At 38.3% G+C, this 144,179-nt stretch overlaps 1 long non-coding RNA gene across 3 annotated transcripts; it reads right to left on the bottom strand.

Annotated features, from left to right (window-relative positions):
* Positions 1-66,276: 66,276 nt before the first annotated feature.
* LOC128081593 (uncharacterized) lies at positions 66,277-136,855 on the bottom strand. Of its 3 annotated transcripts, XR_008207280.1 has the most exons (4): positions 136,680-136,855; positions 130,102-130,229; positions 90,800-90,906; positions 66,277-70,496 (listed from the first exon to the last, which is right to left on the bottom strand). It is a non-coding gene; the product is annotated as an uncharacterized LOC128081593 (long non-coding RNA). The 3 variants fall into 3 exon arrangements; XR_008207281.1 differs by lacking the exon at positions 130,102-130,229 and having other exon boundaries at positions 136,680-136,853; XR_008207282.1 differs by lacking the exons at positions 130,102-130,229; positions 136,680-136,855 and adding an exon at positions 103,748-103,833.
* Positions 136,856-144,179: the final 7,324 nt, after the last annotated feature.

Raw genomic sequence — 144,179 nt, 5'->3', positions numbered from 1 at the left:
CCGTTCTCTTAAAATATAATCAGTAATAAGCCATCAAAGAAATACAGTGAATTGTTTGAAGAGGTGCAGAAGAGGTAGAGCTGGGGCAAAATTAAAGTAATTAATTTTTCAAATAACTTTTCCCCAACATCATGGGCATTTCAATTCAATGTTGTCTATGAATATGTATCCCAGGGATACAAAATTGGTCTCACTTTTGCTGTCCACTCAAACTCCCATGTCATTGACTGCTTCAATCTGTAGCAGCCCAAGAGCACAGCTTCTGTGTTGCTACCTTTCTGCTAGGTTTGCTTTAAATAACAACCCTGACATTTGCTGGACAGGGTTGCCCACCCAGCCTGCCCACAGACATGGTATGTCTGTTCATCCTGGGCATTACTAACAGCTCCACACCTATTTTGTGTGGTGGTCTGAATTTACTACTCCATCCATTACGCCTTCCTTGCAAAGTAAGGTTTTGTTTTCTTTCACAGGGAAGGTTGCTCATCGTTCCCTTGTTGCTTGGTTCCATGCTTTCGTAATGTCAGCCTGCATGTATTTTCACCACGCCTGTTTTTACATATTCTGGCATCCCACCACAGTGTCTCCATGGGATCCGCAAAGCTCTGTTAACATAAGGAAAGAGCCTACTTATTATCATCATCATTTCCATTACTGTAACCTCAAACTCTGACCCGTGGGTCACAGACCCACTCTATTTGACACATACACAAGCACCCATTCAAAAGACTCCGTTTCAAAGAGCTCACTATGTTTGCATGCTGAAAGACTGAAAAGGGGCTCTGAAAAATCACTGTATGTTCTTCAGGATTTCCACACGCTTTTTGAGTTAAGAGAACTCATTAATTGAGACATCTGTATGCAGGTTTTGTCCTTAATTTTCTCTGATCTTTTTAAAATTGAAAAAGCTAGTTTATAATTATTAAGTGAAGAAGAGGACAAAGAGAAATCCCATTATATGAATAAAACACGTAACATAAGGCTGGAAAGAAATAAAGAAGAATAAAACAGAAGAAGTTATGTGGAACATACACATTTAAAGTTACTCACACAAAAACTATCATTCATTTCCAAAGCCAAGTACTAACTGTCCACATGAAGATACATGAAAGACATGCAGAGCACCATCACAGATGCCATACATATGGCACAAATTCAGACATGGCTTTCTGAAGATTTTGTAGAAAATCTGACAAGGCTGAATATCTCATGAAAGCAGTAGACTTAGAACACTGTGTGGTGGTTTTTTTTTTCCTAGCTGATTAGTATAATTATTTCAGTGAGCCAAACTCCAGAGCTCACTGAAAGCTCATGCTTAGTTTGAGAATTGCATATATTTGTTCTTAAAGTGCATACTCAGGTATTTCCTTAATCTAAAATCCAGGTTATATCCATGACATCATAAAAAATCTGATTTTTGAAGACCTCATCAATTCAGGCACAAGGGTCTTAAAAGAACATTAAGGTAGCAACTGCCTTACTAGAGTTTCCAAGTAATGGTGCAGCCATAAATCAGAAATTACAAAATCTGGCTTAATGCTCCTGCTGCTGTGGTAGCAGAATCTTGTACTGTCAGTTAGGCAAATAAAATTTATTATCAGTATGAATTGTTTTGGTGAGCAGATAAAATTGGTCTAAAATTGTTTGTGCAGAATAACCACAGCCTGTCCTTTCCTGAATTCAGTTTCTATAAAGGAAAAAAGGAATTTGGATTTTCTGACATCAATCAAAGAACGCATCGTGAGTGAAAACTCTGAAGAGCAGTACCCACTATCATAACCACTGCAAAAATCAATCTCCAGTCAGATGTATTGCATAGCACATAAAGACCGATTACTTGAAGTGCTTTTTTGCATCAATGCTGCCAACCATTTGTTCGCTGTATTAAAAAGGGTGAACATTCCAATCTAAGAAAGCAGGACTTCAGGCACTTCTGCTGAATTATCTTGACAATAAGCTAACAGCCTTCATGTTGGTGAGTTCCTTCAGTCATTACCTCTATAAGCAGCCATATTTGGTTTCCTAGATAAACAGGAAGCTTTCTTAGTCCTGCAATGTATTTTAAGCAAAAATGTTCCGCATAGTCCACCCAGCAGAATTTCACAACCTATAGAGAAAGGCACAGAATGAGCATTTCAGATCATTCAGTGCATGATATTTTTTCAGAGGTTTTGTGACTCTTTTCTCTTGGAATGTTTCCTCTTTCTGCTCGGAATGCTAACATGGGTGGCACAATTCAAGAATGCTTAACATTTATCTGGGATTTGAGGACATCTGGCAAGCCCATTTGAGCTGCTACACTGCCGTACGTCTGGAAAGCCTGGATGTTTCTACTGAATGAAACAAATCAGTGCCAAGCACTTGAAAAGTAAATCTGTGCTTTCAAAATTCTGAACATGATCCCTCTGACAAGCGCTGCGCTTACCATGTAGGGCATCCTGCTATACATCACTCTGGCTTATCTGGCCAGAAATTGTATGTAGTCTAAAAACAAAAAAAGAATTTTAGAAAATATGTTGCTAATGTTCAACTGTAGAAATGGAAGGAATGCATGCTAACTAAATATCCCATTCAAGCAAGCATCAAACAATTTAGACTTACTTGAGAGATGATTATCTTTTTAGAAAATGCATTCTTCACTTTCTTAATAGAAATGCTGGTATTTGAAAGAGATGATTAAGGAATTAATTTCAATATTTTCAAAATTTCTTACAGCACTTACAAATAAATTCTAAGACTACTACAATAACTAAAAGGGACCACTAAGCACTGCGGAGCCCTTAATCTGATCTCATGCACTCAAACAGTATGTTGCCGTGATTATGATCAGATTATTGTTTATGCTTATAGTGAAGCATCTCTTGTAATTAGGAGCCTCTCCCACTCAAAGGAAATACTGACCCTAAACATTGTTAGAAAATGAGAAATCAAATTTAATCCTAATATTATAAAGAAAGGGACTAAAACTTTTACATTCATCCAACGACGAAATTGTACAAAAGAGGTGACAAAGTCTAAAAAGCTATGAACACACTGAAAGTCAGAAACTGCTCTTAATGCTGTACCTAAATGATGAATTGAAATAATTCCATTATTAACATCTTAGTATTTGGATTTTCAGCGTTAACACTGGCAGACCATGAATCAGAGTGGCAGTAACAGAATTCTTGATTCCTAATACTGAAATTTTTCCTTATGGTGAATATGGTAAATAATAATAATAATGTGTAATAACAATAATTAATCTAATTAGTTAATTAAAACGATGATGGTTATTATTAATATAGGTCATAAATTAAGACATCAAAGTATGATACAAGATGATCTCTGAACATAAATACAGAAGAAAGAAAACACTCAGAGGCCACTGAACTCAGACCACGGCAGATCAGGGAAAGCTTTTCATTTCCCAGCTGAAGACATATGACTTCACAACACATCCACTGCCCTATTCCACTCCCTACCCTCCCCAACAAGTAACTTGCATACATAACGCTACATTTATAATGAACATTTTGATATTTTTCCTTTCTTTCCGTAATATATTTGTGGTGCTTTGTATATAAGCTTTTGGGTACATATTTGTACGCATCAATTGTACCTATGTGAGTTACCATAAATGATAGCAAACACATATCCTTGTACGTGGAGGAGAAAACCTTGGAAGAAGTTGCAGAAACGTATGATAAATCAATTACGTATGCCCTTTTATTGCCTACTAACCAGATAATTCTGTGTTCCCTGGAGCTTTATTCTAACATTCCAATCAATGAGCAGATTATAGCATCCATCATTTATTTGAAATCAACATGCCAAATAAATATTTCTTCTGCTTGCCTCTAACGCTAAATGTCACCTCTTTTCTACAAGCACTGATAAGACTCAATCTGAGAAGAGCTCCCATTTTCACTGCTATAAAAGCTTTTGAGCCTAACAGCACCAAGGCTCTGAGCAGGGGAGGGCCAAGTAAAATGATGCTATCAAGACAGCATGTTCTGATATGCTGCTCACATCCACTTGAAGGCTTGGAAGACCCCTATATCATCTACCTCAAGTGCAGGTAAAACACATAAAAAATGTCTTTTCAGAAATACATAACACTACAGTCCCTATTCCCTTGTATTTCCTAGGAGAAGGCTCTAAAAGTTGTGCCACTACAAAAGCCCTCTATGGCTGCCAGCTTTGTATACCCTAGATATTGCCTCACAGTTCTGCTGGAAACCAACACTCTGCAGGGAAATGTGACAAGAGGAATGAAGGGGAAGCTCTAGGGAGATTATCTGAAATGACAGAATTTACAGAGATCACAGACAAAAGCGAAGTCACACAAAGTGAAATGCTGCAAAAATTTAGGAGTTAGAAACACTGACCTCAGGGTTAAGTAACCAGTTTCATCTGCTTAGAAGAGTTGCCTGTTTAACAGCAGCCCGGACAGACAGATTTCTTCATCCACAAATACTCTATGCAAAAAGAGGCTAACTGTATCCTGAGCTGCATCCTTCCCATATTGCTTCTGCTACACAAAGCTGTCACAAATCAGGGCTATATTCCTGCACAGACAGCTGCTGTTTGCCTTGCTCCCCACTAATAGCAGCCTTTCTTTAGGACCGTCATTCCTTGGTCCAGCATGCCAGGAAGCACAAATTTCTGGGAAAGTACTGTTTCAAAGACACTTCCTTGGCATTTTCCTTCTCTACCAATTTACACCAATGCCAGCTGATAAGGACATAAGGGAACTTGAAACATGACCACCCTGTAGTGCTCTGTATCCAAAAAAAGTAGGGTGAGAAGGTATCATCAAGGAACGTGTAAAGAATTACAATGATAAGGCTGCCATTCTGCTGGGAAATGGCATCAGGATTTGCTTTCAAATATAAGACCAGAGAAGTCACAGGTAACTCCTAATGTATTCTAATTAATCAGAATCTCTGGATGGTTCCTTGGCACAGATTTCTTTTTGTTCTATGTGCAACTTCAGTGGGAACTTTGAGTTGTTCAGTTTTTTTTTGTTTTTTGGTTTTTTGGTTGTTTTTTTTGTTTGCTTGTTTGTTTTTTAATAATAATAATAAAAAAAAGATCAATGCATTTCTAAAGGAAATAATGAATAATTCAATTTTAAGGAAGAAAGCACAGGAACAATTGATTCAATCCTTCCTTTTCACTGCATTATTTATGCAGGAGTTCCTTTTCAAGGAGGTAAGCTCCTCTTTGTTTAAGGAGCCAGTATTTCTAGAGCAATTGGTTTTGGTTCCAAAAATCTCAAAACATATTCCAACTATCAAGTCTCATTTTGTGAAATGAGCTTGGTGAGAAAACAGGAGAACACCAAAATGCATAAAATTTGCATAACTTTCTGCAGGAATTTCTGCAAAAATTCTATGGACTATTAGAAATCTGCTCTTATAAGCTGTCCTATTTACAATAAGAAAAATCAAACCTGATTAAAAACTGCAGAATTTCTTGTAAGAAAAGGGTTCTTGCCATAGTGCAAAAAAAAAAAAAAAAAAAAAAAAAAAAAAATTAAATTGAGACAGACAAATGTTTTATTCAATAATTTGCATTTTCTTCTCACACTGATTCATATTTTTCTTAATAAACCAACTTAAGTTCTTGCTCCATTCTTCATTTTTCTATGGCATTCTGCTTCTTAAGGACTTGATTCTGCTTTTATTTTCCTTAGAATGTAATTTGCCATTGCCAGTTTAGTGTGCCAATATTTAAAGTGTTAGAAAACAGTTACGGCCCCATAAAGGTTTGAGGTAACACTTCTGGTTCTTCCTTTCAGACGAACGCTTTAAATTCAAGTGTTAAAAGCATTTTTTCTTTCTCTCCAAATTATGACTAAACTTTTATAAGTCATAAGATCTCGTTCCCATCACAATGGCATTGGTATTCATTGTTTTATTTTGCCCTTGCTTTTTGGCATTAAGGCTTGTACTCAAAACTGTGACAGTCTGGCAGCTGAAGCTTTATGAATAATACCAAACACTGCAAGGAAAGAGAAGTAGGGATATAAGTGTGAGAGAACCATAAAGTCAAACTGCCTTAGCAGGGACAGATTTTGCCAGGAAAATGCAGAAGTCAAAGCATCTCTTCCTCTTTTCTCAGATCCTGCACTTAATCCTTCATTGTGAGCCCTGGCATCTGCATGCTGCTAAGCACTACTGGTAAGCACTCAAAAAAAAAATCACAGAACATTTTCAAGACCCCATTTTCAACTCTGACATTTTCTGCCTGCTCCTTCCAACATCGATAGTAGTGATAACATGTTAGGTACTGATGAGGTATAAAAATCTCACAGAAAACACCTGTACTAACTTAGAGAACTTTTATCTCTGTGGCACCAGGAATGCCAACATCTCCAATGTGGAAAAAATCAGAGTTACAGCTAATGCATAAATATACTTAGCTTATAGCTTCTTTGATAAAGTGTTCTCCCCTACCTTTTGAAGACGTAGGAATATTACAGAAACTTGTAACGCTTGTTACCTTCCATACAGTGATCTCTTCTAAACAGCATACATAATGATTCACTAAATGACATCTGTAGCTGTCAGTCACAACTTCAGTTACAGAAGGCATTGTTTCCATGCTAGCATGGCATGTGTGTTGTGTGTTTGCTGTCATGAGTTGTCATAAGTTTCTCACTACCTTAGCAATACAAGCAGTATTGCCTTTGTCTTTGTGTTGCTGCAACAGTCCAGATGTCTGTTTCAATCCAGTGAGAGAAATCATGAAGAATTTTCTCATTTCCTTGTGGGCAGAATTGTGCAAGCACAGCTGGTAGCAAGCACTGACTAAGATTCTGTCTGACATCAGATAGAAAGAATAACTGCTGCACTAAATTTTGATGACCTCCAGTCTTATTTTTGTTGCATCTTCGAATGAGAACCTAAAGCACACTTCTGAATCTGTCCAGATCATTTGCATCACTTTGGATCACCTACTGGGGTCCCATCTCATCATAGCTATGTTACACACCTGCTGCTCAGCTACATCATCTCTTTTCTATCCAGTAGAGATGATGAAGCAGCATTTACCTTCATTCCGGATTGATGTGCATAATGAACTTGAACATCTACACCAAAAAACTCCAGGAAAGCTGGTTTTAAAATGAACGTGCTCAGCAATTACTAAAAATCCATGCCTCTTGCAGGGTACTCAAGCTCTTCCAAGTATGACAACATTCAATCCAACAGTCAGATTTTAAGATCTTTCATTTGTAAAACTACATGGAAATATCACTTTTTGCTGCTGGTGCTGCAGGGATGCTCAAGATGCAATTTTCTGTGCTAAGGAAAGCTTAGGAATCCATTGGGTTTTCTGTGCTACACGTTTCCTCTGCAAGGAACTGCTAAGTACATCCCACTCCATTCTCTAACCTATTAGGCCCAGACGGTATAATCAGAGGTTTTGTTTGCATATTTCTTGGGTAAAAATGATCTCTCTCTAATACCTATGCCCTCCTGAAGTTTAGTCTCTGTACAAGAGGTATAATTCTCTTTTCTCAGATTGAGAAAAGCATCCTTCAGCTGAGGATATTTTTTTTTGCCTAGTGACATACAAGTATATGCTCAGACTAAATTCCGATGTTTGGCTGTCAGAATTTACTCTGTTATAAAGAATACTGAGTAGGAATCACACAGCTATGTCATTAACAGATCATAATTTAATAAATGAAAAAAAAATTGCACACGAAAACAGTAAAAAGAAATAGGATTTTTTTCTGGAGTAAAACAGAAATTACTTATCTCTCCTGCATTAGAACAAATAAAACAATTAAAAGGGAAGACAGCTTTGCTTTTGGGATAAATTAGGACTTTCTCTTAATCAAATTGCTAAATTTTCATCAGTAGTTTCCTTAATGCATGAAGGAAAAATGGCAGTTTTCAGAGCGCTTCTCCCTGGAAGGATATTACATTACATCTTTTCCATTTTGAATGTCCCAGACATATTTTACAAGTGCCTACAGATACTGTAAAGGTGGGATTAAATTCTGTATTTAAATTGCAACCCATCTCCAGTTACAGGTCATTGTGATACAAAAGGTCATGATATTTGCCTTTCATTTTTCTTCTCTTAGAATACTAAAACTTTTGACTATAAAGAATGCTGTATGAAATATAATTTCTTGCCAACTGCACAAAGAATATACAGTGATTAAGTAAGTAGTTTGACCTGAGTTGTTTAATCCTATTCACCTAGGATCACCTTGAAAAATTTGGCTTCTCAGTGCAAGTATGAATATTTTAAAGAATACAGGAAAAGATTCAAGGTGAAAGAAGGCCAGAAAAGATTAAAAATTGGTTCATCTTTAGGTCAAAAACATCATCTCTGAATAAAAACAATGAAAAAATGCATGACTGACTTTAACATTCCACGTAGAATACACTATTTCTAGTGTGGATTTTTAGAATATAAAATCTGATAAACAGGGAGCCAGACTAGAGACAGTGTCACTTTCCATCCCCAGAAACTTGCAGGCAAGTTTTGGAATGGATTTTTGAATCCCATTTACACACAATCCCTTTCTACTGTTCTACCAGTGTACAAAGGATAAAAAGTCAGCAAATTTTGCATCTCCGTTAAGGCCACTTAACACTTCCAGATAGATGTGAAGAGGTCACAGTGCAAATGACAATTTGAGACAGCATTTCTAACAAAATTACTATATTCACTCCTTTTTAAGAAGTAAAATGGACCCTTGTGGTTATCCAGTTTGATCTCCTGCATACTGACAACCACAGGTTTTCACCAATGTATTTCACCATTGTAGACCATAATGTCCCAGCTGTCTTATATCTTTTAAAATATGCTTCATTTTGACTTCAGGCACTGAAGTAATGGATATTGTACATCATTTCTCAGTAAAATTTCCACCAGTTAATTCAGTTCCATTACTAAAACATAATGCCTTAGTTCTAAAACATTAAGCTCCATATTTTTCATGTACTCGAACTACACTGGTGCATGACTGCCAAGCTCACAAGCATGTGCTAATGCACAGGTTGCTTCTGGCATCCTGTAGCAGAGACTCCACAGACCCACACTGGCCCAGATAAGGCTCTATAACAAAGCACAGGTTGGCAGCGAGACTCAAGGACCCAGCTCTCAGAGCCAAGCTGCTGAGGATACTGCACATCTCATATGCTCTGCATTTTCTTTTACTGTGGCTGTTCCAGAGGCTGAAGGCATATCTGTAGATTTCGCTGCCTGGAACAACACACAGATACTCCTACAAAGATTCTGTCGTACCTCACTGCAAAAGCACTAACAGCTTGCTGCCTTTCCCCATCAGACCCCAGTGATTCACTCCAGTTCTTTACTGGAAACGCCAGCCCCAGTGCTAGCACATGCCACTTCCTCAACAGACAGAACACAGGAATGTGCACCCCTCTATATTTTCAGAGGGAGCTTCACATCAGCTTTCCGTCTCTCCCCTCACCTAACACTTCCATACAGGTGTGCATTTGCAGCAGTTACAACAAAAACAGCTCGAACTCCTGTTCCCTTTCCCTCATACCTCTTCTCCTCAGGTGTGCTGGCAGGTCACAAGGCACTGAAAGGTCACCAGCTGGCTGAGCTTCCCCTAATTTACTCTTTCTTCTCAATTTAACCAGCAGAGCAGCTCCAGTGGTGAGGGAGGAGGAGGAGGGAAGGGCTGTGTGTGCAGTGGGTGAGGTGCTGAGCACCAGGCCTTGTGTGGGCAGCAGCGCGGCCACCTGCTCCTGTCCCACTGCAGCATGGCCCCTGGGTAGGCCTGGCTCACCACAGCTCGTTCACAGCCACAGCCAAAGGCCAACCAGTGAAAGAGCTGTGTGGGTTCACTCCTGTGGCCTGCCTTACTTTCGGACACAAATTGATACCGAGCCCAGGGCAAGCAGTTGCCTGCTAATATCATCACTGACCGACTGCACTGCCAGCCTCGTGATTACTCTCTGAGGAGTGCATGAGAGACAGTGCTCACCAGACTGTAAAGGTTTTCTATTTACACAGCCATGATCACCAAAGATAACTTTTTTTTTTTTTTAATCTGTTCTAGAGAGAAAGAATTCACTCTGTTGATAGTGCTTTCAGCTACAGCTCTCTAGTTTCCTCACCCTTATGTCTAACAGATCATCGAGATGCAGTTTGCAAAGCCAGCTTCTCTTCCTCCTCCCCCACCATTTCCACTGTCCTTTTCATTGCACTTCAGAAACTTTTTAAAGAGACTCTGAGTTCCCACATGCAGGGTTTATGTGCAGGACACTCACGTCTCTGCTGATGCTGCATCACATGCTGATTTTTATTCTGAATTACTATCTTGCTTTTCGATTCATGATGAATTTCCATCTTTACAAGCTATTTCTTTTAGGAAATTTAAATTTGAGTTTGGCTATGGTTAACTGAATACTTTCAGCAGAAGCTAAACCAATTCATTCTCATTTGGTAAACAGCACCTACAAATATCTATTTAATTCCCTTGAATAAATTATCTCACTGTATCATGCATTCATGATCTTACTCCTATGCAAAAATCACAATTTGTTACCATTACAATCTTGTTACAGGGGATTATTTTCAATCAGTTGTTGAAATTTAGCCTCTATGCTAGAAAACAGGGAAGAACAGAGAGAAAGCAAGGATGTGATGGACTTACTTTCCAGGAGGCTTGTCTGCCTTCACACTAAGGGTATTAGATGGATTTATTTCCTCAAAGAGCTGTTAGAAAGGAGTTAAAGATAAAAGGATCAGGATTATTTTGGCACTAAAGGACTCGGATTCATTTTTTAAATAGTATGCAGGGAAAAGAAAAAAAAAAGACTAAAATATAAAACCTAGTTGATGCCAAACCTTCATCCTACTCCTCGCTCCACCATAGGTCACATATATATATTAGATACTCAAGTAATTTAATAATGCAATGAAAAAGACTATTAATTTGCATTCTGTTAAAGACAGAGAAAACAGAAATAACTCAGTTCTTTCACTTTGAAGTGTCAGGTGTCACCTTCAGCACAAAATTTATTAGTCTAAGTCTTTTTCTTCTTTTGCTTTCTGCAACTGCTCTTTTTATCATGTGTCACATTTATGGAAATCTTAAATAACATTTCAGTGCCCTGTTTATACCACAGATGGTGTATTTTTAATTTATATTCTTATTTTTATTTTTTTCTCTAGTCTAACTTAGATGTTTAACGAGCTCTCTCACACCTCATACTCAGGAGAGGTAAGAAGGCTAAGTAGTGCACATAAGGGAGAGTAGCCCATCTTATAGATACTAGATGTGAAATATACTATTTATAAGAGAAGGATTAAAGCCTGCAACCTCTATGAAAGCATTCAAAGTCTGACAAAGAGATGCCCTTATTTGGGCCATAACTTTTGCCACAAATCATCCTACTGAATCTGGAACAATTGAGAGCAAAATAGTGTATGTCAAAGACAAGCATTGCCTCCATTTTTCCAGAGTAGAAACTGAAAAATTAAGTAGATGGTTGAGCAAAGTTTTCAGTGAAATTCATACATACCTCAAATCTAGCTATGATCTTAACACTCACCAAGAACATATTGATAAACTCAAACATATTTGAACAAATAATTAATTCCTAAACACTCATTAGATAAATCAAGGTCTAGATGCCTGATGTATAACAAAATAGGAAGTCTGTATTGGAAGTGGGATTTTATTATAGTTGTTTATTTCTCCTCTCTGTGGGCATAAGGAATAGAAATACCCCAGCCTCTCTGAAGCCAGACGTATCCAGGGTAGAAGTGCTAGTGAAGAAATAACACTATTGTTACTTCAGCAACTTCAAGTCTTACCTTGCCAAGAACATCTTGCACAGTGGGTATTCAGGCTTTTGGAAGGAATGGTAAGACATAAAGACTGTAAAATAAAGCTAGTCCAGCAAGGAACTATGAAGGAAGAAAGGAGAAACTGGAAGAAAAGTATGTGAAGTATGAGAAAAACTCTAAGAACTGAAGTAAAATAGGAGCTTTTGAGAGAGAATATATTCAGCCCAATAAAAGGGAAACGAATTTTAAGATAGAAATCTTGTCATTCATATCAAATGAGTGGAAAGGAAGGAAAACTATCAAGGAAAAATGGGAATGCAGAAAGCAGAGGTTTTCATGAACAAAACTGATTTTATGTAATGATTTTTGTAGACCCCAATTACAAATCCCAAGCCTGCGTTCAGACCAGATAGGAAGGACAGACAGCCAAGTCTAAACACCCTGACTATTTTCATATAAAGAAAGGATTCATCCCACACAGATATATTTGATAGATATAATTATAGATTCTTCTGTCCAGTTAACATCTTAATGTTCATGATGGGAACAGCATTTTACATGTTGAGTGTGTATTTTCTCTGTACACCTTTGAAATGTTAACACTCTAATAACATTGTTCTTCCTCTGATAGCAAATATGTGGATAGCAAACATTTTAGGGCAGAAAAACTATAAAGCTCTGAAGAATCTATTCCGTCTATATTTAAACAACCACTCAAGTAGGATACTTCTTATATAACATAGTTAACTTTGCAGTTATTTCCTTGCTCCCCCGTGACTCCAAATAAGTAATTGATAAATTTTCTGTCACCCTGGGCAATTAATGGGAGTTACCCAGCACTGGCTGCATCAACTTTTGTGTATGTGAAAAACAAAAAATTGATTTCACAAACTTATTTCTGCTTATTGATTTAGAGCCTGTCCCTAGGCCATTCCCATTTAACACTTCTGTGCAATCACTGAAAAACAAAATCTAGACCATCAAATAAAATCTGGTTCTTCAGAGCTTTATCTGTTACATTATACTGCAAGTATTTTTAGCCTCAGCAATATGTTTTCAGGCTAAGCTTCAGACTTCCAAGATTTTCATCATCTAGAAAGTAAGTATAAATGAACAGACCCAACCAAGCATTAAGATTAGTTGTTTCAAAGGTTCAGTGTCCTTCTAAGAAAGCAAGATTTCTACCTATAAAAATCCATACTCAGACTTTATAGGCTCAAGATAGGTTTACAGACAAATCAAAGTACTTGTGTATTTAGCCATCCAATTTGAATCTGCATGCTTCTGATTGGCAGCTGAATACCATGAAAATCCATATAAAATTGTTCGTCTAACTATCTAGTTTTGTTCCCAGTACTGAGCTACTAGCAGAGGATCACAGAGGCGAATGCAACAGTAAGTAAACTGAACCTACAAAAGAATAGCAGCCTTTTGGGAAATTTGTCCTTATGCACCTGAAGCTCAGAGCTCATCACCTGCATTTGTGAAGATACAATAGCCAGAACAGCAAGGGAAAATTACATTTCTATTTTTTATTTTTAGGTATTAACCCAACTTTTAAAAATAAAATTGAAAAGAAAGTCATTTGATTTCTAAATGTCTTTAGCCTCATCCTATTTCAGGCCTCACAGAGGGCAGTGCTGGTTTGATCTACTTTTCAGCACAGTGATACTTTCTGTATCCTTCGATTTCTTCCTTCCTTTCATATGTAAACTCTTTCCTAGAACCTGTAGTAGCTGTCTGGATTAACAGCAAACATTCCTAATCCTGATCAGTTTGCAGCAACATGCAGCTAAAGTAAGGCTTAGAAATACTTAATGAGGTATTAATTATTTTCTTTTGCAAAGAGATTATTTACTCCACTCTTCAAATGCTGAAGTAAATCAGCTGTTTTGAATAGATATTTTTCATGTAAGGAAATAAAGTTCATTTCTCCAAGACATATGGACATCCTGTGTCAATAGTTGTGTGCTTTGCTGAAGGGGTTCTACCTGCTTTGAAAACTTGGTATATATTTTTGGATTAATATTGGACTGGTTTTCCAAAATCTCAAGTCAAAAATTCAAGTGGCAATTCGCTTCCATGTCAAAGGACAATTTGTCAGACTGCCCCTTTGCTGCCATCTGGCAACAAAATGTAATTGAATATTGGTGGGAAGATTCAATCTCTGCTGCCATATACAAAAATCTGCCTCTGACATCATGGGCTGACATAATAAAATAGGAGGAACTACTTTTGGAAAAGTCCTCATATTTATGTACATACTCCTGCAGATAAAGATTCGCCGCCGTCTCCAGACGTATAAAAATAATGCATACAACCTTCCTTCATCCCCAGCCCATCACACCCTTTTACTGGACATAAGCTACTGGTCTCTGCTATGAAGCTTTCTTTGGGTCTGAATGCACATCAGAACAGAATTCTGCAAAACCAGCTTCACAATATCTACAGTTGTCTTCTGCATAGTACAATATAAAAAAGTAACAGCTTTGCAAGAGAATCGTTTTCTACTGCCTGTACAATGCGATGAGATCCTCTGACAAACGAGATACAAACTAGTAATGTTTTTGTTTTAATAAAGACGCTGTAAGTACCCAGATAAACGTCAATGTGTGAATTATAGTAAAAGAATTTTTTTTTTAAAAAAGTTATTTTTAATTGTGTAACTATTATCAGAAACACCAAGCACATATACCAAAAACACAGTGAGAGAATAATGAAAGTAATTTCTAATAGGAACTAACAAGCTGAAATTCAGCAGGATGACCTGTCAGTTTGATATCCACTCAGTCAATGATCCCTTATCTAAATAGGGGAGACTATTTATTTAAGCAACATTGTTGCAGTGGTGGTGCCAATTCCATTGTAATGTTTTCATTTTTCATTGATGAAGGACTCCTACGTATCCCAGTAATGACTAGAAAAAAATCTGCCCTGGGACACTGCAAAGAATGTTCTCTGAAGTACTTTTGAACGAGCCCTAAGTACATAAACAGATAAACTGTTTTACTTATTTTAACAGCTGAGCTTAGACCTACTGGGATATTTACCACATCGTATTTCTATGTTTTTAAAAAACTTATTAGAAAATACTGACTTGATATTAAATATATCTTTTTTTTTCTTTCTTTCTTTCTTTTTTTCAGGACAATGAGAGAAGATGTTGAAAATGCTGACAATTGTGTCATTTGTGCATTAAGGTTTATATAGATGAGCTTGATTCTTTTCAAAGTTGCTTTGATATTTTTACAAATACAATTATTATTTCAATATAATTCTTTTGTCCATAGCTGTCCTTGCTTTGTTTACCATTCTTACATTTTATTGTTAATGTATGACTTTCGTTATTTTATTCATGTGTAATTTTCATAATATTAACAATGAAAACTCCACTGTGCTCTGTTTCACTTACACTGTTACGAAATTGCAAGGGTCTACTTTAATAAAGCAACATAATCTGCTTATTTCATGGGCACGCATGATAATCAGACTGGAAAACAACATGCAGCAGTTACTTTTTTTCGTTCTCAAAACACGTTCACATCGCAAGCACCAAGACATAAAAAGGACATCAGCTTTTCAAACTTAGCATTAAATTCTAAAATTAAACAGAGGGCCATAAAAGATGGCTGGTATCTGGGAGGCAGCTCCTTCTCCTCACTTCTCATTGGAAGATTAAATAAAGAAATTCTATTTGCTGTATGTTCCCAAGTTAGAAAGCTCATAATATATCAATTAATCATTTTTACTCTGTCAGCAACCACACTCCTACAAAATTCCGAGCTGGGAAGAAATAGCACGGGCTGATTTCAAATCATCAGACTTCATGCAGCGGGTAATACTTTTACTGCCATATCGAGTAATTTATAACCTACTAAAGGCCTGATGGTAAGCCTTGTATAAACTATCACCTGCCAGGTAGAAACAACTTCTTTGGCCTTGGCAAGGTGAATGCAGACTTGAGAAAGTCACGAGAAGCCGTTGACTCTGTGAACACAAGAACATGCCTGAAGTGCCACTGTGGAGCCATAGTGAGCATCAGACTGCGACATGATGAGTGATTCACCTGAACAAGAATGGTGCTCCTCACTCTCATGTAGCACAGCTTTCTGTGCCGCTACTGGTCAGCAGTCAGATCACTACAACATTTCCATAGTTAGAAATACCTTCTCTTTTATGCTTGCAAATCCTTGGTGCATTTCAAAAATACACCAAAAGTTGACCGTGCAATCAGAACACTACCTGGCTGGACTATCACAGCATCAGCAGACATGAACCAGCACCGTAGCTTTGAAGTAATATTGTAGGGCTGTATCAGCTTGAGTTTACAACTGCAGGTGGTCATTTGGTATGCTTAGAAGCCATAGATTTCAGAACTATTTTCAGAGCTGTTTTTCAGTGAAAAACAATGCCTTACACAAATGACAGGACTCTGTCCAGACCCTTAATGGCATTTAGAGCTATGGCTCCCATTGAATTGAAAAAACTGAGTGTCATTGCCAGAAATAATTAAAATGTTCAAAAAACAGTCAGATAATTGGAAAATACATGCTAAATCTCAACTAAGAACAAAGAAAAAGTATGCTTACACCTATCACATAATTCTTTCGCAGTACAAAAGAAATTACATTTTAATGGTACTACAAATATTACATTTATTCTCTGTGTATGATTTATTATTAAAATGCTAAAATGAAATATTCTGTTTAATCAAATGTATTCAAAGTAACTTCCTTGGTTGAAAATGTAAAATCACATTCTCTTTTCAGCTTGCTCTGGAGATCCTCTCACAAACTGTGACCATTTTCTTTGGTGAATGCTCTTGCTGTGTAATACCTTGTCTCAGTCACCCTTTGGCCCACTGCTTCTGACCCAACTGATTCAGATTTGCAGTGAAACCAAACAGAAGAACCTGAGGTACATTCTGTGAGCTCCGGATCACCTCCCTCCTAGCAGCAAGCAAAAGCAGGAGTACCATTTAACATGTCTCATTCAGGTGCCTGATCTTTTCCCCAACACTCACCTTCACAACGTACATTCTGAAGAGATCCGCCAAACGAGATCTAAAGAGCTACGAGCACCAGGAACTCTGTAGCTGTGTGATTGCATGCACCATTCCCTATGAGACACTTGCAGGGGAGCAGCCCAGCCCTGGAGGAACATCATGCTCCTAGCTATGCCACTTCTAAGCAGCTTTTTACAGACAATGCAGGCAACCACTGACATAAAAGGGGTAATTCTTGATAGCATGATTTAATGCTCTCTTTCCTAAAAACATCTCTATTTATTTATTTCACTCACACTTCTCTCTGTCTTCCACTTACCTTATCTGAGTCTAGAGCACTTAGCTTCAGATGGGCTGGCTTTTCCACCTATTAATTCCTCAGCAAGGATTTTTGAAATCTGTATATTTTGAAACTAGAATTCGACTTGACATGTAAATGCAAATTAAGTGAAATTGTCAAGTTGCGTTTAGTTCTAAATGAACTATTCATCAAAATTAACATTAAGTTCTGTAACTCCCATCCAGTTGTTCCAAAGTTCTATTAAACATCTGTAAAAGCTGTATCTAAATTACTTTTTTACCATTTAATAATGCATTTGGTTAAAATTTATTCATATTCTAAAATTAAATGAATTTCTACAAAGAAAATATTTCAGAGTTTATCCTTTTCAGGATAAAGACTTCTTGAGGGAGTGGGGGATAGTTAACGTATTGATTAGCTTCTTTTGCAGTGAGCATATAATGTCATATAATTTAAGATGCCATTGTCTTATAGCTTAAGAGAAATTGATTTTCAGAGAGTTAATTTCAAAAAAGAAAAACTGACTTATACCTAATGAAAACTCTAGCAAAACCGATGAATGCAAAGTAAGCATATACATAATGTATATTTTACCACACTGAATATTTTCCAAATGAAAGAATCAAAGCATTAATTTTTATGAATGTGGGAGCAACAAGATGTAAATTAAAAGAATGAACCCCCACACACCACAAATAGTGAAATAAAGGTAGTCATTTCAGCAGCACTGTGTTAACAATTCAGTTATCAAAGCATTAGGCTTATGGATTGGCCACTGTTTATTGTTTTGTTGACCAGCGATTATGTAAAATGCCTGCAACAGCTCATGGTACTGCACAGTAGAGCTGCAAGTGGCAGACGTGCATCTTTCAGCTGTATAGCTGCACACACAGCAGCAGAAGCATCTGAGGAAGGCACCCTTTGTTACTGCCTACTTTTATTTTCCTTTGTTCTCGTGTTCTATTAAACAAAGGCACAAAATACAAACACTTGGCATTCTTATATAAGTTCCAACCTGTTCCTGCTACAAAAGTAACCTACCCACAATTCTTTTCCTTCCATACCACTTTGCAGCTGTTCAGGTCCTGCCTTCCCTCTCGTGCTGCCCACTGCTGCAGGGGAGTACTGAAAGCTGCCAGCTGCTCTTGAGGCAAGTCAAGGATTTGAAGCCTTTTGCTTTGAGCACAGCTCTCTCATCCCTTTCCATCTTCCCTTTGTACAGACCTTCAAGTCGGAAAGATCAGTAACTGCTAATTTGTATGTAGTCAACATTTCCACCATCTTTTAGATGAATCAGCTTAATTCTTATCTGCACTTCAGCTAAAATCCTTGCTAAAAGCAGAGCAACATTGCATCTTGTCTGATCTATCAACAAATCTACAGGTACTCTTTAAAAATCTGTCTATTTTCATAGCTAGTACAAAAATGTAAATGCAAGGATGCGATTCAATATTTATACTCCTTCATAGCTCACGTTCTATTGGTTCTATTCCACTGATCCACTGTCATTTTTCCTTAGGTGTGATTTCTGTCTCTATGGCTGAACTGCAACACATATCTGTGCATCACAAAGTACTGCAGAACTTGAGAAAAAGAGCAATATATCTTTTTTTTTTTTCCAAACATTTCAAAACTCTTGTCAGCAAACAAAGTGAGGATTGCACTACTCCAATCTTTACATTTAAAACTGAGTCATTACTTGTTTGTGTGCAAGCTAACTACAGCTTCTCTCCAACATAAGTACACTGGCACTTATCTGTGGAGGTAGGACTTCCAGCCCTTGAAACTCTACAAGATTGTCAGTGGAGAGAGTGCTACTTCTCCCCCACAAACCCAGACCAAAACATTTACATAACTGTGGTCAGCAGCATTTTTATTTTAAGACAGACTTCAAATTAAATACAAAATCTACAGGGCAAACACAAAGTGTGCAGGCTTTTTATAGAAATAACAGTTGCATCTGTTCTTTTTCTTTAAATACTCCATAAAACACTCTTTCATGGGCCAAATATTACTTTAATGGATATTTTTTTTCTCTGGCAAATAAAATACACACATTATTGTCCCGTATCCAAAGTTTAACTGATATAACAGTCAGCACTCATCAGACACAATAAGTCCTATATTAAAACACAACAAAATCTTTCACTTCCATTTTAGAGCAAGTGATGAAGACTAGGAACTGACTGTCCCTATACCACCTTTTATGAAAGGCTCTTCTGATCGCATTATCTAGTTCTCATCAAAAGTAATCATGAGGTCAAAGGTACCCAGATGAATTCCTGACATCTCTTACTGGATCAGAGAGAGGAAAACGCTGGGTAAAGTATAGTGGAGAAAGGCATCCCTGCTAATTCCAATGGAAATAAATAAAAATGTTATACCCAGCTGATTACAGCCCCATCAAACTCAGAGAAGTACCCAAAAAGGTTGTGACATTACTATAAAACATTCTCTTCTTGAAGTAGGACATGTAGCAATGATCTGATGAAAAAATGTTGCTATTTGGGTTATAAAAAGAAAATATGTTAGTTCAAAAGGTGAGGTACACCACAGCTTGCCTGAATTCTCAACCCGCTATAGGAAACTAAAGTTCCATTATCAATTATTAAGGTTTCATTATCATCCATTATTGTCCACAAACCTCGGGCTTCATGCACCCTTACCTACAAAAACAAGCAACTCCGCTGCTCCTCTGCATTGCCTTCAGAAGCATAACAAACCAGGCGCTGCAGCTTATTCCACATATGGCACTTGAACTGTATGTTCTTTCTGTGATCAGTGATAAAGAGAAATCATTCTACCATGGTTACTTCAAATACTTTTCTGTTCTATTAGGAGGTATAATATTTTCTTGGCGAAAGAAAATATTTATTGTGAAAGGCGTGTTAGCCCTTCATTCTTTAGAAAGTAACAGAAGTCCCTAATCTGTTATACAAAAGAAGAGAACCCCCATAAGATATGCCATGCAAATATATTGATTTTAACCCTAAAAAAATTATCTTCCTCTAGATGAAACTGGTTTTAACCACTTTAAAGATAACAGTATTTTCTTTCTTTCCTGTTTATTTGTTCAGAACCTTTTCTTTCATTAATCTCCATCCATTTTTCCCTTTCCTGTATAAAAACAACTTTTTTTCCCCACTTGGGCATAGGCTGCCTCTTCATCAATTTAGCTTCAGCGATACACGTCTGAAAAACTGATAACCACAGATGGCTATGCTTTGGATTTTGTGATAACAGTGAGTCTCCCAGGCCTCGTTTCAAAAGGATCTTTCTTAATGAACTCTGTAGCTTATGGTTTTCATGCAGCACTTTTCTTTCATTGTTAAAACAAATGCTTGTCAGAAAGGGGAATTGGACACTGAAATCTTGATAAAGTCCTTTATTTTGCAGTTCTCAACAGATTTGCAGTAATCCAGTTCTGCATTTGTTCATTTAATGCTATGCTGCATTTCATGCTGGTCATCCAGCCATCCTAAGCTCTTCAGTGAAATAACGGGAGCTTAAATAATTTTCTATTGCTTTAGGATTTGACGATTTATAAAGACAGGATAAAAGCTTAATTCTGCTTGATCAGTTCTGTACATATTTCCTCTACATGATATCAATCTCATAATTTCTCTGCTTTTAAAAAATAACATAGAATCATAGCTGTTGTAGTTCATCCTTAAAGTCATGGCAGAAAACCAGAAGATACACACACATTTTGCACAGAAATGAAGCAAGTAAATGGGACTTCTCCCATTTATTCAAATGAGTGAGTGACTACACACTGGATGGCAGAGCTTTGAGAAATTTTGCTTTGCTAACGAGTAAGCATTTGTGAACTCACAGGAATAATGTTAACTTTGTATTACAAAACAGTCATTATATGACCATATGCATACATTTTCAAGGATAGGAAAATCTGTGAGCACATTCAGACTACAGTCTGTTAACCAGCACTGGCCACAGTTGTTGAAGTTCCATGCAAGAAATCCAGCGTTCAGCAGCACACTATCATTGTTCCAGCAACCTCCCATGAGAATAAAGCCTATGAGGACTTGCACAAATTCTATTGAAGTGCAGAGCAGAATTTCTACTGACCTTGACAAGTTCTATGTCAGTTCCATGATGAAATTAAGCAACAGTCTGCTACTTCCCTTGTGATCTATATCAGAGAGCTGGTTATGACTTCACTGTGCCTCCCAGTGACAAATAGCTGTTCAAGAACAGCAAAAACAGGCTCTTACAACTCTACACAGAAAGAACAGCGCCATGGTAAAGTTTCAGGAAAATAATACATAAACCTGAAAGGGGATTTGTGACTTTGTGCTAGAAGTAAAGATATAGCAGGGTACTTTCTCCTTATAAGGTTACTTCTGTGTGTCATCGATTTTGCAGTTCATTATTAAAGTGTCTTACAAGAGAAATGGCAACCAGATTTGACACCAGGAGACATATTAATGGCATAGTACCTTAGAAAAATGGGCACTCTGATAGTTATTAATCAGACTGAGCTACTGCATGAGCCTTCCCGTGCTCCCCTTTGCTTTGACAAAGAAGCAAATCCTCTGGCATCCTCCAACTCATTTAAACAGATCCACAACCATGGATTTCCCTTCCGATCATGAAACAAACCATATTTCAAAAACTGTCACACAGGTTCCCAAGCAGCACTTACTACTTCATGACTCTACAATAGCACAATACATTAAAAAGTAATAAAAGCTTGTTCTTTCCTTAAAAAAAAATAGTACAGAAAGTTATGCTTCTGTAGTCAGCTGTAACTAGTTCTAATCTAGCTTTCTGGAGGAGGAGGACGTGACATCTAAGACACTGAGCCCCTCTAAGCTCAAAAGGCTTATTCCTAATAGTATTCTGGATAAAAATTGGTTCTTTTGATCTTGCATTTTAATCTTAAATTTTAATTTGGACTATAAAATTTTAATAACTGTCCTCTGTGTTTCAAAGGGAACAGCACTAAGTATTTTCTGCACACTGCATATTACACATGTAAAGCCAGATCCCTTTGTATCTGCAAGAACTGTGAGGACTGCTTATTAAATTAAATTAAAATCACTGTTGTCCGTGCAGAGCTCTTATTTTGATAAACATCATGGCATTTTAAAATAATTATGCTTACTGACTTCATGTGGGGCTTTGTAAAAATGCAGAATTTCCCTAATGATTTGCTTATCAGGTTCCACAATGCTGAAATGAAAAGTAATTGCTTGTGTCCTTCCAAGATCGAAAAAGCTGATAATGAATTTTACATGGTACAAAGAAACATGCACCAGATGGTGTTATAATTTCACCATACAACTGGTAAACAAGAAATTTTCTAATATGAGCCCAAGAGGAGACAGAGTTCCGGTAAAAGGTTGTTATTACAACATAAACACTCATCTCAGCGCTCCTGGAAGAATAACTTCTTAACTTGTAACTCTACAGAGCCAGCTAATGTGGGCAGTGCACCTATCTGTAGTGCAGCAGGGGAGGGAGTAAACTGCAAGAAAAAGCCTGCGGTCTTCAGTAACACACTGAGCTTCCTCAACCTGTACCCTGAGCCAGCATCTTCAACTCCTTGCACCTTGAGTGTTAGTAAATGTTATCCCTACTAACAGAACTATTACACTGCATAGAAGCAGCCACTTACAAAGTCGAACTCCCATCCACTTCACAGTTATCAGCTGTTTGCCTACAGTTCTTTAAAAGGCCAGGAAGGTTCCTGATGTTTGCAAAATGTACTACTATAGGAAGGTTAAGGCAAAAAAAAAAAAAAAAAAAAAAAAAAAAAGATATTGCTGAGGCAATAAAGCTTTCTTCAATTTTCCATTCCCTTTAATGTGGTTGCTATTCATGGAGAAATTACCTTATGTTTTCCTGACAAAAATACAAAGGAAAAAAAACTTACAAAATAATGCTTGTCCTGCACATTTACAGTCAAATCTGGGTAAAAGGGCGGGAAGAGGAGGGCTGGTTCAGGCTTCAGCTGAATTCCAAAAGTATGGTTTATTGAGATTTTTACCCCAAAGTAGAGTTCTTCCTGTTTGCTGCTATAACACGCCTACAATGTTTAAACCAAGGTGAAGAACGAAGAACTAACAAGTTACTGAGGCTTCTTATCACTATACCCACTGAAGCGTCACTCCTCCACCAGCCCTGAAGTTGTACTACAGAACTGTCCTCACTGTTGGTGCCACCACTGCTCCTGTTCCAGTGCTGTGGTGTCAGCTTTTATGGAGGTCGGCATCTCCACAGCAGATCAAACTTTGCCTTTCCATCATTACTGTGGATATTACTGCATAAAACTGCAGAAATGACACTGCACAGAAATGCAGAAATCAGAGCTTGCCTATGAAGGTTGAATAAGCAGACACTGGTTAAAAATATTCACTTGAAAAAAAATAACAATCTGATGTTTTTTATGGTTCCATAATAAAAATCTCTATTTCCTGAAGGATGTATAACCTGCTGTTCCAAGATATAACATAAAAACGTTGAGAGACTTATTCCTGAACATTTCTAATAGATCTCTCTTAGGATGTCCAGACAGAAAACACCTGCAATGGAAATTTTTATGACATTCTAAGACAACATTGTTCAAAACCAGAACACTGAGCTGATAGGACATAGCGTTGAAAATGTAGATCAGAAGAAGTGCAAGGCAGTTGTTAAAAATGGATGGGATGATAGCAAGATGATAAAAATGCTTATTTTATAGCTGTATAGACATTGCATGGTATTTCTCAGCTTGACATTATCATCCTTTAAGACATTTCCACAAAAGCCAAGACAAGGCTCATCGGGTCAGACGTCGACAAAGTCATTAACTCATTTCTGCTAGACATGAACTTTGTCAGCTAACAGAGTTAAAGGTGTTGAAAATGGAGTGAAAATTCAAACGTAATATTCATCCACTCCATCAGCGATAACCAAGAGTCTAACAAACATTTAAATGATTATTTTGTCATCATACATGGAAGCTTAGCAAAACCACTTCAATCCTTCTTATGCTTTGAGAATCCCCAGCAGATACTGCTAGACATATAGATCTTTATTCACAGTAAAATACTAAGATAAAAATTTCCTTGTATTTCTCACAGGTTCTTCCCTTCAGTTAAGATTAAGGCCCACACAACACTGAAGCATTCACAGGCCAGTGTTCAGAAGGGCTGGCAAGACAGCCCTATTGCAGATAACAAGCACAAAGCACCTTATCCAAAAGCCACTGACATGTACTAACATAGATGGAGGAATGCATACTAACACAGACGGGTAGATTTTGAGCTGTCTCTATATTAAAACCCCAATAGCACACGAATGTGTACACACGTACTGGAACATAAACTGATCTCCGAGGGAGTAAACAGCTGCTAATACAAGATTAATGGACATAAGGAAGTTTCCAGGGGCAAAGTACTAACTGAGAGGGAATGAAGATGGGGTAAAATATTAATAGAGTGCACCATAAGAACATATATTATGCAGAACTTCTCCTTTCCTTTCCCTTAATCCTCCCTGTGTTCCTGGGCGTTCTGACACCCTGCCCATGAGCTGACACAATTCTTGATTGCCAGGGGAAGACTTCTCCATTCAAAGCCAGTCAAAAAACCTCAGTTCCTGCCCCAATGTGCTGGATCTCACTCTGCCAAAATCTTAGCTTGGTGTGCACTACCTTCTGCAGTACATCATTTATATCAAAGCTGTCACAGGTTTTCCACTTTCTCTAATTCTGCTTTAATTATACTGCATTAAAACACGTAGAGACAAAAGCAGAACAATCATGAATGAACTACATCAGTTCCAACTATTAGGAAAAATGGTTTTATTGTTAACTGGCTGAAAAAAGGATTCTGTATTTCTAGGGTAAAACAGTACTTTTTTCTTTTTTTTTTTTTTTCCACCCAAAGGCATTCACATGGAGAGCTTTTTAATTTTCCACACTATAGCTATGCTGACCTTCCAGACCTTGCAAAGCAAAGTATTTATGATCCTAGATTATTTTTTTTTTATGATATTGTTTCAATGTTTTTGTAACATTTGTATTTCTTGCTGATGTTTTTGGCATTAAAAATCACTCAAGCTGTGCTGAAATATAATGATATTCACTGAACCATAGCATGGAAGGATAATTCGGTTCAGGGAGGTTATTCTAGCTCATCATGTACACAAAGGCTTGCAGGAAAATGCAGAAGATTCTCAGTTCTTGACATGTGCACTATTCAATCTCTCTTTAAAAAAAATGACGTGACACAGGGAAGATTTCACTTACACATCAAAATATGCAGCTTTATGTCTGCAGAGCCAGCCAGGCAAAAAAAAAAAAAAAAAAGTATCCAAAAAGCACATATAAAAATACCTTTTCTGGTCTTCCTAGACACGTACTGTCTTTTAAATTCAATTGATCATGGAAAATTCAAGTCTGCAAGAATTTCCATCATTTTCAGTCTCTTTTTTTCTTCCTTTCCTTCCAGTAGCAGACCCTGACACTCATTAACCCACTGCATCTCGAAATATTATAAGCTCAGTCACAAAAGGTCAGTGAACCAGTTTCCATATGGACTATCTGTCCTTCATGTTTTTCCCCATCTTCTCTCTTTCAATTCCTATTATCTCCTCTTTTCCTCTGTCTATACCTCATCTTTTCACTCTTTTGCCTTCCACATTGCCTTCAGTGGCAGTGGTACAAATGCATGGGGAATAAGGCAGTTTTATACTCATCTCAATCATTTTGATGCTTGTAGTCTTCTATTTCATAATGAATTGCCAAACTTGAACCATATATTCCTTCCTGCAGACCATGTGGAGATCAAGACAGGTTCCTGAATCTTGGCACTACAAGTTGTAGTGCAGTATCCGTGGCTTGAACTGTTGCACTGCGTTTCAATTTAATGAAAGCTTTCCAGTCTTGGAGACAATAAACTCTGAAACGGGTCTATGCAAAATCTCTTCTGCCTTGCTGTCAATTGTGATACAGCCAGTTCGTAATTTACAGTGGCACATGGTTCTAATTTGGCACTTCAAAGAGGTCTGTACGTTGACCAAACTGTTAGTTCACATTCTACTCTCCATTTCTAAACATTGCTATGAGATGAAGTACATTCTGGCCACCAGAATATTTAGTAAATCAGTAAGTTAATCCACAGAGACCATAACAAAGCACTGGGAACCCTATACTATCTGCTTGCTTTTTATACAGGATGCTTTCAACAACTTCTGTACAAGACTAGAGTCTCAGAGAGAAAATCTGCCCTGCTCTCTGTGCATTGGGTGCCTAACACTAAAGAGTTTGGAAATGATTAAGAACTACTTTAGCCCCCTGTGCCATTCAGTACACTTTGTCATGTTAAAATGCCCTGTTTTGGAAATAGGAATTGCTATGTGAGGATAGGTTCAGCCATCTCCTGACAATCATATTGAGAGGACCATAGCATAACAACCCAATGGGTGCAAGGAGTCAGAGCACTGGTTCAGTAGCTTGTTGAGAATGGACATAGTGCAAAATGAGACTTTTTAAAAATATTTGGTGGTTTTCTAGGAAACATTCAATTAAGTTCTCATCACAGTTCAAAACTTTGAAGAAAAACAACATCCTAACAACCAGACTTCCAAGTTCCTCCAGAAAGATTGACACATCTATGAAGAAGAATCCTTCATATCAAGCAGAAAAAACACGTAACTAATTTTTTTTGGAGACTTTTTTCACCTTTTTTCTGATTCCAGTCAACCATGACTCTCTCACATACTTTGGTTGCAAAAACAATTAATACATTAGAGAAAATTGTCCTTTCATTTCATGATTTTTAAAAGAATATATTGTTATAATTAAAGAATTCTATAAATTGTTCAAAAATAGCATTGCTATTCAGTTACAAGTATCTGAAATAAGCTGCCAGGAGTTTTAGAGTACTTGAAAACCTGATATAGGAACTTATTAGGTTAAGAGAATTTACTACTGGTGTTTTTTCCCCCCTTTTTAAAGAATAGACCTGCAATAAGAGTTGTTGAATGTGTGCTGTAAGTCAGAATTTACATATATATATAATGCACATATTAAAAAAAAAATTGATTTGTATATATCCACTTCAATTACTCTAAGCACAGTTACTCTAATACTGCTGAAGGAAGATGTCAATTCTTATTAATCTCACAACTTCCACATGTATGTCAAGTATTTGATCTGTTTTTCAATAGTTCCACTTCCTATGTTCAAGATTTTACACTTTCATTTTAAAAGTGAGCCTCCAATACCTTTGGTATGAGGGAAGCTAAGAAACAGATTGTGAATACACACTTTCAAAAATCAGTCAAAATAAATTGTTTGTTCCTGGATTATATACTGAAGTTCTAAAATAATTTAATATTTTAGACAGAAACTATTCAGCATTTTTCCATGCTAAGTTTTAATCACGCTGCAGATGGCCCTATGGTAACTGATACTTTCTCTAACACAATGGGTAACCTCAGGAGGAAATCAGTTGCACATTCCCTTATCAGTGGGTTTTCATTTGTACGTAGTAATGCTCTTTAGAAATAAGAAGCTGGAAAAGTAATCAGGAATTTGAAACCAAAAGATACCTAATTTTTGGTTTTTTTTCAGTTTAAGGCTCTATTTAAAATCCAAAAGTTGGGTTTTCTCCTCGCCTTCTGTAAATCCTCTGGAAAACAGGATCTATGAAGAAAGGACAAACTTCTTTATATCTCCTATCTCAATAATAATCCTGTTTTTATCCAGTTGCAAATCAGCCACATCTGTTGTTCTGAATACTTAAGAACAGCTAAGGCTTAGTACAAAATCTTCTTTTCTTCTGTACTCAAAGAAAACCCTGGAAGAAGAATGGCTTAAGTGCCATTTTGTGTTTCAGTTTTTCAGCTGGGATTTGGTTAGCTTATCATTTGCCATAGACCAGTGAAAAATGGTATTTATTATGTGAAGAAGTAAGATTGCTTTCTTTTATAAAGTCGGCTTTGTCACAGTTATTTACCCTTTTGTTACAAGTAAGGTTGCAAAGACAATATGAAGTTGGCAGCACCAGCAAATCCATATCAGTATTTTCAGTCTGTAAAGTTGTGGCCTGATTTAGTATTTTTCCCCCTAATGCCCACTTTTATCATTACAACTGTAAAAATTAATCGCTTGTTGGCATTTTGTATGAGAAATATTGTTGCTAGCAGGAGCAGGGAGATGATCATTCCCCTGTACTCAGTTCTGGTGAGGCTGTACTTCCAGCACTGTGTCAGTTTTGGGCCTCTCACTGCAAGAATAACATTGGAGTACCCAGAGATGGACAACAAAGCTAATAAGGAGTCTGAAGCACAAGTCTTATGGGGAGCAGCTGAGGTAATCGGGTTTAGTATGGAGAAGAAGAAGCTCAGGGAAGACATTATCACCCTCAACAACTGCCTGAAAGGAGGTGATGGCGACGTGGGGATCAGCTTCTTCTCCCAGGTAACTAGCAACAGAACTAGAGGGAATGGCCTCAATTTGAACCAGGGGAGGTTCAGGTTGGATATTAGGAAAAATTTCTTCTCTGAAAGAGAGGTCAGGTGCTGTAATGGGCTGCCCAGGGAGGTGGTGGTGTCACCACCCCTGGAGATGTTCAAGAACCAGGTGGATGTGGGACAAAGAACACGGCTTAGTGGGGAAGTACTGGTGGGAAGTGGACAGTTGGACTAGATTCTATTCCAACCATGATGATTCTACGATTCTTACCTGTAGGGTCCTTGGGAACTAATATTTTGCCAAAATGTGTACAGCTCCAATTTAACTCCTTCCAGGTGCTTCTGAGGGATGTTCAGTGTTCATTTTGATACTGTGAATTTAACTTCTATGCTGAGAATCAAGTACAGACCTGCAAGGACTTCGTCATTACAGACCTCTCCTCTGACTATGGGAAAACATCAACAATTGCCTGTAGCGTCCCTGAATCTCTATAATACCATCATATCTAAAATTTAAGTTCTCCACATTTTGAAAATGAAACTGAAGAAAAATTTCACAGTCTAACAGTGGAAACTTCCCTTTCTCTAATCTTAGTCAGAGAGGAAGATGGCGCCTAACCACACATTTGTGAAACAGCTACTGGCTGCAGCAACAGGGAACCAGCCTCTGAGAAAACATACACCTCACGTCTGCTCTGGATTTTTTCATTCACTTAGATGCTTTGGAGTATTTTGCCCATCTGTGCCCTCTCCCTCAAGAACATCTACTTTGCATTTAGAATCAAAACTTGCATCTGTGCAACATCACTAATCTCCTCTCTAGGACCAGCTCACAGGACTCCTGACTCTCATTCAGACAGCATGAGAACTGCTTGTAGCATGTCTGAAGATCCTCTGTGCAAACAGCTTACCCTACAGCACGTTCAGGAGAACAAACACTCTGGGACAGTAAGGTTTCAGAGCCTGAGCATGGAGATGCACTAATGGAAGGTAATTCATTCAGGAAGCCTGAAGTGGAGAATCTAAGCAAGGAAGTAACTGGGAGATTTAGCTGTGTGTACACACTTGTAAAGCATCCTACAGACATCTCAGGAGAACCAGAACAAACAGAACTGGAACTAACCAAACCAAGATCCATGTGCAGATGTCACGATTTAAAACTGGATCGAGCTCACAAATAAATTAACTTCCAATATCTCCTATACTGAACAACTTAGATTTTTTCTTTCTAGTTAAGTATCTAGCTGACACAAGTACAAAATCCACGCAAAAACTCAGAGCAGTATTTTTAAGATCCTTCCAAAAGACAGTGGTACTCTGGCCAAAGTCTTATTTCAATCAGGTTTTCATAACCTCATAACATACTTGCTGCCAGTTTCCATTTATTTTCTGTGAAAGCCTGCCTGTGAAAAAGTCATCATTGCAAGGAGCCAAGTAAAGAGGCAGTCAGTGAAAATGTGATGAGTAATGTTTTAATTCGAAGTCAAAAAGGGATTAACAACCCCACACTTTATTAGGTTTAATCTAAATACCTCCTCCTTGTATCTCTGTGCTGCAAGACATTTATATTACCTATTCAGCACTATACTAACCATCAGGCTGACTATTCCCTGCAGCTCTGCCGACTCAAAATAATGACTTGTAGTGGAGCTCTAATGAGAGAACAAGGGGCAATTATAGACACAGCACAGGCCTTGGAATAACTGTGTGATGTATTTTGTGCAGCTGATTGACCTCGTGTTCAAGTTCATTTGTGCTCTGCTGCTGTAGATCTGGCCTGTGCTTGAAGGTATATGGCTTGTTAATCTCAATATAAGAAGACAGAATAGATTAGATCACATCAGATTGTTCAGACAAAAGCAAAATAGCTTCAGTGCTGGGGAAATAAATGATAACCAGAAGATGAAGCTCTGCAAGCAAATATTCCTTTGGCTACAGACAGGAGCATGGAAGGTGGTAAAAACAAATTATTCAACCGCTTTTAGCATTGATCTTCATGTATAGAAAAGGAGAATGTCACTTTTTCTTATATATTTGAAAAGACTGCTATCATGAATTCTGAGTGGTCAGAATAAACTTAACATACAAAGGAAAAAGTTCCTCTGAGAAATGGTCTGTGTGCCAGGAGCAAAACCTATCAGTCTATCTCCCTTCATGTTCCCTGTGAAATAAAGCCCTGCTGTGATATAAGTCACTGCTCAAGACAGAAGAGCTTTTCTGATAACCTGTTTGTAATCCCAAAGCCAATCATTATTACTAAAGAAGAGAGAAAGCTGTAGGTGGTTTCCTCCATCAATATTAATATTTATCATCACATCAACTACAGCCATAAAGTATTAGTAGAAAAAAGGAGACCACTTTTAATGACAGTGAGCATTACCTTATAAAGCACCATTCAACAGCTGCTGAAGCACCTTCCCCAGAAATAAGGCTTTAATTCTCAAAGGGTTCGAAACCAGTGCTCTTGTTAACACAAGCTCTTGGAAAGCAGTCCCACTCACCTACTCATCTAAAGCAACTGTTTATGCAGATGTTAATTTTCAACATAAATCTAAGAAAAGCTATAAGAGCAATTTTGCTATGTATGAGAGATGATCTATATCTGGGCTATGCAAAATAGATCACTTCTATAGTGTTTATTCCCAAAGTATCTCCTCCTATACATGTTTTGGCAATTTATACTGACCACATGACAAATTCTTAAAAGCTAGCATTTCATTTCTGCTTCTGGTTTAAGATCCCTTTCTAGCGGCAGCATTACATAAAATGGTCTCATTAAGCACAGACCAGACCAGAGCAAAATCAAATCCTGAAGAGAAAGAGACAAGTCTTCAAAAACTCGTATTCAAAAACATAGAACTGTATACGCAAGGCAGATCAGGTATCTTTAAGTATTAGTGATGCCCATTTAAAATTATTTATTGGCACACTGTCCCAGCCAGCAGAGCACCCGAATAGCCATGCAAATTCTCAGACAGAAAATTTGTATCCAAATATGAAATATAGCTATGTATGAGGATTGCTCCAAAAGCAGTGCCTCCTATTTTATTATGCTGGCCCATGACATCAGAGGCAGATATTGGTAGGATGAAACTGTCCCACCAACACTGCATTACATTTTGTAGCTGTGTGTCAGATGGCAACAGAGAGGCAAGTCTGACAGAATGGCATCTGACACAGAAGTGCATATGAAGCAGAAGTGTGGAACTGAACTCCTCCATGTGGAAAACATGACACCCACTGACATTCATCAACGCTTGCTGAATGTCTATGGAGACCAAACAGTGAATGTGTGCACAGTGAGGTGCTGCAGTAGTGACAGTGAGAGAAAGACAAGTCAGGTTCCAGATGGCCATGCACAGTGACCACACCACAACATGAAGAACATCTCAATCAGCTCATCCATACAAATTGGCTAATGGTGGTGACTATGCTGAAAAAATAGTGTTTTATAGCAGAGAATTTGCTCCATCAAATAGAATTATTGTGCTCTTTTTATCTGTTTTGGTTTCTATGGAAATTAATAGGAGGTGTTACTTTCAAAGCAACCTATGTAAATTTTCAATTTGATCTTAAAAATTTTCAGTGGATGCACAGCCTTCCCAGAACATCTCTTTCCATTCATAATTAAAACATTTACCACTTGAATAGTTGAGCACAGAAATCCATTTACTGTTGGCTGCATTGTATATCACTATCCTTACTTTTCAAAAAAAAAAAAAAAAAAAAAAAAAACAAAACCAAAACCAACAACAAAACAACTGAAAAGTCAAACAAACGAACAAAATTAATAAAAGCTACCCTGGCTTTGAATACAGTGGAACTGTCACAGAAGGATTTTCTCTCGTAAACCAAACATATTGCAAAGAAAGTCTTCAATTCCTAGTTGAATTTTCCCCAAAAGGGCATCCTTATATCTGCTCTGGATTCTTACCACAAACTTTCTAAGGGAACAGGATCAAACCATAAATCATTCTAGAAGGCCTCTGCACAAGAGGGGCAAAATATGCAGCACTACTATTAATTATTGAAGAACAGTACCATCTACTAAGCTCCAGTTCTTATCTGATAAATTCTTGTACTGATTTTTTTTTTTTATAATAGCAAGCTTGATTTATTGACTGGCATAGTATCAATTACAAAGATAAAATATACAAATGCTGAAGTGGAAGACTAGATTTCTCTTTATCCCTATCAGAGAATGTCAGTGAAGCTATTTCTCTTATTATAAAGGTCAATATCTGATCACAATCTGGGTTTGGAACAAAATGATCTAATGAGACATATCCTAAGGACATGAAAGCTTCTCTTTTGGGGTGATCCTTTTCTTTTACATGATATATAAAGAATTTGTTACCCAAAATGAGCTTTCTTCCCATTAGCGAGGATAAGACCTCAAGATGTCTGAGTTATTTTACATGGGATCACATCAATGTTGACTCAAAATTTAAGACATCTGACTTTGGTCAATTCCATTCTTTCACTTGCAAAAGATTTTCGTAGGAATCCTTGAAAAGTTAGAGATAGTATAAAAATAAAGACAGCACAAAAGCATCAAGTAAATTTGCATTTTAGATATCCATATACTTTCACATATGCTGTTTGCAACATGGGTTATTTATGCAGCTAGCATTTCTCCCGATGACCAAATCTCTTTTTCCCAATCCTTCTCATAAATTAACATTAGGCTGCAGATGTGCCCATTCTCTACTTAAATATTCATGTAAATTCCAAAATCTAAGAAATATAATGAAATTTAATTTTTTAAATATATTTTTACTCCACTAAATACTTATTTATTAATGAACACATACACATCAATGTACCCAACGGAAAGGAATAAGTTCAAATGCTCACCAATGAAGAATATTTTTTCAAACTGTTCTACAGAGTCAACACACTCAAGAAGCAAAGGCAAAATGAAGAACATTAAAACCATACTGGTGAAATGCAGCATCTTAGGGGCTCCACTGGGAGCTTGAGTGAAGCTTGTAAGAACATCCTCCCCAACAGTTCAATAATTTATGCAAAGTATATTTCATACATTCAATTGATAAAAATGAGTGGTCTGAAGTGTTTTACATCCAGAATGGAAACACCAATTGCTTCTGCTGTTCTCTCTTGAAAGGAAAGACTGCAACATTCAATCTGGAGGCAAAAATTCAAATAGGTTACAGGGAAACATGTAACCACAGAGGGCTGACACAGGAATCAGGGAGGGATTAAGAGGCTGAAGATGCCAAAGCATCCCACATTCTCTCTTCTGCTCAGTGTCAGGTAAAGCAGTATGTAAAGAGATTTGTCTTCTCAACTGCTGCTGTGTTTTTTAGAAATGACCACCTAGAAAAAAAACAGAAACCAGCTCCCACCTCTGCTGCATTGTCCCATCCCCAGTGCTGACAGTGCTAGACACAAAGACAGGTGGGGGTGGTCAGTAGAGACCTGGCACCACCACCAATGGAGACACAAGTCCCTGTCCCTTGTAATGATTACATATCCTGAAGAAAATACAAAGCGTAAGTACATTTTTTCCCTATTTTTCCCTACCTCTCCCAAGTTTATATTTTGACAAGATGACAATGACTTTTGAGACTATCTGGAGAAAATGGATTTGCTCACTGATCATTTTGTGCAAGTAATTAGTCACAGCTGCTATTAATGATGGCAGGGATGGGGGAGGGGAAGGAGAAAGCTATAGAAAGCAGATTAGAGAAACACACCATAACAAATTCCATTAAGTCCCTGGAAGAGTCAAAACCTTTTCAATCTTATAATTGCCTATGTAAACAGCCAGTTCTTATTTCCAGTGGCTTAACAACTTTCCTTTAAAGAAGAAAATAGTTGAATATATACTAATTGCTTGCTCATTTCACATGCACTATTGTACACTAAAATAAAACACATAATTGGCTGGATATCCAGCACTTAACAGTGATTTTATAGCACTTGGAGGTGTTGATAAATTAAGCTGACAAAACCAGAAAACACATTCCAAAGTCAAATGTATTTTAGCTTCTCCTTGAATTGTGAGTGGAAACTAAAAGTAAATTAACAAGAAATTAAGGGTATCAAAACTGTAATATTTTCAGATGTTGCTTAAGTGGATAAAAGTAAACCAAATAGTATTTTAGGGCACTTGGCTTAGTTACTATGTTCCTGCTGGTGTAGATCAGACACCTGAATAATTAAAAATGGATCTGCTTTGAATAGCAAACTAAACAGTAGCTCAGCCTGGTCATGCTTCTACCATTAAAAAAAACAAACAAGCAAAAAAAAAAAAACCAAAAAACAAAAACAAAAGTCAACAAACACCCACAGAAATGCAGGCTATAGTCTTTCATAAGCTAAACAAACACCCAAGCTCACACCTAAATGCACTTCCAGAACTCCCTGCTAACGTATACAGTAACACTAAAGTTATCTTGGTGGAACACAGTGCTCAAATTTCACCTTAGACCTGTGCACGAAGTCTGAAGGTCACAACATTTTCTCTTTTTCCTCCCATTATCATTACTTTGCCAGCGATCTGACAGACGCTGCCGTGGCCCGCTAACAGGAACATGGGGAGGGCGGGGAGTGGCAGTAGGTCTTGTCTTGTTCTCCTAGAAAAGAAACAGCAGAAAACGGCAGGTTTTCCTAACACTCAGACTTCTGTAAAGCAATACATTTGTTCAAATGTGGAGCGATACATGGGTTCAGATCCCCTCAGGGAAATCATCATTACAGAGGTGGGATATACTCTGACATCTGAAAATAGCACCACGGTGGTGTCAGATGCAGCCCCTCTTTCTGAAATCTGCCCCTGGTGCAACTGCAAGAAAAAAAAATTCAGATCCTCAAAGACCTCTCTCCTGAGCTAAAGAAAATCTCCATTATCATTTGGCAGCAAGAGATTTGACATCCTCTCTGCATGCTCCTGCTGCTGGAGGGCACGAACATTAGCCCTGCAAGCAAAACACAAGCATGTAGAAAAACAGTAACAGTAAAAAGTGCACCAAGAAGAGAAGCTGCTGTCTTTTCACCAAACGTCCTGTGGTCTATCTCGATATATCAGTGGAAATTTGCATTTAAAAATTCAGGGGGAAAATTCCAATCCTTCCACAATTAAAGCACCCCTTTAGCTTCCCTGCAAAGTAGCTGACTTCATTTGCTGTTCCATAGGATGACTGGATGAGCTCCAAAAGGCAGGAGACTTTATCAGGGCAGCGACCTCTCTGATGCTTTATAGATTCACAACAAAGCAGCTTTATTGATATGATTTTAAAGAGCTCTCTGAGGCACAAAATGCAGTTGCTGTAGGAATAAATAGCAGACATCCCTTTGAGAACAACAGATGGCATCCAAGGTGACTTATCTCCCAAACAGGTAAGCACTCACTTTCACTTATTTGTAAATAGCCATCATTTATCCTGGTTTGTTCAGCAAGTCCCAGTGGTGTCACCTGCATCAATGAGTAAAAGGAATGGATGGCAAAAATAAAATGTAAAAGTGCAAGTTTAACTTCTTTTGCCCCTCAGCAAATCTGAAGCCTGAAGTGCTACATAAAGAAATCCGTGAAAATAAAAAGTAATGGTTCTCTTGATAAAATTATGCATTTCAGTAGATTCTGAATTCAGCATAGGGGAATAGCATTTTCCTACTGAAATTCTAGTATAAAAAGAACTTACCTCACTAAAACATCTGGGTAAAAATGAGTTTTTTAACTAGCCTGGATATCAAGAAAGCATTAATATCTTTAACAGAGATGCACAGCTGCAAGTTGCTTATTAAAATGCTCTTTCCTTCATGAAGGCCCAGTGGCAGAATTAGAAGAGCTAGAGGTCCTGCCAGGCTGCTCTTTGAAAGCGTTCCACTCTCAGCAATAGAGGCAATTCAATTAAAGAGATATCATTTCTCAGCTACTACCAAATACAATCAAAACAAAAACAAAAACAACCCAAAAACAATCTTAAAAATGAAACAAACCAAAAAAGACAGATCTCACTGGCAGATGGGACCCAGCCTTGTGTTCAGCTCACCAGACAGGACTGCAGAACGTTGTGATCTCTGGAAGTGAAGTACCTACTTTAGTTTTAGTTTGGTTCAGCAGCACACTTTGGAAGCAAATCCCTCAGCTGTGCCACTAAGTGCACGTGGGTTCTCACACAACGCTGGCTCTTCCAGTACTGTAATGGGGATTCCCTCTGGGAAGAGAAACTACTCACAGTCAGCATGCCAAGCATGCTCAAAGGCACAGGAGCTCGTAATCCACAGCACCAGAAGAGATGCAGGTTAAAGCAAGCTGCTCTGCACTCCTATCACCCGTGCCCTGACCACCAACCCTCTGCCTACAGGCCTGCTCCCATTGCACACAGGTTGTTACTGCGTACATCTCCACCTGCAAAGGCTCAGTTCTGAACAATCCCACATCAAGCCAGTGACCTGAAGTAGCATTTTTCCACAGAACTCAATGTTATTCTCGTACAGAAACAGCATTATCTCTCTTGTTCAAACTGGTTCGCTTCCTGTTCCAGACCACTTGCTTGGTCTGCATTTTGTTTCTAGGATATTTCTGTAAAATCTTCACAAGGTGGTCTGGATTCATCCCACTTCAAATGGGCTGAATCTGTTCTCAGATATTCAGTACCTGACAAAATTTGTAATCATAAAACCTGTTAAGTCACTAAATTTTTTGGCAAATAGCACTATTGCATATTAGCAAAACACCACTTCTCTTATTCTCCAAGAACCATCTAGTGACTGGGTTACAAAGCCTTTTTTTTTTTTTCCATTATCACATCTTGAGGTATAACAGTGCAGGACAAAATGTGTAATCCCAAAAGGGTTCCTCTCCTAAAAGCCTTGCATAAGAAACACACATAGAATGGAGGAGAAATGGTTGTGACTATTTAGCTCAATGATGCAAATCACAAAGCTTCAAGTGATTCCAGCAACAAGCAAATCTGAATCTGTGCTCCCATTTCTACAGTTCATAGAAAAGTTTGGGATGAAATTGCTGCAGTAGGATCATAAATTCTTCAGTTATCTCAACTCTTTAAAGCCCGACCATTTGTGCCAGATTTTGCACTCTGGTTGCATCACTGGAAGAAATTAGAAAGGAAACAGGCGCAATTTCCACTCCCATTAGAGGATTTCTACTGAAATGCTCTATCACAATTCTGTGCCATGGTTACAGAAAAACCCATGAAGCACCAGCCAATGAGGCCATACCCAGTAGACAGAACATTGTGTTTTCTGTCTGGGGGCATCACTGGAACATGCATCAGCAAGAACAGGCCCACAGACAGACTGCCTCTTCCTGTGCTACACTGTTAACATGCTATCGGCTTCACTCCCTACCTCCATCACTACAACTGAAGTTCACCAACTTGTCCTATTTCTAATATAAAGAAAGCTCATTCCTAAGTTGTTCCTGAGGAGCCCACAGCTGTTCTATTCTGAAAGCCCTGCATCATGAAAAAAAATCATCTTTTAAAATGAAGCAGAAGATTGGTACTGCAGAGCACGTGCTGTGAAGTAACACAACATCTCTCAACAGCTGCATAAAGTCCAAATCTGCAGAGACAAACATTTGCAAGAAGTGCCACCCAGGCACCAACACTGCCTTGATGCTGCTAAGTCACGCTCAAATTTAGGCCACTTTTTCCTCTGCTTTTTGTACAATTTCTGGACAGTGGGGGAGTAGGAAATTGGCAATGAACAAAAGAAGGAGCGACAAAATATATTTGCTTTCCCTTAAATTGTTAAAGAGAGCTGAAAAATACCTATAGTTTACTGATATTAAGATGTATTTTGGTGATAAGTTTCCATACTGTGCACAATGCCTCCTTCTGCCCTCCCAAAATGTTATTCATGAGATATTAGCATTCAAATTCACCTGTCAAAACGATTGCTGATGTAGTATAGAAGGGCTACATTATCATCTGCTCTGCAGTTTGCCTCAGAGCAATCTCGATTCAGATATTTACATAACCAAAGATTATGACATCTTTTCCAGTCCTTTTGATGTGTCTGTCAGCAAGATGCCAGTGGAATCAGATTAATTCCAGCTAGATTTTTTCCTGATATCCGAGAATAGCTGTGAGGCACTAAGCTGTCATTTCGGCAAGCAGAAAGTTTGTTTTCTAAAAACAAAAACCAATCCTGACAAATCATTGGAAGCACAAAACACACACAAGATTGCAAGATGTGTTGTTCTATTATCCTGGAGAACCAAGATGTAGTGGCTTTGAAGGCAAGTCTGACCACTGTCAGTAGTGTCTTTAATAGCATGCATGCAGTAAAACTTCTCACATACTCACTTTTTAATAACTCGTTCTTGTATTACAACAGTATGCAAACTACGAAAAATTACATATGACAAAGGCAGAGAATTGGTCAACCTTTAGGTGAATTTTGCAAAAGAAGATTCTTTCCACATAGCGCTGATTCCTGTCAAGGTCCACAAGTTACAGGGCTTAACAGTTGCCACAAAACTCCCCCCAGCACCTTACATCCACTTTGCTTAACACGCTCATTTCTCCACAGGAGGAGGAATGGAACAGAACTTGACACTGATAAACACCGTCTTCTAACTCTCCACAGCTGATTCAGATGACAAAATGGGCAAAGACACTTGTGCTCTGTCAACATTAAGGCTGCTTTATAGTATTACTAAGGAAACTAAACTATGGGTGAAAGAGCAGATAATTCTCATATAGGTCAGTATACAGTTAAAATAATTCAGTACCAGGAACTTACAGCATAAAATGTAAAGAATATTTACAGAGAATAATGTTTGCGTATAGATTGATTCTGAAGGAGAAGATTATTGAGCAGAAAAAAAGTGTCAAAAAGGACAGAGTAAATGATAGAATGGAAGAGAAGAAATAGAGATAAAAAGGAGGGGAGGGGTTCTGGGAGCTTATACATTAGCAGGAGAAAATAAAAACAATCAGTAGCAATACAGAAGATCAGCTAACACAGGGCTAGATGTAAATCCCATACCAGGACTCCAGAGACAAAATGCAGTGCCAGGTGATTTGTGGGAATTTCTCTGAGTCTTTCATTCACTTCTTCCTCTTGATAGGTCAGTAAAGCAGGTGTCCACTATTACCCAAGACTGCAAACGTCACATGAGTGGCAGAGATGAATTTAGCCCACAAATATTCTCACAGCTGAGCCTCACAACCCCATATATTTTATTTTCCGGTGTTTTTTTTTTGAAAAAAAAAATTGGAATTTTTTCAAGAAAACATGCCCTGTTTGCCCAGTGTCTTCCACTGTTGGAAACAGGTTAATGAGCAGTGACATGCAGTGGCAGAATTTCTCTGCTGACCTTATCTGCTTGTCCATTTACAAACATACCATGTTAAGAGATAAAATTCTTAGCTTCCAAATGCCCAAGTTCAATATCATCTTAAACATCCCTGCCCTCAGAATACAGTAACTACTGACATTATCAATCACTCCTTGGACCAGCTGTCAGGTTTAAACCTTGCTCTATAATTTTAAAGCTTTTCTCTCCAGTGCACCAGCACCTCACATTATATCATGCATACACATGAAAGACAAAAGGTATCTGACTGATAATAAATGATGTCACTCAGCTAGGGCTGGAAGGATGCCAACTGGTCAAATTCTTCAAAATCTTCGAACAGATGCTGTGGATATTCCAGTTATTACTTCAATTTCACACTCTTCCTATCCAGGCTGACAGCTGGTTTTGACAGCCTGCTCTCTTCTTCTCAGCTCTCGTGTCAACCTCAGACACATAATAACTGGGTTAGAGCTTAAACAATAGTGATTGGATCAGGTGGAGGAGAAAGCATGGTGGCAATAAAAATTAAGATGCTTCAGTACATCTGCAAACTCTGGCCACTTCAGCTGAAAGCAGCTTAACTGAAACTCATCCAGCAAGACAAAATCATTCAAAGGAGAAGACAGGAATTTTACAAAGGCCTTGAAGTATCTTGATGGGGTTTTTTTAATCACGCTAGAGCAATTTACCTTAAGGAGTCTGACTGATCAGTGTTCACAATCTCAGGATTGTAGATGTGTCAGTATGTTACTGTGGGACAAATTAGGTGTATCACCTAATTCCTGGCAGTTCTCTTTGAGAAAACATCCTACAACCTCCAAGTATTTTGGTGCAATGTAGTGCTAATAGCAAAACCTTTTGTTTCTCAAATCACTCTTGGGTACGTAGCATCAAATAAATAAGAACGAACTGGGGATCAGACCTCATCACATTTAAGTATCTGAAATAATGCCATGTACTGTCAACACAAGAATCTAGCCCCTATGTAAACAGGGCTATTCTCCACAGTAGGAAGAGTTATTTTAACTGCAATGCATTTCTGTAATCTGTTAAATAATTCATTCAAACAGGAACCACAGACATTTTTGGTGGTTGTTTTTGTTGTTGTTTTATTTTAGAGAAATGTTGGCTGTATATTTAAAAGGTAACCTCCACAATCCTCACATTCATAATTAGGTTTGCGGGTCAACTGAAGAATAGAAATCCGTTTGCAGAACAGCTCAACAGATGGTACTGTGTATTAGAGCAGAAGCACGTGGAAACTATTTGAACAAACGGCAGATGTGTCTGTCAGCTTTCTCCTGTGCCGTTAAAACAAAAATTGGCATCTAGGCCAGTGTTCATACTTCCCAAAATTCACAAAAATCCTCCAGAGCTGAGGGCTTTTGCAGGTCTTGTCAGGAGAAAAAAAAAGTACAGGACTCACATGGCAGCTTGCTTTGTCTCCTTATCTAGTCTCCCTTCTAGACTCCTTCCAAAGGCATCTCTAAGCATACAGAAAAGATTGCAGCTAGTTGGATTTCAGACAGTAGTGACTTTCCATTAAGGCTCTGTGTTTTTTTCACCCCTATAAGGCTAAACATACTGCATATCTCATCAAGAATAAATGCTGCTTTGAGAAGCACCACTCATGATCTAGTCTCATCTGCAACTGCTTTACCTTTATATGATTTACACAAAGTATGCAGAAAACAAACTATGGTATATAAAAGGCTCACAATTCAAGGTTCATAACAACTCAAGGATCTATCACATGAAATTTATGTTTTCCCACACACCAGCTGTTGATGCAGCCTTTGCATTTATAAAACACATTATTTTTCATGTGAATAAAAGTGAACTGCTCTGTAACAAAGTACATTTAACTTGGGGTCACTGGAAAAACTTTACGATTCTGAATACACCTCGTTACTATATGTAAACTTCACAGTAGGTTCCAATATCTGCTGCTATTAAAGAGAGGCAGAAGATTGCTGTTAGCATAACCAAGTTGGAGCCTACTTGCTGAGCCAATAAGAATTTTTTAAAATGTTCTTTACATGATAAAATGCTGCTTAAGAAATGTACATAACGAAAAGAAAAAGGTGTTAGAACTTGAAGAGCTTAGATAACTTCATTTTTAGGAATATCTATGAAAGAATCAAATCTTCTCTAAAAAGTATTTGCCTGAAGCAATAAAAACAACAGTATTTTCACAATAAAAATGTATTTTTACATTTAGCTGTTATGGAAGTTAATTCTTAATTAAGGCTTCTCTTAGGCTTCCATTTATTCAGAGCACAGGAGCTAACTTCCCTGGGGAAGAACAGAGCCTGCTAGCTACTCCTGAGCAGCAAGGTATCAAAGCCTGTCTCATCCACTAACACTTCAGGAATCACCTGGTCCCATCTCTCTCTGACCTGCAGTCTGGGCTCCAATTCTGCTCGCTGTCAGAGCCTTCCCTCATGTGATAAAGCTCTTTAAAAGTCCCTTGCATTCTATCAGTAGGAGGCTTAAAAGTAGAAAGTACCATTAGAGCCAGCATTTGTTAAAAATACTTTCTCATTGCTGTTTTAACAATGGGGGTAGGTGTATTTGTCTCAGTTCTGTGCTAACTGGAAGACAAGCCTGCCTCTCAGAAAACAGAGTAGACTACCATCCCCTTGATTACTTCAGTTGAGGTAATCCCTTTACACACAAGGGAACGTGCAAAAGCATCCTGAGCAGTCCTGTTCATTCCCCATCTCTGCAGGCTGCCAAAGCACAGCTAGACAGTGACAAGTCAGTGACACGAGGCTCACGAAGAAGCTGCCACAGCCATGAGCACACAGACCAACAAGGAGCAACTGCTCTGCTCCTGGGCCATGCATCACGGCTTCATGAACTTGAAAGTTAGTTGAACAAAAAGCAGCAGCCTGTAAAAGTAGCTCCAGTCCATCACACCCAAACAAGATGCAGTTTTGAGGTACTCAGGTAGTACCCCTTAGTACTTGCTGTCTGTGCAAGACAATGCCAAGGAACTCCCTTTGAGTAAATCCCTTTGTCAAAAAGAGCTCAGCTGGATTCCCCAGCTTCCCAAGCTGGCTTTAGGCAGAAGTCCTTCTAGTGACTGACACTATATGGTGCATTTTCTGAACTTCTGACAGACAGTTGTCAAAAATTTCTGTTTCTCTGCATCTTCCCATTTTCCTGCAGCCATACTTATTGGAGGCAAAATATGGAAAACCTGCTTTCTTCAGTGGAGATGTTTTTTTCCAGTTTTCCATAAAGCACTTTTTTTCTGCTTTCAACTACAAAGTGGTTCAGAGAAGAGCTTGAACCCTGTTGGATAAGTGGGCTGTTGTTCTAAGGAGTTAATTCTCTGTATATTCCAGCCTACCCAGCAGGAAGCAAAGAAAAATAATGCACAAGCTTGCCTACCAAGATAGATCAAAACATTTGAGATTAAAATGGAGGATAGAGAGCTTGCAAAATTGCCTGTAATCCATAGACTATCACCAACTGAGCAAAAGCTTTTTACTGCTCTTGCATCTTCTTTCAAATTTGCCATGAAGCAAAATACAGGTAAACTTGTCAAGCCAAAGATCATGCAGCAAAATTATTTTGCACTAACTGAAGTGTCTGAGTTGTTTACATTAAGTAATTCTGTGACCAAACGCACAGAACCAATCCAAAGTTTTAAACAGTACTTCTAAATACCTGGAATACAATAATTTCAGAAATACATTGCAGTGCTTTTCATCTTTATTAATTTAATATTTTTCAGCAACAGACAAAGCACAAGGAAGTGCACTGAGACTATCTGCCATGACAAGTTCTAATAGCCTCTGGTCTGTTCTGCAGCTGCATGTGCTGTTCTATGAATGTATTGGCAAAGTATAAAGCATGCAGTACTAGCTACTATTTAGAGGGGCTTCACAATGGAAAGAGAATTATTTAAGTAAGGAAATAAATATTTTCAAACAGTATGTTATGAAACTTATCTTCATAATTCTTCTAACAATAGTTTTCTTTATAATGGGCAATACCAAGTTTTAAAATTCAATTACCCAAGTAAAAGCAAGGGAAGTACTTGCAGAAATTAGTTTGGCATGTCTGGAAGAACATAATAAAACTTGCTGTTAACCCCTCTTAATACGTAGAAAAATCTATTAGAAACAATGGCGTAACTGGATAGTACCTTTGGGGTGGATAGTATTTGGCTAGGAAAAAAAAAGAGGGAGCATTTTGTTCTAGTCAAAATAATGCTAGTTGTGTTGGGTTAAGGCAAGGAAATGGAGGGGAAGGGCAACAAAAGAAAAATCACAAACTTTTTATCTCCCTGTGATGTTTAGTCATGGAAGGCAAAGACAGAAGTGAGGCACCTGAGGATTCTCCCACTTCCTGCTAGCTGAACCAAACAGCCCCATGGAACACCAGAACATTTGAAGGAGCCAGAGCAGAGCAGAAAATTTATCCCATAAATAGTTTGTCCACTTGGTCCTCACAAAAGAGTTATGCTTCCATCTTCATACAATATCAAGCTTTAAGGTACACTAGTAAAGGGAGAATACAGTGTCAACAAAGCTGTTCTAGTCCAAATAGCTGAACAGGAGCTGAGCATTAAGTACCTATTCCACCAAGCCAAATAACTAAATCAATACTGTACTGACAGCCACTGTCTACAGGTTTATGTAGCTTAGTCTGGATAGCCCTAAACAGAGTTAATAGTAAGACCAGCATGAGAGGGTTCCCTGACAAAGACCAAAGCACTAACACACGGCTCCACAGGGGAAATTACCACTGCCAGTTCTTGGGTGGTCTGCAGGATTTGATTCAAAGGATATTACATTCCTTGTTGCTATCAATCTCATTCTTTTCATTTCTGTGAAACCCCAGTGAAAGAAAGAATGAAACAAAAAACCTGCTTGCCTTCTCCTGATCAAACTCTCACGTGAGCATCTAAGGTAAAACTGATTTCTAAGAAGTATTTATATTCCCCACTTCTAAAGCACGTAACATTTAGAAAATCAAACTTAATAAATCATCCTCCTAAATCTTTTACAAGAATAAAATCCTACTCAACTACTCGTGGCATTACTTATCTGCTGAAATGGAACTTAAATCATCACCTTTACACCTGTGCAGCATGGCACAATGATGTACTGCACATCGACAGTATTTGGTTTTGATGCTGTTTTTTGTGTTACAGCCCACGTTACAATGGTTATTGATCCAGTGAAAAATATGATTGATTTCCTACTTGCCTTTGCCTTTGCCATTAACAAGAGTAAGTCCCAGAAAATGGCTCTCTTTGTATGTTGTCCTAGTATATGAAAATCTGTACCTGCTGTTTAATTGCTGACAGATGGCTAAATTCTAACTACAAGCTACTAGCAGGTAGGATAAACACACCAGAGAGTTGACATGTATTAGATGCAAACTTTCTAAAAATGTTAAAGCTTCTGTTTAATATGAAACATTTTGAGCAATAAAATTCTTATCTACCTGTTTTTGAATTTGCTGTATTTAATCACTCCTCGACGCAGATTTTCAAGACCTTCTGGTATATGATGTAACAGCAATGGGGCTGTTTAGTCTTCTTAGTCTTTTTGCACCAAACAGCCCTTCAGTTTGCCTGCATGGTTTAAGCTGAAAAAGGAAACTGATCATCTAGCAAACTGTTTGCAGAAGAAAAGGACTTCTCCAAGCACGTGAACAAAACTCAGAAATATTTCAACCAGATCACTAAGTTTTCTTTGAGAATATAAGGATCTATTTGCTTCCTTGAGAAGCTTAAGGAAACAAGAGCAATACCAGAAATTGAGACTACAACACAAATAAAAAGAAGCAATAAACAGGAGAATCCTTCAACTGCATTTCTGTACTATAACTACAGCATTTTGATGCACAGCACCAAACACCAGTAAATAGTAAATAAGTAAAAAGAAGGGACAAGCATCATCAGTCTCTGACCTGATTTTCTCCCATAACCTTTTGGGTTGTGAACAGTTCTCTAATTTACAGAGCAAATCTTTCCTTAACGTACATCACCTAATAAATCTCCACACTACATTATCTACTTGTTAAGTCACCAGTTTCATGAGATTTGAAATTAATACGAAATCAGTTTGTCCTTTGCTTTCTTGTAATTGCAACACAACGTTTTCCATCACAAATAAAATGAGCTACACTTGATTTACCGTGGAACACAAAAATTTTAGTTAATAAAGAAATAAGCTATTCTTCCCGTGGTTAAATCAGCAGTTAACTTCTGTATTCAGCAGTTTTATATTCATTTATATGCACATATCAAGACAAAGAATGCTACTAATTGGGCTTTGAGGAAAAAATAGTATGTTGTATGACACAGTCCTTCCTATTTTGTCACATTTGGAGTTTTGTGACACAGAGTAAGAGAGAAAGGGATAAAGACTGACTGTTTCCCTTCAGTAAGGAAGGAATCAAGATCAAAGAAATGAACATGGAGATTATATTGACACAACAGCGGATCCAATCCATTCCAGAGTGTCGCATGACAATTCCCTACCTCTCATCACTTATTTGTTCACACAATGGCATCAGAGCCACCACAGAACAGCAAAATGGATGTGAAAGAAAATCAGTCTCAAGCATCTAAAAGTTCAGAGCACAGCTTATATATTTTGCAGAACTGGATGATCTTAAACTAGTCTTTCTTAGACTGTATTCTAATAAGCAGCTCTTTCAGATAAGAAAGAAAATTATGTTGTATGGACCCTTTTCAAGTAACAGTCACTTCTTTGAATAAAGCCTTCTCAAAGCTTGCAAACCTGCTTTATGTCTTCCTTTACAAAGGCACTACTCTGACAGGTAGTTTATCCAGACTCCCACAAGCTAATTATCCATTCACTTAATGAGTACAGTAGCTGATCTAGATTTATTGCAGTAGCTAGAAGCATGTGTGAATAAAATATCAGTACTGTTTGTGATATGGCAGCTATCTTGTTTGCAGAATTCTAGTTTCTTCCAGGTCATTAAGCCCTTCTCCATCAGATATTTTACTATCATTAGAAAAAAAGTGGTGTGATGACACTAAAAAGACAATGAGTATATTACCAAGTCAGAAAAGGTGAGAATAAGACTCAAGTATGTTAATTTGGAGCTGAATTACAGATCACAGAAGTCTTGAAGATGCCTTGGAGTGCATCCTGAGGCACTATAAGAATCAATAGGTTGCAGTGAGTTAGGGCAGAACTTCTGTGTATCAGTCATCACATTAGATCATTTGTTTTATGGTACAGGCTACGTTGTAAGATTTGGTTAGTTGGTCACTAGCCTAATCACTGCCTTCCCAAAACACAGTGTAGTATTTGGAGGAAAGTGTGTGTGTGTGTGTGTGTGTGTGTGTGTGTGTGTGTGTATACACACGTCAGATCTAGCACAGGACAGCAACAGCATTAAAAGACAGCGTTTGACTGCATAGAATTTTCTTCCATTTCACTAGTAAGCAGTACTTTCAGAGGCAGAAATGCAAATACACTTATTTTCAAGATCATCTTCTCTGCTCTTTCTTAGGGGAACACTACTTGTTGAGATATAAACCCTTGATGCTCTAATTGCTTGATCTTAGTCACTGTAAGATCACTTACATTACCAACACTTACTTGTATAGATTCATCTCCTGCAAGTCCTTTTTTGAGTAAACTGTGTTATATTTGGAAAAGTTATAGTCATGGATATTTCAGTCATAATTAGATTCTGACACTTCAATCTAGTCAGTGGCCATGGTTTTAATAGCAAGGAAGATTTCCAAATACAGTGTCACAGAACATCTAAAAAAGTGCATTATTGTCTACATATTTAATTTACTACTTGTGCTGACAGCTGTCCACAAATGGACACAGCTACGCATCATGCCTTTCCACACTGTTCAAAATGAAAAGATAATCTGACATAAATGAACATGTTTGAATTTGCAATCTTCACTATTTCCTTTTAGAAGGATTTGTTCCTTCTAAATTCAAAAGATTGCCAGCATACTCAGAGAAGCATTTCAGTCCTTCAGAACAATGTTACACTAATCAGTATTGCAAGAAATAGCAAACCAGACCTCTTTGTATTGTGTCACATTTCGCTAGGATTCTGAGTGCATGCTGCTGCTTTTTGCTCCCTAGTAGCAGTATGAATAGATATGACTTGTACAGGTGAAAAGCATAACGCTAGAACACGGATTTTGCCATTTTTTTCTTAGGCTTCAATGAGGACACCTGAAATAAGAAATATTAGAAGGGGATATCTATTGAAGTATGTATTTTTGAACTATGCCTAACCTCATAATTACTGCAGCTCATCATTCAAAGAGTGCACCTAGGTGAAATATTTTCTGGTGACATCTACATTTTCATCTCTATTTTTCTGTAGGCACAACCTTAAGCTCGGATCACAGTTCCACATTGGCCAAAAAATCTCCCCAGTAACAAATAATCAGCCCTGTTCCGCACAGCACAGCGAGGCTATTAAGTCCATTAGGCTCTCCAAGGTATGTCTGCATAAAATTGTTCTTTGATTCAGCTGGATTTTTTCAGAAAGTTGTAATGACAGCACAGGTTTGTACAGCTCCCATTCTGCACAAGTACTGACAGTGCATGTGAGCACTGTTCTTTCACGATTTGGATTTTATCTCCCTGAAACTTGCTGCACACTCAAGCAAGTGATCAAATTCAACATTAGATAGAAATGAACACCTCTTTATTTTCACCTCTCTCAACAGTATCTCCAGCATCAGACCACATACTATGGTTGTATATTCAGCGGAGGGAAAAGATGTGAGATTTCTTGTATTAAACACATCAAATCAGAGTATACACTAGCTGTAAAATTAATGATTTCTGAACCAACCATGCTACTTCAACATTCCAGAGGTGATCACTGAAGAAACACTGACACACATAAAGCTATAAATAACATTGTATGTTATCTGCTTGGTGTGCTGGTCATTGTACTAAAAGAAAACAAAATTTTGCAGGGTAAGGCAGAGGACCGACAGAGCAGGGGAATGCAGAAGGAGAAACTTCATTGTGGGGTGTCTATGAAAGCAGATATGTCTCTGCTTCACTGCAAGGACATGATTTACACCACTGGAACACTGTGCATTTTACAGAGCGTTGTTTACAAAGTCCAAGTCAGATACAGATTTTCCTGATAAAATCCCTTTACCCCCATTCCAGAAGCAGCATCCACAGAACTGCAAGATTTGCAGTACTGGTCATTTTGTCTTTCTGTTATCCAGCTCCCTGATGTCACAGGTTTGCAGAGCTCCTGAGCTCTGACAGTCCCCTGCATAGTCAGGGGGACATTATTAAGAGTCCACTGACTGCCATTTAGTCCTTCTCAAGCCTTTCCCCATAGATGCAGATTTAGTTCCAGCTGCTACAGTCTGAATAGATTGTATTCCTGGAGTGCCTTCCTTAGATGCATTTCTTTTCTCTACAGTACTCCGTACTGCTTGATAACCTTTACCATTTTTTATTTACTACTATAGGTCACCAGAAAAGAAGAACAGGTCTTCCCCACTACTCGTATGTTTCACAGTATCACAGATGCAACAAAATGATTCATAATCACGTAGGGCTGCACTGGCTGTTCCTTTTGCCCAGATACTGGGAGATGTACTTTCTATATTGAACAGATGGGAAAGATACTGAAAGTGCATCCCACAGCTTAGAATGCTTAAATCATCGCAGGCTGTTTTTGTATTCTTTGTGTGTCCATTCACTTGCAGGCTGCGATGATTATAAATCAAGCAGCAACACATCCAATTGCACTCCAGAGCTATAATTTAAAGAATAAATAATCATGTATGTTTAGAGGTGTCTTAGTGATGCTATAAAAATGTAAAATTTCCATGTTCTAATCAGAGATGGCCCAGCAGAAACTTAGGCAAGTCTCCCTCACCTTGGGTTATTAAGAAAACACTGGAATGTGAAGTAACTCTTCTTGGCAAAGTAATGTAATAACATAATATTTATAATATCAGGGAGTTGTCAAATTACAGATTGCACGCTTTTTACTCATTATTCCAAACTAAATGTTTAGAAGAATGATCAAAAAATGGAGTTATTAATTAAAAAAAAACATATTTCTAAGAAGTTTGAAGTTGTAAGTCTGATAGATACATCAGGTTGGGTAACTTATCTCCCTAGAAAAAAGAAGTTACGTCATCTTTTTTTTTTTTTTAATATTCAATCTAATATCTGTTATTAAGCAGTCTGCAAATCTTTAAACACACTTAATTCTGAAAGAATTCCCATTTTGTAACTGCACGGTAGCTTCAATTTCCAAATAAATCTTATGCTGCACAATGAACTCCTACATACCTACGTGAACTCCTAGCATTACCTACATGATATCTTTTGCTAATACATCCAAGCAATAACGCATTAAATGTTTTACAAGTTCTAAAAGGCATAACCTATGTGTCTGACCTTCTTATTTCAGCAATCACCTTACCAGCAAAGCACTCACCTGTCAGTGAAACTATTTTACGTTCAGAGTCAAATCACTAGATTTGCAAGATATCACCTTTGATCCAACTTACTCAGTACATTATGGCAGAGTTGCCTTGAGATACACTATCAAGCATAAGAATACAGGAAATGCAAAAACAGTGCTGACTACAACCTTGCATCTTGCAGTTCCTCACATGTATTGTTGAACATAAACCATCCCAGCCAAATGAAGTACAGCAAGTTATTCCCGCTGCACTACCACCTCTGAGTTCTAGTTTTCCTTAAACTTAATTACTTTCCTACAAACCCAGCAGCCAGTCCAGATCTGTTATCTCAAGACCGTGCAACAGTGCTCACATGGCAGGGTAAAGAAAGGATAAGAATCCTGTGTTAACGCAGAATGCTCAGTAGCACAGATCTGGATGTCAAGTTTTTCTTAATTTCTATGCATCTGCTCTAGTCCATTTTGAAAACCTTTAAACAAATGAAAACCAACCATTAAATCCCAGGTGAAACACATTAACAGGTATAGCACAACAACTGGTAACACACTGCCACCAGAAGGCTCTTAGGAGGTCACGCACTCCTTTTTCTACGTATTATAAAATATGTTTGTTGATCCAATTTTAGGAACACAAGGACAACAGAAGATGAAAAACTGAGCTTCTGTGAGAATGAAAGAAATGAAGCTGTGCATCTTAGCAGTTTGTTGAAGCACAATATTTAACAATATCAGAAACTGCCAGTTAGAAAAACTGAATGAATATAACCTAGCAAAATCCTTAACAAAGAGAAGAAAACAATATGGGAATTAAAACAACAACCTGAATTCAGCATCCATATCCTCATAAAATTAAACAGACCTGTTCTTACTGTCCTGTAAAAAAAAAGCTCCATTTCTAATGCTGACTCATGCTTATCACGTGTGTGAAGTGGAAGTATTTAGATACCTGTTACAATTTAAATCAGACATTCTTAAGGCTTTTTAAGACTTTACTTGCACTGAAGCACATTTGCACAGACTCAAAATTATGTGCTTCTCCAAGACTATTTAGCAACCTGCATTAACCTCTGCAGTGCAGGATCACAACTCTTACCTCTGACAAGAGCTACAGCATTCAAACTACCCACACAACTGACTCTCCCAGCAAAGAGCTTTTTCAGGTGGCAGAAACAAATACTGTGAATGATTAAAACAATCCTTACTGCTGTTCACATCCATGCAAAAAACTGAACTGGGAAAACACAAAGGAGAGACAGAAACATATTTACAGCGTCCAGGATCAAGGCAAGATTATGGGACAAATACAGGAAATAGCTGCCTACAAAAGACTGTACATCAAGTGTTGTAGAAAAGCTTGAAGGCTCCTGGAACATCTAATCTCATGATTTGAGCCTTCAAAAACTATATTTTGAACCAATAGAAATATATTCTGACTTCAAACCATCACTGTCACATATATGTAACCCTCCTGTAATCATGTATTGTCTTCGTTTTGTTTGCTTTTTAAGTTTATATCATGAAGTCAATTCATCTAGAGGTTTTTGGTCCTTAAATAATTTTTTTTTTAACCTCTGTTGTAACTGCAATTGTTGCATACCAAAGAGATTACAATTTAAAATGCTAATATTACACAAAACTTAAAAACTTTTCATAAACATCAGATTAACTAGTTATCATTAGTAAACTTCTGAGAATATTGAAGTGTCTACTTAGACTATATCACAAGTTATTAACAGGTCACCTTATATATAATTCGTGCATTATCAGCATCCTTAAATTAAGTCTGTAACTAAATATTACAAGGTATCTAACACGAAGCCCTCCAGAAACAAAACCGAGAAAAGCATTTCATCAAATGCTATTTCAACTTTTCAATGATATTTTGTCCTCACTTAAATAACTGATTGTAAACAGCATTTCAAATATCCTTCCTTTATAACCTGTAGATATTTCATCACTCATACATGTTTAGTTCTTCAGCTTTATATAATGCTAAATGGTCAAATTCTCTATCAACTGACCTATGAATGCTCCTGTACTACCACTTCTTTTCATAAAACCATTTGGATTGGAAAAGACCTTCCAACTTCGACCACCAAGTCCAACCATCCACCCAGCACTCCAATTCTACTGCTAAACCATGTCCCTGAAGTGTCACATGCACACATCTCTTTGATACCTCCAGGGATGAGGACTGCACATACTCCCTTGGCAACCTGTTCCCATGCCTGCCCCCCTTTCTGTAAGGAAATTCCTCCTCATATCTGGTCTGTACCTTCTCTAGTATAACTTGAGGACATTGCCTCATGTCCTATCACTTGTCACTTGAGAAAAGAGACCAACACTAAACCCGCTGCAACCTTCTGGCAGGCAGACGTCAAGCAGTGAGATCTCAGCTCAACTTCCTGTTCTTCCTGCTGCTCCTCATGAGTCTTGTTTTCTAGTCCCTTCACATTGGCCTCTTTGCTATTCTCTGAACATGTTCCAGCAATTCAAACCCCTTGTAGCGAGGGGCTTAAAGCTTAACACAGCACATGAGTTGTAGCCTCACTGGTGCCAGATACAACCACTTCCCTCACTCTTCTGGACTACTGGCTTCACTAAAAGGCAATGAAACAAGGACTACGATTTTTATATTTTAGGGCCACCAAACATTGCCAAGGATGTTCTGAAGTGTGTATCACTCTGCCATTTCTTCAGGATTGTTGTTTTCCAGATACCACTTTTTGGTAACTAGCATACATGTCATCTATTATATATCCTAACTTATGTGAATATATAATGACAAACCAAGTGTTACTTTTTTTTTTTTTTTCCCCAGAAAAGTCTATTTTTTTTTAATCCTAGATAAGGAGTTTGTATTTAGCACTAAGCTTCAGTTTAGATTAATGTTTAAATGGAACTACAGGTTTGGTCAAAGCTTGTATCGAACAAAAGCCTTTTCAGATTTCTGTGTCATGAAGTATTCCATTACCATCCAAGCTGAGTTAAAATTACCCAGAAGTGCAGAGCCTATTGAGACTTATTGCTTAAATATACAAAAGGTTCAATCAGATAAATTACTGAATCTCATGGTTTTACTTTTCTCGCACAGAGTATTTAGTCTATTACCTTTTACAATATTTAATTAAACCATTCTATCAATTATCCTGAACAAATACGCAAATACAACCATAGCTGCTTCATGCCATGTTTTCAGACTTAGTATTCATTAAAAACTCTGCTAGACTATGTAACTTATTCAATTCATTTTGCAATTTTAGCAATTGTCTTACCTAAGAAAACTGTTCTTTATAATTAAAGCACTTGTTCTTATTTGGCACATTTCCCTCTGTAAGTTGAATTTAAAAGCTAAGGAAGAGTTCCCTGTGGTATACATAGGTCTGGTATTTTGGGGTGGGGGAGAAGCAGGGTTGGTGTTTCGTTTTTTTTTTTATCTGAACGAGAAAGGTATAATCACCCATCACATAATCATGTATTTTATCTCATCTGCACAACAAATTATAGGCCTGTAAAGCCACAAGATATTACCAGGATCAAGGTATCAGTGTTACACACAGATGGGTTGTATAACAACACTGAAAATGAGAACTTAATAATCACAGTAGTAGAACATAACCTTTTCTGGAAGGGAATGTTATGCAAGGAAGGCAAATTTCTCAGGTTGTAAACAATTTCAGTAAAAATTGGAAAATTCACAAGATCAAAACCTGTCCATGTAAAGCAGTTCTCAGCCCCATCTCTTACTTGTTTATCGTCAGCTGTCACTGCCCACAGAGCACACCTCTTCTGTTATTGCAACACAGCACGTGCTGAAGCCATGCATTCCTTCCTCCAGCTTCACTGCGAATTAAACAAATTATTATAGCAAAGAACTGTTGCTCAGGATAAAGAAATGCCTGGAATCTCCATCAGAAATTAAAATCACTAAGTCAGTGGAAAGAAATTATTGACAGTACTGGGCTTTGGATCCAACCATACAAGAATCTTCCCTTATATGTTACAAAATGGTAACTATTCTCCCCTGACACGTTTTCCTATTACTCTTCTCTCTATGATGCCTTATTACAATCTAGTGTCTCAACAGAAATTAGAAAACTGACCAAGTAAAATCAGGATCTCCTCATTAAAATAGTAAAATTGCCAGAATTTTCCCTTGTTCTAGGTTAATATTTCATTGTAGACAGGAGTGTTTTACATACACAACAGCCATCCTGTGCAAACCTCTATATGTTGAATAACACACAAGTGTGCACGAGGGCAGTGTTTTTACTTAGCAAACTTGCAGTGTTATCAGTGAACAGATGTATACCAGAGAACTCCTTCAACTGGGAAACAAATGATTTTTATTTTTTTTTAAACTCTATTAGTACAACATGGTGATGTATCAGTACTTGTATGTGTAAACAAATTAATGAGTTAATTGCAAAGAGACACAAAAATTTGTAAAAACAAGTCAATTAAATCATAAACAGTCCAGAAATAAGTGTAATGCAATTAGTTTTCTAATATTCTAATAACTTCAATCAACAGGATCTTAATTACATGACAGGTCAAAACAAAAAAATTAATTGATATGAAGAAACTTTTTGCTGCTATACTACAGAGCTGAGTTTAAAAAAAAAAAAAAAAAAAGATCTGTGTTAATGAGGTCAAAATACTGTTACCTAAGAATTTAATATTTTTAATAGACAACACCCCTTGTTCAAGCAGGGCCACCCAGGTTTTGAAGATCTCTAAGGAGGAGACTGCACAGCATCCCTGTTCTGCCTGTGCTCAGTAACCATCTGCATCATCCATCCATCAAAATGCTGTGAACTGTTACCAACGCTTAACTCCTATATTGAGCAAGCAGTAATTCTGTCTAGGATTAAGGAATGCAACTCCAGTCCAGGCAGCATACGACAAAACCATTACTTGTCTGCTTTTTAGGTCCAAGGATAATCTCTAATATTTATTCCTTTATTGAATCCACAGTCCGGTAAATTAATGATTTACTTTACAGGAAGAAGTTGCTAAGAGGATTTGCCTAAGAACTATTTGCCTAAAGCTCCTACAGTGAAGTCTGAATGGGAAGAAAATACAGGAGGGAAAGTGTTCTCCTACCTAAGGTATTTACACAGTCCCATTATCATCCTACTTTGTGACAGATGATACTGAAAGTCTCCGTAGCAATAGTCAACTCCAAAAGCTAGAGAAATGTAATTACCACCTTAAAAACTGAAAGTAATCAAGCCCAAGAACAACAAATGGCTGGTTTTACAACTTGGTTTCTTACACAGCAGGTAATCTACCAGGAAAACAACACTAGGAGAAATGGTATCCAAAGACATTCACATTAAAGCCCGTATCTGTTGGCACTTCCCTGGAAGAGACAGCAGTAGGGTAAGGGCACTGCTAGCCAGGGCTGGCTGGGTAGCGGGGCAGCACAGAGGACGGAGAGGTTCAGTGATTTCACGATTTGTGTGTTAATGGAGTGAGACGGAGCAACATTGTAAGTAAAACCATTCAGGTTTTAATACCGTTAGCAAGAGGTGCATCACGGGTACTTATATTTATCAACTTGAGGTCCAGTATAGATGAGTATTTACTATTCCAGTGACTTCTCATTGCACTTCTCCAGAAAAAACAGCCTTCTTACATTTTCTTACCAGTGCTCCTATTACATACCTGCCATAAATCAGAGCATACACGTGTTATTTTTGTCCTTGCTTGACATTGAAGTTACTGCATATCTTTCAGTAGAGTTTAACTGAAAACGGCTATTCAGCAGTCTCTGTTGTTTTGAAGATGTTCCTTGATGGGGGGGAGCATGACTAATAGCATATAGTTTTTAAGGTAGTTTTTCCTACAGTTAACTCTAGCAGAATAAATAACAGCTCACTGAATTCCAACACCTCTACCCACACACCTCACCTGGCTCCCCCTCCCCCCAAAAACGAAAAAGAAGAAGATGTAATAAGCAAATAAATAAGAAATATTTGTAAATAAATTCCTGTAGCCTGATGTCCAAATACCCTCTGATAGCTCTCTCAGTAGCTTGACTTCCTCTTGCTGATACCAGCCAGGGGGCTGCCATGGAGAGCCCTGAACAAAGTGATGAACCCCATTTTCTGCCCTTCTGGTACTTTCCAAAAATCTGAAAGTAAAGCTTGAAATAAAATTGACTCTTTGCTCTCAGCAAGAAGTAATATTTATAAAATGTCCTGGTCAAACACAATAAAATCACACTGAGTTAGAAAATTGCTTTTGTAATTGATTCACTAGTTTTCATAGAAGAAAAGGCATTTCAGTAGCATTTTCATTAAGCTGCTTGTCTACACAACCACCACCACTCCTCCTTCCAAATCTCTTTCTAAAAACATAGCCTCTTAGTCTGAAATAAGTAGTGCAACAAAAAACATGGTACATAGTGGCAAGTTGTGCTGTAAAAGGTCTGGACAGTGAGATTTTGAGAATCTGCTGTTATTCAGAACTGCCAAGCATAGCACAGAGGCAGCAGCCCACGTGTTTAGCACAGCAGGAATCACTAGCAGTGCAAGGCTCGTGCTCCTGGTGCCTTTGTGCTCCTCTTGTCCATGCAGACAGCCCCCGCTCATCACTTCTACTGCTGCTCAGGAACATCCCAGAAACCAGCAGGATGAAACAGCTGGGGCCCAGATTATTTTCAAGACTCACAATTATGTCAGTCAGAAACTTGTAAGACTTTAAATATCTAGTGGAAATAGTCTTAAAAGCTGTTGCACTTCCCATCATGTCTGAAAAGCATTCCTCAGTACGATGAGCCAGTGGCAAGTAGTCCACTCCCTTAAACCAGTTTGGTTTTTTTTCCTATGTCATTTTTAAGGTGCCATGCTGATAGGACCAGGTCCACAAAAAACTTGGGCTGTACACATTATCATTAGTCATTAAATAAGAAAATATGCTCCATCTATAATGATAGAGTTAAAATTCATCTACAGAAACTGGATCCTATACTAATACTAAAAGAGGAACAGTAAAACAAAAAAAGCCAAAGTCTTACTTGATGCAATATAGTGTTTTCCTTTTCTAAATCTAAATTCCCTCCTTCTTCCCTGAAAAGGGATAAGCCCTGTGAACAACCCACATCTCAAAATAGCATCAGGACTTCTGTGTTACCATCAAGTATTTAGAGTGAGGTATATTTATTTTCACATATTCTTCTGAGAAAAGCTACAGTAGCTAAATTAATATTCCTTAATGTGTTCCCATTGCTTTGCAGTCAAATTCCAGAGAACTCTCCCACTGAAGAGCTTTTTCCCCTCCACCAGTTCATTGCCACTGCCTTGGCACTAACCACTGTGCACATCTGCACTGCCTCAGCATCTGTACAGCATCCCCCAGTTTCTGAGCTCACAGAACAGAAGGGATGCAAAGATCCCATGTATATACAGCTGTATTTGAGATGTCTACGTAATTACAGTATCCTCACCCATGATAGTAAAAGCAATTGCCAAAGCCAGCTAAGGCCACAAGGTCAGCCCTTCTGCTGTTTGGTCCCTGTGCCTGTGGTACAGCTCTGTGCTGCCACACAGCACACATTTTCTGTGCAAAATCTCAGAAACATGCAGCATGAGCTCACTTTTAAAATAGAATGTATACCTTGTACACAGATCTGCAGTGTAGTATCTCAGATTCTCAGTTCTAATTTAAACATCACAACAGAAAAATACTGTGTAATGTTCCCAAGAACCTTCATTAAAAATCAAACCTGGTTCCTACTGCCAAGTTTTAAATGCCAGCCTTGCATTTTATTTGAAACAGTTTCTTGAACAAAGGGCATTCTTCTTATTACACACACACACACACAAATTAACTTGATCTCACATGCTTTTATATATTGTAATTCGTGGATTACTGAAATTCATAATTGAATAATATGTAGATGTCACCTAGAGGTACTAAGCCAATTCTCCTACTTGTAATTGCCTGACTAAATAAGAATGACACTAACTTTAGCATTTTCTCTCTGATTAAGACCACTATAGATTTGTGGTTGCCTCCACGTAATATAAATCAATAAAGAATAATTTTCAAGGCAGCAAATCAATCGTCAGTTCACAGACCCTAATACCCCTGTGCAGGATTTATCGAAAAAATGAATGGCAGCCTTGTTAGTGGATGTACAACATGCTTTGCAGGCACATAATGGTTTAAAGCCCAGACTACAGCTTATACTGCTGCACCTGCCAAATTCCTTAACTCTCCCCTTGCCTTTGCAAGAATGTGGAAATAGAAGAGAGGGAAACGGGTATCTTCATAGGAAGAAAGGAAATTTTAAATGTATATTCACCTTATGCTCTTCTGTGTTAGCATCTTGGTGTCAGGATATTCCCATATCTTCTGTAAGACTTTAATGGAAACACATTACTAGGCAGAGTTTTGTAAAACGATTTGCTACTAGATAGAGTGCAGACTGATGCTTTAATGCAGTTGAACTGTCCGGAAAAGAACCTATGGAGAAAAAACATTTGAAAATGCTAACCTGATTAGATCTAAGCTTTTATACGCATATTCTCGTCCAAATAATTTATCTCACAGAAAGAAAAAAAAAAAAGAGTGAGATTGGACTCCTACATTTCTCTTCTTGTTTTATACGACACCGCACTGTTACAGGATACAGTTCTGGATCTGATGGACCACTCCTGGATCCAAGTTAATGTCCATGTTTCCTCATACACCAAAATTTTTGGTCACTAAAACTATGTTACTTTGGTGCTAGAAGCAATATACCAAATGGTAAAGGGCTATGAACGCCAGCTTGACAGTCCCAGAACATGCAGTACTGGGGTTTATCTCATTCTTACTGGAGGTAAATGCATTCTGAAGACAATCAATGGAAACAGAAATTTATCACTATTCGAACTACAGACACACTGGGTGTCAGGGCAGGAGGGAGATGGCAAAGATGACAAACTGCTTGACAGCAATTGCCCAAGGAAAGTCTAGCCCCACCTAAAGTTAGAGCTAAAATAAAAACCTTAAGATGCAAACGTGGAAAAGTGTCAAGAAAGAATTTCAAGTGATAGTTCAAAACTCTTTTACATGATAGTCAAGCTGCATCACAATAATCCACTCTTGAATCACTAAGTACCAATGCCAATGCAACCTTTAAAAATGAGAAGGATTCAAACTTTCAAACTTTGTTCTATACAAAGAACAATGGTTGCTCTTTCTCACAAGGCAGTGGAAAGAAAAAGTAAAATAGAAGCTATAGATACAGAATTTTATGCAGAGAAGGCAAAAATTACGCCTTATGCCAGACTGTTATGAAGAAAGAACTTGTCATAAATTCAAACGAGGCTCATTCACTTAAACATAAAATAAAGGTTGAGTGCAACCTTCAAGCAAAGGAGACAGAAAATGTGCAGGCATTGTAATATCCACGCTTCCCCACAGCGCTGAGAAAATAGGACCTTAATTATGCAACATTGTTGTCACCTACAATGAGAACTAATGCTCCCCCACTGGTTTCTGAAAATCTATTCCATTCTCAATACAGTATCAAACCCACATTGCATACTGTAACTTCTCATCTTACTTCCAAGGTTAGGTTTTGTAGGTGTGTTGGCTTTTTACTTTATAGTGTGAATTTTGCATCTGTACTGGGAAATAAATAGAACTGGGGAAAAACAAGTATTCATTAAAACCCATTTCTCAAACAAATTGACCTGACTCAAAATTAATATCCTCCTTGCCCCACAGCCCCTGCCATTTCTGCTAATATTTTTCAATGGAATAGTCACATACTATTTAAAACCACTTGGTAGATTCTTTTCATTAAGGTAAGGTTCTCTATACGTAATCTGAGAAAATGGAATATTTAAGAGTTCTAAAAAAGAACAATAAGCTGTACTAGTAATCTGTCCTTTCTTGTCTTCCTCCCTTACTTAAGCCATTTACTTAAACTTCATTCCAACATCTCTTTTTTGCTCCTATTCCAGTGTTTGACTGTCCCTGTAATCATTTCTTTTTCTCTTATTTCCAGCTTGATTAAACTGTATTGCATGGTCCATTGCTATTCATCCTTATCTCTTGCATTTCTATGATGAATCTTGCTTCATCTTCTCTGTAAATAAAGATTCCAGTGATTCTTTAATATGTTCTATTCTGAAATATAAATAATACTCAGAGATTCTCCTACTGCTTTTCTTTTTAGGATTTCACTTTGCTTTTTTCTCCCATCTTCTCATCATGAACCGAACAAGGAGAATATTCAACGTATCGACTAAATGCAGAGTTTGAAGTAACAGAAAACAAGAAGCACCAAGCTTGATTTTCTTCCTAGAGGCGTTTGATTAGAGGAAAACTGTTCCAAGTCATTATTTCATGAGGTGAAGCTTATCTCACTAATTGAACAAAAACTTGAAAATAAATGCAAACAAGTGGATGACTTTATGGTCACTGCTTTTACCAAACCAGCTGAGATCTCCTTTCCTACCGTAGCATTGAAACTCAATGGTGTTAAAACACAAGAATGAAGTCTGATGCCAGTGACACACTACAGCTGTCATATAGATTGCAATAAAGCATGAATGAAAATAGCACAGAACCAGTAATCATCTCACCAGAGTAAACATATAACCTTATATTTGTAGGGATAAATCTGTTGACGTAAACAACAGAAATGAGAACAAAGGGCATAGATACATACAACTGCACCGACCACCATGGCATAAGAAGTAGCAAATATGTCAACTGACAAATTATTCAGACAAAACTCAACAAAAATCTTGCATCTACATTAAACATTTCACTTCGTGATACTGGTTTGAATTTGTTATCTGTGCTGAATTAGGACTACTTAAAAAAAACAATTTCCATCCAATCCCTTGGCTGATCTATGCCTCCCAGGAATTACCACCTCTCACGTCTCCTGCACCACACACAGTTTGCCTCCCAGCCAAGGATTACAGCACATTGCGCAGAATGAGTCCTCTTACTTTGTTTTGCAGTCTAACACACGCCACAAATGCAGTTTTTCATTTCAGTTCCTCACTGCTAGTACAGTTGAGCAAATAAAACATTTTTATTTGGACCAAATTTACCTGAAATTTTCTTATTTCTTTTCTATTTATGTGATTTAACATCTTTGAAGAGAAAGAATAAAGGTGAAGAGTGTATTTTCTCAAATAAATTCTGAGAAGTTTTATGCAAGTTCAAAATTACTATCCACCACTCAACAATAATCATGCATCCAAAAAAATTAGCGAAGATGCCAGTAGCTAAAGTAACATGTTTACACCTTCACATGAAACCAATCACCACGCATTTCAGCATAAGCTTGTTTTGGATTGCGCTACCAGGTATATTCAGGAAGTGCCCTACATTTTCAGAGCTAAGAAGCTCAGAGCATATCTCCATCTACCTACCCCATGCCCAGCTCATGAGTTTGATTCCTGAAGCAAATTTCCATGGAGCCCCTAATTAACAGGACTCCACCGAAAACATTGGGTTCCTTTCAACTCTAGCTCCTGTCTTTGCTATTAGAAAAATCTCATGCAACAGCAATCTAATTAGTCATCAATTACTGCTGGATGAGAGGAAAAGAGCCAAGATGCCCTTCACATGGAAGGTGTTCCTATTTCATCAAAATCACTGAGTAAAAAGAGAAAGAACAGCAAAGAGTATTGCTTTTGCATAGGGGAACTAAGAGGGCAAAGACTAGGTGCCTAGTTCCTGTTTCATTTACAGTTGCTGAATGTCATTCAATACCTGCTTAACATAAAATGGAAGCACTCACTGCAGGGACTGTGAAATATTGAGCTGTTAAGTGAAAAAAAGGATTACAGCCTATTCCTCCTGCTCCCAAGGTTATGCTGTAAAAGAGTAATCTTACCTCTGCAAACCTGAAATGACCCAGAGCTGGTGCAAACCCTAGTCTGAGCTATTACCCAGGGAGGGTAAGGACTGAAAATGGTTGAAAGACAGATGAGGGGAAAGCATACTGAAACTCTCAGTCTTATGCTTCCCATCCCTCTTAACTCTTCTGCAAATCTAGCCCAGGAACCTTAAACTTTATAAAGCAGCATGGTTCACAAGAGCTAGCCACGCTCCATGCTCCCAGCACAGAATCAATCAATAGAACACCATTCTACTGATATCCCTGTAAATTAGGCTCTTTTTGTGTATCTCAGAGGGGTGGAGCACTAGCTAAGGCACACAGACTTTTGAAGCCCCATCTCTACTATACTCATACAGTCCAAACTCAGCAATTCTTGCTGTTAATAAAAGAATGACTTAAGCGTTTGCATGGGGCATTATCTATATGCCATTGCAGATGTTCCTTTTAATATCAGCTCTATAGTATATCTTAATCCATGCTATTTCAAGCATGTTGTTACATTGGACACAACATCAGTTTAGTAAATCAGATGGCCAGATGCCTCGTTTAAAACGCAGTCAGCATTCTACTTTAAGCAAGCTTAAGTGCACTTACAACTTTTCTGCTCTTATGGGGTCATCACTAACAGTAAATCAATTTAAATTTCTTACGCGTTTGCACTATTATTTAATACTTGATCATCCAAAATATGTCAGAAATGTGAGAACTGAAAGGAAGTCTCATCTGCAAAACAAAATTCAGTCCAAAGAAATTCAAGCTGACGTGGGATTTAAACTCATGAACAGGGAGAATAAGCTTCAGGGAGCTCTTTCTAGTAACTTCAGAATTGAATTTTGCCCTATATTGTTTATTTTAAGGCTTTTGTGCATATTCCCCTCTATAATTTGCACATCACCTTGTTCATTACTGAAATAGCATTTCAGTACATGTCTAATGGAAATAATTACTATAAATTGTTTAGAACTGTGAAGCATGTGGGACTGAGCTTTCATTTCAGCAGTAAGTCTATATAATCACACTGAGAGCTGCTCTAGAGACTTTTTATAAAGTAATCAAATTGTGAAACTTAGCAATGCAATCGATTTTCTTGTCAGAAGATCTACATCACTGCCTGGGATGCCAAATGGTTGATGAGAAATTCAGTCACCTACAAGCCTAGGAGCAATCACCCACCCACCAAAACACTCAAAGAGATAGGGGGGTCAGTTTTAAATGAGTTGCCTAATTACCTGCAATGCACTGGTACAGCAAAACAAGTGGCACTGAGGAACGCGTGCTGTATTCAACAGCTTCTCTTTTTCATTTCTTATTGATGCTTTTTCATTCTCAAATAAGGCTGCCTTCTTTCATGCCATGTCAGAAAAGACACATGATAATGTTGTAGCATTCAGTGAGGAGCTGCTTCATTAACAACTGAGTTATGTCACATCCTTTTATACTTTTCCATACGACTGCAACCACTTGACAAGACAGACCTTAACACAATGCATCAGCTGAAGTGTACAGAGAAATACTGCTTTCAGAAGCATGCTGTCATTACAGGATTTTTTCCTTTTTCTCTGCTCTGTAGGCTTTCCTTACTGAAGGCTGCACAGATCTTTCAAACCTATCTTGGTTGGCCCCACGCTGACTCATACATCCTCGTATTACCTATTAATAAGTCATGTGGCACAGGATGGTTTGAAGTAAAATTGTGGATGGTACCACAGTACTGTACAATGTATTGTTATTCCTTCTTGGCTTTTTAAGCAATGTTTCCAAACACATAAAAGGCATGACAATACCCAGGGTTTCATATTGTGCCGTTGTTTTATTTTCGTGCTTCCTATATAGTCTTCCACACATCACTTCATCTTTCCCTGTCTCAATTTTCCAGTCTGAAAAAACCGTATAATACATCACTTCTCAAGAACACTACAGGAATATACTAACTCTTAATTAAACAAATTAAGATTTTTTCTTAAAAGCAGCCAGGGGACTCAAATGGCCAAAATCAACAAAAGACTCCAAAAGACTCACACAAGTTCAACATATTGTTTTTAACAATTTATTTTTCTTTAATTGGATTTACTAGAAAATAAATTGTACTTGCTGTTGATTTTCAAACATGTCCCAAAGACTAAGATCTGCAGGACCCATTCAGAACACTTGTGCTTTTAAACTCCAGTTAGGAAATTTAAAAGGTTTCTGCTTGCAACTAAGACCCTAAAATAAACAAGAGAGAGAATTCCTTGAGAAGTTTAATGGCCCCACTCATTCTATAGAATGAGAAATACAAGTTCAACAGCTACAGCCATCCATATATGATCGGAATTTCTCCCTGTGGTAAACAGCTCCCCACATACATAGGGATACTTCCCTGTTGAAAAGTTATCAAAAGCAAAACACATTTACTTAGTAGTGTTTTCTCCCTAACGAGCCACAGAAGATTTTAAAGCTCTTGTTTAGCAAAAGTCCTAAGAATATTTTCCCAAGTACCAGAAGTGAGCTTTCAAACAATGGGAAAGAGAAAAGAATGGCATTTTACGTATCTTTTAATTATCTCTGTTCTTGGAAGAAGGGCCAAGCGTGCTTCAGAACCTGAACTAACAGCTGGCTTAGCTCCAACTTGTGAGCTGTTCCCATTATCTCACTAACCACAGTGTACCTCGCACATACATGATGTACCTGAATTATGCATATACAGACTATAAAGACAAACACAATCCATCTTGTCTGACCTCCTGCCTGAGTAAGGTCCCAATACTTCCCCAAATAAGCATTCCTTGAACATCACTTCTAAACTTAAATTAAGATGCCAGAAAATACGACAGAGAATGGTGAGTTACTCAGGAGGTTAATTACCTGTACTGCTAAAGCAATGCACCTTATTTCTAAGTCTGAGCGTGTATCTCATTATACATCTACACACTAGAATACAGAAACCATTGTTTTCTCATTCCTTAAATACACACTGATCAAATTCCTCTCCAGTCTGTTCATTGAATTATAGAACAGCTTGGGTTGGAAAGGACCTTAAAGATCATCCAGTTTCAAGCCCCTCACAGGAGGCAAGGTTACCGACCACTAAATCAGGTGCTAGATCAGACTGCCCAGGTTCCCATCCATCCTGGCCTTGAACGCCTCCAGGGATGAGGCATCCACAACTTCCTTGGGCAGCCTTTGCCAATGTCTCACCACCCTGTGAATAAAGAATTTCTACCTAAGATCTAACTTAAATCTCCCCTCTTTTAGTTTAATGCCCCTTGTTCAATCACTGTTACACTGCATGAAAAGTTGGCCTCACTCCCGTTTACAAAGGTCCCCTCATGTGCTAGAAAGCTGTAATTTTTTCCAGAGTGTTCTCTTCTCTAAGCTGATCAAACCCAACTCCATCAGCTTTTCTTCATAGAAGTTCTCCAGCCCTCTGGATTACCTTCACATCCTTCCTCTGAACCCTTTCCAAGAGATCTACATCTTTCTTATTCTGGCAACATCAGGCCTGGATGCAGCACTCCAGACAGAGCCTTACAAGGACAGAGTAAATGCTGGCAGGTCAAAAGGGATTGTCCTGTTCTGCATTGGTACAGCTTCACCTTGAGTGCAGTTCTGGGTGCTACAATATAAGGACATAAAAGTACTAGAAAGCACTCAGAGGAGGGCTATGAAGATGGGGAATGGTCTAGAGAGCAACATGTATAAGGAGCATCTGAGGTCCCTGGCTTCATTCAGCCCAGAGCAGAGGAGACTGAGGGGGGGCCTCAGGGCATCCTGCAGCTCACAGGGAACTGAGTGGCAGCTCTGAGACCTGTTCTCTGTACCCCTCAGTACCTGAGGGAACAACATGGAGCTGAATCAGGGAAGGGTCAGGTTAGCTATTAGGAAAAGGTCCTGCACCAGAAGCAGTCAGGCATGGAAAGGGCTCCTCAGAGCAGTGGGCATGGCCCAAAGCAACCAGAGTTCAAGAGGCGTTTTGGACAATGCTCCTGGACATGGGATTTGATTTTTGGGCCTTTGTTGAGCCGTTTGGACTAGATGATCCTTGTGAGTATCTTCCAACTCAGGATACTCTGTGATTCTATTATATGATCCTTCTGAACATCACTTATACATTCAAGATAGAACAGTAAAAGGTGCAAGAGGTAAATTGGTGAGTTTGCTGAAACTCACCCATCTTAAGACTGTATAAATTTAGAGAAAACTGAACAAGTTTCTCCAACTATTGTATATCTCTCTCCATATTCTCTTCATCATTAGGAGATATGACCAGTGAACTACAAATTTAGTCAGTCTCTATAAAAATACGGCTGCATTAAAAGATACTTATTCCAGACTTGCAAAATCTTGTTCAACAAGAAAACAACTTTTGTGAAGACTGAGGTATTTCCTGCCTCAGAATTACTCTTCAGCACAAAGAAAACTTTCAGGTTTTTTCTTTACTACTTTTATTACATCTTTCTCTCTCATTCTCTCATTTAAATAAAAGCCCTGGAAACCTATGGTTTCATAGATTGCCCACAACCCACAATTTATGGATGCTACTTGCAACCTTCAAAAGCTTTTAAAAATAGTACTGGATCTATTATTGTGAATTACAGTAATTGCAGCAAAGATTTAAGAGGCACTTTGAGAAATTTCAATTTCATGGTATGTTTCTGAACCCTTCCTCTGCATCTGAGGGAAAACACAGTTATTTTTCTGAAAGAGCTTTTCTTCTCTTTTGATATAAAGTTTCAATTGAAACTTCAGTAACAAAATTTCTCGTACGGAAAAAAATGCTGGGTTTCCAATTCCAGTTGCAAAAGAGTCAAACATGGTATAAGACTCCAGCCTAACCTCAGTCCTCAGAGTACAAAAAGAAAATCAACCCCAAAAAGGAGAGCACAGCCTTTGGGATTTCTATGCTCTCTAGTCACCTACGAGTTTCATATTCTGATGTTTTGAGCTGAAGGATCTGATAAGATAAATATATTCTCAAACAAATAATCAGAATTGAACTCCAAACTATGGTATTCATGTGAACACTAGCAGATTTGGACTAAGTTCATTGGTACATAGAAATGGAAAAAATACTTCATGATCTCTCCACGTTTCCTTACACAGACTGCCTATTCTGCAGTTAAAACACCCAACAGATTAGTGCACTGGAGAGGACAAGAACCGTGTGAAAAATCAAGTAACCAAAGTAACCAAAGAGGTCAAGGAGGTCCATTATTTGGCTTTTTCTTTCCAGAATGCAGCTTTTGCTATCTTGATTCTAAAATCGTCACTAGTCTGTATCACCCCAAACAGACAAGAGCTAAACCTGCTGCAAGACAAAGGAGAAGCAAAGTCTCATAAAGAGTTTGTCCTTAATGAGCTGAGAGGAGACCTAATGGAAAGGATCAGCTCACAAGGACAGAAGGAGCTTTGATACCAAGGCCTTCAACTTGCAGATTGTTTTCCAATGATTTCCAGACCTCACGAGTGATTTCTTTCTCCATAAAATAACAAAGAAAGAAAAACAGAAAAGGGAAAAAAAGGAAAACTGTTGTTCTAGTTGTAGTTAATGTAGAAGCAGATTTTATGACCTAAACTCTTTCTCATGGTTTTCATGTGCTTATTCCAATAACTAGATACAAGATTAAATTTTTAGCTGATGAAACTGTAATTGCTTGATATGCAAGTTTCCCTCACGTGGATTGCATTCTCTGCAATTTGTGCCCATTACATTCTTCTAGAACATCCTATAAGCATAACTTCATAAAATTTTATAGACAACCTCCTAAAATTGCCCCCCTATGTACATGCAAGAAATTTTTTGTCAGCACGATGTAGTCATTTACAGCTTCAGATGCTGCCCAGATGGATTCCCTTAACCTCAGTTCAGACCACCTATTTATTGAAGGTGTGATGTTACTTGGTTTCAAAGAGAGTAGAACTTCTTGCTTCCCTCCCCACACCCCCCAACACATAAAATATGGAATTAATCAAAACCATTAGTTTTTTTTTTTATGTAACCATAATGGCAGCAACAGAGGTATCTTGTCCTCAAAATACAGTAACTTCTAGGAGGAAAAGAAATGATCAGTAATATCATTGGCTTTGACTTCTGATTTGTCTGCTACTTGCAAGGCAGTTTCATTGATGCCTCATCAAGTTGTAAATTATAGGTATGGGAGCAATCATGTTGTTCAGATACTGGGAAGATTAGCTATTACCACAGGAATAGGAAATGAATCAAAGTTTCCTTCCTTCCCCTTCTCTCACCTCCAACCTTCTCATACTACAGATATTATCAATGCTCAAGTTTGGATAAGCAGCTTGCAGAGACTTGCTTAATACCCATCTTCAAATGATTGATTCAGACAGCTGCTTTACTGATCAGGCTCCAGCACAGCTGTGTTGGTCAGCATTACACTTGGTCTTATGTTTCCAGCAATTTTGAAGCACTCTATCAGTTTTGCACTGCCATGGATCTGAACTATCTCCCTTGTCTGAAACTGACAGCTCCTGAAAGGAGGACTGAAGTAGAAGAAAAGAGATGCTAAACCTCTAACTTGCCTTCTCAGAATAAACAAATGCCAGTCCCTTTGGATTAAATGGAGAGTTACTATTTTCACAGACACATGAATCCAAAAACAAAACAACAACAACAAAAGCACAATCAAAACCAAACAACAACCCCACAACTGCAATCCCCCAAGAGGATAATGAATGCTAATGAAGCATGCATTGCCACAGGGACTGAATGGGAACAAAGCGGTTGAAATGTGGTGCAGAAAGCAGGAAGAAAATAGAGGCTTAAGCCAAAATATATTCTTGAACAGTAAATGCAGAGTCTATCATACATACACCAAATGTCAATAGCACATGTAATTTTTAGTTAGAACAGCACAATTACAGCAGAGAAAAGGGATTCCTCCCTCACTCTCAACGCTCCCTAATTTCTTTGAACGTCAAGACAGTAGCAAAACTTGCCTGTTTTAGAGGTTATATATGCAGAATTAATAGAGGCAGCCCAGCTCAGACTCTAAGGCATGTCAGTTCCCCAAATACACTTCTTGTACTGCAGTGATCTATTTCAGTATTTGCTGGAGCATGGCAGGGGTTGTTGAATAAGCTCTTTCTGAAAAGCCTCTATTAATGAAGTACATTTTTCCTAAGGTTTTTTCTCCCACTGTTCTCCTAATGAAAAGATAACTACATGGCCCACATAGTGTAAATAACAATAAGTGCTTCCACTTTCTTTTTTTACGGCTCACATTCATGCCCATTTTGACAGTGAGAGGCAAGCTCATTCTGTCCAGTGATATTTTATTATTTTAATTTCTCCAAATACCGTGGATTTCATATTTTAACATTCAGTAAATAGTTCTTACAGTGAACAGATGCTCAATCAATAAGTCCCCATAGGAAGAAGGATCTGGAATCCTCTCCTCTGACTGGTATTAGCTTAAGCTACAGCACAAATCCAGTGTTACCAACGCAGATTTTTTGCCAGGTTACCTAACAATGGGGTGTGTAGTCTGAAAGCTGCAACAACACTTAGCAAGTGGTATATGACATTTGATTCCTTCAGCAATATCCCCCACTAACACATGTTTGGCTTTCAATGGCCCTACTCCTTCCTTGTTAGCAATATACTGTAGAGCCTGGAGCAACACACTACAGTTCAGAAGCCAGCCAACTATCACTGCTTTACAAAACAATTCTGTTGCTGAATCAATATTTTTATGGCCTCCAGCTACTAGAAATGTCAGTATTTTTAGAGCTGCCAAAGCAGTGAAATGTCATTTTCAAATCAAGGCCTAGATGATGATCTCCATTACATTTGTATAATTGGATGTCAGCAGAATCACTCAGGATTTGCAGATGAAACTGCTCAAAATACAGTCTCCTCACCCTATTTATTTTTTAACTATTTTTACATCACCTCATTTTGAGGAAAGGCAGGTAGCCACAGTCCTGACTCTATTAAGACAGCTGTTACAGCTTCTTAATTCTTCTCTGACCAGCTTCCTTGCAAGCTGTCAAACTTCTGCTGCAGCAGTGGCTTGAAACATCATCAAAGGAGCAGATGTGTGCCTCAGCTGGTAAGCTGACCAGATACTCTTCCCAACCAACTCAGTGCTCCTTTTGATCATGCTGCTTAGCTTCCGTCATTTTCTCCTCTTTCTGTAATATTAGCCAAGTTTGTGGCAGTTATTTTCCCAATATGACTCCAGAGAACAAACCCCTTACTTACAAGTTCATTTTTCATAAATGCAGACTTTTTCTTCATTTTCTACTTCATAACATGACTGCATACTTGCACAGGAAAGAAGCATATTTTAAATGACTCTGTAGTTGCTGGAGGCAGGGAAGTTGCCATAGGTTAGCCAACAGAGAAAATCATCAGAAAAGCCTAAAAGGAAGACAGAAGTAAAAGAAATTACTCATTCCCTTTTACCTTTCTTTTTTTCCCCACCTGACTACACCCCCCTACTTATCATCACAAAGAGCAGTGGAAAGGGAATAACATGTGCCATAAAGGAACCCCTGAATAGTGCAAAGGCCAGACACAGGCAAATCAAACAAGCAGCTGTCAGTCTCCCAGGTCAGAAGATAACCAACATCTGAAGAGAGTTAGTTAATATTTTTGGTGCATGACCATGCTCTTAAGTTTTAATTGGTGGCAAGTGAGCAACCAAAGAATTGTAAGTGGAATTTCATTTATCTGTGTACAGCAGATCAATATTCACCCAGCATGCAACAACTCCTCGCATCTCAAAGGGATAAAATAAATTGTCAGTCAGCAGCATGCTTTTGTTGTTGTTGGAATTTTTCTAGCTAAATTATTCACCTTCTCAAAAGGCAATCTGATAAATGTTTATTTCTTCATAATGCATTCTAACAACTGCTGATTTGTGACACTTGCAGCGAACAGAATTGAAATTCAGAGCAGGGCTCTAGGCAAATGCTAGGCAGTACAAACAAGAAAGGGCTGCAAGAATTTTTTTCTCCACTTCAGATATTGCAATGGCCTCCTATGGTATAAGGGGCACTAATTGAATTTAAGAGATTTAATAAGTGAGAAATTCTCCCGCTCACTTCATATCACAATGAAAGCCAATTCAACGGTATTGGCAGCGGCAGCAGCACCAGAACAGCACATAAGTGCCAATTTCACAGCCAAGCAGAAGAGATTGTGGAGCTATAAAGTTCACTGACAAATGTTAGCTGAGGGCAGTCCTGCATAGCAATGGTCAAAGTTTCGCATACTCTCCTGAAGAGGGTACAAAATCAGAGCACTTTTTTGCCAATAACAGCTCTTGATGGTGTCATTTCATGTCACAGAAGAACATTTGGATTTTACTCATCCCTTAGCAAGAGATTTAACTGTATACATCAATGGTGTGCTACAAATTCTGAAATCACACAGAGCTTGGAAACATAGATAATTACCAATATAATTTCTCCATTAAAGCATTTCAGATTCTTCAATATTACCACCTCATGAGTCTAACTCAGTTTTTACTAAAACACATGATCCTCTCTATCTGTATCAGTTTTCTGTTTCAGAGCCGAAAAGCATAATGCAGCTGAAAATGCATAATTCATATAACAAAGAGCCCATAAAGACACATACATGCAAACTTGCTATCAGTATGACCACTGTGACAATTTGACTTCAATACAAAGAGCTAAAATTTGCAGTGTGCTCAGAACCATGACAGAATCACAGGTATGATTCAATGTGCCAGCTAACAAGACAACTTTAGAAGATCAGAGGGGAAGATTCTCAATAATATGGCAATGCAGAATGCTCATCCAGAGAAGTTGATTATTTTGTAATGTTTTATCATCTTTGTTGAAAGGAACATTACAGATAGAAGAAATTCCATGAGGAAGTACTGTGTCTCACTACACACTTTCCGTTATGAGGTATGTAGTACAGATTCTGCACAGAAGGCCTCCAAACTGAACAGTATGGCAGTTACTGTCAACTGGCAGAAAAAGTAGGAAAAACAATATAACACTTAGTAAAGAAGAAATACAAACAACATAATAAGAGATAGGAAAAAGAAAAGCTACTGAGTAGCACAAGATATGAAGAGGATAAAACACAAAACAGGAAGCTGGTGAAGCATAAAAATGGAGGTCATCTAATGAAAAGATAAGCAGGATGCTCAGAGCAGTTGCATTTTCATGCACGCTGGAAGAAGGCAATACGTTTTTGAAAGCAATTTGCAAGCATGCAGCAGTAATCTACATAGTAAATTATGAGAACATGTATGAGAGTCCAAGAGGTAGAGAATCAAAAGTGTAAACAAACATATACTGACTGCCCAGTTTTCAGTGGGGAATGTTTCTCATCTGATTCAAATGCTGAGTTCACCTTATACCAGAGGGAAAATAAACATAAAAAGCAGAAAACTCCACAGGAGGAAGAAAAAACCCTGCTGAACATGGATTAATCTCTAACAATTATTTTAAAAGACAGGCAGAAAAAAACAAATTGCACATCAACTGTAATTTATATTAAATGCAGCTGTAAGTGCTGCACACAATATGCCCGCATCCTCTGAAACAAAAAAGGGGAAATATAACAGATGTTGCTGCTGTAAAACATTAAGCAATGACTCCTCTTTTTTTCTGTTTATTTAGGAAAACAGGAGAAATGAGCACAAAAGACTTAAATTCATAAAATATTAAATATCCCACTTAGTTGATTGCGCATGTGACAACCTTTCCTGCTGTGTATCTCACAGCGTAAGAGTAAGCATAAGTATTAGTGTAAAGTGATATTAATGTAAAACATGTAACTTCAACACTTTCAGAAAATTTCATGTTACTGAACTTGCAGTGATAGCCTCAAAGAACCTTCCAAGGTTTTGCTATACTGGGGAGGTAAGAGAGATAGACGAAGTCTCTCAGATATTTGGGGAAAATATCTTGAGGCTTTCCAAGTCAGATATTTGCTAACTGAAGAACTTCAACTGTCCCAGGAGATTCCATAGAAGCACTTCGGAAATAAGATAGCAGTTATATTCCTTTCTTATCTGACTGCTGGTGAGATAATCACAGTGCCGGCAGGTACACTGCAGCAAGTTCTAAAAGACATCATGGAGATATAATTCCTGCCAGACCTCCTCTGTCCCTCGACTAAAAACATCCAGCCCATTTTATTCTTCTAAGACAAGTCTAATTGAGACAGAGCAAGGTTCACAAAGAGGTGGTTTGTGGTCAGTCAATGAAAAATAGCTGCAAAAGATGAAAGAAAGCAGAAAAGCGTGAAAAACAGGAACTACACATGCATAAAGCCTAGGTCACATTGCAGCAACGTCCAGGGAGACAGACTCCACTTAGGTAGGAGCGTGGTTTTTGTTCGTAATGAACATACTGAATAATTGTTCAGTGGGTTTTGTTTGGTTTGTTTTAATCCTCCCACTGTTGCTCTGATTAGTGTTGTTTGCTATTTCATTTCATTATCTTGAAGTTATCTTCGCAGAGCAAAGATTCCCTTGTGGATTCACTTTATTTCATTGCTTACTCATCACTGACTACAGTGACAGAACATAAAAAGATGTTAGATACTGTGGGATCAGATTCTGCTCTCATCTTTCTGAAGAGTTACAGGGCAAGGAGAAATCAAGAAACCCTATTTTCCATTTATGTGCTCCTCCAAACCTCAGACTATTTTAAAAGAGGAATTTGAAGGTTGCCTCATATTCACTCCTCCACATATTCTGCTTTCACTGAACTCGAGCTATCAAGAAAAGCTTTGTAGCATTACATTTGCACCATTCAGCAAAACCTAGAAAGGGCTCAAAGTAATTTCAGAGATAAGTTTCCACTTTTTTTTTTTTTTTTTTTAAATAAAACACCCAAAACAAATGTAGTTCCTGTCTGCTGCCTATGCATCCTCCCTCCCCACTGAGTCAGTGCGCTGTGATGCTAATGCCAGTAACATTCAGACAGAGATCAAGCAATGCAACCAGCTCTAGCTCAACTCTTTCAACTTGAAATTTTGCTTGGCTGCACATACTACTGTCTGAGAAATATAAAGCCATTTGTTCTCTAATAAGAAGTGCTTTTAGATAGAATTGGAACTACCTCAGATTCAGGCAGTGAAGGAAGGATGTTAATCCAACTATAGATAGGAAAGAGTAAAAATCTGTTAGCAATTCAGAGATGCAGGTCATCTCAGAAACGTGCATATTCAGCAATAAAGTTATTTTTCATACACGTGTAGCTGTAAAGACATGACTTAACCAACAATCATTCTTTACTGTCTGGTGCTGCAGAATCCAGTTTACCTAATTTTGATGCTAGTGACAATGCCAAGTTTGGCAAGAGATATGTTACTGGTCTGAGCACCCACTTCATAACAGAGGTGTTAAAATCTGGTACCCAAATTTCAAAGCCAGTTTCCAGTCATCATTCTTAACTGTTCAAGGTTCATGCAGACATGTTTCATGTACCTGTATCACCCCCTTTCCGTCTTTGATGGATTTACTGGGATTAAGAAACAGTTTCCAACCTGACATGACAAATGAAGCAAGAGTTCACTTGTATGAAGTAATAGAGGCCAAGGATGAGTACCCTGCTTTCCCCTCCATCTGCATACATTTACCACTGCTGTCAGCATGATTAGATTTTAGGACTGGCTAATGACTTCAAGTCACAAACTGAAATGATTTTACAGAAAATACTTTTAGCATCAAAAAACACCTACAGATAAGAAGAGCCTTCAGAAAATCCTATGTTAACACAAGTTTTTTAGTAAATACATTAACAAAACTATCAAGTTCTGCAATGACTTCAAATGACTACAGAAAGCAGCTAAGTGAAATACTAAATAATTACTGGAGATAAATACTAATTGTATTTGTAATTTATAAATATCTGAATATACCTGAACACTGAAGAGTCACAGGAAATTTGTGGAAGGTTCTGCCTACTTAATGTTTTGCTTTTGGTGTCATTTTTTTTTATATTCTCTAACAAAAGTAATAATATTTTTATTATTATATGTTTATATGTTAAACTAAGCACAGATAATATCTCACACCAGCTTTTCCAATACTAGATTCATACTGTCACCAAACTAAATAGATAAATAGCACTTTCCTCTACATAAAAACAAAATTTAATGAGTGAAATCTTAGTAGACTGATACTGAACATATCTGGTACCCAGAAGTCTCCCTCCCGCACTACACAGAACAGCTGTGAACAGCTAAAAACAGGAATGAGCCTCCTGAAATGTGAGGACAAAACATAGTGTTTCCCTTCTCGTTACACCTGACTTAAGTTAACTGACAGAGAATAATGTAGCTTGAAGCCTCACTTTCTATGAAGCCCTGAATCACTGGAGAGGGAACATTTGATTTTGGATACTCAGAACTCTAAATAAAGCGTACAACTCCCTGGTTGTTATGAAAGTTGCACGTAGATACCCAGAACCATTGTTCTGATCACCACTTCTCTGTATTTTAACAATGAAGACCTTAAGGTTTTTGGAAAGAGCTCACTGACAGTGAAGTCAATGAATAGGCAAATATCTATTCACACACGCAGCTCTGTTGACTTCAGAGACTGCTCATCTGTGAAGCAATTCTACAGCCACAGCGAATATAACAAGGCCATCAATATCCAACATTTCTTCTCTGTCACCAAAGTTCAACCTATCGGCAATCGCAACCCCAATTACATGAATTAAGCTTAAGGTAAGGTAGATGACCTTATTACTGCAATGTTACCTCCATGTCTTACCATGGAGAGAATTACAGCTTTCCTTGCAACGTACAACCAAGTGCTATGAAACTGTATTCATCCATGCCATGCTGCTTTTATTGGTATGAATGCTTATGAAGAGCCAGTACACTTAGAGTAAACTATCCCTAAATGAAGAAACATATCAACCCACGCTTCAAAGCACAGCCTGTACCCTCTGATTTACTGCCTGCTCTCCCTTTGCTACCATGTAACAGCAGAAACCTGGCTTCTAAATCAACTGCTGAAACAATCATGGCCTCATGCAGCAGCGAGAGTCTGAGGGAGCCAGCACTCCCCTTAGAAATCCAGTCAATTAAATTCTGCCCGGAAGGGATCTAATCTAATATCAAAGATGCTGCCATAAGGGTAAGTTCCCTGGAGCAGAGGGTTAATGATTTAGAGCATGTCGGGCTGGCCTGAAGCATGGGAAATGAAGCTGCATCTAACTAAATAAATAAATACATAGGGAAACAACCAAACTAAATACTTGCAGAAATTACAAAAAAAAAAAAAAATTTCCGTGGAGACATGCTGCAGTAATTGGCACCCACAGTAATTGGGATATTCATTTTTTTTTTTTTTAATCTCACCTTAAAGCCTGAATATTTAATTTCCCAATATCACTGAAACACCACACATCTTGAAGATAATGCTGATACTCACTGAAAATCCCAAACACAAATCAGTCATCTCTGGAAGTAACAGCAGCCCCTGCTAGAAATGGGTGAAGGGGGCTCATTTTGAGCTTTTGTTCTGTTGCTGTTCTTTTTGGTTCCTCCTTTCAAAATGGAAGCTGAATGTTGAATGTCTTCTTAGCAGACTGTAGACCAACATACACAGTATCATCAGTGTTAAAATTCAAGAATTCTCATTGCCCCTGAAATCAGAGCAACAAAGGTACCTGGTGATACTGAGATGAAATTCTTCTGAGTGTAAGGCTCCAGACCCATCTGTGCAACTAAATGCATATCTAAAGCACATCGAAGAGTCCAAACATGTCCAATCTCAAATTCACTCTCTTCTGTGGTTGTTATTACTATTCCCAGATTATCTTCATGTTTGATTCACCACAAGAGCCAGACAGACATCTATTTTTCAAACACATTCAGTAATGTAAGCAAAAAAAAACAATTAAAATTTCTATATAAAAGCTACTATGTAACAACAATTGTTGGTTACTATTATTCTGCTACTTGGATTATTTCTAAAGCAAACTTTTCTGTCTGCCCAGAAGGACAGAAAACTGTATTTGAAAATATCCAGCCCTGCTAGTATCTAAGGATGTGATCTAACCCTGTTTGGATATCTCCTTGTGAACCACAGCTAAGCAACTTCTAGAGAAACACCAATGGATGGGCTGTCTTAGAATCACTGAAGTTCAGGTTGCATTTAAAGAGGCAGAAAAGTCATTGTTACAATTTAGGTTCTGGACAAGATCTCATCATGATCTGAGACCTTATACAAATCACTCTCCTGGTGTTCTAGTTCTCCATTTAAAAGATGAAGACTGAAAGGTAGCATCAAGGTATTTTTACCCCAAAGATAGATTTGAGAACACCAGTTACCTGGGGTAATAAATAAATAAATCACAGGACTACTGGTATAACAATAAGCATCCATAGCTACCCAATCCAGTGTTTGAAGTTCACAGAGTTGGCAAGACTCATCATCTCACAATTCCATCACTCATTCAAGCACCACGTATCACCACAGCTACTTTCTGTTCTCTTTGTTCCAAGCTCAGCAGCTACATTAAGAGATCTGTCAGTTTGGCCCCCCAGTACAAGAACACAATCCTCTTTCTTTCCCTACATGCAAAGATGTTGCGTACCTAACAATATGTTTTAGCCACAGTTCCCCCACTGTATCAAGAACCAATCTTATGATTGAATTGATTCTTCAAGCAGTAGGAAGACCACAGTGTACATGTGGTTTATGTGTTTTCAATACACCAGTAACAGAAGCAACAGCCAAAGAAACAGGAGGGAGGGCAGAACTACTTTGGAAGATAACAAGAAGAATAACTAATGCTATTAATAGCCATTCAAAGATCATATGAAGAAATTATATCGTGCAAAAATACACTTAAAAATGAATGATTTGTTACATTATAATGATTTTTATTTATATGAAATCTCTACCACATAACCTTTAAATATATTTGACTGGGAGCATGAAGAAAATAATAAAAGCATTGCATAGTTAGGAACATGGCTATCAGCTGCTTTGTTGGCCTCATGGTAGCTGAATTATGTTACATTTAATAATAGAAGTGAACACTTCATTTCCAGGATCATTAGCAGGCTAACTAAAAGCACTCTAGGCAGAAGCAGGTTCATGTTCACAGGCATAACATGAGGCCATTTTGCCTTTTTAGTTCTATCATCTATTCACAAGAGTCTTGAATGCTCTTTTGGTCAAAAAAATATCTTTATGAAATTGTGACTAATTCACAAAAAAACCTTGCTTTATGAACTCACCATGTTACAATTATTAGGAAGATCATTACTTTTATTTAGCCTCTATTATCTCAGAATCATAACTCTCCAAGACTGATGAGCAAACATGTGCCTTCCTTGTGGCCAAGAGCTGAGACACCATACTTTGGGAAGCTTCCAGTAGGACGAGGCCCTGAACCTTTGGTCTCCATGAAGTGAGCAAATAGCTTATTTTTGCACAAAATATATTTGTAAAAAGTTTATCAGATAATTACTATTAAAAAATCCCTGGTGATCAAAGATAGGGCTGACTCCTCTCTCTTCCTGACCAAGAGCCTCAGCAGACAAAAAAGAGAACAAAGTTTTAGATACTGTGAGAATGTCTTACATGAGAATTAATCAGTTCTAAGCTGTTTAGGTAATGAATACAATAATGATGGACATAGCCCAGAAAAACAGAAGTCAAAACAGCAACAGCACAACCAAGTGTATGGATGCTCATTACCATGGCAACTAAACAGTATAAAACAGAAAGCATATATGTTAGCAAGGGACCCTTAGAAATTAAAAGGAGAAATGCTAAAATACAACCAAAACTCTTGTAACAAATGCCCATTCAACGTCTCTAAGTACATCAACATGTACATCGCCAGCATCTGCATCATACAGAAAAATGGTGTTTTGCTTTTATTGGGCATGGTACGAATGAAGCCAAAAATTTCTGAACTATCGATTAGTGACTATATGTATTTACAAAAATATTATAAATACAAATTATCTGAGACAATATTGGGCCTCAATAATCACGAAAACTCCTCCCATTCACTGATATCTTATTGCCACACTGTCATCTAATACTCCAGATAATAAAAAAAGTCTTGCAAAATCTGTAGTGTTAAGCATGCATCACATAGAAGATTAAGGTCTAATTAAATTTTTTACTCTCCATGCACTAAGTTGGAAGAGTTCTACACATGGCAATTGATGCTGCTATAAAGTGTCAGTGTGAAGAAAAGGCACTGGTGAGCTTACTAGGATATGGCAATCTAAATCACCTCCAGGTACTTCCACACCCAGCCCATTACTCACTCTGGTTTTTGTTTTATGTTTAATGTTTTGAAGGTAGTCAAATGGGCAGCACTTCTATTATCTCATCTTTTGAAGAAAGAGAAAGAGAGATAAGCAGCAGTGGCAGCCAAGGGTTCTTCACTTTTAAGTACTGCTCTGAGTAGGATATTTAATTTTGGCAGTCATACTGTAAGCTCATTTCTTTTAAAAAAATTCCTAGGGGAACAAGCTGAAATACTACCTGAAATAGTAACCTTTCATCCTTAAGGTCAAAGGAAAAACAGTTCTTGTAAGCTCAGTAAGAACCTCTCTCTGATATATATGAATGAAAGCCAAAGGAAAAAAAAAGCCCTACCTCCTATATAAACATCTCAAAAGTAAATAAAACCCTTGAAGGCGAATGACACAGAGCTAAGTGAAATTGCAGAAAGATAAATTATCTCAGGAAGCCAGATTTACTCCTATGCAGTAAGACAGTAGCAGGACAAAAGAAGACTGGAAATCATGACAGGTTTTAATAAATCAAAAACAGGATGAACACTCTGACCCACCAACTGTGCCTTCTTCCTCCAAAAACATGTTTCTGAAAAAAGTATTACCATTGGAAACTGTAATTTATTAACTGTTCTACACCATTTAGATTATGATGCTTTTGACAGGGTTAAAGGTGTTTATTTCAAACTGGCAAAGTAGATTAAGATCTCACTTGAATTAGAAGCATATGAGAAAGGAGCAGAATTATAAAATTCAGCAGAAGTACAAATGAAATTGAGCCATTAGACCTAATTTTTAAGGCCAAAATAAGCTTATCTTGCTTGAATTACAATGCTTAATAGAATGTCATATTTGGAGGAATTACAGTCAATTTAAAGGCAACCAATTTAAAAAAGGAAACAAAATCATAAATCACACAGCTCTCTGCTGCAGCTTCTCTTTCTTTCAACGCTGTTTTTCCTTTACATACTATTTGATAATAGCCAGACTCACCCTTACAAATGCAGGCTAGGTACATCCTACCTATAGGCATCTTTCAAGTAGTTGTTTTATTCTTCTTGACGGAAGTTTCAAAAGCTGTCATCTGCCAGTTTGTTCGGTTTTGTTGTTGTTGTTGTTTTAAACCAAAAATGGCAGTGATCTGATGGTATTTCTGCTAAGCAGCTGTAAGCATCGTTTCGATACACATCATGAAGACTCCATTCCATTCACTTCAGCACACTGAGGATTAAGAACCACCACCAGCAAAAGTCATGCCAAAAGCTGCATGCAGGTAGATGTCCTCAAAGACTTTCTTGGGCATTTTTCAGCTTCAGAATGAGACTTCAGTTTGGTGAGAAAGTCACACGAGACAAGGATCAAGGCCTCATTCTTTGCTCCTGTTTTACCCTTCTCTCACACTGCTTTAAGAAGTTTCAAAATTTTCTCATCATAAGATATTAATATCTTGAAATGTGTTCTGTTTGCAAAGCTAATATTTTACTGTTAAGTGTTCTGAAGGGTAGGTGGCATTGCATGACAAAATCTAGTTCAACTCTGGTCAGATTCATGATACGAGAAGATTTAAACAAAAACAGTTCCTTTCATTTTCAACTGAAACTGTGACAAAGCCGGTTTATCAAATGCAACAAACCCATCTATCACCTTCTAATTGGAAGTCTTTCTGCCAGCATGCTTGGTGCCTCAATAATCTGTACACAGCTTAATAAGAAAGTTAATAAATTATGCAGAAGAACTAATTATACCTATTTGTCAAAAGATGAGATAGTTAAACTCAGGATTTAAATAGCAATAAATGAGTATTCTATCCTAATTACTTTGACCTAAACTTTGATAGGAAGGGAAACAAGAAGCAGAAATTTTTCTGACTGATCTCTGAACAGTAGGAGCTATGACCATACAGGAAGTACAAGACCAAAAGGGCTTCTGTTTCATGGAACACTGGAACATGCATTTAATTCAAATAATTAAATATTATGCTGTTATCAGTCCTCACAGTAGTCCAGTTTGTATATGGTTAAAGTCCACTAAAGGAAATAGTTAACATGATGCCATTTGATCCATCTTCCCCTCTGTTTTTGTTTTGTATTTTGAGGTTGTCTGTAAACAAGCCTGTACCATCATAGAATGGCTTGGATTAGAAGTGACCTTAAAGAAAGACTTCAGTTGCAACTCCCCCAGTAATACCAAGAACACCATAAAATAAAGCAGCATGAAAGACTCTCACATACATACCTAAGTAGGCATTCACACACACTTTTGTGTATGTTACGGATGCTTTAGATTCTGAAACTGGCACATGCTTTTTGAAGTAGGGATCAAAGAAGAGATTGTTGAAGTTACTATATAAAATAGTGTATTTTAACTAACAGCAAATACTGAGATGAAATGGGAAATAATTCCTTTTCATGTGAACTTCCTTAGATGTAGTCCATTGCAGTATAAATATCATGACAAGAGTTTAAAACAGATTCTGGACTCATCCCATTGCCAGCAGTTTCAATTCTCATCATCTCTTTTATTAGACTGTGGACATTAGCATATCTCACCACATACTGTGTTATGCACAATCATTTTGAACCTTACAAGGAGACACTGCTTCTTGTAAAGGACTTTGTTGCTTGCCTGAGGTGGAAAACAAATGTAACTCTTGCTCCCATGGAAAAGCAAATGTCTTTTAGACATAACAATCTTCTCTAAAACAACTCAAATTACTTATAGACCACTTCCTTCATCAGCTACTTCAGATACTTCTTGCTGCACTACCAGTGGTTACTACAGTAAGAATTAACTCTTAGCAAACATCTTCTTTCAAATAACCAGAGATTGAGACGTATTCTTGCTAGAGCTACATTTACATATGGATGTAAATACATACATTTACATCCATACATGTTCTTCCCATATTATTTTATTGTTCACAGCATTGTTGTGGATGAGAATGCAGATGACTCAGCCCTTAAACACAATTGCTGACTGAATATAAACTCATTACTCTGAGTCTTTGCTTAAGGTGCTGTGGTTTGAGTACCAGCGTTCAGCCCAGGTCAATTCAGAGGTGCCTAAACAATTACATTCAGCTGATCCTAATGGAAACTGTGCTCAACTGTATACATTAAGAATGTCATGATATCAGAGAGTAAACTTGAAACCATATAAGATAAATATAGCTATTACAATTAATTACACTAAACTGCCTGAGCCAGCAAAGGGCGTAAGTGCCAGAGATTTGAAGCAGGCAGGCAGCTATCATTCTACCCAGCAGAATGCCTGTACAATCAATAAGCACTGAGACTTGCTTAGAAATCAAGAAAGAGCTTTCTTTTGACAAGGGGATGTATAAAGTCATATCTGCTATAAAACAAATCCTTTTAAGCCCACTTACAATTACGGATTGTACCTGCTCAATAGCTGAAACAAAAAAAGAAAAAAGGTAATGTAAACGAATATCGGGAGGAATGCCTCCGCACAGGTAATCTGTCCAACATGAAGTATTCCACTTGACCTTCAAACTTCTCTCTAACACGGTATCAGAATATTTAACGATTGTGCTTTTCAAAGAAATACAAAGGAAATTAATACTTCCTTTCAACTAACTAGTACTGGGAAACACAGCCTCCTTTTATTTCAATTTGCTTTTACCAGGGACAGGGCTTGCACCCTCATATGCAAGATGCACTGGTAGGGAAAACCACCACACACTAAATCCTCTCCTTTACAATTTTGCAAGGAGGATTCCCAATGTTTGTTGAGGTTAGAGACTGCATAAATAAATAAATAACAAGGGTTTGCTGTTGTGTATAACTTGTTATACCTTAAAGCTCCTTGGTCAATTGTTCTCCTCACTTGACTCTCCCACTTAGGACCTGGATATGGATTTCTTATCACAGGAATGGTCTCCTAGAGAGACCAAAGTGGTCCCATGTCAGAATTCTGCTAAATTGCCTCTCATTACAACACTCTTCTAGAACAGAGAAAAATCATAAACTTGATATAGAGTAAGGATTTGAATTAATGTCTCCTATTCCTGAACCAGCTTTCAGCTGGTTTCAGCTACCAACTTAAAAATACTTGTAGCCCAGGTTATAAAGCAAATCACTAGCAAAGTAACAAAGGGTATTCAAGAGTGTTTCCACTTGTTTTCTGATACAAAATCTCTGCATTTCTACTTATCCTACATATTATAAACCCTTACCAATGTACATGCAAAATATTTAATGAAGTAACTTCAGAACAAAGAAACCAGTGAACAAAAACTGTTGCTAACCATAACATCTCAACCCAAAGACTACAGACACAGTAGGAGGTGAAACACTAGAACGCATTTCTGAACAACTACAGACTGAAGATAGAGAACATAAATCTTCATTCATGGCAAAGAGAAAAGCACAAATCAGTACACCGAGTAATAAAACAGCTTGCCTGCACACTGCACGTCCTTCACATTGAAGACAGAGGGACACAGACACCGTCATCCTCAAAATGAACTGTAGCACCACACCTCAGCAGAGCTTGTTTCTCACTGACACATCCCCCAGATAGGATCAAACAGTAAGTAAAAAATCATTAAGCTATTTTATTAAAGTTCCGTTTTTACAGTCTTTCTCTATTAAATTGCTGACAATTAGTTCCCATAAGCTTAACTACAACCAGTTAAATAAATGTTGTGCAAATCTATAAACAAAGCTTGGTCAATTTGAGATAATGGGTAGTTGAGTCTATATGAGATTTCTACCTCACTACTTCATATGCAACTTACTGAACAGATTCAATACTACAGCACAAGGTTTCAGAGGAATCTTGAATATTGACCTTGAAATTGTCTGAGAACTTGTAGCTGTTTAAATCAACAGCACAAAAAATATTTTTTTAAAACAAACAAAAAAAGAGAACTCCTACAGAAATTTGCATTAACTACATGATCAGCTCACAGAACACTGCTAGAAACACAGTCAAAATAGAAAAAACACTGCTCAATTAAGGTGAGTTTCTCTCTAGATTACCAGAAGTTCATAGATAAACTAACCAAGGAATTGAAACAGAATATTTCATTGAATCACAGAATGGCATTGGTAGGAAGGGACCTTAAAGATACAGCTCCAACACCCTGCCATGGTCTGGCTGCCACCTACCTATCAGCCTGCCCAAAGTCCCATTCATCCTGGCTTTGAATGCCTCCAGGGCTGAGACGCCCACATCTTCTCCGGGCAATATGTTTCAGTGCCTCACCAAGTCAAGAATTACCCCCCACACAAGCACTGCTGGCTCATGCTCACCAGGACCCCCATGCCCTCCCCTGCAGCACTGCTCTCAGCGAGTTCTTCTCCCATTCTGCAAACATATGTGGGATTGCCCAATCCAAGTGCATCACGTTGCGCTTGATCTTGTTCAACTCCATTCAGTTCACATGGGTCCAGTTTTTAAGCATAGCAAGGTTTCTCTGGATGGCACTTCTTCCTCAATTAAATCAAATTTTCATCTTCTCAATTTTTCTCATAAAAATAAGGAAAAATTATGCCTGTCTCTGAAAAAAAAATTTTGACTTTGCAATAATTTTGCAAGTCAAAGAAGCTGTAACATTTCCATCAGATCCTTCTTGTTTCCAATCTAAATCTTAAACCCCAAATCTGCTATCTAACTAATTTTGGAGAACAAGTAGCAACATGGTAGCAATAGACAAAAAAAAAAAAAAAAAAAAAAAAAAAAGTAATTCTAAGAGGAGGTAACAGTACTCATAAGAGTAAGTACAATTTCCTCAAGTACTCAGTCAGCATTAGTCTGTCCCTGCATTTCTGAATGCTCCCTGACAGGTGTCTCCCACCCACACTGTTCTTCTGCTGTACCTTTGATGATGTTCATTACCCATTCAAGGCATAATTCAGTAAAGGGTACAAGCTCATCAATTCCTACTGAGAGGTCAAACGTGTTACCTTAAACATGACAGCTCAAGTTCTAGTCCTTTCTTGCCTATCCTATTCTGCATTCACTCAACAACTAATCTGAGTTATTCTGGCCTTACAGTAATAATTATTACTCTCTGTTTATTAATTTCCTTTGTTCCCTCTATTAAGGATCACAACACAGCCTTTCCAATGGCTCTGTTTGAGATGCTGTCCCTTGGAGAAAGTTTAACAGGTCTTAAATTTGTATTACAAATCACATCTTTCAGTTTAACATTCATAATTACCTTCTGGTACAGAAATGTAGTTTCAGTCTTCCTCAATTTCATACATAACATTACACAATTCAGCTAACCAGAATGAATCAGTTTGAGAACTGTAATCAGAGCACTTTGTTAATCCCCAGTGTAAACTCAGTATGTAGTCAGCCTGTCCAATAAAACACGAATTTGTCCACAAATGCCCTTCTCAACACTAACAGAGATAAAGGCTCTTTTACTCGAAAAAGCACATGGTTTAAATGGAACATCTGCTGATTAATTTTCATTAATCAAATCCATTTTCTTCCCCTAGAACATTCACAGTTGAATCCTGAGAAATTACTCAATTTATGGTACTCTAGTAACATCCCTTTCTGACCTTTGTGGTGTGATACTTGAATGTGGCAATGTGGCAATCAATGTGGCAGCATCATGTTTCAACAAGCAAAGAAAATATCACACATTTCATATTGACCAATAAGGATTACTAATGCATTTTTTATATTGAGCAAACATTAATGTTTCTATTATAATGGAACCAAATACTTATCTGTTTAAGAGCCTACCATTAGCTCTGAAGCCAGTGCAAGCCAGTACCAGGGAGAAATGAACAAAGAAAACAAATGTGCTGAAGATAACATGCATGGTACAACTGGAGCCAGATTCACTCCCCTGCATACTGATCCAAGAGCTCTCATTTTAAGTTCACATTGTGCTGCAACATCTCAGAACACAGAACCTGACTAGTGCTGGCAGTGGCACAGGAGCAGAGGAAGTCTGCTGGGGCATTTCACTCCATGAACGACTCCTTTGTCCCACCAGCTCCTCCAGACAAAAAAAATGTCACCCCAAAATTAGTGATTTATATCTACCCAATATTACTATCATTTGATAGCCTAGCATTAAAGGTGTTTGCTGATATTGTTCTTCACAGAACTAAGTACCCAGGAATATAAGCAGCGGATATTTTTTGCAATGATAAAACTTACTAATAAGCCACCAGTGGGTGTTCAGGTGTTAAACTGCATTCTCACAGAATACCACTTTGTTTTGTTTTGAGTCTTAGCACATTTCCTCAAACTCACCTTTGCTGCCAAGGCATTATAACTATTTAGTAGCAAATATTTTTTCAAACAGTAGATTCCTGTCTTCTTGTTTACACCCTATAAGAACACTTTATTTTTCAATTGTTAAGATCTGCTATTTCACGTGTCTCGTCACCACAACTGTAAAAAGTCAGACAGACTTCATGAGTCCCTTTGGAACCTAGTTTCTTTTATCATCAAAAGCACATGCTGTGAGTTTTCTCCCTCTCTGCACATAAAATGTTTCATTTATTCCCCCTGAAAGTTTGTAATTGTCAGCACAGCAAATCCAGTAGTGGCTTAAAAAGCAGAGCTGTGCTCTTATTTGTAAAATTACAGTGAAGACTCCACAGAGACCTATGTGTACAAAAAAGTGGGATGAATGCAAGAATGGTAAAGTAAGGTAATTCAGAACCTGAGCTTTCTTCATCGTGCTGGAAAGCTTGTGTCTGTACACATGGCTACCTAGGCACATTTGTCTTTGTGCGCATACCTTGCTTTGCACTGAAGGTCATGGAGAAAAATAAAGAGAAGGAAACAAACCTATACTCTAGTCTGTCTAAACTTTACATCTCAGTTTCATGTACAGAAATCCACATTTGCTTAAAGCAAACTAGTTCAGGCAGGTAAGCAGTCCAGCTCTAGCAAGACAGTTATGCAGGATAATTTAGCTCAAAGATTTACGGGCTGCTGCATTAAAAATTATTTCTGGTACTCATTCAACACCTTCAAAGTTAGCTTGGATACAGACTACAATGTATGTACATATTGCTAGCTACTCTGTTAGACATCATTTCAGAACAATGCAGAGGAATCTGAGTTCCCAAAGGGATACAGCGTACATAGAATATCTGTCCATTCCCACACCATAGTTCATTCCATAAGACACATACTAACTTGCTCAGCAAAAGGAAGCCCAAAACAAGTGAATGTGGCTCTGTCATCGCACAACTTTAAAAAGTTTAAGATGATTAACGACTTAAAAAACAAGATTCCTGCCTCCCTGCTATCTTGGCAACATTTGCCCACAAAAGACTTGTTACTTCCTGTTCAAGATATTGGAGGAGAAAGGAAAACTTTCAAAGCTTTGAAGGAGTAAAAGAATAAGTAGAAAAAAAATTAAGACAATTATAATTTATTTCCATTCCTTTTAGCTAAAGGATATTTGTGGAGGCAAGACCAAGGATATTTTTTAGATGGTACTTAGTGTTCTTTGTTAAAGTTTTCTACAAGTTGAAGTTTGGTTCTGCTTCTTTGAAGTGAAATCCAGTACATACAGAACAAGAAAAAGCATTGCAAAAACACATCCACTGCTCTAGGTGTTAGCATTAGCATATTCCAACCGATTCTCAAAGAAAGCCAGAGGAAGCACAGAATGGTGGCAGTTATTCCAAAAACTGGCAAAATAACACTAGCTTTAAGACATATTTTTTTCCTGATTATTATTTTTATTATTATTTTGCATAGGTGGGAGAAGTGTTAAAGATAGCCTAGGTCTGGTTTTCTAAGAGTAAATAATTGTAAAACAGCCAGAGGTGGAAGCAGTCATGAGAGACGTTAAGCAATAATGTAGTCGTGGTAATAAGCAGGGTGCAGCTGTGGCCATTAAGATTAATCATGCTAAGATCTTACATCACTATTATGGTGAAGTGAGGTCAAAAGGAAGTGGTCAAAGGATTTGAAGACTCCAAAAGATAATCGGAGCACTGGCCTTAAGAGCAGATGTCTACCCATCTGGCACCACCACCCTGTGTCTCTCCTGAGTGCTAGCCAAATGGAACCTCACTCTTCTGTAATGCTCACCATTAAAGCTGAACTTTTGATACACCAGTTACGTCAACAGCTGCTCTCCAGTTCTAAAATTTCAGGCCTTCTTGTGTGGATCATCCCAATGTAATTGTAATTATCACCAACTTGTATAGATCAGTTTGCACAATGAGCTAGGACAACTTATTTAATCCAAAAAGTAAAAAAATAATAAAAAAAAAAATTCTAGCTGTGCAAGACACCCTGCTCTGTACCACATTTCTCTTCCCTTCTGCATGGATCTGCAATGGAGGTATATCGTTTCAGAACAATGTTGTATGTGACATAATGTGTAGAACAAGTAATAATAATGTGGTGGGATGACAGGTTCACCTGACGTAAGCAGTTCCAATCAAGCCTTAACTGTGAAGGAGTGCGAGCAAGAGAGACAAGCATTTATGACAGAACCATCAATTCTGAGTAGTATCAGAAAAAGAATAACTGCAATTCTTCTCTTACAGTAACTTAATTTCTCTTACCACTAATGGCCCTTTGTTGTTACTCCAGGAATAGTGCTATTAAGCTAGTATCCAGGTTCAAGATTTACAATTTGATTTTTTAAGTTGATCTGTTGTTTTGGGGATTTGGAGTTCTGGCAAGTTCAGCCAGATATGGGAATTAAGGTTATTTCTGAGACTTTATTCTGTTCCCATACGCATTTATTTCACATCTTTTTACAGAACACATTACTTCCTGCTGCTCATTAGCCACACACCTGATCTCAGTACTTCACCTTACAGGAAAATTAAATGATCCAGATTCTCTCTTTTAACATCAAGTGTGTACAAAGCAGTGCCCAAGTAAACAGAGAGAAGGTTAACAGAGTGGACTGATAAGGATAGGACAGAGGGAAGAGGGTGAGAGGACATGCCATAAAATCATTGTAAGCTCTTATTCCTGACCACGATCCTTTCTTCAATTTAATCTGGTCATTTCTCCTGCCTGCACTCCGAAGTCCAGATGCAATTTTTTTCTGAGTTCTTCACTCCAAACACATAGAACTCACAGCCTCTTGCATGACAGTACCAGCTTTTCTCCTACCCTTCTCTTGACTCTTCTAATGTTCCCATACAAAGTTGGACACTTCCTGTCCAGCTAGTCTAATAGCTTCTTATTGCCACAAACTGTTCCAGTTCAGTTCCTCAACCATTTAAAAAGATAGTGGAATCCTGTCTTCAATGTGCAAATAAGGACATTTACTTTTTAAGAACTGACCACTGTTCACTTCATAAGTGCAGAAAACATTTCTTGCATCAGCATGGCTTCCAACTGCTTTGTACCCTTTGAAAAAGATTACTCATCTCCTTACACATTATTGCACACCTTGAGAAACAAAACAAAGAAGATGGAATTGTCTGCAGAGGAAAGACCATTATTGCACAACACTTTGCTGATCAAGATCCTAAAGTCCAAGAACGCATACGTGCTATACAGGATGTAATTAAACACAGTAAGCAACACATGCTATAGTTCTCTGAAATCTATGTGTAAATGCCTGTATGCACTCAACAGCTCTCTCTCTCTTCCTCATCAGGAAAAGGACAGACTTGGAGCAATCACTGAAATGTTTTAGTCTAGCTTCAGGTTTGAAGTGACAGCAGCATTAGAAAACAAAAACCTGCTGTACTCTCATCTCTCCATATATTCAGTTTTAAATCCCTAATACAGATTCCACCATATCCTTCCCATTCTGAGCAATATCAGAAAACTGTCCATCAGCCGCCGTTCACTTTGACTCAGAGAAACATAACTGAAAGAGGGTTGTTCTGAGTTTTGTATTTTAGACAATACATCGAAAACTAAGAAGAAAAAAACTGTGATGCCAGTGAAAGTGCAGTTCGTAAAGCCAGAGTGGCACCAAGTGGTGAATGGATGAACTTGGATATTGTAAGTCTGAAAAAATATTTTAACAAGCCACATTTGCCATAGTATGAGCTAAAAACAAAATGGCTTGGCAGCTTACTTCTACTGTGGAGTGTAGATTTATTAGAAATCCAACTTCACACACTAACAAGGGGAAGATCTTTTCATAAAATTCTCTTAAGTGACTGAAGTTGAGAATTACTAAGTTGACAAAAAGCATATGAATGTCAATAGCAAGTAGAAAGTGATAACATAAATCTTAATTGTCATCATTAAAAGGCAGTCAGAATCTTTATCATATCATTTCACTTGAACTTTTACAGCTATTCAATCCTCCCCCTTTCAGCTATTACATATTTTTCTAACTTCCTGAAGAAAGCACCTTTATATTTATTTGCCTTCCTTCAATGACTTGAGATGTGTGTGCCTCTCCCCACCTCCAATTCTTAAAATGTGTTGAACATCGATGCTTCTCTTAGCAGCACAGAGAAAAAAGAAGAAAAAAAAAAAACCACAAGAAAAAAAACCTGTACCTTCAAAGATCATATCAGGAACAGGATTTTCCCCTGTGATTAGTTGTAATAACCATACACTTCATCCCAATTGTTCTCCCCACAATATAGCAGGCTTCTAATCAAACCTGGAGAAACAGAAGAGGAAGGCAGATGTATATTTCTGTGAATGACTGTAGAAAATAAACAAAAAAAACAACCAAAAAAAAAAAAAAAAACACAAAGAAAACGTACACCTGCTGCACATTTCTGTACTGTGATTCTCAATTTAAACAAAAAAACACTTCACCTGTATCAAGGACATGAGTTCTTCAATTCTAGAGAAAATTAGATTGTTTTCATTGCACATTCACACTGGCTGACATCAAATATTATCCAGGCAGCTGACCTAAGTCCTCACTAAAAACATGCACAGTATTTTGTGTTAAACGTTTTTTGGTTACTTTGACACAGACTTTCAAATAATAAGAATTTACCTTTCATCCAATTTAACTGATATGTTGTGAGTAGTAAAGTGATGGTTCTAGGAACAGTGGCTAAAACAAATTCTGACTAAACAGCCTTACACATGCAAAAAATTAGGGTGATTAACACACAATCACTTCCTTAAGAGACAAGAAGCACATGCCTTTGCAGGTTCTTGCAATCAGAAAGCCACAGTCAGTTACTTACTTCACTAAAGATTTCAACATTTACTGACAAAAGTTCTGGAGAAACAATGAATTGAAAAAAATAGAGCCTCATTAAATGCCTCATCATGCACAAAGCCTCATCATGCACAAAGCATCACAGTAATGATAGGCAAGCTTATGTGTGGCATGTCAGTAGTGTAAAGACGACAGCCCAAAACAGCAGCTGGGGATGGACATCCATAAAGTAATTTGAAAAACAGCAAAGGCTCAGAGGTTCAAGAAGCCAAAGAAGTCCCTTGTAACTTCTGACCTCTTCTGGCTGTGTGGTCTGTTTGGAAAGCCCCATCTTCACATATAGAGTCAGACAATGCAAAATCTGGACTATGAAGATCTTTATAAACACACAACAACTAAGTATCTAAGGATTTTTTTTTTTTTTCCAGTTGAAAATCAAGTTCAGTTGGTTACATCCTGTGTATGGGTGTCCTGACAGCAAATAAATGCTTTTTCCTTAAGCTCTACATTCTTTTCTGCTTTTAACAGATGGCAGCAAAGTTGATCTACAAATTAACAGCAACTCATTTCTGATTCCAAAACAAGTGAAATGATCTTTGTGTCATTACCCACTGAGAGTTAATTAATGGATATTTGCAAGCTGCTTGGAGATCCTCCAATCAATTGTGGACTTCCCCTCCCCCCGCCCCAAGCGCTATGCAATGCTAGCAGACTCTGTTTCACAAACTGTTACACAGTTAACTTTTCTAAAATTTCTCATATCTCACTTCACACTTAAACTCAAGCTAACTCACTCACACTTAAAGTCAAGCTAAGACTATTCTCATCTGTGGCACCCCTGCCTTCACTGAATAGTTTTCTGTGTCCGAACTTGAGGATAACTAAAAAGTAGCAAAGGAAGTCTCTGGACAGCTATACTGAGGCAAATTGCTTAATCACTTCTGTCTCCTTCAATTCCAATCAACTGCCCTATTTCACTACCAAAAGAGTGTTTTATACTTAGGTTCTAAGAGATTTGGACATAATTTATCAGCTACAGGTAGTGCATTTGTACCCGAAACAGGCTCCATGTACCCGAAACAGGAGCCATGCTATCTACTAATTGTTACACAAATTTGAAAACTAAGAAAGCAGAGGGTTGGGCTGTCTGCTAAGACACAAATGCTGCAGATATTCTTATTTTGGTTACTAGAAGAAACGTGGGGAAAAAAAACACAAAAATATCTTAGTGCTCAATTAGATTAGCATACTGCCATTCTAGAAACCATAGAAAGGCAGTGTTGTTAATATCTTCTGATTAAGATTTCTTGACAAATGAGCTTTAATTTTTTTTAATTACGTCAAAGTGCTGGCATCTGGACTGCTTAGTGGACAATACTTGCTTGTTTTAAAGACCTGAAGCCAAGTTCATCCTTTAGTACTAAGGAACAAAAATTTACTTTAAGTAACTCTGAGAAATCAGCAGCATTTTGAACCACAGCTGAAAGCATTTACTTCATTATCATGGAGACTGGCCTATACTCCATAGTTAGCAGTGTTGACTCCCTCAAGTCACCACATTGTTGGCTATCTGCAATGAATTTACATTTTACATTTCCCTGCAAAGATCAGAGCACACGTTGAAATGCCACCCTAGAGGAACTGACAACTGTATTGCATCACACACATTTATATTTCTAGTTCTTCATTACAAACATGTGTTATACATACCACATCTTTTACATTTTCTTTAGTTATTAATTGGTGTACAAATAAAAGATTCTGAGCTAATATTCATTTCACACTGAGATAAAAGACAGCGCCAAGATCACAGTATACTTGAGCAGAAGGGCTCATTTTAGTTACTGCTGTCATAAATGACCACGTTCAGTTTTATTTAATTTGCTTTCAGAGAGCTTTGCAACTGGCTGAAAATCCAAAAGGCCACTAATTATCCTTCTTGAAAGAAAAGAATTACAAGGAGTTTCACATAAAAGTCCTTTTACTTCCCCTAGTACTGTCTAATCACTCAGTACTTGTCTGCAAATGGATTTGGTCTTACACATAGTAATAATAATGACAGATGTTTTTCTGTCAGTCAAACTTAACGTTCAAATTTCAGTTGATTATTATGAGTAATCTACAATTTCCTCCATAATTAAGGCTGCAACTTTGTTCCCATTAAAAGTTCAATTTTGACCTCCCACTCGCATCTATTAATGAAGGAGAACTTAAGTGCTACGTGAGAACTGTTGCAGAAAAAGAATTTTCCTTCCAGTTCAGAGTAAATGGAAGGAGGAAATTCTAATTTACAGCAATGCATCATAGACATTGCCACCTGTCAGTTACGTGTCACTTTATTGAAAAGAAGAAGAAGAAGAAAAAAACATAACTTTACTGGACTCAAAGAATGTCCTCACACACAGAACTGAGATGAGACAATAAAATGCTGATTATAAATGCAATTGACAGCTCCTTTCCTAACTTCAGAATGCACTACGGGCTCTGAAGCAATAGGCAACAAACAAGCACTACAGCTGTTTTCTCCACACTATTGCCTCATTAAAACCAACAGGCGCTCACTCAGGGACAAAAATCCAAACACCCGTAGTATGGAGAAACAACAAAAAGCAGAAAGTTTTCCTTTATTTGGATGAGCAGCATACGGTTCAAGGACGAGTCCTTTGTGATATTCCAATATTAGAGGCCCGCAATGCATTTCTAAAAATTCCTTTTATCTCCACTTTTGGAGACAAAGAAAAAAGAAAACAATAAAACACAGATTAATGGATTTATCTACTCAAAATCTAATGCACAGGACAACGTTTGCTACCCAGAGCTCAATTTTAAAAGTTATTAAGATTTTAATAGGCTCACTAGATCTGTATGTTGACTCTGACAACTTAATTTAGGCTCACTGGCAGTTTCAGAGATGCTGCATTAACTGTTGGAGCTGGCCAGTTTAAATAAACACCTTGCAGCAGAAGAGCCATGAGCCAAAATCAACTCTTCAGAAGTGCTGAGATTAAAGGATTTGAAAACAACTGCAAGATGTGAAGAGGCTATATTGAACTAGGTCCCGTAATGAATTTCTCAACCGACCTGTGTTTGTCATGCAGGACAGAAGGCATCAAGAAACTGCCTTTCTGAATTATGTAAAACAAACAACAGCCACAACCACCACTTTTTTTTTTTTTTTTTTTTTTTTTTTTTGTTACTTACTATAGGCAGGAAGATTTAAAAGCAGAACCCCAGTATCACAAAACTGAAGGAGTTGGAAGGGACTACTAGATATCGAGTCCAACTCCCCTGCCAAAGCAGGCTCCCTAAGCCAGGTTGCAAAGGTAGGCATACAGGTGGGTTTTGAACTTCTCCAGAGAAGTAGACTTCATAACCTCCTTGAGCAGCCTGTTCCAGTACTGTGTCACTCTTACTGTGAAGAAATTCTTGCACACATTTGTGCAGAACTTCCTATGCTTCAATTTGTGGCTGTTTCCCCCTGTTCTGTCCCACAGACTGCTGGAAAGTCTGGCCATGCTCTCTCTGCCTTATGCATCCTAGATATTTATAAATATCTATCAGATCCCCTCTCAGTCTTCTTTTCTCAAGTCTGAACAGATCCAGGTCACCCAGCCTTCCCTCATAGGAGAGATGCTCCAGGCCCTTTTATCATCTTTGTGGCCCTCCGCTGGCCTCTCTCCAAGAGATCCCTGTCTTTTTTGTATTGGGGAGACCAGAACTGGACACAATACCCCAGACAAGGCCTGACCAGGGCAGAGCAGAGGGGTGGGATCACCTCCCTCGACCTGCTGGCCATGCTCTTAATGCACTCCAAGATAGTACTGGCTTTCTCGGCCACCAGGGCACACTGCTGGCTTACAGCCAATCTGTTGTCCACCAGGACTCTCTGCAGAGCTCCACTCAGGCAGGTAACCCCCCAGCTAATACTGATGCATGTAGTTATTCCTCCCCAAGTGCAAGTCTCTACGCGTGCTTTTGTTAAACCTCAGCTGGTTCCTCTCTGCCCAACCATCTTCAGGTCTCGCTGAATGGCAGCACAGCCTTCAGGTGTGTCAGCCATCCTTCCCAGCTTCATAACATCAGCCAACTTGCTGAGGGTGGACATTATCCCCTCATGAATGTCACTGATGAAGATGGTGAACAAGACTGGACACAGCACCAACCCCTGAGGAACACAGCACGGGCCTTGAGACCTGTATTTAGGAAGGAAGACTCAAAATTTTGAATCACTGAAATCTCTCCCATTCAACTTCCTTCCCCCTCCCAAATGAAGGACAAAGAAAAGGAAGCATTAATTTTTTCCTATAATTTAACTGTCTGAAATATTTCTACATCATCTAGAACAAGAAGAGGACAAAAGTGAAATAAAATCTTGGTACCAACATTTCAATAGCAGCATACTGAATTTCCTGTACTTTCTCACTGGGAGTTGTTTTCTCCTCTTAGTAGCAAAAACACACCAGATTACGGATCTGAAAAATTAAAAAACCACCATAACACTTATCCACTAAATCCATTTTTTCACTAGCCACAATTTTGGAACGACAGAAAATGAAACAACCAAAATTTGGATCTTATTTTTATAAGTTCTGTGTACCAAACCCAGACAGAACAGTTCCTATTCTAATAACACAAAGTTTAGTAGGATTTTTAGGAAATGCTAACCCAACCCAATCATTTCTGCCTAAACAAAATCCATTCAGATGCATTCCAGAGAAAGCTAAGACCATCAATGCAGGTCATACTGCCAGCAACCTGGGGCATCCTCTGTCACCCTTTATTCTGCATATTAATAGCTGAGGGTGATTTGAGAGAAATTTGTTTTCAACAGTGAGAGACATCAAACCCATTTCACAATGATTCATGCTGTGAACTTGTAGGTCATTTGAAATAACTCAAGAAAGTTCTTTTTACCTTGAGCACTTAGGTCTAACCTTGTACTTGAACATTCTTAGTGTTTATGAGTCACTACCAACACCTTAATTTACATTCTGCTGCTAATACTTCCCCACTTGCTCCTGTTAGTTGTTATCACTGAGTTCACATCTCTTCTACTGGTGTAAGGGTGTTTGGTTCAAGTAATTTCCAATTGACATTCTTTTACTGATGAAGTGAAAGAAACAGGATTTCCATTTTTGCTTTAGTTATTGACATGACTTGTCAAGAGAAAAATATATATGCATCCATATGATACATCAAAACCTAAAAGCATAACCCAAGGCTAAGAGAGGAAGATGATATACACAGTTAGATGCACAGTTGTCTTATTCCAGTATTTTCATTTGATCGCATACCAACAGTACACCAGTGAGAATAGAAAACATCTCAAAGGCAACAGTACAGACATGATCTTCATGAACTCTAATAAAACTTGATCTAAAGTGTACAATTACTACTCCTTCTAAAGCCCCACTTTATCCTTTAAATATGTTCTCTGCTAACTCTGGAAGATTTGTCCAGTGTTTTTCTGACTCCCACTAAGCTTCCGGCCTCAGAAAAATCTTGCTGCTCATTGCTTCTGTAGCAATGCTCTTTTCCCTCCCTCAGCCAGATGATTGTGCTATATATTATTATTATTAAATCTTTAATTTGAAGGGCAGCATGAAAGCCATCACTATATACTACCAGTGCTGCCTCAGGGCCTCTGATTTCATACTTTGCTTCCTTACTATTGGTTTGCATAGGGTTTTCTAGGCAACATTTGACTCAATGAAGATACGCCACTGACGCATTATTCTTTAAGGAAAATGGGCTGATGACAGTCACATCACAATGGGGGCAGGGCTGAGGGTGTCCTCCAAGAGCAGAATCCCTATGTACATTCCTGCAGCATGCAGGAGGTGCCAGTCCCACTATAACAGACTAGGGATTGGCAATATCCCCTACCCCTGTGAAACTCCACTGACACTGGCGACTCACAGAGACAAAAGAAATACAAGTTCTGAATAAACTCAAGGACAACAAGGTAGCAGGCATTGAAAATGAGGTGATATACCCACAAGTTCATCATGAACCAGATTCACATTTAACTAGTTTTAAGTGACCAAACTTAACATACGAAAAGGTATAAAAGCAGCAATCACTTGCCCCCAGCATACAACTTAGGTCAGTTGGCCAGCAGCCCACAGTCAGCAGGATGCTCTGTTGCCCAGTAGAAGCAGAGCAGCTGCTTACTCTGACCTGGCTGCAGCACCCAGAGGGTATCTGGGAAAAACCTTCACAGCAGGATAGACACACAGCTTCATTATCGGCAGAAAGGCCCCCCAGAACTACTTGGTTGCCACTACTTACTTAGGTGCAGTCAAGAACTACAATTTATTTTTTCATTTTAACTTTTTCATTCCTTTCTTTTCTCCTTCCTGCTTTTACCTGATGTATGTCTCCTGTGAGGGATCACTTGATTAGTCCTGGAATCCAAAAGAAACCCCGAACATCCCTCTGCCAGTGTGTCACAACTTGAACATCTATATTCCATATGGCAAAGCTAAGATGAACGCCTGCCTTATCTTCCTGCTTCCCCAGTCCCCATTACTGAGGTTCCTGTCATCTCTAAAAGTTTATCATGCATACACTGGAATGTGAATTCTTCTCATTTAATCCACAATCCCACAGGTGAATTTTGCTCACAGCAGCCTAAACTAAAGATAGACACACTCACTTAAGCTTACCTGATTTTTCTCAACAGCTGTTGCTTGACAAGAAGTCTATTATCAGTGTGTGTCAGCAGTTGGCAGAGCCATGATTCAAGCACTCTGCACCTGCACCATGCCCCTCCTCTAAATAAGACCTTCCAGTTAAGTGACCCATCAGTGGGGCTGCTGTATTTATCACAGAGGAAAGAGGGATGGAAAGATTAGTGTCTCAACAGCAGCCGCCCAGAACTAAACATTCATCCTGTGATATCAAGTAGAAGGACACGCCATTTTCTTAAGTTCCACAATGAAAATAGAAGAAGATTGAAATTAAGTGCTAGCTTATTCAGAAGCAGAGAGAGTCAGCTCCATCTTCCTTATCAGGCACATGAAAAACAAACTACACTAAAATCCAAAAACTTACTCCTACGTGAGATGTGATGCAGTCTCCCATGCAGCGCTTACGCAGCACTCCAAAGTTACCCAGAGTCTCTCCCTAAAATACAGCAATTTACATCTTCCACTTAATACTCCCCATCCTTCTAAACAGAAATCACCATCAAACTTGAGAGCTCTGTCAAGTCTCTCTGAACAGGGAACACTTCATTAACCTAATTGAATATCTCCATCTCCACACATTACAGCCCAACAGTTACTCTTCTCCTCTCAACACAGAGCCAAAGCTAAGTTCACCCTTCTTTCCTATCACCACAGCTGATCTGAATACACCACACTCATTGAACAGCACTGTAGTATTCAGTAATTCACTTTTTTCTCCTTAAGCATTGTGTCATAGATAATACTATTAAGTCCCATGTGCTCCAACCAAAATCACACAGAAACTCAACAGTATTAACATACTACACGTACACACTCCTAAACTCCTAAGACAGGGGAAGGGCAGTAAGCTACACCTCTAATGACGTTCATAGGAAAAGACAACAGACAAGCAAGCACTCCTGGTACTAACAGAACTTTTGTTTTTTGGTTGTTGTCATTGTTGTTTTTTTTTACCAAATCAATATGAAACCAATTAACAAAACTGCCATCTTATGAATACAAGATACCAAGTTCTCTCAACATGTATTTGAAGTTGGTACCACTTGAAACAGAAGCCTGGATAACAGCTCGTTTAAGAACTGTGTGTCATGTGCACACTGATCTTTAAGATCTTTGCATAAATCAGCAGTAAAGGATGAAAACAATCTATCTTATCATCATCTGTGTGGAGCTTCCCGACTGAGAAAATGACGCGTGTTAGGCACCAGATGCACGTGAAGCCATAGCAGGGCGATGTTCAGTGCAGAGCATCACAACATCCCAGTACACCAATAGCTCCAGAAAGGCAGAAGAACTTCACTGCAGCAGCAAGTCGTTGCCATTGATGCACTGTGAGCAGGCAGTAAGCCTGAGGTAACACTGCTGCTCTAGAATTCAGTTTGTGAGTTGGTGTGTAAGAAATTACCATCAAATGAAGCTCAGAACAAATCATCACTACAAAACTGACATTTTTGCATAGCTGACTACTCTGCAACCATCACAATACCTCTTATGAAACGCTTTGCTTTATCAACCTAATTAGTAATCTGTATCATTATCACAAAGATGAAAGGAATGTAAACCATTAGATGTATTACATTCACATAACACATACATACAGATCTACTTATAAGCCCCATACAAATTACCCATCACAATTGAAGTTATTCGCTGTTAGAAGCTCTTATATACATCTATTTGCATGAGTGTACGCATGCATCAGGCTAATTATTTTCCTTTTCTCCTTTTAAAAAAAGAATAGGCATACTGCTGCTAGTGGGCAAATCCTGATAATGTATTTTTTCACATTTAGTTGCAATTTTGATGAAAACTACAGGTGGAGATAGATTATAGTGGGAACATCTAATTGAAATTCATCTCCATTTTGCTTCAGATTGAAGACATGCTGCTTGAGCTCTGAAACATATTCAATTTCATTCAAATTGTATGCAGATTTTTAGAATTTTAGAATAAAAAAAAGTTTGAGAGTCCTGAAGACTGGAGTTCACAGACTACTATCAATGCTTCACTGTATTTTAGGTGTCTGTGTTCTCTTCATTAGTTTCCACTACTCCTAGCCTTCCAGTGCTGTGAAGCCTTCTTACCAAGGCAGGCACGAGGAATACAAATCCCACAGAGATCTGTCCTTTTGATAGGAGTTTGACAGCTTTCACTGACATGTCAAGTCACTCTAAGTCCTTGTGGATTCACTGGGGCATTAGCTGCTCAGTATGTTCTCCTCAACACATTCCTATCAAAAAACAGACAACCTATCTGTCTTTCACCATTCAAAAGCTGTTTTGAGACTCAAAGTTGCCACACTCCCTACCTCCTTCCCTACTTGGGTATTTTGCAATTGACAAGACTGAAGGCTGTCAGTTATATAAAACTGGAGGGGGAGAGAAAAGTAGCAAACAACAGAATGCTTCCTCATCGCCCGTTGGATACAACTCAGAAATCCACTGTGTCATCCAATTAAAAGTCACAGCAAATTCTATTTTAACGTTTATCTAATACCAAGCAAGGCGTTTGAAGAACTTTTTGTTGCAAACAGTAGCTAACAGAGCTTTCCTCTTCCTGTTACTCATTGATATAATCCCATTTTCAGTTAAATCATAGAATCATAGGTGTTGTAAGGGACCTTTGGAAATTATCTAGTCCAATTCCCATGGCTAATGCAGGAACACAAACTCAGTTAAGAGTCCATCACACAAATGAATTAATCTAATTCATGATAGTAAATGCTACTCTGTGTTTATGGTGTTGTCTTGAGGCACACTAGACAACAGGAATATACCAGCCACATGTACCTAGCATACATCAGTCCTGAATATTAAGGCCCTCCCTCATGTTCAGGGCCACAATACTCATGTCAAGGAGCAGAACTAGGGGAGTTAAAGGTGCTGACAAGAGTACGATTATCTGGTATTAGCGCTTATTCCTGCCCAATGCTTTCCTGGTAATTAATTCCTTTTTCTAAATTCTGTATCAGATTTTAGCTCAGAATTGAATCCAAACTATTAAAAAATGTTATAGAAAAAAATCTTGAAACAAATATTAAGCGAAGAAGTGATTAATACAAGAAAGCTAAATATTAATGAATCAAGCTAGTTCTGAGAATGGACTCTGAATTCAAACTCAGCATTTGAACATTTCTGCTCAAACATTTGTTACTGTGTTCACTTTTGATGTTCACTCACAGGGAGCAAGGATGTACAAGTGCTACTTTCAAAAAAAAGCAACAGGTGATAAAAAAAGTATTTAGTGCTGTGGGAGAAGACAGTGACGATCCTGTTCTGTATTGCTGTTATCTTCAAAACATGAGGGAATTTCCATTTTGCTGTTTATTTTCTCTTAATGAAGTACTACAATACAAAAATAAATTCTGGTTTGTTCCTCCTCATTTAGAGGAAGAATAATGTACTAAAACTGAAGCACTGTTTCCAATTAATTTTCCCATACTATCTCTCATGAGGAAAAGATTGGTAAAGTGAAATGAAAAAGATTTGAAGAAAAAACTCACCTGCACTCAATTCTACCACACCAAGTTTAGTCTACAGCAAAGTTCTGAAAGGCAGATGCTGCAACAAACTCATAGAAACCTTTCACCCAAAAATGCAGGGGAGATGCATCTCAGTTCCAAAGAAAAACATCAGACCATGTCCCTGTCTCACTTTTCATATGGAAACCTCCACCTTTAACCACAGCTTAAAAACTGTAACAAGAGTAGGTCAAGCCAACTGCTATGGCCTGCTGGTACCTGAATCCAAGAACTTGAGAAAGGCACTTATTGGTGGCTGTCAGATTTTTTTTCCCAGAAAAATTCCAAAGAACAAGAAATCAACTTCTTTCAGTGAAACCTGAATTGCAAATTATTATTTTAACACAGCTTCAGGATGATGTTATTTTACATGATATCCATGACAGCCATCCACCATCTTCTGGTGTGGTACCTTGAGCCATTCTCCACCTTTTTGAATAACAAGCATTAAACACAGTTACTGTATGAGGAAAAGAGAAAAACTTCAGGAAATGTAAATTCCTGATAACAGTGAGACACCAAAAACAGGCACTAGCAAGATACACCTCAAAGATAACAGTAGCAGGTTGTTCAATGTATATATAGATGAGTTATTGACATTGGGAAATCATTTGTACAAGAATCAATGCAAATCTATCCTCTCTTGAAAGTGTAAGCAGTCAGAAAACACACTAAACTGACCATCTGTTCCTCTCTGATAACATGTAATTAAGTAATTTATTTATTCAGCACTTAAACCTTCTCCCTTCTCCTCATATTAGTCAAGGATGATTATGCTAAATCCAGATGTAGTTAACATATTGTACACTCAAGTGAGCAATGTCCTTACAGGCACGTGACTTGCCTTCTGGCTATCCACCTTCAATATCTCAGCAGCTTTGCCTTCAAGACCCTGCTTGCTATCCTATTCTGTTCTCACAAGCTAGAATCATGGTATTTGGTTTGGTAATTAACTGAAAAATGCAAGGAAGTAACCACAGACCTCAGCTTCTGTATGCATCTGGATAGAATTTCTTCCTTCCTACAGGATACAGGACTGCTTACAGCTTCAAGTTAAACCAGAGTATGTCACCCAAACACTTTCCCTCTGTATAAAAACTTGTTATTGTGGCTACTGCCACAGACAATCTCTTGAGAATTTCCTGGGCTTCTGGAGACTTACTGGCATAGCAGGAGGGCAAGGACTGCCAAGGACAGTCTCTTCTGGTGAAGTCTATGTCCCCCTCTCTGCAGTTTGGGATGGTTTAGAATTGATGTAGAATTCCCCAATCTAATGCTCAGGTGATATAGCGACCTGTCACACTGGTGCAGCTGAAAAACAGATGGCACACTGCGAAAGAATTTCTGTTCTGTACAGTTTTATGTACTGAAAGTCAGAAAATAATTTTAAGAAGCACTGTGCACTTCTTCCTATTGGTCTCTCTGGTTCTCCCAGCCTTACAGTCCTATAATTCTGGACTAAGTTCCTCCTCTTCAGCTCCCCTGAGTATCCAGTTAAAAGTCTCCAAAGTTCATTACGCTGACACTTTTTCTTACATGCTAGTTCCTCTTCTTGCCTTACAGATCTTAAAGATTATTTTAAACCTCTGGATGAGGGCAGTTTTAAAACAAGCCACTGACTGATCAGTACAGAGTTTCACAAATGTATGTGTATATATATATATATATATATATATATACATATATATGTATGTATGTATGTATACGTACATATTTTAATCAAGAAGCTGCACCCAGAAGAGGTAATTAAACTTAAGGCAAGCTCCTGCAGTCCTGCATCATGAAGAAGTCCACTTGAAGCCATGGCACTATCCAAGAGAAAGCCTTTGAGCGTTCTCATGCTGCACATAGGCCTTGCCCTAGAAGGTCTTCTCAAAGATAATAAATTTTTACTATGCTCACTTCAGGTGCAGATTCTAAAAGCCAGTTAGAGAATGCACCCAGGCCTTCAGAGGACTAATTTCTTTACTGTAAAGGTAGACGTGATGTTGAAACACAATGGAAAGTGCAACAATGAAAGCAGAGCAGCAAGGCACCAGGCAGCAGTGAGTGAGGATTCACTCAAACACAACAGCAGCAGGAACAAAAATAAAGGGAAGAAGCTGCTTACCTTCAGAAGGCCTCAGGTACAAAGATCTTCAGCAAAACACTCTTACCTCACTGCCAACCCTTAAATGAGGTCTGGAAAGGATCCGGGTCCAACCCTTCCAGTCATTCAGCTGCATTGCATACACCTGAGCTTCCCTGGCTTGGCCCTGCCTTCCCACCAGGTGTTCAATCAGTGGTCCAAGCCATGACTTGCATTTCCATTACAGATATAATGTTTTCTTTTACTAGCAGCAGCTTCTTACTTTTCCCAGGAAAAGAAGGCTAACTTAGATCTTCAGCTAACATCAGATTTTTGTTTTATAGGCTTGACTTATGACATTTCCACTGCCATTATTGGCATTTCTTTGAGATGTCAAAAAGCTCTTGATTCCCATATAGATTTATCTTTTTTTTTTTTCTATTTGCTTTTACTATTTATTAAAACATTACGGTTGGATTGAACTTTTCATCCCACTTGTAAACTGAGAAGAACAAGCTCCCATAAAGATTAGCAGCTTACCATCATTTGTCTAGCAGGCTCACAAGTCAAATTATTGCTCCGAAATATGAAGGTGCGAATCAAACCAATTCACTGGGGCCAATGTCCCAAAAAAACCTATTTGATTCTCCCAAAAAACAACTATTTGTTCTGAAAATGGCATATTTAAAGCAGGATATTTTGTTAGTTTGTGGCTGTTTATTTATTTTTTTAAATTATTTTACCCTTATGCTACCAACACGTTATTTCCATATTATACACACCAATGTGCTTTCCACATGGGATGGATCATCTGAAAATTAAAAATGAAGCAAAGGAACAAAATATATCTAATAGAAGTATATATTTCATTTTTCTCTCACTCTATTTTAGTGCTCTTTGTTGCATATTGGTGGTTGTTGTACTCCCCCTCATCAACTGACTTTAATAAAGAACATGACAGTCATTGAATCATAGAATGGCTTGGGTTGAAAAGGACCACAATGATAATCTAGTTTCAATCTCCCTAACATGGGCAGGGTTTCCAGCCACCAGACCAGGCTGTCCAGAGCCACATCCAGCCTGACCTTGAACATCTCCACAACCTCCTTGGGCAACCTTCTCCAGTGCTTCACCACCCTCTGAATGTAAAACTTCCACCTAATATCTAAACTAAACCTCCCCTGTCTCAGTTTAAAACAATTCCCCCTCATCCAATCACAATCCACTCTTGTAAACATCCGTTCCCCCTCCTGTTCACACTCCCTTGAAGTACTGGAAGGCCACAATGAGGTCTCCCCAGAGCCTTCTCTTCTCTAAGCTAAGACTACTACTAAGTTGAAATTGGTGTGCAGGTTGAGTCAAGGTCTCCAGCTCTATAATAAAATCTAGATTTCCACAACATTGCATTTTCCATTTAATTTTATGTTGATTTATAAGTCAGTCTCCCAGGTGCTATCTTTATATAGAAGAAATATTAACTCAGTGGAAGCAATAGTTAGCTTTTTATAAAAAAAAAAATGCATACTGTTCATACCATTATTGCTGAGGAAATTAGGTAACAACCCTTCTAATACCCCATGTGCAGGACACTGTAGCCAACTACTTAACTTGCAATAATAGAGTACTGACTAGGCACAGTGATATGTAAGACAGTGCTTCTACCAGATTAGACAAGTTCCCTGCTGTTAGAGACTATCTCTCCCATAATAAGTTTGTTGGACCTTAATAAAAACTTTTCGTAAGAAAAAACCTCCAAAACTCAGAAAGATCAAGCTTAGAATAAATTTAAATACGTCTCCTGTCCAGTGACAGCTCTATTTATAGGGTAATCTGGAGTGCTGTATGTTTACCACATATGGTAAACCACATACCACAAATATGGTGATTTCAACATACAGCGCTCTGAGGCACGCTACAGTTATATGCAGAAAGTATTGCTTAAACCCATATGTTTTCAAAGTCTTTTTCAATTGGTCTTGAACAGATACAACTATGCATATTTCACAGAAGTGTAAGAGGATATGCTGGGTAAACTTGCCTTTGCAAGCAAGAAGCAATATAAGAATTCTCAGACCCTGGACCACGGCTTTCTAAGCAGACCTCAACTCTTCTCCAAATTCTCAGTACACTTGTTTTACTCCCAGCATTACATAGGCAACAACATGCTGCTCAGGTAGGCAAAGTTAGTCATTTCCATGGGTCAAAGACGATCAGAAATAGTCCTAACACCCAAGTCTATCTGCGTCCTGAACCAGAATCCTGGAGACACACTTCCTCTCTTCCCATTCTCCTGTAGCAGTAACAAGGGCAAGGCCAACCCCTGAGGGTTCCTTCATCTTCTCAGAAGAAATGTGGCCATGTCCCATTTGCTCACATGGATGAGCACTACTTTTTTCTACACATTCCTGTCTCCCATGTCACCATACAAAAGATGACATAAAAGCACCCACAGAAGTTTTGATGACATAAAGCAGAAACAGCAATAGTGCCTATGCAAGGAATGCTGTCAAAATGCTAAAAAACAAGAAAAAATATATTTCAAAGGCAATGAACTTGAAGAAAAGGTTAAGGAAGTGCACTACTCATAAACATGGAAGCAGAACTTTTTAGAGATTAAAACAGAGGAAGAAGTATTGCAATAACAAAGGAGAAATAACACGCCAAGATATTGTTGTTATCCAGATAGGTAACTGGAGAAGAACCAAAATATTTCTCAAAAATTTAAAAGCATAGATTGCTTTTCCCACAATGCTAATGGTGGTTAAACATTTTGCAACGTGGGGAACACAGTTATCAGTAGGAAAAAGTGAATAACCAAATGTTAGCTCTCATGAGGCTTCAATATATCTCTATTTTCAGCAGAAACATTTGGTAGCAAAGGAATAGAAGCTTTTTTTTTTTTTTATTTAAAGAAAAAAGGAATACATGAAGTACAGATCACTTTGCAATTGTTTTTGTTTTTATCAAAAATAACATTTTTTACTGGAATGGGTTTTTTCCTCTCCAAAGTAGAAGTTAAAATTTTACCTTATTTTTTGAGCTTTTCTTTAACGACTTCAAAGCTTATCTGAAAGGCAAAATTAGGTCCCCTGTACAAGTACTGGTCTCCTTGGAAGTCCCACTGAATTGACAAATATAAATCAACACACAAGTTCTTATCATCATGAGTAAAGATCACAAAAATCCAGCTTTATGCACAAGACCATATTTCTGTTCTGTACCTACAGAAGAGTTTTACTGCATTTACCTATTTCCATACCAGCTCCTTTCATAGCTACAGATTTAAAAAGCACTTATATATTTATCTGTACCTTAGTGAAGACAGGCTAATTCTACACTGCAAAAACACTACAGATTTTTAAGGCGATTCAAAGGTGCTTTCAGAACAGAATCTTTGTTCCATTGGTGCTGTGGTTGCAAGACAAATTTCAATTTTCAAATATTGTAGAACAGCTTGTTTTGTCATCATCTAGAGGAATCTGCACGGGGAAAAAAAAAAAAAAGAAAAGAAAACACGGACAAAAATAAAATTACTTCAGTCAATTTGCTTTTGCATTCAGACAGCTGCAACCCAAACTCTTTAATTCCAGCTTAGCCAAGGGAGAATAGGATAAGTAAGCACCCCACCTGCTGTAAGGCAGCCCAGGCAAACACCCATGCATCATTCTCCTCAGATGATCCCAACACAGCTAAGGGCTTCTGAAAGAATATTTCTCTGATGCGTATGGATACTTCTGGTTTTAATGTACTCAAGTTTTAAAGGCCTCCCTTGCTCTAGCTTTAAAAACAGCAATACTTTGTGCTATTTGTTATTCAGAACTATGTCAGGAAAATTAAACTTGTACAGAAGGTTCATGATATATGAGTGCAGACATCAGAACCAGGCAGCCTTAGCCAGGAAATCATGAACTCACGGTCCATCACAACAGGATTTGGACTAGAGTTGGATAATATCATGGAATGGTTTGGTAAGAACTTTAAGATCATCTAGTTCCAAACCCCTGCCATAAGCAGGGACACTTCCCACTGGACGAGGTTGCTCACAGCCCTATCCAGCCTGGCCTTGAGTGCTCCAGAGTCAGAACATCCACAGCCTTTCTAGGCAACCTGATCCAAATATATATTTTGCCACTGTTTCCATCTTCAACTTCATATTCCTGCATAACTTACAGCAAAACACTCAAGCCTTCTTGACTCAACTACCCCATCTGTAAAATAGGAGCATTAGTACTCTCTCTCTCATGCTTTGAGGTGTTGTACAGCTTCTCATTAATATTGTTAAAGTGCTTTTCACTTCCTTTCTGCATGCATTAGCTCAGAAGAGCAAGAATATACTGCAAATGTAAGATTTTTTTAGTGAAGTTTTTAGAATGTGGCAAACAGAGCCATGTATATAAAAAAGTATAAATGCAAAATTAACATAAATTAAAAATAAAATTAGCATACACTAAAATACTGACACCTGCAGAACAGACAAATGTAGCATACAATAGCAACTCAGCAGCAGCAAGCTCTTCATCTGGGACACTGGTAGCCTACAGAAAAGAAACAATTCTGAAGTAAGTTAAAAGGGCCTTAAGGATCCTTTAAACTTCAGAAGCGAGAAATTTTTAAAAAAGCCTGTCAGTCTTCTCACATAGAAAAGTACAGCCCTCTATTCTCAATCTTCAACAAGAGCTCTGATGCAGTAATTCATTTGCTAGCACTGCTGTTGTTCCAAGTGAAGACAAGGACAAGTGGGACTTTGTGCAAACTGAACTAATCGGCAACACTTGATCAACTCAATTAGCTCAAATCAACCTAAGTGTTTCTCTGTCTGCTTAGAACATAACAAGGATGCAGTCGAACTATAATGGCAGCTTACACAGACAGCAACGCAGATTTGCTTTGCCTTTCCTCCAAAGCAGCCAGGGGCTGTCTGCTCAGGGATTTCCACAGCTATATCTGAAAAAGCTGTGCCCTGCTGAGGTGACCTTCATAAATTCTTGCTTATGTCAGCGAGAACTGGGAATATTTCTGAGGAAGATATTTGTACATAATTAGACAAAACAAGCAGGGACAGCATAATCAATACCCATGTTCACAGAAGAATTTCTGCACGAGATCAGAGCATGTGCATACCATGTATAGGTTTCAGCTATTTTAATGTAACAAGATAGGACTTCTTTGCAGGACAAGACAATCACAATCACACGACCTTCTTGAATCAGCCCTGAGATTCCAAGGTGTCTTGATATGAAGGAACTGAGAGGAAACAAAAGGAGCCTTCTTGCACACTTTGGTCTCCTTTCTCTTTTCTCCTGATAGTTTCCTGGAGACGTGGACAGATTGCTGCACTGAAAAGTACTGGTGATGTTATAGATGAGCCTCTCAAATCATTACTAAAACTAAGTAAATGGTTCACTTCACAGCTGGAGTCAAGTGGACTGACAACTGTTGTCTCAACCTTGGCTGAAGATAAACGAGGCCTCCTTACTCACTCAGGTCCTTGACCCAAATTCACAACATGGTGACCCTTCAAAAACCTGTGACAGAAGAATATCAAATGATGCTTTGTCCCTACTCAAACTACTCCCCAGAAACTCAAGTTGCAGCTTATCTGCCGAAACACTTTTTTCAATAGTAAACACAACTGCGTAGTCACTTTGTTCAAGTCAGTACATCCTCTTGCTTTCCCTTGTCTTTCCTCCATAGTTAAAACACATTTAATACAATTCCTTTTAGTCTCACTGAGTGCCTTAAGCTTTTCTCTTCCTATCAAGTAGCGCATCTGTCTTCCTGTCATCTTAAGTCTTAGAAAAATAGTCACTAGTTTCATTGTTACCAACTCAAATGCCTGTTTGAAATCGTAATTCTACTGCACTGTAGAAAGCTGAAGACTACAATGTTTCAAGTTCTGAGGACATTCAAATTCTACATAAAGAAGAAAAAACACTGTCAGTTTTCAAGAGCGAGGGACACACCAGGATAAAATTCATGCTAATCATACAAAAAAACTTACCTACTATTGATATATACATATATTTACATACATATATACACACATCAATAATAAATAATGGAAAATCCCACACCACCACGTGTATAAAATCACTTTTTTTTCCTGTAAATCTCCTGCAAATTATAGGTGTATATTTCAGCAGTACGTTTCATGAGGGTTTGAATTTAGTTTTTTCTTTTAATTAATATTTCCTTACACAGCTGCTGTGGCAGTTTGACCTCTGCAGCACTACAGCACTACCCACTTGTATAAAAGCACATTTCCCAATCCCTAAAGGCTGAATACAAGTCAATATTCTATATTAAAAGCACAAAGATGTTGACAGAATGTATCAAAGTGAGTTTGATGTTTACTTCTTTACATATACAGGTATTTCTAAAAGACAAGGACTTATAAGCTGACTTCCAATCACAAAGAATAATGCAGTAACTGAGCAGAACCAGCCTGTACTGGTTTTGGTTTATTTTCCTCACAGTAGCTCATATGGTGCTATTTTATGAATCTGTGATGATAAAGTGCTGTTGGCCCAGCAGCACTTTTAGTAACTTTAGTAACTGCTGAGTAACACCAAGGCCTCTCTATCTCACACCACCTGGCAGCAGAGGGCTGAGTGTGCACGGGAAGACCAGCATAGCTGACGCAGACTTACCAAAGAGACATCCCAGACCTCATGGCATCACGCCTAGCAGTGAAGGCTGTGGGAAAGGACAAGAAAGAGAGGGACATTTGGAGTTACAGCATTTGCTTTCCCAATTAACTATTCCATGTGTTGAAGCCCTATTTCTCTGGAAATGGCTAAACACCTGCCTGCTGATGGGAAGTAGTCAATGAATTCCTTAGATTGCTTGAACATGCAACTTTTACATTATCATTAAAATATTCTCATCTCAAGACAAGAGTGTTCTCACTTCCCTCCTCCCAGTCCAATTGGGGGAAGCAAGCACGTGGCTGTCAGCTGCCCACTGGGTTAAAGCCTAACCAAGCCTATCAGCACCACCAGCACTCTGCCCTCACCTCAGCCTTCTCATGAATGTCTCTTCTCAATATCCCTTCCAGCTACAACTGAGAGACCGACTGTGATGGAGGGGTATAAGAATGTCTGCATAGTTTGTATGCTGTCAGTGGATTCTGCTAGGAACTGAATAGTGTAAGGACAAATCTGAGGGAGTTTGTCATCATCCATCAAATTCTCAAAGAAGTGACTTAAAAGCACTAAAGTTCCCATTTATGCTAAAAAATATATCTAACAGCTTTTAATCAATAAATAATATCTTTAATTAATAATTATGGTCAGATTTTGTAATTGCAGCATTAGCATTTTTCTGACTTACTATCACAACAGTGAAAGCGTTCATCAACACAACAGAAAAATTAGACCACGTAAATTCAGAACTTACATTTTGGCACCACTTTTGAAAATAATCATTTTAGCTAAGCAGAAATCAAGTATAGCAAAGCAAGTTTGATCAAAAGACAAGTCTGGCATGCCACTCCAGTGTTTATTAACATTCAAGCCACATATTATCCTCTATCCTCTAGCCATTCAAGCAGAAACAAACAGACCTTAAAGGGATGGTATGAAATTAATTAGCTAATAATTATAAAACAATTTGAAGTTATAAAACCATGTTACAGAAATGTTAAGTGCTGTAATAATGTCTATGTAGAAGTTGAAGGTAAGCTTGCCAGAAACTCTATGAGATTCTGACTGCATGCGAAGTAATTACAGGCAAAGTTCAAGTTATTTTCTTGCTTAATACAACAATCCATGCTGCAGCCCATCAAACCATTGCTTCCAAAGGGTGAATACCAAGTGGAACTAACAGCTCTCAGTAATAGACCTGTTCTCCTGAGAACACAATACATATCACTACGTGGTAAAGAATAAAACAGAAACAAAGCAGATGGACTCAAGATGAGCACAAGGACTGGGCTGATGGCACTCTTTTATCTAAGAAAAGACTACAAGCATTACTAGAAAAGTTTTCTTTTTTAAAAGAGAATACCCAAAGGAAGAGTTTTAATCCAATCTTTTGTGTCAGCATGGTGCCCAACAACCTCACCTTACTGAGCAGTATTATGAACAGCATTAACTCAACTGCAGTGCCCCGAAACCTGCCCAGAGTGCTTTGGGAAGATTTTTCTACATGCATGCATGTAGAAAATCTATGCACACACACAATACACTAGAGCTTAAGGCCAGATTCAGGTCTCAGCTCCAGTAGGTTTATCTCAAGGAATGGCAGCTATTCCACAGATCTTTGCATCTATCAATAAATGAAACTGTCCTCAAATCCACAGGTGTCTAATTTAGATTTTGGCAGTCTTTGAAACAGTACATATCTCCAGTTTGATCCAGTACAACTATGTAACAGCATGAACAGTGCTGTAGAGTAACGCTTCTAGTTAACTTTGAGAAGTAAAAAGTATAACAATAGGGAAAAGAGACAAAAAAATGCTTCCTATCAGCAATAGTTTAAGTTTCTATATACCTTCAGAAGTATCCAGCAATATCAGAGTTATGGAATCCTATGACACTGTCCCCTTGTACACTACTATGTAACTACACAAACTACAACCCTAAGTACACAGCCTTATTACATGACTGTTCTCTGAATGTGATTCTGCAGATAAATACATCAGGTAGGTAAGACACTTCAGTCTTACAGGTGATAAGAACAGTTCTGAGAATCAAAGGAAGTGGCAGCAGAAAGACTCCTCTTGAACTCTCCTGCTTACAAAATTAAGTTGCAAAGCAGTCAAGCTGCAGTGACAAAACCCTCCCAAGTACAAGAGTAGTGCTGTTTCCATTGCAGTACAAGGATTATGTAGGTAAGTCTGATGCAGTAAAGACCACCAGAACAAGTGCTGGGCCAACATGAAAACATGTCCAGTAATGATCATAGCCTCTGCTTGTCTAGAGGAAAACACTCGTGTTCGTGGAGATTAGAACCAACACATCATAAAACACAGTCAGCATCTGCTACACTGACAGAACAGAGGATAACTGAACACTCTAACCCACAAGAGGCACAGAAGTGATGATATTACAATGTGAATGACTAGAGGAAAGTCCAGGAAGAGCTTACCTCCTGGTAAGTGCAAGAGGTAAACAGCCTGCTCATCTCAGCTGACTGTTGGGATACAAAGCCTCTTTCCAGGCATGCCTCCTTGTCTCAACTCCACATTCACTCTGTTTTCAAATTCACTGACTGCCACAGTAGATGAGTACTGTCTTTTGGACAAACCTCATACCCTGAACTCCAGTTAAAAACTCCAGGCTACAGCCAGTAACCCACTACAGCTGCCTATGGCTCCAAATTTAGTTCCCCTGAAGATTTCTGCCCGCGTTGTATTGCCATTTCTATAGTTACATTTGAAATCAAAGCAAATTAAAGTGAAAGCAATTGAGAAATATTTGTGCTGTATTTTGTTAGTTAAAACCTTCTTCAGTGCCTTCTCAATTGTTCATCATTACTTGCCATTCAGTTTACAGCACTAAATCAAGCATAGGTATTTTTTCAAGCTATTTTCAAGCAGACTTTGCTAAGATTCCTAATTTTGACTAGGTTTACCAAGTTCTGCTGCACTGGTCTTCTGTCAGCTCCATGACCAGTGCAGGAAACTTTCTCTTACGCTGAGAAAAGGACAGCAGAGATGCAGCCAATGAAAAAGTAATGGGCAGAAGACAATCTCTCAGAGATTACTTTCCATAAAATTGAATTGGTAACATCTGCTCAATCTACTGTAGATAAACAGTGAACTATTTTCCATCTCATTAACTCAGAGGATGAGATATTAAATAAACCCCAGGGGCTTCGTGCTTTGTTAAGGCTTGTCCTGAGCTCACCAAATTACTTATCTTATGTAAGAGAGAACCTAAGAGCAGAGTTGCAGCTACACAGCAAACACATAACATTGAAATCCCTGGATGACCTTAAAAAAAAAGTCCCTACTTAATCTGACTGTGTTTCTAATTACTAGTCACTTAGCCTGAATTATTAACCGTGTCCTCAGCAGTGATGTATGGCTCATGTAAATTTCCAAACAGGATTCTAATAGAATTATCTAATTCTATTAAACCACAAACAACTACCCATTAAATATTTATTAGAAAGCTTGCATTCACTTAAAATAGATTGGAATGTCAGCAAAACACCATGTTAATCTCTTCTTCATTTCAGTCTTCTATGCCAAGAGATCAAAATGAGCTAATCAGCATCACACTTATTGATTACGTACAAATTAGTTGGCTAATCAAAATCAATAAAAATAAAATGATCTGAAAAGAATTTACAAAGTAGACTATGGATTTCTCTAAAAAAATACACTCCGTTTAAATAAACAAGATCGTTAAATTCAGTATTGTTTGATTATGTAAAGCTTTTTAGCTTATTCTGCCATAGGGTGGGGGTGGTAAACGCCAACTAATTAAGTTTTCTCTGTAGCATCAATGAATTGCACTTCATAAAGAGAGAACTGTTTCAAACCATTTAAGAGATTCAGTATAACTTTATGTTCTCTGGGTGGTTGTGTGGCTTGATTTTTGCTACAGATTTTAGTCTTGCCTGAAACCAAAGCAAAAAGCATTCCAAGAAATTCAAACAACAACCACCATTCACCTTCTGTAAAAGAAATGCTTAGAAAAAACCAATCATTTACCTTTCATTAAAAAATAAAAAAATAAAAAAAATACTGAGGACAAGTAGAAAGCACACACAGGAGACAAGTAACCGAGTGACATGTGATCACTACGGTGGTTGCAGAGGGGTTATGCAAAGCGAATCTTTATTTTATTATACTGTGCAGCAGATCCTGCTTTTGATCAGCATGATCTTATGATCTTACATGTGACAGTTGAGTCACTCCAACAAAGCCCGGTCTGCTTGCTGTTGGCATAACCAGCTCCCTAGTGATATCTGTCCTATGAAGACATCCACTTTGGTAGATTGAAATCTACATTAGTTGAAAGTAGAATTATAAAGATCGCTCAAGCAAGTACGATAATGTTCTCATCCCAAAACTAGATGCAATGATGTGCTCTTGAGCCCAAAAGTCATGTTAAAGAGAGCCAGTCCATTATCCTTGTCTATTTCCTCTAAGAGATGTACTTCTCACTCCTTCCCATGTAATACCCAATTGTACCAATAAAAATCTCTACCATGACAAACTCTGTACCACATCTGATGCAAACATTCTAAATACCATTACTATCCTACAAGAGATACTGAACACCTCAGAAGATCTGAGTGGCTTTAACATTAACTTGAAGGCTCATGTTCTGCAAAGCAAAGAAGTAGAAATTCTATTCCATACTTAGATGAACTGTAAACTAATGCTGAAAATCCCAGAGACATAAAAGCCAATCAGATATGTGGTGTGGAGTACTCCCAACCTAATGAGGATTCCATACGCTCTCTGATTTTTCACAACAGTGACTGTCTGCATGCAGTCACAATAAAAATAATTGCTTTTAAAATTATCTATTTTATTTTAAATTCCCTGTAGTGATGTTAAGAGTACAATAAAATCCTTTAGAAATGCTAACATATAGCAAGACAGAATTTCCACTAACAGAAAAAACTAACATAAATTCATTACTGTTGTAAATAGAAATAGACTAAAACTGGAATCTGAATAGAGGTGAAGCATACAGAAAACTCAACATGTAATTCTTGCAAGAAAACCAATGAGCAGTTGGTCCAAGAGTTGCAATTCGAAAAACAACAACAGTAACAACAACAAAAAACTTGCAATGGAAATACAACAGAAGGTCAAAATTCAACTTCCAAGCCCATTTGTTTAAACCAATCAATTCACACTATGAAATTTAAGAGAACAGCCATGTCACTAGCTTATGGCATTACATGCTGCTTTGGCTTATGGTACTAATGCCAACAAGTCAGCTTTCCCTACAGGATGCATATGGTTGACCAGTACACAAGTATTACAGATTTTGAGGCTTTGTTGTTTTTGCTATTTTTTAATCTCCCCAGACAACTACTCAGCACTGGCCTACATTCTTTACAGGGTCTGCAGCAAAAGAAATGCGAGACTATTTCTCCCTGCCTGGAAAAAACAGGCTCTACACACTGCAGGAGAAATCCACTGCTAGCATTACTCCAGACCAATTAATAAGGCAGAATAAAACCAAAATATCTGACACTTCACGCTTCTTAGATTCATGCCTAATTATGAAGTCTTGTGCAGGAAAGAGCTCCGCTTCCTGCAAAGCCCAACTCACTAACAGGGCCATGTCTCTAAGTGCCCTGTGGAAGCAAAGCAACCCTGCTGTCCACCTCTTCCCTGCTTTTCTGGTCTTTGAGTCTTTTAGATGCTCACCCAGTACTACAGCTATTTTCACGTATATTTATTTCTAGGAGTCTTTGTTATTAAATACAACTCCTCTGGCGCTTAGAAGCCTGGGCCTGATTCTGCCCTGGATGGCACCTTTTTGTAGACTAGCAAACAGATCACAAAATGAGATGAAACTATCACCTCATAAACAGTAGCAATTTACAACCACTTTGCACAGCCGTAATTGACTTCAGAGAGCACAAGACAGGGCTGATGAGGTTTTACAAGGGAGCAAGCAGAAATTGGACTCAAGTTTTGCTCAGTAGTCAACACTTGAGCTCTTCATGTGGAAACTTCACAGCTGTGAAACATCTAGAGAAAGGGAAAGCAGTTACAGAACACTATCACTGAAGGAGCTTAAATAATTTCAGGTTTACTGTGACTCTGATTCTTTTTATTCCATTTCTTCTTCAAGACCATATGCTGCTCATTTTAACGCTTAGGATTTCCACACATGGAGTTGGACTTCAATTTTTCTCTAAATGTATATAGACTACATGAGCCTCCAAGAAAACAAAGGCTTACAATTTTAGGATGAAAGATTCCTTTCCATACTTGAATCCTGGAAGGAGCTCCTTCTGATTCCTAAGCAGGATTTTCAGAACCCATAAGCCAGATGTACAAATTCACATGGGGCAGTTGTACACCTACAGAGACATGTAATGTGATTATAAAAATCAAACTAACATGTGCAGACAAACACATTGTCCATATAAAGTGACTTGTATGCTTGTACATATGTATATATATGAACTCAAGTCAGCCAGAACATAAATGTTCAGCTTTCTGTTAAACAAGGATCACCCACTTCATGGTCACATTTTACTAGCAATCGCAATTTTAAGAGATAAGCTTAGAAGATACAATTAGCCTTCTCTGCCAGGCCCTAATCATTCCTTTGAGTATATCCATTAGAACCTCATTAATGTGAGCACTTCATGTATTTATGTAACTGAAAAACTGAGATTTTACTCAAAGAAAATTTTAGCATTACTAAAATACACTGTCTACTTATATAATATTCATATAAACAATAACTCTTTAAAATCCAAGGCAGTCAAGGCTGCTATACAACTGGCCGTTTTGTTTGTTTGCAAAAACTGAAGTTGCAGGGTTGTGGATTCTGTTTCCAACACCTTGCTCTCCTCAGCCATGCTCCAAGGTTTTCCCTGATGATGAATTATGCTACCGAACCTTCATTTCACATCAGAATGGTAAGTACACACAAGAATACATGAAGCTGCCAGCTTTAACAAAGATACCCTTGAAAACCCCAACTATAAGATTTATTTTTAAAAAAATGCTCTTACACTCTTTGTTTCTAGTCTAGGTCCTTATTGGGGAAAGGTGGGTGGTTTTCTTGTTTCTTTTTTTTGTTTTGTGTTCGATTGTGGTACCTTTTATTTTTTCTTCTAAAGGCACAAACATTACACTTTTGCTAATTTCAGTCAATGATAATGAAAACAGAGGAGCAGAAACTCCAGCAGTGGGCTCTGATGCAATCTGCTAGCCAACCAGAAAAGAGATTGGCAATGTGATGTTAAGCAGAACGTTTGCCTACTACTGACTTACTACTTACAATTGTACTGTCGAAGCAGTGATATTCATGATGAGAAAACATGGAGTAGTATTACCAGCACACAGCTGACAAGGCGGCTGAGCTCTCATACACTCCCTGCCATTGTACTTCTGGTGCAATTCTTGGTTTCTTTTATTAGAAATACTTGGAGACCTATCTTTCTGTTAAGAAAGACTGATTGATTTTAAAGCCTTCCATTAAAAAACCTGTTGCAACAGTTTTGTTATAGGACAAATAACATGACTTTCAAAAGGCCAAGTAGTGTACTAATTTACAGTCATGCAAGCCTTTAAAGTGAAAAACGTCTGATCCGGCTTTCATCAAGGAACACAGTATCAGCATCCAAAGCAGATCTATTGCACTCTCAGCTACAAAGTGCATGCTTCCCTCATCCTCAAGGAAAACCCACCCTGCCTCATCTGTGAAAAACTTCAGTTTATCTCACGTGGGACTCTTATTGATTTGTACCTAATCATTACAAAAGGCAGAGATTCAAAGTCAACCTCCACCTTCTACTCTGCCAAACCTCTTCTTTGGGACTTTCATATCTGTAACAGAGACAGTGCTATATGCAGAGGTTGATTTTCCATTCCTATTTTCAAACAGGCAAATAAATACAAGCTTACAACAGGAAAAAAACAAACAAAAACAAAAACCCTTCAGATATATACACACACACATATATATATTTATATATATATAAAGACCTCCTATTGATCAAATAATGCAATAAAAGCAGAAATGCAGGCAGAACATGAAACACTAAGAAAATTTCTTCACAGTGGAAGTGCATCTTTCTATCCACATCTTTTTCAGTTGGCTTTACAACTACTATCACCACTTATCAAGTCCAAATTAACAACAAAACAAGCAAAAAAAAATTGCTCTTTGATTGGTTATGTACTCAGACTTTATGGTCTTGCAGGCAAAGGCACCATGCTATAGTAATCTTCCAAAAAAACCTGCAATGGATTATGTAATGGAAATGTCAAACCAAAGAAAAACAGAAAAGAAAACTTCCTCATAAAACACCATTAACTCTGTGGGTCTCAGAGTCTCAATTAGATTACAGAGACATATGTATATATATACATATATGTATATAGACAGTTTGTCTATACAAAACTCAAAGCTTATGTATTTCAAACCACTTCCTTAGGTGAATCTAATCCAAGCAAACCTGGAAGATGGTTACATGTGAGCTAAAAGCAGGAGCCTTGATCGCTCAAGCAAAGTACACAACCCTAATGGCCTTGGGGCTATAAATTTGCCTAGTACCACTGAGGTTGAGGTTAACTCACATGAATCATTTGGAAGCATCTGCGTAATAAAATATGCAGTTCTCAGATGTCAAAATCTGAGCCATTGCCTATTTTACTTACAGAAGAAAGGCTGAAAAGGTAATTAGTTTTTACTATTTTCCTTTTAAAATGAGTAAGAACTCTAGGTGTCCAAAGAAACAATGATAGGCAATGATAGGCATTGCATAAAACTCACATGTGATCTCCTACTGACCCACAGCAGTTACTGAGTAGAATTCATACTCGTTTTGGAACAAATTCTAGGTTATAACTAGGTTCGTATTATCATTGGTTAGTTTCAGTCAACTTTCACACCATTAGGTGTGAAATAGGCCCTATTTCATTTTCTTAGGATCTAAGCCAGACTCTGCCAGCTCCAAAAATGAAGTTTTTCCGTTGTTTTGTTTTTTTTCCAGAAACACTAAATTATTCTCTAGCTTGAGATATTTAGTTACCAAGAGAATTTGCTAGTAAGCAAAATATTTCTATTGCTGTTAAAAAAAAAATAAAAAAAATCCACATACTGCTAGACAACAGTTTGCAAATAACTGATAGAGCAAGCATCAGTAGTTTCCAACTCTGATATTTAAAAGGCTTCATGAAGTGGTGGCATATTCTTTTATGCAGCGGTAACGGAAAAGGAATAAAGTATACATAAAGGCACTTAGTTCATTTTATTAATGAGTTTCACATCACTAATTTCCAACAGTCCCAAACTTACCACAGTCGCATTGAATGCCACTCTTCCCTCAAGCAGAACCTAGGAGAAAAGACTTACACAATGAACTCAATAAACTGAAATGTAATCAAACTAAAACCAGCAGTTGATTTGTCTGAATAGAGAAAGAGAAAATGTGCAATATCTTTAATATATGGATGGCTGGGTAGACTAAATGACTGTCACACAGAAAGCTTATCAGTAAACACTGCAGAAAGCCTTAAGATTTTACAATAAATGACTGGTTTCAATCAAAGACTGCTAAAGCAAAAGGCATGGCCCACAGGAGTAATTACAGTCTCTTTACTGAAACAAAGGGCAATTACAACAAGCTGAAGTATGCTCACAATAGTTGAGCACTTGATTATGGAGTGTGACAGCAATCAGCAAAAAAAGGGATACACAGCATATCCCTGCACAGTCCCAGTTTGATATTACTGCTCAGTGCAGGAGGTGCTCCCATGCGGGCTAACTTAATGCAGAGCTTTGGCTCTGACTTGTAAAATGTAACACAAATACTGGGAGAGCAATTTTAAGTATAGAAAAAAGAAGAAGAGCCCAAGGCAAGAGACTAGTGGGCAAACTCACTGTACTCTCATCTACATCCAATTGTGACTGTGCATGACTGAGCTGCTGGATTCCTCCTGCAGAAACCACTGCAGTGCAGCAGTGCTGTGTGAGCATCATGCTGCCTCACAGTTGTTCTGTGCACTGCCTTTGGCTTGTCTTCACAGCACAGAATTTAAGCAAGACTAGCAGAACTGTGCAGTTATACTGAATTACTCAACTGAGCTGCCGCATCACAACAAGTATTTAAAAGAAAAAAAAAAAAAAAGGTCTGCTTTTAAGACCAATCAAGGCTTGGCTTCCTTCACATTTCCAACCAGACTATCAAAAATTCAAACAGCTCACTAAAAAATCCATGGAGCCAAAGCCATTAGAAAAAAATATAGCTAAGCTTAGAGAGAAGAGCTCTTCTGTAGCTCAGCAGAGACTTTTGTCTCTTACACAGGCTGACCACTGCCAGCAGCTTATCCAAGAGTACCTGCAGACAGTGTGAGCCGAGCTTCCCTGGAATACCATGCTCTTGATTGCTCAGATGTGCAACCATGATTCTTACTGTCATAGAAGTTCAGCAGGAGCCACAGTACAGCAAGACAAACTGAAAGATTCTCCCATTCCCATCCTCAAACGTATTTTCAGGTGCTTACAGAAGCCACTATGCACAAAACAAGTACATTTTAACAAAAATAGAGTACTAAAAAACTGATACTATCCTATGACAACCGGACAATGGACGTGGGAGAATCAGACTTCAGTGATTCAGAGCAAGGACTAGACAGGGTTTAACACAAAAAAAATAGAGCTCTTGAGTTTGGTGCTTAACTTTCCTGAAGTTCAGTATGGTTCCCTCTCTTCCCATCCAAAACCATGTTCTATTTTCTGAAAATTACCTGATGAACAGTATTTTAGTGCTGTTATTCTGATATTCCATTAGCTATTCAGTGAGATGAGACATAGCAGCGAGACTCTTCTATCAGCTACTTAGTGCTAATTTCTTCAGTGTTAACTCTTTCAGCGTGCCTTTTCCTTTCATTTTTATAAATTAGGGTTTGACTAACCTTCCTCTTTCATTCCATATCATTCAGCTGGAATCAGCAAAAATAAAAATTCTCAACTATAAAGATGTATGAGATGGTTTAAATAGAATTAAAAAATAAGAAAAGAATGCTAAGATCAAGAAAAAAGTCATATTTTGATGAAAGGTTCAGATTGGTGTATACTTAGATTCAAAGAAAAAAACACAGCAAATCAGTGGCAAGCAGGGAAAGCTTGACTCTAGGAGAACACAGGTAGCATCCAAGTTTAAGATAAAAATAACATCCTTCATTGGACTATTTTATTCTCACTGCATGTGCTGCTCAATCTCTTTAGCTCGTCATCTTAAAATCTAGCCATGTAATCAATATATGCCAACACATCACAAAACAAAAGAAGCTAAAAATAAAAGAGCAAGTTACACACAGGTGATTCTCAAGCTGTGGCCTATGGTTTACTTTTTCTTATTATAGACAGGCAATCAGTCCTCATCATTTCAAAAGACACACAAGATAAATGTACATTCCAAAAAAACCCTGAAGCCTCAAGTTCATATTTTAAAAAGCAAACTTAGGAAACAGAACATCTCCTCAGCTTGCTACACAAAATGCAGGTAAGCTGAGCAAACTCTGGATTTGTTTTCAGACCAGTTGTTCAATGCACTGAACTTTATTTCTATGAAGTTCTTCTGTAATAGCATAAAGATATTGAAATTTGAAAAAATATACCATAAATTTCATGCAGCAAGAATAGAGTCCTTCCTGCAACAGAGTAATGTCTGTGGCTTGGTCATTAAACTTGATTGACTCATGCTTTGTGTATAAATGCCCAGCACCAAGTTATGTGGCAATCTCATATGTATGGTCTTTCACCACGAACGCAGAGCTTTCTGTGTCTGGATAGTTATCCTAAAAGCAGTCCCAGACTGTTTCAGAAGCCTAAGAATAGAAGAAACAAAGTTCTGTAGAATATTGTGTTTTGTTTGTTACCTGGGTAGGGGTGATATATTCCAATGTCTAAAGGATCTGACTGTAACCCAAATGAAAGTGTTAATAGTAATGTAACATCTGCAGGTTCGATCAATCCTGCTTATTCAGGAAAAACTCCCCATGAAAATGAGGAAATATTAATAATCTTCCATACAAGTCTATTTGTTGAAATAACTTCAGAGTAACTTTCATTGATGCAGCTGTCAATTTAATCTCTTCTCTCAGTTGTCTTAGAATACCCTACCCCTCTCACATACCTCTCTGTCTGCCCTATCAACTCAGGCTTACCCCTGGTATCCCTCTCCCTTTCTGTGGTTTCCATACTTCTACAAGCATCCCTCATGATGACTGACAGGACCACATCTTTCTTTTGAACACCTGTGTCATCTGCATTAAACAGTTATTAAGATAAAACATTAAGTAATTAATCATTAATTGTTTATTACTACAATTGCATCACTCTGAGCTATGTGATAATATAAATATTCTCATCAAGAGTTTTGTAGCTGTGTGGTTTTTTTTTTAATCTGCTCTTAAGCATTGAGAAAAAAAAAAAAAGAAAAAAACAACACCAGCAAACAGCATAAGCAATTAAAACCTCTCTAGTAATAGAAAAGGCAGCACAGGCAAGAATGTTGAAAGCCTTCAAATACCACCCCATCAGCACACCTTGGTGCCAAGCTGAATGGACCACTTAGAGAGCAGTAGAAGCTGCTTCAGCACCTGAGCACACACAGCTCAGGGTTTGCCTGCTGACCCTGCTGGCAGCAGTGTTTTTTACAGCAGATCCAGTACCGGGTCTGCATTAAATGTACTTCTCTTGTGCAGCTGAAGAGCAATAAGAGAGGCAATTTTCCTTAGTTTTAATAACACTGACACCCACTCATAAAAAATTTCACTACATGTCTACTTGCTTCCCTCCAGGCTTTTGTGCACATGGCCTTCACACTTAGCCTTGGAGAGTCACCTAGCTTCACATAGCACAAGAGGAAAACCAATAACAGCTGGCTCACAGAGGTGATGGATGCTCTCAGTCTGAGGGAAGGGATTAGTTGTTATGGACCACATTTAAAGGAAAAGGAGATGGAGGAGGATGTGTCTGTGTTTGCTGTCAGACTATGCGACATGCACAGCAACCCAACATCACATCCAATTAGTATTTTCACTAGAGCACTAATTAATCACTTCAGACATCTTATCTGTCTCCCACACCTCCCTGCCTCAACTGTGTCATCATTTACACTGTATAATGCTAACTAAAACAACCTAGAAGCTTGATGTCCATAGCATTGTTGTTACCCTACCCTCTGCCTCTTTCACCTAACAGAGATAAGGTTGTTAGAACACCACGTCCTTTGCACGGCTGTGGCAGAGGCTCATCATCTGCAGACACCCAGCAAACCTGCTCATCACTAGGTATAAAAAGTGGCTGGAAGCAGCACAGCTGGTGATACCTGCAGCTCCTTCACAGCAGGAAGACTTCCTCATGCTGTCTGCCCTATGGCAGATGCCCTTGGGCTGGCTTTACGCGGGGCTTCTGTCTGCAGCCCTTCAACAACACAAAGACTTCCCAGATCTGAAGTCTAATACTCACGAAGCATCTTGAGTTCTGCTGACAGCACGGGTGTAGAAGCAGGGTAATGCTTCCCCTTGCTCTTCCCTGGCTTAGTATATCTGAAATAAATAGCAAAACAATTTTCCCTTGGAAAAATGTATTTTAATTTTTTTTCTCCTTTCCAAAGTGGGACAGCATTTTCACACAAACCAGAATGCTTAGTTGTGCCAATTTAAGGAACTAAAAACAAAAAACAAAACAAAACTAAACAAAAAAAAAACCAACCAAACAACAACAACAACAACAAAAAAGACAGTTAGAAACACGAGGAGCTTTTAAAGCTCTCAGTGGTCAAGTAACACTTCTACCATACCTGGAAAGCCTAGAAATTGGAAAAGCCTAGCAGGAGCTGGACTTTCACTCTACCCACTACAGTAGATTTTTAAAGTATTTTGTTCATAATTTCAAGCAGAAGATTGTTTTTAAATAAGCATTTAGTATTTTTGATTGTCAGCTAAAGGTCCTAAGCACTCCTTTGAAGTGGCCTAATAGATTTGAAACCATTGTGAAGGTGACAGTTGGGCAGGAACAGAGAAGATTCAGTCAGCCTACTTTTGTTATGGTCAGATCAGCAAGCTTTTACTTAACATCCATAGTTGTACAAAAACTTTTTGAAACAACTTTTCAAAACAAAAGCAAAACCCAGAGTGAGTTCTTCTTGAAAACAAAAGAAATCAAACATGGGGTTTATAGTTTTATTCCTGCTGTTATTGTTTCTTTCCCCCCCCATTGTGACATCAGTAGTCCAGACACTGAAGGGTCCATTTACATGAATAGACAAAAACAAACATTTGAGAGGTCAGGTGCTCTTGAATGCCACCAGATACTTTAGAAATCTAAAAGTTGATCTCATTTCTAATAACTACTACACAGAACAAACCAGAAAGTACACGCCATTTACTGAAGCAGCATGACGAGTAATATGTTGGCAGCATTCGCACTTAACCAAAAGAGTAATAAGCTGAGAAAAAAAGAGCAAAAAGATTCAGAGAAAAAAAAAAAAAAAAAAAAAAAAACAGTCAATGGGAATACGAGCTATTTCAACTAAAAGAAATTTTACTTTGAAGAGAGCAGCAGACATTTTCTGGAACAACTGTCACAATACTACAAAGAAGATTCCCTCCTCGCTAAAAGTTTCTAGGACTCGAGAAAAAAACTGCTTTTCAGTTTTGATACTTAATAAGATTTCTCAGTAGACATTCCTCAGTTAAAAAGAAAGAAGTTAAAGGAAAATGGAAGAGAGAGAACAAGCAAGTTCATTCGCAACTTTGATCTTAAGTCATTTACATTTGTTGTTATCATAGAATCAGGAAGGCTGTTTTCACTGCAGGCTGTGTGTGCTGCAGTATCTCTTGCTTAGAGTTAGAGCTTCAGAAAGCCAAAGTAATTCCTTGAAACAACTCACCAAAAAGTTCAGGGGCTGAGGGGGAAGAAAAAAAAAAAAAAAAAGGTCAATTCGTTTGTAACTGAAATTGACAGCAAAAGGTTTTCTGGGATACCGTTTGAATCACAACTCTTTCAAACACTTGCAGAATAGCCCTGTTCTGCAAACAAACTGTTAGCAAGGCACAGAGCTTATTGCAGAGCGTTATGTGTCAGGGCCTCAGCCAGTCTCTAATTGAGTGCAGGGAAACAACACAAAAGAGATGAAAGAATTCTTGGAGAACTTTCATTCTCCTTGTTCAGATCTCCTAACTTTCACGCAAGTTCCTTATGAGTCTTTATAGAAAATTGCCAGCTCGTGGCTTACTCCAAAACATTGTCTTGCTATAGCTAGATAGTAGCAGTTGTATTCTGTTATACCCAAACTGTTAGAGAAAAGTGCTGACTTGTGGCATTATTCTTTTCATTTCTGTTTTACTCTCTGATTAAAACTCGTACAGCTAGCACACAAAACAAACACACCTGGAGATCTCAAAGAAACAGTGCCACACTTAGCTGTAAGCTATCTAATCAGTCACAGAATCACCTAACATAAAAAATCATCACAAGAACCTTAGAAATTACGTTTTCTTGCTAGTCTGAAATTACAGGTACTTGATCTGCATTGGTCTGACCCTCCATTCAAATTCCATATGCTAGCTTCCTAAAGTACTGAGCAAGAGATGTGGTAATGTAACCTGTCCAAGGAGATTAAGCACAACAGCAAAGGCTGAGGTAATAAACGATCTGTGAGCTGAGAGCCTGAACCTTGAGAACTATGGATCAGTGAGTTTTAGTGGAAAACAGAAAAAGAAAGAAAGAAAAAGAAACAAAAGATGGACAAAAAAAAAAAAACAACAAAAACCGTGAATCAAGAGGCAAGTCTGCAACAATCAAGTTGACGGAGTGGAAATATCTTGGTAATTAACGTCAGTGAAAGAAGAATGACAAAGGTTTAGAGAACAAGGAAAAGCAGCATGTAAGCAAAGCATCTGGTACCCGCAGACATAATTTCAACTGTCCTTCTGAACAGGCTTTGGCTTCTCCCAGTTCCAATCTGCTTCACAAAAAAACAACAGAAACTGAAATATTGTGTATGCATGACACACAGTTGGTATTTTATGAGCTGATTTTCTTTTCCCAGAACTCAAAGGGCTGTAATGGGTAGCTAAACACACCTCACACCACTTTGCCCAATTCAGTTGGCTGTTTTTGAATACCTGTGCAGGTACCACACAGCTGAATGTCCAAACATGAACTAAAACTGCTTAATTTCTATTTAACACATTCTATCAGCTGTCTTCTTTATTCCCTGTATTCTGGTGCTATCTCTGAAACTCCTTTAAGTCACTTCTAAGTCTTTGCTGATAACATGAGATAAGGAAATCTTATCTACTAATAAAGAAAACAATCTATGTCTGAGCTTCAGTACAACTACAGAAATATCCCTGAACATAGCCATATACTTCAGGAATTATGGAATTTAAAAAAAAAAATCAGTGGGTTGAATGTGTACACTCCCTCTGCTTCCAGAACAGTTATTTTGGACACATGCTCATGACGCTACAAGAATAAACCTGATGGTATTCTGTATCAGAGAAGAGAAAAAGAAGTCACATGAGCAGGGAAAAGCTGAGCCAATTTCAAAAGAAAAAAAATGAAAAGAAAATTACAAACTAGAAAGAAAATCTTAGAAACTTACTGCAAGGGCAACAGCACTTAGGAAACCTGAAGAAACATCCTAAACAGCAACAGGGAAAAACTACTACAGAGGCCAAACACTTGCATGCCCTTTCCTGAAACAGACAACAACCAGCTGTCACCTCAACACACAGCTGGTCCCAAACAGTAGACAGCCCAGACGGGTAACATTTTTGTCCCCACTAAGTTTCATGACTCATGCTGAGAACTGCTGCTTAGCTAAATTATCACTCAGGTCGAATTTCCCATCTCTATATTCTTCACATGCAAATACGGCACTCTGTTAAATATCTTGAGTGTGTGGAAGGGAGCGCACTTGTTCAGTTACCCCAGGAGTCTATGAAAGTGGTGGGTTTTTGTGCGCGTACGTAATATCTGTTTGTGTTTTGTTCCCGTTTCTTATAGACACACACTACAAAAGATGTTCCTGCTTGAAGCTAGGTTTATCAGTGAGATTTCATTGCAAAATGCCTCTGCTTTTGCATTACAACGTAGCATGAGGCTACAGAATAATTCTGTGGTGGACCTCAAGAGTAAAGCAACAGAATACACACCCTTCCAGAGAAGGGCAACAAAGGTGAGGGGTCAGGAGCAAAAGGCTCAGGGAAAGCAGCAGAGTGAATGGGGTTTGGTCTGGAAAAAGAGGATGTTCAGGGGTGATCTTATCTCCCTCTACAATTGACAGGAGGTGGTGGTGAGATGGGTCAGCCTCTTCTTCTGTGTGACTAGTGATAGGATGAGAGGGAGTGGCTTCAAAAAGCACCAGGGGAGGTTCAGGTTGGATATTAAGGAAAAATCTCTTCTCCAAAAGAATGGTGAGGCACTGGAGCAGGCTGCCAGGGAAGTGGTTGAGACACTGTCCCTAGAGGTGTTCAGAAAACATTTAGACATGGTACCAAGGGACATGGTTTGGTGGGGACATTTCGGTGGTAAGTGGACAGTGGGACTGGATGATCTCAGAGGACATGTCCAACTTTGATGATTCTATGCTCCAGAAAAATCAAGGTACTGTCAAACATGTAATGTCTATAACCCACGCCAATTAGCAGTAATAATTGAAAAATTGCATAATGCTTTCTCTCTCAACATCTCTAATTGCTACTTAGGACCCTCTTTAACAAAACTCAAAATAGCTTTGTGGCCATACTGAAGAGATCAGGAGGGAACGTGCTTCTCTAAGCAATGCACGTGTTTAAGTGTGTTGGTAGAACTGCCTGTTTCATCTGTTTCGTGGGTAATAGAACCATCCACTCATATTGCTGTCAATCTAGGAACTTCCTTCTAGGGAAAAAAAAAAAAAAAAAAAAAAAGAGTATGAGAGATTGCCTGGGACCTGTGATTTTGCAGTGGTTTAAAGCCATTTCATTAATGCGTATCTTTGGTCATAAATTACTGTTTACCTGTCGACTGGGTTCAGAACACTCATGAGGTGTTCTTTGAAGCTAACTTGGATTTAAAGATTTTTTAAACAGCTGTTGAAGGACTGTTTGATCTGAAAATCTGAGTCTTTTGAAGTTGAGAGTTAATGGAATATTATTTTTTATTCACAGTGATCAAGCAGTTAATGAGATAACGTGATGGGAAAACAGGCTTAATAGAGTATGTGGACACATCTCTTGCTACCTTTCCTGCTGCTTTTTGTAAGGATTAACAGAAAGGCCAGATGTAGTCAAGTTCACACTGAGATTAAATCATAACAAAGAAGGAAATGTTCTTTAGTTAGGTACAGCATTGTACCAGAACCAAAGCCATTTGGGAACTGGATTCCAAACCCCTCCACAGATGCTTACCAAACAGGCAGTTAAGCTATCAAGGATGTGGGCTGGGCTCTTTTTTCTTGGTAAAAAGGCTGGTTTCTGACTCACAGGTGATGAAAGAAGGAAAGGGCATGACTTAATAAAATGATGATCCAATATGCCTCAACTACGTATTCACTCTCACTGTCTTTAAAAACCCATCAAATCTAATTCATAAGGTTCCAACAACACTTCAAACACTAGAAATATTATTGAAATACAGCGTTTCTGAACAGTAAAACTAGCATCAAGGACTGAATGCTCTGAAATACAGAAATCTGCTCTTGTCCAGCAAGATCTTCCAGTGACATAGTCCCCTTTACCACACACCAGCAGCTACTTTAATTCACATAGGATACACTACTAGGAGAATCAAGGGTAAGTTTTAAGCTACAGACAATAGTCTGCAAGATAAAATTTAGGTAGTGAGTTACATTTAAATATAAATAGACCAAAATCATAGCTCTATTTACTTGGCAGTTTTGTCCAATCCGGCCTTCAACAGCATTTGTCTATGTCATTTCTGTTGTCAGAAAAAAATGGTCTAAAAATACAGAAAGTGTCTTTAGTTGTCTTTTTTAAAGGAGTAATACATGACAAAGGATAGATAAAAGTAATATCCATTTATATTGTGAAATTCTTCTCCATTCTTACTGCTTTTACATAAGATATTAACACTGCATTAAGCATAAAGAATTAGACTAAGGTTACAATATTTATTTGTGTCCTTCTCTAGATCACAGAGTATTCCCCTTGAAATCAACCCCTGAATATTATGAATCCAGTCAATACAGTTTGTGAGAAAATAAAATGTTAAAATGTAAAGAAAACTGGCTCATAAAAGAACTTGCAATCTGGCTTGATAGCTTTGTACTCTCTACTTTAGCCTCCATAAGTCACAGTAAAATGGCAGAGAATTTCAACCCTGCATTCTGTAAAGCTGCCATAGAGCAGTGACAGAAATGACAAATAGAGGGGGGGAGGGAGAGAAAAAACAGGAAAAAAAAGCCTCTTAGGACACACTTCCATTTATTTCCTTTGGTACATTTTGCTCTAGAGCAGAAGTGCCAAGGACACTTGTGGCTGAACTGTTACATGACCTGAGACAAAGTCGTGTTTTTAGTGTTCTTTCATTACTGCTCACTAATATCTTACTAATTATATTTCTATTCTGTCTAACAGATCTTCTAATAGCACAGTTACAAAACTTCAGCCCAAGACAAATTTATACTCATTAATACCCTTGCAAAAAGGACAGAATATATTTTTTCCTAATTTTTCCAGGAGGGGAGGAGGAGCACAGCTCTCCAGTGCTCACCTGATGCAGCAGCTCATCTCCGACAGCAGCCAATACCAGATGCAGGAAATACAAAGGGTAAAGACGCTCCCCCTTTGCACAAGGTAAATACTAGTTTGGACTCCGTTTTCTCTAGTGACCATGATTAGCTGCAAGTGGAAAAGTGGGATTACAACAGTAATTAGGCTATCAAATATTACCTTCACAATAAATTATTTCAAGGTTGCTGCCTCAAGGTCCTTGACTAAAGCACCAAACAGCTCCTTTGCACTGAGAATGCTAAACTACCTGTGATGTGGCAGAGAGGCAGGAATGGGAAGCAGAAAATTTCATGTCACCCTGCCAGCAATGAAAGTCAGCAGCAGTAGTGGTGGTAGAGCAGGGAGTAAGAGCAAAGAAACACTTTCACTTGTTGTCTTTGTTATTGTTGTTGTTGTTGTTCAAATTATAGAGGCAAAATTCACAGAGCTATTTAGAATTACTCCTCATTTTAAAGGGAGAAGTTATTTATCAACTCAAGCTACTTGTAAGCAGAACAGTCACATCAGAAAATAGACCAAATTCTGTCACTCTGATTGGAGACTCATTAAGCTTTTTTTTTTTTTTTTTGTCTTCCATGATACTATTAACCTAAATCTTCAGATTTTAAAAGGGATCCTAAGTTAGCCCTATTCTGTGAGATCCTTACACATGAAACTCACAAGGTTAAAAATCTGAGATTTCCCAAAGCACAGGAGCCACGGTGCTGCAGGGCTGGCAGCATTGCCACCTACCTGCCTTCAAAAGCACACTGTGACCTCTATGCTTGGCATCCAGAACGCCCAGCTTTAAGTTTCTTCTAGTCACCACAGATTGGGAACTTAACGTAACACAGTGGAGTGAGTGCACAGACATATTTGGCTACTTTTGTTTAAAATTTTTTAAATATTTGAGAAAAGCAAAAACAGGTTACGTGCCAATTTTCTGGACAAGGAGTCAGCATCAGTGGAGAACATGCTGACGTGAATACTTCTATACCCACACCTTTAAAGACAAGAGTTTGATGCTATGATTTTGAAGAGATGGCAGGTTTCCATCCTCACCAGTTGGTGAGCCACCACGTATTGTGACCAAATGAGCAAATTATGGCTCCAGTAAACATCACCATCCATGCAAGGGAAGATTTTCTGACTGGAGAATTTGTATTATTTAAACCTATATATTCACCTCTCTGTGATCAGTACTAAGTTAGTTTATACTCTTTCTATTATTTAAACTAACTAAATAATAGTTTTAAAAAGTCTCTTTCCACTAATGCAGTAGTTAAAACTGATTTTCACAGTTGATATTTGCATTTTGCATGTTGAAACTGCAAACAATGCCCATTTCCTGGAGTATGAAACCAACTGAATAAATGTTTTCTTGATATTATTTCCTCATTCTACAGTCACCCACATGCTCAGTGCTCTTAACAAGTTTTCAGTAGCTACTGAAAGGCAAGGTTGTTTTTTATGCATAATCTTTTCAACTTAAAGTCAAGAGCATTGCGGATGTCTGTTCCTAATGCTATGAAACTGAAGTATTATACTTTTCATCTGGAGCTGAAACCTACATTTACAAGAGTTTTAAGCAGGATGATAAAGAAGCCACGTTAATAATCATAATCAATTTCGTTTACACAAAAGAGTTCAGCCATCTTTAACGTAAACCAGAGCTATACTATTGCACAGAAACCTAGTTTGAACCCTACATATTGCTTAAATATTTATTGTTTTTTGGGATACTCAGACTTTGTGAGTAAAGTAACTTAACAGTTACTGAATCCCAGTTTAGTTTCAAAACTTCTTTTTCTTCCTATTACCCACCTTGGCTTTTCATTCCATACTAATCAAGTGACTTGGAAAATCCTTTTATGTAGTCACTTCCCTTCTGGGAAGGAATATTTGCTTCCTTTGCAGAAGGTAATTCACAGAAATTCAGCTGGAAGTAAGCATAGTTACAGAAGCCAGATTTACAGAAAGAATTTCTCTCTCCTCATACAAACAAACCTCTGACTCCTTCACATGCAAGAAGTATATACAGCTTTCTCAGAAAGAAAAAAAAACACAAAACAATAAAACACAATAATCCACACCAGTGTCAGAAGAGAGAGCAGAAAATTAGCTTATATGAAGTAACTAGTCAAAAGAGAAGGATGCCTCTCAGAAGCCCAGATGATGGTTAAATACAGCACGATGCTTTCCCACGTCCCCCAAACCAAGAATGGGGATATAACCATTTAATTTGGCCCAAATGTCACGTCAGTATATCTTGCACATACTAGCTGAAAAAGATGGTACTAAATAGGAAATAGAAAACAAATTAAAACCTGAATGACTTTAGCTCACTGTGGATGTCAGCTCCAGCAGCACATCTCACAGCAATTGTTCTTCCAGCAATCTTTTCCAAGATACGTCACCAGATTCCTTTTTAAGACTGCTATTTTAAAACAACTTATTTAGCTTCCTTTTAACATGAGCATCACAGGACATTTTGGAGAACCTGAACCTCAAAGTTTTTTAAAAGAAGCAAACAAAAAGATAGTCCGTGAAGTACAGAGAGGGTAGCTACCACCATATTGAACTGCTGATTACAGCAAGGAGCTGGAAGCCAGCAAAGCTAGTGTGTTTCATTCCAAATGTATCACTAAAGCAATCCAATGATTTCACTTTCTTGCTCAGATTTTAAAAGGCATATTTTCCCATCCTTTCCAAATGACTTCATTAAGCCTCCGCCTCTATCCTGAATTAAAACCAGCTCCCTTCAAGCTTAAAGCAATAACTGGTACAAGCTGCCCAAGCTGATTTCAGTGCCTGCAAGACCTGGTATCGTACTAAACTTTGGCAACTGAGCTATACTCATGCAAGTTGTCAGCGAGGAAGGAAATGGTTGGAAGTAATACTCATGAATATGCATGCAACTGAAGCTGAATTTTGATTTGGCTGCATTCATAACCCATTTATGTTCATTTCTGTGGATGATCAGATGCTGGAGATTTATTCATGAAAACTAACCAAGCACTCAGTCACCAGAAGGGAATTCTGAGCAGCATTTTCAATGGAAGGTCTGCCAGTACTGGTGAGCTACACAAGTCATCTAATCAGACAAGGGAAATAAGCAAAAGAAATAGTAATATATGTAAATCTAGCACAAATTACAAATATTCACAGCGAGGTATACACAGATGAGCTGCTAATCAGAACCAATTCACTGAGGAGTGGAAGTTCAATGGTCCAGGTTCTGCCCTGTATCTACCTGCATGTACTGCAAAGTGCTAATAACCATTTCTGTAACAAAGCACCTGGAAAGCTGTAAGAGGCATGAGATAGAGGAGTTAGCCAACAGTATCACGCCAAGGCACCACACAACTCTTTGCTCTCCTTTCACAAATAAAATCAAAGGAAGGAGCTAATTATTTGTTAGGACAAATTGCACAGCCCCAGACAAGAAGCATTCAAAATCACCACTGCTATCATTTCAGATTTACTGAAAATTCCCTGTGCATTGCTAAAGCACAGCCCAATGCCCCAAAATAGAAGATTATCTCTTCCGTTCTCACATTCAAAGACACTTTGCAAACTGGACGGTTCTCTGAAGCTATAAAGTACATCGGATTCACGAGGGCTAGCAGCAGCTTGGCTTAATCGTAAGCTGTCAGGAGAGCTGCAACAGACCACTTTCTTCAGATTACATGAAAATCCAAGAACAGTGTTCAGAAGATTTAAGTTAGAGCAGCACAGACCCTTAACAGTAAGATGCTCTCACATTTCGGACTTTCAAATTCTTAAATTTGCCCTTTGCTTAAAAAAAGTCAATGATTTCACCAAGAAAGTTTGATTAGTTTCTTTTACTTTCTGTAATGAAGTGCCATCCTTTTTACACTTGAAAGGATCTTTGTAATAATGCAACATTGATCTTTTGAATACAGATGAGCTAACCTAGATAATAGGATTCGGTGCCTGAAAGAGGGATCTTCTGAGCATACATCTCTAGGGCTCCAGCGCCATCAAGAGGACTCGGAAGATACAACACCTATTCACAAGGAAATGTCCGTATTTTGTGCAGTAACAATACATCCTTACATTTTCATTATATTTCTAGAAGATCTTTCAAACCCCCCAAAAACTTTATGATGCATCTGAGAACGTAAGCAAGCAGTGGCGCACAACTAAACACAAAGGGAACGGGAACAAAACAGGTTCCACTGATAAGAATTTGGAAGCTTTTCTTTTTGGTAATTCATACCACACTATGGTGTGTAATTTATTATCTGTCATAACATCATCTGGAAAAAGATGTTCATAAGCAATTTCCTAAATGGAGACAGAAATAATCTAGAAAAAAAAATAACAATAAGTTGAGGTTTTACATCAAAAACTATGCCAACAAGAGCACTCAGCAAAAAACTGAAGTTACCAGTTTTCCTTAAGAAGGAACTACCACTAAATGTTTCCTGAGAGTGCTTGAACTCAAACCCATTGCACCCAGCAAACAGAGCAGATCACCAGGTATCAAATTACTTAGATTTTCTTCCTAACCTTACCACAAACTTCTTTTACTGACCTCCTAATCAGAAAAACAAATGCACATCTCCACCCTTTTATTACCTTATTTCCTCTATTTATCTACCTACACAGCCACCACATGACAGCAGCAATTTCTTGTGATGTGCTTATAGCCAGCTAGTATTGCTAGATTACGGATTATGAAACGTACCATTTCATTTCACTCTGCCATTCTCTAATACATGTTGGGCCTATTTTGAGAAGGGAGCCAAGTTGAAAACAGCATTAAAAGCAATTCAAGATGGATTCCCTGTCAGCCAATGACCTGTAACACAGAAAAATGTTTAGCACAAAACCAGCCATATTAAGAAAAAATACAAAGCAGCTGTATCAGCCAGAAGCGTTGTTGTGTATGAGTGGTGTTTTTGTTGTTGTTTGTTAAATGGAACAGAAGTAAAACTCTTCTAATCCTCCACCAAGAAAATAACATCTAACATCTTAACCAAGCTCTTACCAGGCTGCCAAATCATTGTCAGAATGGAGCAGCAAGAGCTGAACTCAAACTGTGCCTCAACACCATTTCCAAACACAACTCTATTCCAACTGCAGGCAGAGCCTTTGAAGACTGGCCTTTTTGAAATCTTCCTATGATACAGCCCATTAATAGGCTTACTGGGGAAGCATTTTTATTGCAAAAATTCGTATTGGTCTGGATAACTTCAGCTGAAGTTTTCCTATGCAACCTATCAAATTTTGCTGGTGACAGCACACGTGCCATTATTTCAGCTTCAGCTCACCAGGTTTTCAGACTATTGAAACACAATCATTCTATATTCAGAACATCAAGCACTTCTGCTAGACCACGATAGCAGCAGGGTATCTTCCGATTTTTTCCCTCTGTATGTGCCTTCAGGCAGCACCCACAGATTGGAAGCTTAAGAAAAAAGTCGGTCTGAGCCATGGTTTTAACTTGTAAACAGGGTCTTTGAAAGAGCAAAGGTGTGAGTTTGTCTCCAATAAAGCAAACTTACTTTGCTGTTTGCTTTAGGCATTTTCGAGGTAAACCTACAGAGTAGGAATGGATTTCCTGTCTCTCTCTGCAAACTTGCCTTTTACTGAACCAAACAGAACTGCCAGGGTTTTATTTCTGATGCAAGAATACGAGTCAGGGTCAAAGACAAGGGGTCAAAAGTGCAGTTCAGGATGAGGTGCATTTTTCTCAATGCTTATGCAATATTCTGTAGTAAGAAAGAATGAAAGACTTCAATTTCCAGGGTGTCAAGAAGCAGAAAGTTTCTATGTTTTAGTCCTCCCTCCTCTGTTGATGTATTTGTGTCATTGTAACGAAGAAGAACATTCCACATAAAACTCAGCCATTTTTACTATTAAAATGGTACTAAGCATTTTAAAAATCAATTAAAAAAAAAACAACCCTAACCTTATGTAGCGTTCTTCCTTCACCCTGAAATCTCTTCTTGTTTTACTCTAAATAGCCTGAACGAATTGCCATTGCAAATTTCTTCTTATCAGTTGAGAAAAGTCCAAGGAAACAACATGCTTGAAGTCACCTAAATATTCAGATTTTAGGCCACTTCTCATCTATTGCACACAAAAGGAACCACAAGACATGTTTCTACACATGCATATACCCAAAATAATCATATAGCCTCCAGCCATTCTGATGTCCCTGTAGAAAAATGCACCTGTAATCTTAAGTGACAGGCAGCATCAAGGAATTGATGTGTGCACATTACTTCAGTGACATTTCCAACTAAATATCATCTATTCTTCAAGTGTGAGATCAGAGACAAAATGAATGTCCTACTCATGACATTAGCATGTGTCCATCAAATGGATGAAGATAAACCAACTACTTTGTAGCCTCCATCAAAATAAATGCATAAAGAAATAATAAACATTATGAATTTTTAACTACCTAGCTACTTCTACCTGCAAACATCAAATTCCCTCACGCTTCAATAAAGGAAAAATACACTCAATGAAGTCTAACAAATGTGCCATCTGTTCTGGTACAGCCGACAAAGCAGAGCAGCAGCTGAACGGGACAATACAGACCTCTAGCGGCAGCACTGCAGAGAAACACCTCCATAAGCAAAAGATTCCTTGTTGAAAACGCAGGACCGTTCCTAGATATTTTCTTCATCGTTTTGCTACCAGAACACGAAAAAGACTTCTCAGAAGGACGCCTCCGTGTCAGAACAAACTTCTTCCTACACCATCAGCTGCAGCTTGTTTGCCCTGAAAAGGCTTGCTGCACACAAACCCCACCTGCAGCTCACAGGCTGCCCACATCATTCTCACCTGTTCACTGCATGTCATTAGAAGCCTATTCTGCATTAATTGTTTTCTTTGTCAGGAAAAAAGGCGCGTTTAAGCGACCGTCATTATTTTGTAGGTTTTGAGGTGGTTGCTGCTTTACCTCACAGAAAGAGGCCAATATTTCACCTACCTGCGCTAGGATTTCACACCTCTCCGTCCTGTAACCCTTTCCTAGCACAAAATAAAGCAAAAAAAAAAAAAGTCTTAAATCGAGGAAGTGCCCTGAAGGAGTGTAACTGCCACCTCAGAAGTTCGGTTTCCTTGCACATCGTTAGCACTGAGCACCTTTGTACACACACTTCATACACAGGGAGCGCCATGAGCATATAGAGAAGGGCCTCAAACCTAATGTAAATGTCTTGAGGAATATTATTCTTTTTTACACATTAGATCAAAATAAAAGGAACTACCAGGGGCAAGCAGAGCACAATGACGCTCCATGCACAACACCTGTGAGCAGGATTAAGTAACCCACCACCCACAGAAATGGTTGGCCTGTGTAAAAATCAGGAAGAAAACACATCTGCAGCCCTGAGCCACCAAGTTTCAGAAGATCATGTGCTTTCCCTAGGATGGCTGCACAAGCTGTGCTTTGTGGAGCAGCTCGATCCCCACAGGATCACTGAGTGCTCAGGAGCTATGGGCCTACCTCAGCGCAGCCACAGCACGAAGTGTCACATCTCTGTTCATCTTCACTCTTAGAGAAGTCAGAAGGAGCCGTTTGCAGACTCTACGTGATGTTCTGAAGTCATTTCAGTTGTGAGCTCCCGCTGTGTGGCCATAGGGCTCTCTGTGAGGAGAGCTGCTGCCTCATGCTTTGGCTGGACGCTGAATGAAGTGCAGCTGAAAATATGAGCTCCCACATGGGCCCAATAAGAATTTTCCCACCCTGCCAAAGCTGTCAAAGTTATGAAGTGTCCCTGCTCAGTTCTGAGCTGCAATCTGATTTTTTTTCTTCACGTAGAACAAAAGCAAGATCATAAATACGGCTGCCAAAGCAATGAACCTGAAGATGGAAGCTCAGAGAGGTCCTAGCTCCAATGGCTTCCATCGGAGTTAACACAACACAGTTCTTGTTCTGCCACATCCTAAAATGGTTGATGTAACCACCACCAGTGGCCTTGATGCCAGCTTAGAGCCCTTCCTCCACACCTTAATTCTGTGAAAGTAGGCACTCTCAAAGAGAGCACAGGACCAGGCCTCTGCTGTAGGAACTGCTGCAGTGACTCAGGTTATACTAGGACAGTACTGCAGTCAGTAGAGGTTACTTATAAGCAATTGAGAGGAATACAAAGCCTCAGGGGCCCATTAAGCAGTCTCTGAAAATCAGGTAGAAAATTTCTGTAGTAAAGACATTACAAGATATTTATTCATGTTGTTTCTACCTGCTGCAACCAAGTCCATGGTCTGTCTTTTCCCAAGCTATGTTTATAGACTTTGAAAAAAAATGAGTCATCTTTTGGGCTATGTAGGATTAAGAAATTTTCCCCTCCCTCCCCATAATCCAGATAAATGATACCACTCTCTCTGTCCTGCCTACTCAGAGCCACCAGGCACATTTATCTTCCCTAATCTTCTTTTCCAGGATCCATGCTGACTACCCCTTAAGCAATTACATATATCTAAATGTTCTGTTTGCATAATTGCTCTCCATGTATTTGCTGCCACTGAGATCAGATTTACAAGCCTGCAGAGTTCTCAATCTTCTTCCAGTCATCCTGCTTATATTAGATGCCTAACGCTCTGCTTTGTCCTTTAATAAATTATCAGTGAAATGCATACTTGTAAAAGAGTAAGTCAAAATGGCCACTACTCGGCCTCTAGAAAGAAATCCTTCCAAGCTACATGTCTCTTCCCCACCCAGAGGTTTTACCTCATACAGGCTTGACAATTCAGAAAAGCCATGTTTGAGGTGCCTTCCCTAACAGCTCCCTGTTTGAGGAGGAGCAGCTGGCTGGGATAGGGCTTTAGCTGTCCAGTGAAGGTTCAGAGGGTTTGGGTTATATGCTGAGCTCTGACCCAGTTCGTGTACTTGGAGGGACTTCAGCAGCTCTTCCATTCAGAATGTTCCCAGTTGTCCTGGAGTGTGTCTCTGTGTCAGGGCAAACCCTGCAGCACCGCCAATCCCTGCCATGGCCAGGACTGCCCTCAGGGCACTGACTTCAGTGCATAGTGCTAAATACGAATCTTTAAGCCTACACGCCACTGTTAATACATTCACTTGCATTTTTCTTACTTTGGTTTTCCATACTGTCCCTACTAGTTATTGCCCTAATCAGTCTCTTCCATTATCTCTCTCCTTTCCCCATTCAAAGTCTTCTTCAAAAATCAAACAGACGTGAGACCAATGATAATCTATGGTCTGAAACAAAAATAAAATTAAAAAAAGGCCTGAATACAGACAGTAATATTTTGCTGCACTTTCACCCAACTTCAAATGCATTGCCCTGGATAGAGGAGTAAGCCAGTCCTTCACTGCGCAGATAGTGAGGGCCCAGCACCACTGTTGCCAGGGATTTGGTTGGAACTTTGTGTTTCAGACTTGTTCCCTTCCTCTGCCTTAGTTTATCATTGACCTTCAGAAGTGACGCCTCCAGGTTGGTGGGATGTACACTTAGCAAGATTGCCCCTGTAGTCTCAGTTAGACGAATCGTATTTCTAGAAGCTGAAGAAGCTGTATTTTCTCATGATAGAATAAACTGGAACAGTTCTCAGCAGGAGGGAGGAGGACATTGTGCAAAGCTTCCCACTTAATTGCAGTGAACAAACACAGAAGAGAGGGCCTATCAAAAGTACAAATAAATGTTCACGTAAGTGTTATGCATTCAGTTCACGTTGAGTGGATACATAATATTCCTTTTGAGCCTTTGAAAATCAAGTTGAAATTAACCGTACACTTAGGAAGTACTTCGGACTTGAATAAATGAGATGAGTGCTGCCTGTTGCGGGATGGTTAGAGACTCAGAGTGTATCACAGGATTTACCTTCTCTGCTCAGTGCTCAGCTCCCAAACTGCCCTGAAAAGCCTTTGCAAAAGTGATTTGCATAACGTGTTGAACACTGCTTACACCTCAGTCTGATAAGGTATCTCTTTAAGGCAGAGGTATTCTGTGATTCTGTGATTCTATTCTCTTACAGTATTGTTATTTACATCTGGTTTATTGATGAATATTACAGACACTGATATTTGGGATATGGAATTAAGCATATCTTCCCTTATGCTAATGTTATTTAATTTGTTTTCAGAGAGGAGACTTTGTTTATAGACACTGATTATCTTGTACTTTCACTGTGTCTCCTATGCTTTCTTTTTCTTCTCAGTATGTGTCAAATTTGTGTATCACTGTTATCAGTGTACACACTTGCATTTATATTGTAGCTAACTATCTAATGAAGACCTGAAATAGTCATGCATTTTTGTTTAGACAAACAATGAAAGTGTAGTCCCTCATAGTCTGGAAAGCACAGTACTTCAAGTCCTCAGGGAGAAAATCTGAAGCTTCTGCTTCACCTGTGTGCATCAAACAGCTCTTCATAAAGCCTCTTCAACGCTCAGGCACTTGCGAAAGGATAAAAAAATACCTGCTGCTTTCACCTGCTCAGCCATGTGTGTCCATGCTGTCTGTTGTCGCAAGGGATGGTCAAACTATATTGCAAGACCGTTGATTTACAATCTAGACTGTCTATTTTGAGGAAATATGTAGAATATCACACAGAAAACAAAAACAAAAACATTTTGTTGTTGCTTTCATTTGGACATTTCTTTCTCCTTTTAACAAAGACTTTCACTGCTGTCTTCCTGTGGAAATTGAATTTGGGCAAAATAAATCCCCCTTGTATACAAGGGCATGTTTCTTCATCTTCAGTACTTCAGACCTACACCTAGCTTTTGAAGCACCACTGTTCCAAGGGATGAGCTGCTCAAAATATTCCTCTTCCCACTCCTGCTAGAATACTGAAATGTATAATTCATCTTGACCTTGTGCCTTGTCAGCTTTTAATACTTCTAATTGCCTGTCTGCTCCAGCATAATCATAAAACCTTTTAACATCTCTCTTAGTCCGCTTTGCAGAATATGACCTTCAGTCTGTCTCATGAATAATGGGCCAAAGAAATTCATTTAGACTACTTGCAGCATCAGCATCACACATCTTCATCCTTTCTTACAGTGCTCCCAGCAGCTATTTGCTGATTATAAATGTTTCACTTCTTTCTGCATTTTCATGGTTCCTTTAACCCTTTTCTGTCATAGGATCACAGGGTGTATCAGGTCAGAAGGGACCACAGAGGCCTCTAATCTAATCTCCTGCTCAAAGCAGGGTCAGCCCTGAGGTAAGGCCGGGTGGCTTTATTCAGTCTAGTCTTGAAAACCTTCAAGAGCTGCACAGCCTCTCTGGGCAACCTCTTCCAGTGGTTCACTGTCCTCATACTGTGAAATTTTCTTTTTCTTACGTCCAGGCTGAACTGCACGTTTCAGTTTATGTCCATTGTCTCCTATTCAGCAGCTATCTTGCTGTCCACCAGGAACCCAGGGTCCTTCCTGCAGATGTGCTGCTCACCCTGGATCAACTGAAAAGGGCTTTTCCTTCCCAGGTGCAGCACTTCTCATTTGCTCATGCTGAATTTCATATAGTCACTGTTGCTCATTCCTCCAGCTTGTCTGAGTATCCCAATTTGGTGCCATCTGCAGATGTGTTGAGCATGCCCTCCATCACCAGCTAACCACATAGCCAGCTCCTTTAGCTCAACAGTAGAAGCATATGCTTTGATATAAGAGGTCCAAATACAGATATTGTCCTATAAAACATTTTTACATTTTATCTGCACTACTGCTAACAACAAAGTGAGAAATAATCTTTTCCAGTTTTCTTTAAGGTAAAAGCTATAAACAGTTTAGCCTATGCTTTGCCTTTTAGCAGTGTACAGAATTGTCACTGAGGTTGGGGTACAAACAGTGACTTCTGAGATCTTACCAGGTCCATCCTCCTGTGATTACGCTCACTGCCATCGCTATCACTTCCTAGACAGCAATACAAAGATTTGGAACTTAACCGCTCCGTTGTGGTACTGATTCTGGTACTGTACCCAACAGAGTACTGTCAAACTACACTCATGATGTAAGGAGACAATCTCTATCTTCATTCTCCCATCAAGATACTCTGAAGCATTGATGCCTGTGCTTAAATGAAAGCATGGTAAGCAACCCTACTAAAATCAATGGAACAGTAAGCAGAAGCAGAAATCTTTCTTGTGATAGTTTTCTTAATGTAATTCCTATTCCCTGCTGTTTACACATTTCTTTTTACGTAACTACTAAGGACAGTTTTTCATGCTCACAAATGCCCTGTAACATTGCACAGCAGTCATTATGTTGGAAGCCAGTGTCACTAAACAGCCAATCCTCCTTGAGAGCCCTTTCTCAGGTTATAAAGAAGCCAGCTCATACAGAAGTATTTCTCTAAGGCTTTAATTAAATATAAATTCAGGCAAATACAAGTTATAAAGTAAACAAACAGCACTGCAGTGCCACAAGTTCTCTGAGCCCAAGGCTGCAACTCAAGTTCCCTTGAGACAGTGCTAAGCTTACAATTTAATTTATCTCTAAACTGCAAAATCTCATCAAAAACTGGGTACGTTGTAGGAGGCTATACATTTCTGACTTATTACATAGTTTATCTAAGCTTCTGTTACACCATAATCCCTAAGATGCTCAAGCATTTTTATATGTGAGAATGATGGATTGCAAAGTTAAAACATTAAACCCAAACACAGCTTAAAATAAGGTTGTCCTACAAAGGAAGGAAAGAAGGAAAGAAGGAAAACATTGGAAATCTAGATATTTAATTATAGAGCATCCGGGAAAGAGATAGTTAAAAACTCAGCTAATTCAAGTCACTAGTGAGTTAGCGCACATCAACCTCAAGTAAATCCAGGTTAGAACTGAGTGCTATCATTGGAAATCGTGTCTGACAGGTATGCACTGTGTGTTACAGTTCACTCTACTAGAATGTTTTCTCTTTTCATTCAGGAATTAAATTGGATATAAATTTGGGTTGCCCGTTTTGGCATGTTATTGCAGACGGCAATCAAAGAGAAAAAAACTCCAATGCAAAATGAAACATTGTTTCGAGGTTTGGGCTCCTGCCATCAGCACCCACCCTCAGCATGCCCAGAGAACACCTCACAGTCCTGCAGCTGCTGCTTCTCTCTGCCCCCAGTCCTCCCAGCCCCTAGGTTCAGATACACAGATAAAAGCATCCATTCCTGCCCTCACACCCCACCAACTGCTTATCCTGCTCTTCCCCAGCTCTGGCAGGCGCCATGCAGAAAAAGTTGCCACAGAGCTCCTGCAAGGAGGTAGGATCTGAAGGTACATCAGAGTGCGCTGGAGCAAGAGTTAGCCTGCTGCAGTCGTGCTGTCTACACAGAGCATACCTTCTGAGCCCCCTAAAGGGACATGCATTCCCTTTGGAGCACACACTGGTCTGGGAAATCCGCCTTAACAAATTCAGTTATTGTTGGCGAGATTACTCACTGAAAAATGGTTTCCAGCCCACATTCCTCATTCAGATACCCATATTCACTTCTACAGCAGAAGACTCGAATGCAATGAATTCAGGCAAAAGCTTACGTGGGCATGGAATTAGCACGGGTGGGTTATGTCAGGCAGGGCTGAGTGAATATTTTCAGCCCGTTCTTCAGACCTTGAACCCACAGAACAACTTCATTCATAGGAGTTATTTTTCATGATGTTCTTCTGTCAATCTGTATTAAGAAATGAACAAATTACAGAAATACTACTGCAAAGAGAGCCTGGACAGCAAGATGACAGTGGATTTTATGAAGTAGTATGCTCACCGTGTTCTGCAGAATTTGAGATGCTCTCTGAGTAGTATTTTTCTCACTGCAAAACACACATATTACAATTCCCAACCCTTCTGCTTCAATTGCAGTCCTTGTTACATAGCTTTTAAAAGCATTTGCTGTAAAGCAAGTGAAGGGTATGGAAAAGGTAAGGTACTGACATGGTTACAGGCTAAGCCAATTGTAGCTTTACAGATGTGTGTTTTAGTTCAGAGGGGAGCACAGAGCAACTAGCTCTAAATCTCCCTAGTTGGGAGATCTCCCTTGCACAAGGATGCAGTACTTAGAGAACATTGCTTCTGCCTTCCTTCAGCTACAGTAATTTCACATGGAGCTGACAGCTGCATCGATCACTTGGCCAGAACCGCTTCC

Source organism: Tympanuchus pallidicinctus, unplaced genomic scaffold (genome assembly GCF_026119805.1).
Source record: "Tympanuchus pallidicinctus isolate F22 unplaced genomic scaffold, pur_lepc_1.0 scaffold21, whole genome shotgun sequence".
Classification (NCBI taxonomy): domain Eukaryota; kingdom Metazoa; phylum Chordata; class Aves; order Galliformes; family Phasianidae; genus Tympanuchus; species Tympanuchus pallidicinctus.
Note: the sequence above shows the minus strand (reverse complement) of the source record. Positions and strands in the feature narration are given on the sequence as shown.